The sequence below is a fragment of the Trachurus japonicus genome, chromosome 13, assembly GCF_045865225.1.
Source record: "Trachurus japonicus isolate A0001 chromosome 13, Traja_1.0".
Lineage (NCBI taxonomy): Eukaryota > Metazoa > Chordata > Actinopteri > Carangiformes > Carangidae > Trachurus > Trachurus japonicus.
The window spans coordinates 33,268,941-33,412,659 of record NC_140919.1 but is presented as its reverse complement, the minus strand read 5'-3'; the positions used below and the strand labels follow the sequence as shown (position 1 = coordinate 33,412,659).

At 41.4% G+C, this 143,719-nt stretch overlaps 7 protein-coding genes across 11 annotated transcripts; 5 read left to right on the top strand and 2 right to left on the bottom strand.

Annotated features, from left to right (window-relative positions):
- Nucleotides 1–8,452: 8,452 nt before the first annotated feature.
- Nucleotides 8,453–10,396, bottom strand: LOC146976337 (odorant receptor 131-2-like). The gene is made up of 2 exons (XM_085794494.1): nt 9,778–10,396; nt 8,453–8,633 (listed from the first exon to the last, which is right to left on the bottom strand). Exons 1-2 carry the CDS (start codon nt 10,337–10,339, stop codon nt 8,602–8,604), a joined length of 594 nt encoding a protein of 197 aa, XP_085650620.1. The 5' UTR covers nt 10,340–10,396; the 3' UTR covers nt 8,453–8,601.
- A 3,928-nt stretch (nt 10,397–14,324) lies between these two features.
- Nucleotides 14,325–18,060, top strand: LOC146976336 (diablo IAP-binding mitochondrial protein-like). Its single transcript, XM_085796076.1, has 6 exons — nt 14,325–14,437; nt 15,663–15,795; nt 16,076–16,198; nt 17,007–17,117; nt 17,309–17,405; nt 17,760–18,060. Exons 1-6 carry the CDS (start codon nt 14,394–14,396, stop codon nt 17,960–17,962), a joined length of 711 nt encoding a protein of 236 aa, XP_085652202.1. The 5' UTR covers nt 14,325–14,393; the 3' UTR covers nt 17,963–18,060.
- A 6,407-nt stretch (nt 18,061–24,467) lies between these two features.
- On the top strand, nt 24,468–56,451 carry nectin3a (nectin cell adhesion molecule 3a). Its single transcript, XM_085796074.1, has 6 exons — nt 24,468–24,733; nt 41,171–41,518; nt 46,111–46,413; nt 48,208–48,325; nt 49,879–50,030; nt 52,191–56,451. Exons 1-6 carry the CDS (start codon nt 24,646–24,648, stop codon nt 52,844–52,846), a joined length of 1,665 nt encoding a protein of 554 aa, XP_085652200.1. The 5' UTR covers nt 24,468–24,645; the 3' UTR covers nt 52,847–56,451.
- Nucleotides 56,452–82,188: 25,737 nt separating this feature from the next.
- On the top strand, nt 82,189–92,768 carry LOC146976334 (uncharacterized). Of its 2 annotated transcripts, XM_085796072.1 has the most exons (14): nt 82,189–82,291; nt 84,223–84,552; nt 84,673–84,981; nt 86,897–87,178; nt 87,273–87,426; nt 88,561–88,730; nt 88,834–89,115; nt 89,253–89,555; nt 89,649–89,936; nt 90,058–90,220; nt 90,672–90,832; nt 90,978–91,056; nt 92,249–92,276; nt 92,389–92,768. In XM_085796072.1, the coding sequence occupies exons 1-14, from the start codon at nt 82,225–82,227 to the stop codon at nt 92,536–92,538; spliced, it is 2,766 nt and encodes a 921-aa protein (XP_085652198.1). In that variant the 5' UTR covers nt 82,189–82,224; the 3' UTR covers nt 92,539–92,768. The 2 variants fall into 2 exon arrangements, with proteins under 2 accessions (XP_085652198.1, XP_085652199.1); XM_085796073.1 differs by lacking the exon at nt 92,249–92,276 and having other exon boundaries at nt 90,978–91,084; nt 92,389–92,570.
- Nucleotides 92,769–93,270: 502 nt separating this feature from the next.
- On the bottom strand, nt 93,271–98,385 carry rrp8 (ribosomal RNA processing 8). The gene is made up of 8 exons (XM_085796070.1): nt 98,226–98,385; nt 97,996–98,113; nt 97,142–97,403; nt 96,180–97,026; nt 94,761–94,890; nt 94,561–94,667; nt 94,364–94,460; nt 93,271–93,880 (listed from the first exon to the last, which is right to left on the bottom strand). The coding sequence occupies exons 2-8, from the start codon at nt 98,098–98,100 to the stop codon at nt 93,767–93,769; spliced, it is 1,662 nt and encodes a 553-aa protein (XP_085652196.1). The 5' UTR covers nt 98,101–98,113; nt 98,226–98,385; the 3' UTR covers nt 93,271–93,766.
- Nucleotides 98,386–99,490: 1,105 nt separating this feature from the next.
- LOC146976332 (scaffold protein ILK) lies at nt 99,491–114,262 on the top strand. The gene is made up of 13 exons (XM_085796071.1): nt 99,491–99,612; nt 100,874–101,120; nt 107,825–107,990; nt 109,012–109,107; nt 109,218–109,314; nt 109,421–109,504; nt 109,626–109,711; nt 109,836–109,945; nt 110,184–110,311; nt 110,500–110,621; nt 110,772–110,871; nt 111,513–111,643; nt 112,711–114,262. The coding sequence occupies exons 2-13, from the start codon at nt 101,032–101,034 to the stop codon at nt 112,858–112,860; spliced, it is 1,359 nt and encodes a 452-aa protein (XP_085652197.1). The 5' UTR covers nt 99,491–99,612; nt 100,874–101,031; the 3' UTR covers nt 112,861–114,262.
- Nucleotides 114,263–115,659: 1,397 nt separating this feature from the next.
- apbb1 (amyloid beta (A4) precursor protein-binding, family B, member 1 (Fe65)) lies at nt 115,660–125,962 on the top strand. 4 transcript variants are annotated; one of them, XM_085796069.1, is made up of 14 exons: nt 115,660–115,786; nt 116,442–117,104; nt 119,015–119,220; nt 119,306–119,365; nt 119,830–119,906; nt 120,001–120,067; nt 120,595–120,741; nt 121,087–121,214; nt 121,847–121,961; nt 122,083–122,167; nt 122,270–122,350; nt 122,513–122,628; nt 122,832–123,008; nt 123,264–125,962. In XM_085796069.1, exons 2-14 carry the CDS (start codon nt 116,459–116,461, stop codon nt 123,417–123,419), a joined length of 2,061 nt encoding a protein of 686 aa, XP_085652195.1. In that variant the 5' UTR covers nt 115,660–115,786; nt 116,442–116,458; the 3' UTR covers nt 123,420–125,962. The 4 variants fall into 4 exon arrangements, with proteins under 4 accessions (XP_085652195.1, XP_085652193.1, XP_085652194.1 ...); XM_085796067.1 differs by having other exon boundaries at nt 121,087–121,220; XM_085796068.1 differs by having other exon boundaries at nt 119,827–119,906.
- Nucleotides 125,963–143,719: the final 17,757 nt, after the last annotated feature.

The following is a 143,719-nucleotide window of genomic DNA, read 5'->3' as shown; positions in this document are numbered from 1 at the left end:
GAAATGATTTGGGAGACATGCCACACTGCAGATTACCGGTAAAATGAGCGGATTGCCACTTGACACAAAAGTGCATTTTTCTCTGAAACTAGAGCAGGAGCTCCGTTTTTGGAGAAACCAAGCTCTCTTCTTCTCCTTCGTACTCATGAATGAAACGGCAGAAAAACTCGCCGTTTTTTCGAGGAGCACGTTGGAAAGTCACTCTTCAACCACGTGAAAACCGTTTGTTTCTAGGTGATGTACAGATTTCGCTTCGACATGAGAAAAAAAGTAAACAAAATAGCCAAACATGCGGTCTGGAGTGGATGTGATGAGCAATTAGTGTGGTTGTGAAAGAGTTAATACCTATGTATCCAACTGGACACCTCAACCTAACAAATTACATGTGAATGGACAGTGTTGTTCTCATGTCACAGATCTGACAGGCCACAGGAAAAACTCGCGGACACAGTTTATAACAAAATGATAGTCAGCGTCACTGACACTGTTGAGCCAAGTGTTTGAATTACTGCCACTCTCGTCTGTGATCGAAACACCATTTCACCTGATCACGGGCAGAGTCGAGCACCTCTTCACGGGATTGCGAGTGGTGTGATGCTGCATTCAAGTGAATGCGGAAATACGAGACAAACCCGGTCCTGTATTGATGCAAAACAGGACGGGGTTATTTAATTTGCAAATATGGAATGATTCCATATTGTCCGGGACATGTGGTAACCCTACCCCTCACCATCCCGATGTGTCGCCACATAAACACGTTACCACAAGCTAACGTCGCTCGCTTCTGACCGCCTCCTCTGAATGACCGACTTAACGCAAACGTTACAGCAGAAAACTTGATCCATTTTCTTGAATGTTTAATCAAGGAGGATAACAAGTTGTCCCTTGTTCGAAAACACAGTCAGGTAGATCTCCTGTAGCTGTAAACTGTGTTTGTTTCACTGTTCGGCATTTATGATGACAATTATATAGTGAAGTTGGTATATTCCAGGAGCCGGCCAGTGGCAAGTGACCTAATTATTTTACTTGCCATAACATTTTGACCCATATTTGGCGAGTGGCGGGTGCTAATTTTAAACCCTGCCGAGAACCCTTTCATATTTCAAGGGTTTCATCTAGAACCCACACAGGGAGTTCCACATAGAACCCTTTCATATAGATGCTTATCAGTCATGTGACGTTCTTGCTGTGAGCGCCATCTTGGGTATCAACTGGGGACCTAGGCACAGCTATGATCATTAGACTGTATGGGCTTTGATGAAGGATGTTTTAGTCTTTATTTCTACATAACCACAGACTAACTGTGACTGGCTTAGTACAGTTGTGAAGCCACACACCAGGGCTCACCTCTGGCCAATTAGCTCCATGAGTGAGGGGATGGTTCTAAAGGGGGTCATCCCTATGTTCCCCGGGTCCTATGGGACCGGGGATGATACAACCCTTTTTCTAAAAAAGGGTCCTATGTTCCCCGCTTTTCCCCAAAAGGACCCGGGGAACATGCAATTTTTGTACCCATACCTGGAAGTTGAGTTGTGACTTTGAGTGGGAAGTGGAATTGTCCCATTGGTTGGGTTTAGGCTATGAAGAAAGGAGTCGGTGAAGTTCAGTAAAAAGACTAGGTAGAGGCTAGACCGGCCAGATAGAGAGTCCAGATAAGTAGAGTAAGTCCATCGGCCGGCAACAGCGGGGAACATAGGACTCTTTTTTTTTTTTTTAAAGGTCCTATGTTCCCCAGTATGTATTGCGACCTGGGAACATAGGACCCTTTTTGGGAAAAACGGGGAACATAGGACCCTTTTTCAAAAAGGGGGTCCTATATTCCCCTATAGGTGAACATAGAACCCGGGGAACATAGGTACGCTCCCGTTCTAAGGGCTGGATCTACTAAGATCCCAGACAGCAGGCGCTAAATTGCGTTCTCCTAGTAAAATTTTGCGTGTTTGGTTAGCGCACGCAAAATAGGTGCTCTACCAAGAGTAACGCGTTAAATGACAACACACGCAAACCGCAGTATTTAAATGAGGGTTTTGTGTGTGGTAATTGTTTCCGCCATGGACAGTGTGGACAGAGAGCTGGATAGGAACTGCCCATTGGTCCGACCTCCCGCTACTCCGACAAAATACCCACTGGTCCGACCTCTCATTGGTTCGACTAGGGTTGCACATCTCTCTGTGATAAACGATTCGATATGAATCTAGATACACAGATTACGATTCGATTCAAAAACGATATCCTTTTAATACAGACCGATTCGATCCGATTCGATACAGTGTAGGACGATTCGATTCTACGGTTAATATTTGTTGTAGGCTAGATATTTTATAAAATAAAGAATTGACTATCTTACAGTAGTACTACAATATTTTTTCAAATATATCCCCAAGCATTGTTGCTTTAAAGCACTGGCAAAAAAAAGAAAGAAGAAAAAGAGAATAACAACAAAATCACATGTCAATGTATTTATTCTTTGACATGGACCAATATCTGTGAGAACGTTTTTGTAATTAGCCCTTTTCCACCGAGCTGGTTCCGGTGCTGGTTCGGAGCCAGTGCCTGCTCAGCACCAGTTCTTGGTTCAGCACCAACTCCTTGCTGGGTCAGAGCTAAGAACCGGTTCTTCCAGGGGCTGGCAGCGGAGTTGCCTTAGCAACAAGACTGCTACGTATTACGTTTGTTTATCGATGAAGCTAACTAGCTGAGCTACAGGCGGTGGCTAACAGCAGCTAACGCTCATATCAAAATATACGTCGAAACGGTCGCGGCGATTACAGCGAAGACGGCTGCTTTTTTTCAGCCGGGTTTAGAGTTATCGCTCACTAATAGCCTAGTCTATGCTTCCACGTCAGGTCCAGTGTTCAACACCCACAGGTCGGACCAGGTTGTCTACCTGTAGCAGGCAGCAGAGACAGGAGCAGCTCCTGGATGGGGAGTGTGCTAATAGCAGCAGCAAAGCTAACATCAGGACGTCATCTGTTAAACCCCCCGTCCCCTCTGTTATTGGACACAACATGAAACTACTCCAGTTAGCGAATCGTGTTGTAACAAAGATATTCGCAGGAAAAAAATTGTTTATATGTGGCCCGTTGATTGATTTATGAGCTATTAAAGACACCGCTAACGGCTAAGCACTCTAGCCCATAGCGATAACCGGTTCATGACTCTACAACCGATTCATCTAGGAATTCATGGCTAATTTGTTTCGATTCAGGAGGCTGCTACCGATACAGCCGAATCTCTCACTTGTCGCATCGGTTTATCGTTCACAACCCTAGGTTCGACCTCCCGTTACTCTGACAAAATCAACCACAAGTCGGACCAATAGGAGGTCGAACCAATGGGTGGTCCCGTTAGTTCGAACTGTCATCGCTACTTTCTGACAAGCTCTTCCATTGATAGGAACATGCAGCTTTCTCTCTCTCTCTCCAGGAGCCAGATCATGTCAGATCGCGCACAACCATCATAAATGCTGATCAAGATGTGTAAACTGATAATCAAAGCCCCCCCTCCCAGAGTACAGAGTAAAAGAAATACACTTTTTTTTTTCTCCCCCCCTCCGCTCGAGTGTGGCTGAACCTGGCCGGCTTGAGCATACTTCACGGGCGTGAGCCTGCTGCAGCCGCCGCTCCTGCTGACAGCAGACTGAGAGAAAAAAAAAAGTAAATTTTGCTTTGGTTAGGTTCAGGCAATGAAGAAAGGAGTTGGTTAAGTTTAGTAAAAACACCAGGTAGAGGCTAGACAGGCTGGAAGCATAATGAGCGTTATATGTTATTAATATTAAGTGCTTGTTTTGCAGTTAATTATGCACATGATCCGTTTGATCCCAGAAAGGAAAAAAGGATCAATGCGCAGCCTCCGTTTCCTTTCTGATTGCGTCCGTCTGTCTGTTCGGAGTGGGAGAGAGAGAGAGAGAACCCAATCCACCTGTCTGTATATCTGTCTGTAATGTAAGTTTGATTTGATATGAGTGTCAAGGTTTAATTATGGACACTAATGAGCGCGCAGCAGTGCGTAAAAGTCGTGCGTAATGACAGCTCCTCGTTGGTGAAACACAATAAACTGCACCTCTTCTTCCACGTGTCTTATTGACAGGTGGAGCCTATATGAATAATTATATGAATGCATAGTGAACGGTAAGAATGGAGAGTTGGACTAATGCTAATAACTAGTCCAGTTCGAACTAATGAGGACCTCCCGTTAGTTCGAACTCTCATTACTCCGATTGTCGGACCAATGGGAGTTCGAACCAATGGGAGGTCGAACTAATGGGAGGTCGGACTAATGGGAGGTCGGACCAGTGCCATGGACCCGAGCTGGATAGCAACAAACGCAGAATGAAAATGTGATCCAACGGAATTTAATAGAGGGACAAATAAACATATTGTAGAGCAGCTGCAGCAGAAGAAACAAAGGAGATTATGTGATTGGTAACACAAGAAGAGAACAAAATACATTTTGGTTTATCATAAAACCTTGTCAAACGAGGAAGAGCTGCTCTGATCAGTGTTGGGCAGCAGGTGTCCACTGACCAGAGGGATCAAAAACAGAGTGAAGGCAGCGGTGATGTCTCTCAGTCCCGGTCCCAGTGCTGAGCAGCCAGGTACTGGGGAGGAGAGGAGGAGAGGAGAGGAGCGCACCGGAGGAGAGACATGCGCCGTGCGTAACGGCGCAGGACTTTTAACACACCTGAAGAACTGCTACAATTCGCTGGAATGACCCAGTCGCGAGGAAATACAGAGATATAATAGCTTTTGCCCTGGAACGTTTTACAAGCAAGCAAAACAGCATAAATACAGCAAACCAGATGTGCAGGTGAGATTAAAGAAACCCGGAGGGGTTTATAAGGGAAATCTCACCTCATAAAAACAAGAAATAAAAGACCACAACAATACGTGAGCTTAGAATTATAGGGTTCTATCTCCGTTTTGGGTAGTTCCGAGATATTGAGCATCAAAGTTCCAACTCGGCTGGTGTTTTGGTTGATAGAACATTTTTATTTTATGAATAACTAATTTAAAAAATGTTGAAAATTTAAAAATAACACCACACAGGCATTAACAGACCACTAATGGATGATATTATGCAAAAAACTCAATTTTGAAAAAAATGGAGATAGAACCTTATAATTCTAAGCTCACGACAAAATAAACAAAACGTAAAAGTATAAAATCAGGTATTAATTCAGTATCCGCAGCCATTTGTGGCAAAGCTGTGCCAGTTAAGACTTGCCTTTCAAAGGTGCTAAATAAAGACGCAAAAACTGCCACCGCAATCTGTTTCAGGTTTGGTAAATCACATTGCGTGCTCTAAATAAATCTATTTGCATCTACTCCTCCCAATATTTTGCGCGTTCTGACAGAAATGCCCATATGCATTATGGCAAACGCGCTAGATGGATTGCATGTGCAATTTTGCCCGTTTGAGAGACGCAATCTTCGGTCCGCCCGGTTAGTAGATCAGCTTCAGCATGTGCAATCCTTCCGGCCCTAAGTGTCAGAGGTTGTGAGTTCAAGCCTAAGCCCATGCACAATTGTAATGCTGATGTTCTTGTTGTCTTCCTATTTTGTCTGCTGTTGCTCAGAATTGCGAAAATTTGTCTGAAATTGCCTGGCCCTGACCACTGCTGCAAAGCAAATTTAATTTAATATCATGTTAAACAGCCATCACAGGCAATATTTTATTGTGTAACATTATTATTTAATTCATGCTCAGAAACCACAACAAATTGATTTCAAACAGTGTTTTAACAAGGCAATGAACCCAAGCACGATAAAGGCTCCCAGTTTAGCCATGTTATCTAAACTACCCATCTAGACAGACATGTGATCAGGGAAGTACTTATTTGAAAGTTTGCACAACACTGCTGAGTCATGTGTGTTTGGCAGTTGAATTTCAGATCGTTGTCATTGTCTGGTGTGTGCACATAGCAACCAGCAGCATGAAACAGGGAGGTATCATTGGGGAACAGTGATCATGACAGTCATGGTTTGTTTTTTTCCATACGGATTTAAAATCCAAACGGCACAGTGAAGATAATGAGGTTTTTGTTGCTGTTCTTGGAAGGCAAATGAAGTCCTATGAAACTCATTAGAAATAATTGGTTCATTAATTATTTAAACTCTCAGTTGTTGGTTTGAGTGAAGATGGATGACACAACAGGTTAAAAAATAGAAATAGTTCAAAAACTATTGGTTTGTCATACATTGTCTTTCAGACGCCATATTCTACATTGCTATGAATGGCAAAATGTTTGCATTACATAAAAATTTTTACATTGTAAATTAGATTACGTATTTAAAACATTCTTATAGGAAAGAAGAAGATAAAGAGAAATGTGAAATATAGTATAAAGGATGAATTTCTGGATGATGAATTCAGATAGATGGGACAGATGGTGCATAATCTTTGATATTTATATATATTTATAGCAATTAAGAGCAGCAAAATATGATCTGTGAAAACACCAAATCTTGTGGAAGTCTTACAGTAGGGCCCTCTGGTCAACTCCATGTCAGATCTTTGTCACATCTCTTTCTTGCTGTTTATGTTTCTTCTCAGTATCTATACAGAAAACAACCAAAAGACGTCATGTGGCCAATAATGATATCAATGATAAAATAGTAAAACAGTAAATGTTTAATGTAATGTGGAGAGAGGAAAGAGTAATTAAAGCCGCAAGCGGCGATGATCGGGCCCTCGCGACCCCATGCCACCCAGGCCTGTGTGGAGCGTGTGTGGTGCTGTAGCGCTGCCACACATAAACGGAAGACAGAAAGTCCCCCGCTGTATTCAAACTGGGATTAAATGTTGATAGGGAGTCGTGTCAGAGTAAATATGACGATCAGTGATGATTAAACAGGCGCGATTCAGCCACAGTGTCTGAGCGACCCAACGGTAGTCCGCCGTTGTTGTTGTTGTTACGTCCATAGACTGAGTAGCCTGCTGCAGTGGTGTGTGTCTCAGGTTACAGGTAGAGCGGTGGGGGGCACGACATCATCGTTTCAGAAAAAAACAGTTTTTCCACTGGGGCGGCGTTTTCAGATTTTCCCACTCTGGGACACGTTTTTAAAAAATCCCCTTTTCACCCTCCGAAAACGCCGTCCATCTGGACGCGATGCCAATCCGATAAAGTAGCCTATTTATCCATATTCAAAAAAGCTGTATCCGTCTGGACCGGGGCCCTGTGTGAGTGACAGCGCTGTCCGCTGTCTGGGTGCTGAACATGTCACTGCTCGTGAGAGAGACACAGAGAGAAAGAGACAGGGAGAGATGGTCAGGGATGGCGCTGCGCCGCCGCGCTGCTGACAACAGGAGAACTGTCACCCGCGTGCATGTTCATAATCCAGAATAACGTTAATGAATTACAGTAATGATGTAAAAGCCAAAATGATTTAATACAGTAGCCATACCACCAATTGATACTTAAAGCAGATAACAGTGGCACGGCCGTTTCGGCTAATGCTGTGTTCAAGGCAGGCTTTTGAAACCGTAAGTTACAGCTTCAAGTCACAACTACGACTTGGTAGCGTTCCAGGTAACCCGTAGCTCGTGTTTTTACCGTCCTGTTGTCTGTGAAAGTTCCCTATAACGGCCACTCGTAACTTCCGACCCATGAACTCGTACCAGATCGAACTGGTATGACTTCACAGGAAGGAAAAACACAAAGTACGAGTTTCCTTGAACGCACCATGAGTTAGCAGCCCCCGCCCTTGTCAGGCATCAATTGGTCCTCGTGCTACGTCACCACATTCACGCGCATCCCTTGGCTGCACACACAGCCCTTCATGCCGTTCTCTCCCCTCATTGGATAACACTTGTATCCCACAAGGAAAATTTTCTCCTCGGGTTACAGCAGAGCAGAGTGACGGAGAGACTCGTGTTTAGGCTGAAATACTTCATGTAAGTGATTGCTGACGGAAAATAGGACTATTTAGGACTTATATTAACAAAAACATTCCACTGATATCTGCTTTAATGATATACAGTATATTGATGGTATTTTTTTTTTATTTTTTTTTTTACCAGAGTTCACCGCAGGCCTTTTTTGGCCACGGGCCCTAATGCAACGGTATTACTTGCATTAATGGTACTTTTGCCACTGCACGCGGGGGCTGTGGCGAGAAGGAGGAGGGGAGAAAAAACATGGGAGGAGCGAAAAAACGCAATGTTTCGTTCATCCAACAGGGGGCGGTAACCAGATGTGGGCAGATGAGCTCAGGGGCGGACCTTCATCACACATGTGAAGTTTCGAGCAAATCGGACAATGCATGAAGGAGTTATGATAAATTGATGGTTCATCCACCAGGGGGTGGTAGGAGCGTAACAGAACATGGGCCGGTGCATTCAGGGGCGGACCCTGATCACACATGTGAAGTAGAGCAAATCGGACAATGTTGATGTAAAAATAAATAAAATGTTTTTTTTAAATAAATGTAAAAAAAAAAATACGGCATTTCCTGTTTCCACAAGGGGGCGACATGAGTGAGATTGCTTTTGAGCACATGGAGACGTTGAGGGCGGGGCTCTGATCATGTCCCGAAATGTTGAAGCAGTTTGGATGAAGTATGTAGGAGAGAGAGCTGCTTGAATATGCATGGCAATGGATCAAACATGGCGGCGCAATAGCGGCCACGCCCCTTGACGTAGAGAAAAGCTTTTAATAACTTTTAATCAGCATAGTCTCTGGATGATCTGTAATCGATTTGAAGTTGATGGGACAAAATCCCTAGGACAAGTTCGTTAAAATACAACATGTGGAAATCACGCCAAAATGACACATTAAAATAAAAATGGCCGACTTCCTGTTTGGAGTAGACACAAACATGCTTTAGCTTTACACTGCTGAATAGTTGGAGCAGACATGTCCTGAGATTTTCAGCCTTCTATGATTATAAAATTAGCCTATCTTTTACAGCAGACACACACACAGACCTACACACACACACACACACACACACACAGGACTCGTACCGTACGCAAATATATTAATATCAAATTTTCACGCTGATGTTGCATGCACAGTTTCATGCATTTTGGGGCATGGGAAAGGCTCCAAAAAATGTGTACTACAAATAATAATATTAATATACAAAGCAATTCCAATAGGGCCTTCGCCGACGCTTGTCGTCGCTCAGGCCCTAATAAAGTTAAATGGACTGTACTTTGACGTATGGTATATTCTGGAAATGATGTGTCCTTTGTTAACTAGTCTTCATACATTTTGTCCTGTTTTGTCTGTGAAATGAAAGTTCTGGATGCAGGGTGACACAAAGTGTGTGAAAGAAGTTGTACAATCAAAAGTAATGCTTGTTCATTTTATTGATTCAGACAAAGATGGTAGACACTGTTAATCCAGCTAGAACATTGAGCTCTTGGTGTTGCAAATTTCTAGATAATCATCTAATACAAGTCAGACCAAGTCAAAAACATACACAATTGAACCATAACACATGTGACAAATAAATCAAAGAAACAAGAGAGGAAATATGAAGAGTTGCAGTTGGCATAATCAGATAGGCTACAGTACAAGATTACAAAGGTATGGCCCATATCTACCTTAAAAATTAATGTTTGATGTTAAACCTGTATTCATCATAGAAATGTATCACATCATAATGGAGAATAGGGCACTGAGAGAAACTAAACTGCATATTCAGGGATTTGTTGTTTTCAATGAATATTTCAATTTCAGCGAATATGTTTCATGCAAATTGGCTGTAGTTTCTTGCACAATCATTTGTTAGATGATTATTTTTTTTGTTGTACAAGCTGCGAGAACACAGTGTTTTAGTGCAAGAGAAAACTTTTCATCCCTGAGGCCATAAATAAGAGGACTCAGAGATCTTGGAGCAAGATAAAATGTAATGTAATTAAAGTATCTTACATTAATATATATCATAACATTAATCTGAAATACAGTATTTTCTATAAATGGACACCACAATTGAATGAGACAGAGTAGTAGCTGGAAAGAATGGAGAATAACTGTTCTGAGCCCTTTTTGTGAAGACTTTTTATACTCTCCTGATGCAGCTTTGGCCACTTTCATTATTTTAACATAGGATGACATGATAGCAATAAGCATGATCAAGAAGTAAAACTGACTTATTGCTGACCTAAGATGACCCTGCCAGGTGTGTAAGATGAAGATTTCCGCAGCGCATATTCTGCCCTGGGTGTAGAAGCTGTACGTCACAGATACAAAGAAGATGGAGAGAACAACAATGCAGGGCACAGAGCTGAGGCCGTGAATGATGAAGATGCAGCGAAGAGCACGGCGTGAGGAGCACAGCTCTCCATGGCGCAGGGGCATGCAAATGGCCACATAGCGCTCCAGGGTCATTGCTGTCAGAGTAACTGCAGTGACAAAATTACACAGCGACGACACTATGTATAGAAGAAGACAACACCAAGTCTGAATGGTGACACGATAAAAGGTCATGATGAGCAGGAGATTTGATACAATTAAAATCACACAATCGGACAGTAATGCATTGGCAAATAAAATGTAGCGCATAGTCATGTAGAAGACATCATTCATAAAAAAGGTTGTGATCAACATAATGTTAATGCAGAGGAAAACTGAGATCAAAACCTGAATCAAAATGACCTGATCACTGATCTTCCGCCGTAAGAATTCATTATCACCCAGTGAGGTGTTGTTAGCTCTATCTGTCAACATGGTGATTTAATACAAAAGGCAGCGTCGCTATTCATTTGATCCTGACAATCAGGACAAAACAGTAAAAATGATGTGTCTAAACTTCACCTGTCAGCATAATCTAAAATACTCCCAACACTTGTACCTGGTTAGGTTTGTATTGATCAGTGAACACACATCAGTCTTTTAAAGATCCAGGTGAGAAGTGTGAGATCATTCCGTTTACCGAACCCTCCAATTAATTATGTGTACATGTACAGTACATACACAACCTGCTCTGTCCTCTGACAGTCACTGAAGACACAAGTAGAATACAAGGGGAATGATAGCAGCTTTTAACTTTGAGCTGTGACGTCAACATCACTATGCAATACGTATTCTCTTCACATTGCAGCTGACACTGGGTGAGGACATGAAACACCCTGGACATGTTGGTCCATTACAGGCCTGACATATAGACAAACAATGACATTCATATATACTAGTATAATTATATTCTATACTTATCAAGAAATTGTAATTTGAACAAAGTAGCCTACTTGTAACTGATTTTAGTCTGATATATCTTGGCACTAAACTTACTTCACTTACAAAAGTCAAAGCATTTTGGGCCTTTTAACTGGAGGGCCTTGGATGACCCTGTATTTTCTTTCTTCCTTTCTTTCTTTTTGCCAGGCATAAAGGGTTGCCAACCAAGTGTCCTCATTAAAGTGAATAAGGATGCAGTGTGCCCACTTTTTCAGCAGTGTTCTTGTGTTTGCATTGTGTGTTAATTTCCCAGCCTGGGATCAATAAAGTACAGAAATCTCATCGTAAAAAGTTCACTGCTTAATCTTACACTATCAAATGTGTGGCCTGTACAGTTAACCGATAGTTAACTTTCACACATATCATGAGGGAATACCACTCTGACACTCTACGTGTTCGCCTGTTTTTCATCAGATACAGTTTTCTCAGCATAGACATCATTATAATTAGCTGGTTATCTTGTGTGTGATCATAAACTCCAGTGAAACTAATTAAGAGCAACTGTTGATGGCTTCATTAATTATTTAAAAACTGTTTTGCTGATGTTGGCGCCTACATCTGTAACAGTGGGAAAACAAACAAAAAACTAGTAGAAGCTGACACCTACAGGGGAAGACATGAAGAATGCAAAGACAATGTTTTTATTGATCTTTTGAAAAACCTTGATTAAAACCAGTAGTTTACTGACAAAATGAAATACAGTAAATAGATGATTAATCTGGTATGTGGCTGGTAAAGCCAGTAATCTTCGATAATCAGCAAAAGTCCTGCATCTTTCAACTAGCACAAGCCGTTTTGTGGATTTATTTTAGCAGTGTGACTCGGTTTATGTTTCTATGGCACTGAGTGTGAAAACAAGCTTGGAGGAGGCCACTAGGTGTCACTCTATGGACAGAAGAATCATCTTCTGGCAGATATCAGGTGGAGGGTGTAGTTAATGAATCACTGCTATGTGTAGAGAAAAGTGAACTGTTTTAATTTGAACAGATTTGTGAATTATTTTATTTTTATAGTTATTCTGGTGCCGCCCACGTTTCATGTTGTTACTGTAACTCATTGCCTCTCATCTAAAGCACTAAAGCACTTTGGAAAAACATCAACATCAGATCAACATCTGCTGATAATGATCTTACACTTTATAAATCCTATTTTAAAAACAACAACAACAACATTTAATTGTCTTACTTAGTAATAGTCACATAGTCATAGAAGTCAACTATAAATCATAGACTGATCAAACTATCACACTATCAGGCACACCTGAGACTCCACTGGAGGGAAACTCAAAGAAAGGAGGCTGGAAGGAGAACTGAAACTACATGAGAAGTGAGAAAGAAAAGAAAGGAAGAAAAACTCAGAGTTTGATTAAAGTTGCAGATGAAGCAAAAGAAAACAGCGACTTAAACTGAACTTATACTTATATCTGCCTCACTCTCTCTCACTCTCTCTCTCACACACACACACACACACACACACACACACACACACACACACACACACACACAGTTAACCTAATGTGATTACAGCTCCTCCATATCAGTGCTTATAGAAAGATGATCATGTGTCTGATCAGTTCTGTTTTGACCTTAAGGTCTTGGGTTTGATTCCCATGTTGACAGAGATGGCAAAACCGGCAGTAGCCCTGTGGCCCATTCCAAAATTTCCCCAGAGGAAATTTTCTAGTTAGACTATTACTGTATCAGTTTTTCTCGATTGTTTACACACATTTTCTGAAAGCATGCCTCATACTCTCAGAACTCTACACACAAATCCAAAAAATCACACACAATGGGCAAAACCCCTCACTGCTCCTGCAAAATGAAACTTTACATTCAAAACAATGTTATTTCTTCTCAAAATGCTATTTTAGTCTCAAATGACACACACAAACCATCATATGACTAGACATTTATAAGAACCAGTTGAACACTGATGTGCTCAGTGTAAAACACTAGGATGAATGGAAAACACTTCTACTCCATTCCTCATAATGACTTAGGTTTTTTTTTTTACTGTAACTACAGACAGTACATATATAAATGTGTTGTAAAATTTTTGAATATTGTTTTGATACTCAGAACACTCAAATACACGGTAACAAATGAAATGCATGAAGACGCGACCGAGGTGGTCGTGTGACGATGCAGCCATGCTGATCTGACCACAAAAGAAAAAAAAAAGAGTCGGTCGGGGTCAGGTGGTTTACGGCCGAACAATTTTGAAAGACTGAATACATAATTTTGACAAGATGAGACTACTGTAACATGTAGCTCACCTAGTAGAGCAGCACTCTTTGTAGTCAAAGACTTTGTTCAAGTCTAGGTTCGAATCCCTCATAAACATGCAATTTTGGTGATCAATGCATTTTCTTTTGTCATCATCATCATTATGATCACACTATGTGTGTGTGTGTTTGTGTTGTGTGGCCTCTCTGTTTGGTTTCTCTCTTTTTGGTGTCAGTCCATCACTGCCTGTTATGCTGCCCTTTTTTGCTAAAGCTCTGATTGCTAATTGTAAAACTGTGTGACAGGCGTTTACCCATGTGATGAGTCAGTGTGAATAGTAGGGGAACTAACTTTAGAATTTTGAATAACAGTGTGTTACTCGTGAAAACAAGAGATTTTCTTCATGAAAATTGAGCCAAATGCAGAGAATTGTGTGTAGTGTTTTGAAAAAAGTGTGTTATAGAACTGCAAATTGAGTGTAAAGCAGGAATTGTGCTTGTAGTTTAGCAGATTTGGTCAAGGGAGTTGGTGCATGAGTTAGATGTTGAGGCCATTGTGTCTCAAGTACCAAAAATTGTGTGTAAACAATCGAGAAAAACTTGTAACATAATTATCAAAAACGTGTCAATCAATTAACTGGTCATTTCCTCTCTTATACTGTTTTGGTTCAACGTATAAAGCATAATAATTTGTGTGTTTTATTTTAAAATATCTTAATTTGTTGATTAAATAGTAACTTAAAGTCACAAACTAAAAGAAGTGGAGTATGAACAAAAATAGATCAAGTCCTCACAGTCCTCCTTTGCATTGAAATGTTTGAATAAACGAGAGAAAGGCCTCATCATCACCAGTTGTCACACATGATCATGGCACTGTTTTCACCAGTAGAGGGCACCAGTGTCCCATCTCTCTCATCCGTCCGCACCGCAGCGGAACCAAAGAGAGACCTCAGCGAGACGGACATTTTATGGTGGCGGACCAACATGGCCACACTCAGGAGGGGGGCAGTCTACCTCAGTTTCCTCAGGTATGTGTTTTTAGAGCTAGTTAACGTCGTACAGACCAAATGTATCGTTTGAAATAGACGTGTTTTTCTTAGCTGAACGGCTTTTCACAGTAAAAAGCAGCTGACGACTGTAATATGTGAAAATGAGCAGGTTTAGCTTGACAACAGCAGTTTGACAGTTCACACCCTTCACGTCGTTTCCTGGTTCATAACGTTGGCTTGATTGTTTTTCAGTTTTGGTTTCTTTGCTCTCATTTTAGGACAGTCGATCTGAATTGTAATACTTTTACAAAGGCCTGCAATTTAGAGCGTGATTTCCTTTCAAACTGCATGCCTTCATCGGGCACTGATAACATGGAATAAACTGTACTACCAACTGTGCCACAACCTCAATACTAGTGGTTGTGATACAGTGGTAAATGGTAGACATTAGAGGAGTACATTACGGAAACAGGGCACATGTAATGCAAACATTTCAGAGACCCTTAATGTGGTGATCTTCTGCTTTTCCCTGTTGTAGTAGGCTATGTGCCTGCAAACAGCACATTCTGTCCCTTCTTGTTGTGAAACAAGCAATCGCCCTCGGCTTTTTGTGCCACCTACATGCCAGTACATTTTATAGATTATCTGAGTTATTGATTAATACAATACGGTTAATCAATAAATTGCAAATTGAACTCTAGGTGCAGTCCCACAAACCTTATTCATGTACTGTATGAAATGAGAGATAAGACACACAACATTTGTCTTGCTAATGAAAAATAATAACTATATGTCTGGAGATGAAACTGTCTATATTTCTACAGTACAGTCAATCCTCCTTAGAAGAAATGAGAAGCTTTCCAATTTCTCACCTAGTTGTTATTACAAATCAGACAATGGAGCAGTAAAATTCACTTTTTACTTTACTGTCTATACGCATTAGAGTGGGCTATTATACGTGGTCTGGTCTGTAATAGGATGTGAGGCTCTTTTCACAAAATAACAACACTATTTTCCCTACACTTCAGTTTTGATCCAAGCACTAACATACTTGTCATGGAGAGTCATTTATTTCACTTTTCCACTAAAATAGACATTGTTTATGAGCGTAATTCCCATAGTTATGTTTTTAAAAGAGTACTATTCAAAAGCCTTAGTTCTGTTATTAAATGTTACTCAGAACCTTAATGTAAGAGTCCCAGATAAAACAGGATGGGAAAACATCCTGAACATCCTTCTGAAACAGTTTATTTGTTTTGTCCAGGAGTTCAGCTCGTGTCCTGTTCAGCTGCCAAAGACCAGTGGTGCATAAACTGGGGAAATGGACAAATGTTCTATACACAAGTATTGCAACTTTAACTGCTGGTGGTGCACTCTGTGCTATACCTTTCAAACAAGTGAGTATAACTAACAGTGTGCGCAGTTAACCTTGTGTGTTGAAAAGTAAAAGTTACATTCACTGAAGCACTGTCCTTACAATTTTGACATTTTCACTCAATCTCAGGGAAATTCTGAATCATTTCTCTATTATCACTAAAGTAAAAAATGTAATGTTTTAATATATAATCCAGGCATTTTCTACATTTTCTGATGACAGAACAAAGTATTTGGGTACTTTCTTTCAACTCTTGTTTATTCTGACCCCCCTCCATGTTTCCCTGTGTCTCTCTGCTGCAGGTTGATAACCTCTCTCATGACTCTCTGATCAAACGAGCTGCATCCCTGGTAACAGACAGCTCCAGCACTTTTCTCTCACAGACCACCCTGGCTCTTATAGATGCCATCACAGAGTACTCAAAAGTATGTGATCTTGTGGTAAACATTTGCATTTATATGGATTGTTATCATAATTTCAAGTATGTATTGAGAAACAGAAATAAGGATGATATTTTCCTTGCCTTTCATCAACCCCTTTTGTACTTTCCATAATGTGTGTTTTTAGTGTGGTGCAATTTGATGAAACCAAACAATTTTCGATGTATTTGTTTATTTTGTTTTTTTAATGTAAAACTGAGCTTATTTTTTTGCCTCAATTTATCTTGAAATAGGTCAGAGTTGAGAGCAGAGCAGGTCAAGGGTTCAAGGTATAGAGCTGTCTAGGTCTAGAAGAGTCATAATGTGGTGTGCAGAGATGCAAGCTGCAGTGAATTTCGTTAACTATGGCTGACATCGCACCCACAGCACACTAAAGCGCACACCCTTTTGCCCTCGGTTTTAATTTGGAGTTGAACATCTCTGTCTGATGTCACAACAGAGCTGAAAAACATACCCCCCCCCCTAATATATAAGCCATGTTTTATTATTTTTTGTTATTTTATTATTATTTTCTTTAGCAGGGACACTGCATATCAATAAACGTTGCTGCGCCAGAGTTAGCCAAAAAGGCTATTTCTCATTGCCACTCCCTGGACAGATGTTACAATGTCACCCTAAAACAGAATATAAGAGGAAGGAAGTACATAATACATGCAAACAATAAAATGAGATATAAGAATGTTAAAAAAAAAAAAAAAAAAAAAAGACAAAGACAGCGTACAGTAGACTATGAACATATATCCACACGTATCCAAAAAATTGATCTGTCTGTTCTGCCTACGTTTGCCTGCAGGCTGTGCACACACTCGTTGCCCTCCAAAGAAGATATCTGACCTCACTGGGAAAACTGAGTCCATCTGAGGAGGATTCAATCTGGCAAGTTATCATTGGCCAGCGCGCACAGGTTAGTTGATGTTGTACCTTTCTGGTAAAAAGAATACTTCAAAATAAACCTGTCCGTCTGTTTTTCTGTTCATTCGTTGATAGTCACACCGTAAATATGATAGCAGAGTTGCAAAACTACAAACAAACCAACTTGCATCAATAGTTTCTTTGAGTCCAACTTTGGTTTTATAATTCTCTCTCTCCTGACAGGTCAGTGACAGAAGTAATGAATGCAAACGATTCGAGTCGACATGGATCAGCGCAGTTAAGATGTGTGAGACGGCGGCTGAGGCAGCATACACATCAGGTGTGTGAAAGAAAATGTCTCAGTGTGAATATATATGGCTGTGATGTTATGGTTGCAGTTGTGAGGCTGGTTGTCTCAGGGCTCTTGTCATGGTGAATACAAGTGTTAAGCTGTGAATCATCCTCTTGAAGCTTTGTACATTACTGTTTGTTGCTGGCCCTATTCAGCTGCTGTCAGTGTTACACTTTGGACAGTGTACAGATCATTTGCTGTCACTCGGCAGGACTTTGTGTGAGACAAAATGGAGATGATGGACAGGAGTGCCTTCTTAATGACCACACCTAATGTCTGAGCTTGAGGTAGTGTTTTTACGTCAACCCCTTGAACTCTGTGTTTACGTCTGTGTGTTCCCAGGGGCCGAGCATGCGTCCATCACCGTGCGGACAAACATTCAGGTGGCCCTGACGCAGGTTGAGGAGGCACAGAAGCTTTCGGCAGATGCAGATAAGAAGCTTGCTGAGACTAAAGTAATGGAGATTGAAAGGATGGCACAACACGCTGTGTCACAGAGTAATGATGATGAGGAGGTGCCTGAGGCTTATTTGAGAGAAGACTAAACCAAACAGGTATTGGGGGTATGGGGGGGTGGGGGGGGCAGAAAAAGAGATTAATAGACTCTCAGAGTAAAAAAAACCCCTTCAGTGTCCTTCGTTTTGACTTGTATTTGACTGTGATTTGCTTTCTCACTTTTGTTGTCAATTGTGCACAAATTTACACACACAATGTTAGAAAATGTCTCTATATATAATGGTTTGTTCATTTATAGGAGCTATTTGTAAGTTTTCCTGCCAATGATGGCATTACAACAGCTGTTCACTTGCATTATTGTTGCCATCCAGACTTTAATACCTTTATTAACAAAGAACTTTCTTTAGCAATGGAAAGCAACACCACTAATAACTCTAGTTAACCTTCAATGTGCTCTGCTTAGAGGGTTTTTAGGGTGTACTATTACCTCTTTCTTTAAAATAATGAAAATGAAATGCCCAAAGCTCTGCCCAAAGCGTCACATCACTACCGCCACCTGCTCCATGTAAGAGACAACATTTGGTTGGTCAGAACTATGAATTGATAAATGACTATCAACTGCTTCTGCAGAATAGCAGATTGTGTTTTCTCTCCACTTTATTGTGTTGTGATTTGAGATTAGATTTTTGCATTATATTTTGTCAGAATTTACTGTAATAAAGACAAGGTGGTATAAAAACACAAAACTGGTCTTTATTTGATGTAGTAGCATCACTGAAGTAAAGCATTTAATTAAAATTTTTATCACATGCAAGTTTTTGTCTTTTGTAACACTGCATTTGTCCAAATTTGTCCAACATTTAATCATCGCTCAAAATGTAAAGAAAACAATGTGATTTTTTTGACCAAATTTTTTGCTTAAAAAGATTTTATACATGAGAGATAACGTCCATACCAACAATGTGAACAGAATGATGTCTCCAAAATGTTATTTGCTGAAATGTCAGAAGCCAGTAAACACCGTAAATGCCCAAGAAAAGCACTTTACTTGCTAATGTTGCTAATGTGAAATTCTGTCGGTGCAGCTGGATTTCCCATTGATTCCCACTCACCTGTTTGTTTCAAGAACATCTTTAAAGGCAGTGTTGCTTTACTTGTCGTTTGTATCTCTCTTCTTCACTCAGCACCTCTACTTTCACTGCAAATTGCCCATGTCCTGGCTGTCTCCCATGGAGCTTTTTATGCTGTTTCTCAGCTCCCACTTGTCATCACTTCATCTGCAGCATCATCTCCTTTCACGCTGTCACAGAACAGAAAACAAACCGGCCTACTTCTGGTTAACATTTAAGAAAACTGAGACCCTGCTAAGTAATTAACTACACTTTTATTATTCAATCAATTTGTTCCCGGTGCACAAGTTACAAAGCGACATATCTCCCAATTCATATTTGGGCTAGTGATTGGTAAGGTTGTAAAATATGTACTGTAATGCCATGAATGCTCAGTGACACTGTTTGCAAGTAGATTTCACAAACTGCAGCTTGTTTTCATTTTGTGTCAATATCCCAGATGAACTCAGGATTTAGGATTTCAGTCAAACAATCAACAATAAATCACAAATCTATTCTTCTGATGAAAACCAAAGGCTAATCCACTTTATAACTGCCTTTTATTGAAAATGTAATTTGAGGTTCAAAATTGTCGAATCTGTCTTAAAACAGTACCCAAATGCTGTTTGAATGGTACAACAGGATTTGCTCACTGTAATTGTCCCTCATAATCATATTCAACGGAGATACCATCTGCATACTTCTGATGGTAGTGTTTACCAAATTTATAACGCAGCATCATAATTCTGTGCAAAAACACTTGAAAGTTGTGCAATTTGTCTACCTCAGACTGCCTGAAGCCTCAAATTGGTTTCAGATTGACTTTGGAATCTGTTTATGTTTTCACACAGAATGAGGACTGTAGGTTTCATTTGGCATCACCTACATTAGACACACACATTCTCTTAATTGAATGAAAAATCTTTGTCAGTGTCATATATGGACACAATAGAGTTTTGTGAAGCTATCCTTTACTTCCAGCAGATGGCGCTTTAAATCTGTTGCAATACATTTTTATGTTTCATTGCTGCAGTTGGATTCATTACATCTGCAGTTTCATTTCCAGTCAGTTGAAATGTTTTTATTGGAATCTATACTTTGTATTGTGCCTACAATTGCACTACAAAAGATATGACCCTCAGTGCTGTCACTCTTGCTGTGAATGATTTAATGGGAGCCCCAGATTGTTCCACAACCTCATGTGAATATACTGCATTTGCATGGGATTTTTTTGTCTTTAGAAAAGCATTTGCATGTCAAATCCAGTGTGATGTGTATGAGTTATTAGCAGTTTGAAATCTAGACTCTGAATGTCTGTTACCTGCTACTTCGTCCTTTGTGCATATCCTTCATGGGATATTAAATATTGGGGCAACTTAAATTGCTTGTTAACGTACATACTTAACCTCCATGTTTATTATGAAATACACTCACTGCAGAAGCCTTACTCTTCAGTAATTTGAAAACTCTCTGAACAGGTATGCTCTCGTAATTGTCTTCTCATATGCCTTTCAAAGGTCAGTGTGTACTGCAGAGGGTCATTTCAGTGGGAGCTCATTATGGGGAAGACCTATGTGGTGCTGCAAGCACAAGTGTGTAGCGTCAGCAGTGAGGTGACCTCTTCCTGCTGTAGATGGTCAAGCCTTGGCAGGGGATAGGACCATGAGTGTGGCAACAGAGCAGGGGGGTTGGGGGTGGGAGATTTTGAGGTGTGCAAGGACTGGCTCACCAATGTGACTAGTGAGGAATGTCGTGTTTAACAAAGGCTGTTTTCACAGACTGTAAAACCAAATGTCCCAGACAGTCTGTGTGGATGTGCACCCACTGGTCACAGGAGAGGTGGTGCCAGTACGGCCTTGCTTGCCTGGAAGAAAATGTAATAGTGCTTACTTAGTAAGTATTTTTGCAGCATAAAACCTAAATGAGGTAACCACAATTACAAAGGTCATGGCCCATAAATGCTCATAAAGTATTTAGTGTAACTAAGGGGGTTAGAGCATTTATGCAGCGTGAGTTATGTGTGAAGTAAGCCTTAATGAAACTATTCAACCCAAATTGGTAATATCATTAACACATTAAATGTTTTGTGGAAGAAAATAAGACATGATTTATCATCTTATAAAGACAGGAGCTTCATCGGTGCACTGACTTTACAGTTCCGATGCAAAGTGGCCTGGGAGGGGTGATTGATTGGTGAAAAGGGCAGCACTTTCACCTGGGGATTTATAGCTCTTTGAGGATATAAATAAACCACCAGAGGGTATAAAAGCATGGGGTATAGTGCGGTGACACATCATGGGTCATGCTTTAATCACAGTGAAGCCGGGCTCCAGCGCTGGAAGAGGGAGGATTCCTGCAGAGTTCACATCCCCTGATGAGGACTCCGAGCTAATACAGTCCACAAAGACGTCACTGCAGAATGAAGTGGAAAGCTCGACATGAGGGATCCACATTGAAACCAGCATTTTTGCTTATCTTCAGTGAATAAATATGATGTCTGCTTGAAACTGCTGAGGGAGCAAGTTTATCAGTTGAAGCTACAGAGCATGATAATAACACCGTGCTGCACACGACGCTGGATTCCTGAATGTGTAAAAGCTGTAATTATCTCAAAGAAAAGAACAATGCAAGTGTTTCATTACCACTTTGTTTAAGAGTTGAGTAGTCAGAGTGCTTCTCTGCTGAAACTCACAAGAACAAACTTTGTCACGTCTTCAAAATCAGAAATCAGCCAAGTTGTATGTGACTGCTTTGTCCTTTAGTAGCTGATCTCATGGGGTTTATATTAACTTTCACATTCACTTCCTCATTCTGGAAAAGTTTTATAACATTGGTTACACATTTCCTATGCAGGACATGGGCCTCAGCAGTCACTGACACAACAAACACTGACTGTCACCTTCATTTATTTAAACAGGTACTGTGCAGTATTTTTAGACTCTATAGGAATACTAAAATATCTATGGTATAGAGTCAGGTATTGTTCAAAATGTTATGCTATGTCCAATTTACAATTTGCTAAATAGACTCTTGGAAATTAACAGTAAATGCTGTTGTGGCCTAAAGCCTGATCTATCCTAATGTATGTTAAAGTCAGTAATCCATATTTTGAGTGATTGATTGAATTGTTATTGTTACGGGAGTCCAAGAGCCCCCCACAAATGTGTCGAATGTAAACAAGATTTATATCAGCTAATGATCGGAAACCTGCACATAAACTTGATCGATAGCGTGTAAAAGCTGGGTTACAAGCCTGATCCCCAACAACACCCATAGGGCCTGCCAAAACAGATAAAGGTACAGTGTCTCCTTGAGCTAAACAATGAACCATTATCTGTTCAGTCACTGCTGTGAAGAAGATAATCAGGCTTAGAAAAAAAAGAAGGTATTTGTACAATTAACGCTTTCAGCAGTTGCAGTTTAGTATGTAAAGGCAGTTTGTAGTGTGCCTTGGGGACAGGAGGATCTTCCTTCTGATCGAAACAGTTTCACCTTCATATTATTCTTTTAAAGGTCAGAGGGGATATACATAGAGATTACGATTATATCCGTAGCCTCCTCTGCATTGAAGTGTGTAAGCATTATTATTTATTTTATGTTAACTTGATAAAGCGCAGTGCAGTTTAAATTGACATATTAATGGCTTTGAAACTAGATGTGAGGCTCTTCTACAAGAGGGGCCTCACATCAAGATTATGCAACAATGCACGTGTCAACTTAAAGCCTTAAGCGTTTCAGTTTATCTTGTGCATCAGTGTTGCAAATACAATTACCAAACAAATGTGGTATTAATCAGATTTCCAAAAACGAATAGCTGCATGGTGAACTGGGAACCTTTGGGGCCCCTAATGTTTTGGGGCCCTGAGGCAGCTGCTCACTTTGTCCAGATGGTAACCTTACCTAAGTTATATCCCAAAGCAAAAGTCAGTGTTTATAAAATGCTTGATGACTGAAAGTCTAGAAGCAAATGTAGATCTTTATGGTATGGTTTATTCCAGGACATTCATGTGACAACACACTCACTAAGTCACTTTGTAGATTTAGATTTAAAATTTAAAGCAGAAGTAAGCGGAATGTTTGCGTTAATATAAGTCTTAAATAGTTCTATCTTCCGACAGCAATCACTTACATAGAGTGTTTGGTCTGAAACACGGGTCTGTCAGTCACTCTGCTCTGCTGTAAGCCGAGGAGAAAACTTTCCTTGTATCCTACAACCTTTATCCAATGAGGAGAGAGAACGGCATAAAGGGGCGGTCCTCTCTGTGTGTGCAGCCAAGGGATGCGCGTGAATGTGGTGATGTAGGGACGAGGACGGGGACTGCTAACTCCATCTGCTGACAGGAAGTTAGCCAAAACCACCGGATCGCTTACTTCTGCTTTAAAACATGTTATTAAACTCAAGACAAGGATTCTCAGAGCTATATGGCCTCACTTCCACCATCTAGCCTACATCTTTTATATTTTTTCTACTCAATGAAACATTTAATGCAATTTCAGCCCTGGAAGACTGGTTGCTTTCTGGATGCCTGGGAAAATAATGAAACTGCCATGTAAAGTGGGGATCAACAGGGGCCCAACAACAAACTTTTGCCACAGGGCCCCCAGAGGTTAATCCGACCATTGGGGAGTAGAAGTATATCAACAGAAGAGGGAAATACTGCAGTAAAGTGCAAGTGTCTCAAAACTTGACTACTTGAGTTATAGAACTAGCTACTGTCAAATCAAAAAAAAAAAAGTCAAAATAGAGATGATTGAAAATCAATCAAATGAAAGAGTATGACAACAAAGCACACAAAAAGCAGCAAAAATGACCACTGAAGAATACAAAACATCTATAGAGAGAATGGTGTGATTTTGAATGGATGCAAAATGATCTACTGCAGAGAACTGAAACAGAGTTGCAAAACATCAGTCCATATAACCACAGAGACTCAAACCAGCAACTAAGTGACTCAAGACAACCACAAAGATGCATAAAACAGCCACTGACACAACTAACAAATGACTAAAGAGAGATTCAGTGACCATGCAGCAACACAAAATGATGATTAGATAGACAAAGACTAGAAATAGACAAAAAATGACCATACAGTGACTCAAAATGAACACAATGTTTTTGTTGTTGTTTTCTTCATTAACACCCTGAACAGAATTTTCCAACAATTATGGTAGCCTAGCCTATACTGTATAATTAAATGTACTGATATAAGATCAGTTATAATAAAGATATGATTTTAAAGTTGAAAGGGGGAAAAACTAACATATTTTGTGCAAATTATCTACGGTAAATTTAGGGATGACAGGATGTGTCAAATTTCCTCTTGAGATATGCAAATTGTATTGACCAGGTATGAAAATAACATTTAGTACCTGCTGATGTCCTTTGTTTTTCCAAATTGATACCCAAAAACCCGGGCACGGATAAAAACTCAGCTGGGGACGACTGGGGTCTTTTGTGTGCTTGCGTGCGTGAGTGCGTGCGTAAGGTTACGTGTGTTTGTTGTCCTGCAGAAGTGGTACAGCCCACGCGGATCGGTCGCTATGGAGAAGAGCTCCCCAAGAGCGCGAGCCAACCAGCCAGCCAGAGCCGAGCGAGGAGCGAGGAGGAGGAGGACGGAGCAGAGAGCGAGAGAGCGCAGAGAGCGCACAGACACGCAGGGATCATGGAGAAACCATCACCGCTCAGAGGGACTTTGCCATCCAGCGGACTACGACTTTTAACATCCCTTCTCACCTTATACGGACTTACCAGTGAGTTAACGGCTCCTTTGTCTCGTTATCCGTGCTTCTTGTGAGGGCCAGTGAAAGAAGTTGCGGTGGAGCAGCTCAGCGGAGTGTCTGCCGTTAGTCACCGATTCAAAACGCCAGAACCGGCCAGTGTTCCGTTCGAAGCCCGTTAGCTTTATTCAAGCTAACGGTTCTTGTGAACAGTTCCCCCAACATTACGTCTGTAGGAAAGTAGCTGCCTCTGACGTCAGTCCACCGTTAGCTAAAGCCTCGTTTTCCTTTGAATGCGTTTGAATGCAACTCCGTTTCCTAACAATAGTTAACGTTAACTTGTTCCACGCACTGCAGCTGCTAATTACACACACACACACAAGCTAAACCCAATTAGATTTTCAGCGCAAATGAGTCCACGCGGGGCAGGCAGGAGGCAACTCTAGGCGTTGTGTTTTGAGGTAATTATGAGCACATTTTCTAGCTGGAGTTACATCCAGTGTGAGAAAACACACCATGACTTAGCTAACATTACTCAATGTGCAAGGGGGGATACCGGTTTCTCGCCCACTCAAATGGCTAAAAGTCATTGAGAGGCAGCAGTTGTTCGACGTGTCCTAAAATAGAAACGAAATGAAATATTCTGGGTGTCACTTATGGCGAGCAAAGAGGAGCTCCTTTGTAAAGTTTGCCAAGTGGTTGGATACGGATGGGGGGGCGGGAGGGGGATAAACGTTATGTGATACAGGAGAGGAGAGGCAGACTCCTCCGCTTTGGGCGTGAGGGGTGGCAGGGGAAATGAAGACATATTTCAAGAGAGGCACTGCAGTCGCAGAGTCTCTGGAAGTATTGACCTGCAGCTGGGCCGGGTGCCAGGGAGAGCACCCTCCAGTCTCCGTACCGTCCCGAGTCTCGAAGCTGAAGGAGAGCTCCGTCTGTATCCCCCAGTCCTGAGCTGGGATTACAACACATGGTCTGCAAAGACAAAAGAGCAGACAAACACAGATGGATACTTAAGTAAATACCTCACAGGAATGCACCTTCTGCAAGGGCAATAAAAGCTTTTTCAAGTAGCTATGTCATGTTTAATCGCTTCTTGAAAAAAAGGAAATGCAACTTTTTTTTTTCTGTGTGACTAATTGTAATACGTGACAGGCTTCCTCTACAGCTGTCATGCCAAGAGCCTTTTGGTTAGTGCAGTTACCAGTGATGATCATCATTTTCTTGTAATTATTTGGTCTATAAAACTTATGACTGTATAATTTGTCTCCTAAAATGTCACTGAACCGAAGGCAGTATTGTCACATCCTGTTTTGTCTAATCAGCAGTTCAGAAACCCGAAATCATTAGATGGTACAAATCAAATAAAAAAAAACTAATTTTCATCACATTTCCATGGTTTTTTGTAGTGGGCTATGTAGTAAATCTGTCAAGTTGAACTAGTGGCTGATAGTTCAAGATGAGACTGATATATTGAACAATTTAAGATATTTGGTGCATGGACAAAAAGTCATATTTTCACATAAACAAAACAGAATCAAAAAACTGGATTACCAAAAATTCACAACATTTATTGTGGTGAAATAGTGAATAGTATGACATTCTTATTCTGTGATCAACTACGTAATTGAGACACATATCTCTTGCATTCGTGCATTGCAGTTCCTTGTAACTTATCAGCCGACACATTTCCAGATAAGCAATATCACCGACAAGATTATATCATCTAATTTGTTGGCCTGGCAAATTCATCAGTCACGCTCTAGTATGTAGTGTCTCTGCCATACTGCAGCCACTAGTTTCATCTCTGTATTGTCAACACAGGCCCACACACACTTGCAACACATACTTTTACAGAGCGTTCTTCATACCATATTTTTTTTCTGCCTGTTACCACAAAACACTGGTTCATAAATCAACACAGAGAACTGATAAACAACCCTTTGCTGCAAACTAAGCTGATTAGCCTGCAGACATGTGCTACTTGGTGCTGTGTGTTTGCAGATTTTCGGTGCTGCTATAGTCACCTTGACAGCTAAACTATCCGATTATTAACTTAATGGACAAACCAGCCACTACAAACTCAAGTATCATTGTATTTGGAACACAGTAGTGCCACATTTTGACTTTCTATATGATTTAGTTTGAGTCTGTGCAGCTTTGGCAAACTGTTGTGTGTTAAACAGCACAAGTGTGCAAGGGGGACTTGACACCAACAGTGTCAATGTCAGCTCTCTGTCATTATCAGTTTTCCTGTTGTGTTGGGATTGGGATTGTGATTGTGAGGAGGGGGTTCATCTGAGGCGTGGCTACGGGCTGTGAGGTCTGTAATTGAAGACCTTAGTTTTGTGGTTTCTTTTCTTGGAGCCGCAGGATTCACAATCTAAATAAATAATGTAGTAATGGAGCCACCGAAATTACAGACTCAAAACAGAAATAGATTTGAAAAAGCGGCGTACTGACTGAGCAGATTTGGTCATAGCTCCTTAGAGGTTAATGTGCTTTAGTGGTTAATTAATGACAGGTGCAGCCAAGAAAGTTGACTTGTCATTGAAAATGTAACTCAAAACTGTTTCAGCTTTCTACCATATGGCAAAGGGCAAATCAGGTCATGACATAATTTTTGGACCTTTTGGTCTGGTTTCGTGGTTGGATAACTTAATGCTAAATGGAGATGTGGATTATAGTTGTGGAGATACAGTTAATAGCCATTACATTATAGTGCTTAAGCAAGCTAAAAAAAAAATTGCAGTCATAATAAATTTTACTTGACTCACTTGATGACTAAATTTCTTCCAGTCAGTTTTCCTACTTTGTTAGGAGAGAGACTTTAACTAAAACTACACCAACAGATACACTAACTAATATGTCTACTAGTGTTGGGCGATCTTGACATTCTCAGATCGTCCCAATCGCCCTCCCTGGAGATCGCCGATAGACCTATCTATCGCCGGGGTACGGGGGGGGGGGGGGGGGCGGCCGTGTTAGGTCGACGGGGGGGGGGGCGTCGGCGTATGAGTTTCGCTTTTACCGTGCCCTGCTGTCATGCTGTCATGCATGCGCGCTTCTCTCTCTCTCTCTCTGTCTGTCTGTGTGAGAAAGAGCACTATGATCAATGAACGGAACGCTATTGCGTTGCCAAAAGCCGAAAAATCTATTCTGGCGGACGTAATTTATTTGTGGCATATCAGGGAACACGTCGTCGGGCTGTAACATAGGCTACAGTAACAGCGCTGGCGTCGGCAGCCTAGTCACAGCCACAACAACACCAGCTAAACGTGTTTCCCCAAATTTGAGGCGGAGTGGCCATCCTGTTTACCACAGAGATTTTGTGTGCGGTCATATGACTACCTGGCTCCGTCTGATTGGACGTCGCCAGTAGCTGCATTTGATTGGTGAAACACTGTCATATGACAGAGTATCTGTTGGAAGCAGCCAGAGAAGCGGCTTCATTAAAACAAAACAAACAGATTGCGCATTGGATCAATAAAAAAGTAGCGAGTATGTGTGTGTGTAAAATCGCCAAGAAAACAAAACATCGCCGATCGTCCATCCAATCGCCGATAGACGATTGGATCGCCAATCGGCACAACCCTAATGTCTACTGGAATTTTACTTCTGTCTGCTGTTAATTACCCATTTCAGTTATGCGCCATAGAAAATATGCAAGATAGTACTTTAATGTACGTTTTAGCATTTGGATGCGCATCTGTGGGTCACAGCTGTTGCATCCATTTGAGCCTCTCATTTGGTGTTAATCTCAGTTGTGAAGCAGCTAACTGAGAACTCCTAATCACATTGAATGCATGCAGTGTTTTGAAGGAAGGCCATCAGCAGATGAGTGTGCGCCTTTATTGTGGAAAATGTAGGCTGTGTGTGGGGTTCTGGGAGAAGGCTGTGGTCACCAGCTTCTGTTGACTCCACCCTTTGCTTCCTCTCCCTCGACAGATGTGACTTGCTCTCTGGTGGCCCATTACTAAATAGTAGTTGTGACCTTCAGACAACAATGTCTGCGTTACTGCTGTTAGTTGATGATATGCCAACTGCCTCCATTAAGAATGAACACTAAAAACACTAGGAGTGCGTTTCCCTCCACCTATTTTTATGGACATTTCGATTTATGGACTGGCTGGGGTGAAAAAGTTGGGCTTTTGGTAAAACAAAATGAAACTGCAATGGAAAAAGAATCAGAATCAGTCACAATGTTCCTTAGAATAGGCTAATTCATGAAATGAATGCAAATGTCATTAGGGCTACAGCAATTGTTTGGCCTGGGAAATTTCAACAAATGATGAAGAGTGTCCATTCCTTTTCCTAAAACAGTATAAAAGCCCAACATTTAAGACAAAGAAAAGCAGCTTGTTCTCTGAAGCATGACATGTTTTGCCAGAATGTCAAATAAATAATTAATGAGGATTTATGTTGATTGTTTAATTGTTTACTTATTCAATTTTAAATGTCGTCTTTGCATCCTGTGTTTTATTCCATGTTTGGTGGGGCACTCTTGTATTAACAACATTTTATTTGGCTTTTTGGATGGAAACCTGTCACTTTGTAGGGTCTCTGAAGATAGAACCAATCGATATCGCTTCCATGTTTATCTCCACAATGCGAGTTCATGTTGCCTTACCTACCGGCCTGTTGTATAGACTGAATTGTAGTATGAACGTTGATATTATTTTTTTCTTGTTTCCTGGAAAGCTATACAAATGTTAACCTTCACAGTTGAAAAAAAAACACAATTCACTAAGTTATAATTGACCCTTTCTGCAGTTTGACATGTTCTATCAACAGTTTTAGACAGACATCTTTGGCTTTATTCCATGTACCCAGGCATAGCCATTGTTAGATGTATGCCTAGAGGGATCAGGCTGTATATTTTTCTTACTGTCAGCAAATCCCTTGAAAAAACAAAACCAACAGTGAACTGATCCTGTTCACAAGCACTGTCTGTGTAACCAAAAGCCTGATATCGCTTATTCCACTAAATCTAAATAATATACAGCAATGAGCTGCACCATTGCAGTGTGTGATGTTTACCTGTACTTCCGTAAATACAGCCATTTATGTTACTTTGAGTCAATCTCACATGCATAATCCTGGAGCCATAAATACTATGAATTCTGCCAGTGTAAATGCCACTTAATATTTGTGATTCACAACCTCTGACTACTGAATGGACATGGGGATAAGTGCCACAGACAGGGCAGAGTTACAAAGCATTAGAAGACAGACTAACATATAGTTAAATTTGGACTTTCCATGGCCACAGTTTAGCCAAATATAGTACCATGCTAGTCTCTACCTTGAACCCGACTGCCTGGTTTTGTGAACATGAACAATGTCACAATGTTTCTGATGGCATTTTTTTTGTGGGTCTACTTCCTCCCCAGACCAACACGTGGATTTACCACCGATTAGGACCACAGTGCAGGGGTAATTAGCCATTCATAATGGGGAGGAAAAGGGCAATATGCACAGAAATACATGAAAAACACTAACGTTAGCAGTGGTATTTTTCACCAGTGTGTTTTAGCTAGTGCGTCTTGTCTACTGAATTAATCTTGTATAGACAGGAATCAAGTGTTTCGCTTACTGAGTCATAGGAAACTGTGCTGTACAAATGGCTTCCAGATATTTCCATGGTTAATTACCTACTGTGAATGAACAGAGAGAAACATTTTAAAACATTTTTTGCCTGCTGTTTTCAGAAGGCAGGGTTTTTCCCTAAAAGAGCAGATCACAGTATGTGAGTGAAGTTGGGGTCACTCGGATACACTGTGGCTTCACAGTCTACATTAAAGAGGTATACACACAGGATGTACACAGTCAGCAGTTGAATCCCCCAGGAGAGGAGTGCTGGGGTTATGGGAAACAGGTGTGGCTTGCTATTCACCACTTGGTCTTATTTGTTTCACTCATTCAGCTGTTGGGTGGCTATGATGTTTGGGATGAGCACACGGTCAGTTGTATGCGCTGACACACCCCCTCTACCACCCAGGTGGGAGATTATTAACACCGGCTAGTCAAATACTGGCCAGTGCTAACTGTAGAGAGTAAACTGGAGTAAACTATCTAGTGTTGTCTCATCTGGTAGTACACAAAGGATGGCAACATACGATACTGTAGCAGAGAGAAGAATGTCTTGTTTTCCCACCAATGTTTTCACCACCCCTGCTGCCTGGATCCCTCGCCTGCCCTCTGTAAAGTCAGTGTTACCTCCGCCTACATCCCAGATCTAAGCTCTCTAGCAGAGTGTTGAACATCCGAACCTGTGATATGCATCTGGAGAGTGGAAATAGACATGTGGCTCAAGATCTAGACAATTTCAGCACAGTTAATCATCCACAAGTCTGGCTTTTAGCTGTGAAGTGAAACCCCCTTTTTATGATATTTCTACAAACATTGATTATCTAAACCATTTGGCTGTGACACACAAGTGAATTTAGCAGTGAAAACACAGGCAGTCTTGGACCTACTATCCCAGGATCACAGATTCAAAGCCATAAGTGAGCAGGAAATGTTCACTGCATGCATTATTTACAGTAATGGACTTGCCATGAGTGACAGACCAAAACCGTTTCGGAAACACTTGCATCATTTGAAGGCGATGGTCTCGCCCGTGACATACTTAAAGCAGATATCAGTGGCACGGCCGTTTCGGCTAATGCTGTGTTCAAGGCAGGCTTTTGAAACCGTAAGTTACAGCTTCAAGTCACAACTACGACTTGGTAGCGTTCCAGGTAACCCGTAGCTCGTGTTTTTACCGTCCTGTTGTCTGTGAAAGTTCCCTATAACGGCCACTCGTAACTTCCGACCCGTGAACTCGTACCAGATCGAACTGGTATGACTTCACAGGAAGGAAAAACACAAAGTACGAGTTTCCTTGAACGCACCATGAGTTAGCAGCCCCCGCCCTTGTCAGGCATCAATTGGTCCTCGTGCTACGTCACCACATTCACGCGCATCCCTTGGCTGCACACACAGCCCTTCATGCCGTTCTCTCCCCTCATTGGATAACACTTGTATCCCACAAGGAAAATTTTCTCCTCGGGTTACAGCAGAGCAGAGTGACGGAGAGACTCGTGTTTAGGCTGAAATACTTCATGTAAGTGATTGCTGACGGAAAATAGGACTATTTAGGACTTATATTAACAAAAACATTCCACTGATATCTGCTTTAACCTGATATAGTTATTGTTTTCCAAGAACTTCAGTCCAAGTTTCTAGGTTTCAGCATCCGCCCTCTGCTCTCATTGTTTGTCAGATAACATCACACACAGGGAAAGAAAGCCCTCCCCCCTAACTCAGCAGCTTAGTAGCCCTGCTCCTTAATGCAGGTACGTTGCAGTAATGGCTTGATTAGGATTTTGCACCACTGAATCCCTGCTGGCATTCAACCAAATTATTCTGTATTCCCCTGCCATCACTGCTACACTGCCCATGTCCGCCTTACATCCTTTAACTATAAGTTTCTATGCTTCTATATGAGTCATGATGTAGTTTTTTAGTCTGTAGCTCTCCTCTCTGACCTGAGCTGTCGTGAAGAAAACCAGGTAGACTTTAGGGTTTTCTTGCTGTTTAATGATGGAAGATGGAAGTATTTGATGTCCTTCTACAACAACTAAGCTACTCAGTGACTTTCGCACATAAGGAATGTCATAGATTACTGCTCACTTAATACATGACATGATAGCTCCATGTGGCTGCTTCTTGTAATTGTTATGATCCCTTTTACAGCACAAGTGGCTCGTTCTATTTAGGGTGTAAAAAACAGTGCTGGAATGTCATACAATAGACAACTTGCATTACATTTTCAGGGTATACTTACACTACAACCCAGAGCTGTTAGCATGGCAATAAATGGGGTCCTACTGCCTTTATGTACTCAAAATATTTGTCTTTAACATCCAAGTGAGCTGCATATTATGGGAACACTATATCAAACCAGACATGTAACCCAAGACCTAGAGAAAATACACTTGGATGTTGTCTTACTGACTTTTTCTAGCCTTTTAGCAAATTTGATCTCTGTGAACTTTACACATCTAGGAGGGAGTGGACTGCTAATTTCTGACTAGTAGTAATAGCATACGGATTTCATCAACATTTCTCTTAAAATAAAATCTACAGTTAAGTGAAGCTGGGATGTAGATCATAATAGCATCACAGCCAGTAGAGTAGAGCCAGGGGAGTGGAGTGGACCCAGGGTTTCACCTTGCATGTTGTCACACGAATTTGTGTACTGAGGTAACTTTAGATCAGCTGTGATTTTTTATTTTTTATTTTTTTATTTTTTATTTTTTATTTTTTGCCATGTGTTACAAGTGACCTAGGCCTCTAAATCTCCGTTTTCTCACTGTTCAAAGTGGGTGGTAATTCTAAATCAGTACCACTTTAATCTGTTGCAGAAACAGGGTGAGAGTGTATGCCGGGAAGAGTGGGTGTGTCGGGAAAATGAACTCACTCTGACCAAGATAATGCTAGTGAAATGCCACAATGACCAAACTACTTACTGTTTTTATTGACCACTGGATACACAAAGTACAGGACAGATGCAGGTTTCTGTTGGACTGCTTTACTTCCCGCTTAACTTCCTGCCCATATTAGCCATTGCTGGTACATGCATAGTAATTCCTCAATAAAGTTGAAGCACTTTATCTCATCAACTACACTTAAAGGCAATAATGTATTCGGAAAGGCTGCTGCAGTCTCCTTTAACATCCAGAAATAAAAGATGAATAAATAAATAACTGGTATGCTCTCAAGAGGAAAGACAACAAACTGGGATGCAGAATATAAATGTTAAGAGCCTATAAAAATGTGGCTTAGAAATGTAATTGTAGCTAATGTATGTTATGCATCTCTCAGATTCCAGGCACCTTTAGAAGACTTAACCTGCACATTAAACAAAGTCTGACCATGTTTGAAATCTTAACCAAAGATTGCTTATTTGCAGTCTGTTGTTTTCACTCATCATTATAAATGTGTGGTCATTTATAAAATGTAGCAGCGTGCTGTCTCTGCCCAGCAGCAGTGCCTTATCTCTTCCTTTGTTAAACAAATACATAATACAAGTCTTTGTTAGTGCGTGACGCCGGCAAGTGAGTTTTACCAACATCATGTAGATGCCTTAAAAATGTGTCTGGTTGTTGGCAGAAATGGGCATCATACGCAAAATCTAAAATTGGACAATCATGGGAATGACTTGTAAGAAAAACAGTCAAATTCCCTGTGGGATCTCTGTGGCATGTGGGAAATTGTGTTTCTTATTATGTTACATTGTCCTAATGAAAGTACAGTAGCCCATTTAAACCCAGTCAAGGGCAGTGGAGTCTGTGATTAGTACAGAACCTATCCTGACCCCCCCACCCCCACCTCCTCCAATACCACCACACAACAAGGGCCTGATCTATCTATGTCTTAGTAAAGGAAAATACAGTTTTCCTTTACCACAGTTTTGTGAATAGATTGGGATCATTACAGCAGGTATGGAAGCCCAGGGTTTCAACAGCCATGAGGTAAAGTTGAGTAAATGCCAGAAGAAAATAACAGTCAAACTTGCAATTAATCTTTTATTATATAGGCTTGAGAAGGGTTGCACTTGCACCATTTTACCAAAAGATAGCTTGTCTACTGTGAATAACTCAGTGAAATCAATTTAATGTCAGATTAGTTATTGTTATGTTATGTGTGATGTCTTGCTAAATATTTGAACAATTCATGGTTTTCATCCAATTGTTCTGTATGCAATTAGGTATCTAAAACAATAACGAGCAGTAAGGACAAGGATACACTTGATGAGCTTGCAGACCCCCTTTTAACCCTACTTGGGAGTGAGATGATGGTGGTGCAGTCTCTATTAGCATCTACATGTCAGGGAAGTCCAACACTACACCTCTAATTGAAGTCCTCATTGACTCCTGTTGCACTCTGTCCCCTTAAAAAGTAAACCATTAAGATGAACTTTTTCACGCAGTAGATTGAAAAATTCCTTTCACCTTCTTCTGTACTGTCTGCAGCTTTTGCAAATTGTCATTTTAGAATAGTGCATTTTGCTATACAGTTTCTAACTACATGGAAAAATAAAATGTCCATCTCTGTGATCATAGCATTGTGTGCATATGCCAGAATACCACAAACCCCCACAACAAACAATAACAAATCCCACACAATAAGCCAGGATGCTGTAGGAATGTTTGTGTTGCTTTTGTACACAGCGGCAGACATTGTCCTTCACAAGTCCTACAGCATTGCTTTAGTTGACTCTGATTAGAGGTTGCAACCTATCCTGACACTCTGTATGTCAACACTATTGATCTTTTTCTTTTAAGCACTGATCTTTAATCAAATGTGACTCGGATGAGAAGGGCACAGAAGTCCACAATGCTATGGGGGAGCAAAAAGAAAAAGGTTTTGAAGAGCACAGTGACACGTGAAAGAGGGCCCCGCCTGCTCCTTTTTAAAGGCCTGTCAGCCTGTGTTTGTCTCCACCATGAATTAGCCCGCTAAAAAAGCCTTACACCCTCACAGGATACAATGGTAGGAAGGAAGGGGGTAGGATAGAGCTGGTGTAGGAACTAATGTTTTCTTCACACTGCATAAATATTCCTTGCGATAAAGACATGCTATAAAACAGGCAACCCACCACTTAACCTATCCAGTCAAACTGATTGAGACAGAGTTATAGGCTTCACAAAAATAAAACAAAGGCCTGGGGGCCCGTGTTAGGCATAGAGGCATTGTCTTTTTTTCTTTTCTTAAATTGGCCGCCTCTTCAGAGTAACAGTACCAAACAAATAGGTCTGCACTGACTGTTGACTTCATTGAGTTTGTTCAGAGGCATAGATGACTCTCAGAAAATGCAAGGCTGACTGGAAAATTCCCAAGTTGTATTTGAAGGTGTTTTTTTTTTTTCATTTACCATAAATGTACAGTGTACAACTACAGTCGCTTAAGGCTGGAAGATAAAATCTAGATGTTCATTTTATGAATCCACCTAAAACACCAGTACGAATTTTAAAATTGTTTCGTCGCCCAGCCGACCGTCGCTACTACACTCAAGAAATGGGGGTTCTTCTTCTTGGCATTTCCTCCATTTTTTTCTCTTTCATTTCTTTGTGTTTTCTCCCCTTGTCTACTAAAATAGTTTGGATTGGGCTGGGAATGGTTGCATGGAAGACATTACTGACTAAATATTTTATGACTCTATCTCATAGCCATATATTAATCCAGAGATTCATTTGGGTGCTGTTTTCAGTGAGGTCAGCAGAGTTTGCCAAGGTGGTTTTCAAATGTATGTTAATGAACATTTTTCAAGTGTGACCTTGATAATCAAATGGAAGTTTAATAGGCCACTAATGTTGCTATTGGCTTATAGTGGACCAAGGGACTTCAGTGCCTGGAAGGAGTATGAGTTACTGTGCTCATTAAACACTGTGATACACTACACTTCAGGCTGTGCCCACCTCCTACACACACATTTGAAAACTATCAAAGCAGAGGAGAGGGTGGAGACCACTATTGGTGAATCCCAGGTTGCTTGCCAAAATCTTTGAGAAGAGAATGACAGGCGTTGACCAGCATCATATTGATAGATGAGGTACTTAAAATGACATTGTTTTTTATATTATGGACTATAGCCTAATATTTGTAAATCCAATAGATGATAGCATTAAAAGCAGGCTCCATTTGTAGGCTGATGTTGCACTGTTGATGCTGTAGGGCCGTAGAATCGAAGCATTGAAGCAAGAATAAGGCAATCGAACATAAAAGTCGCTTCTCATGGGTTTTCCTGTAAAATCTGTCTCAAGTCTTCTCCACAGTAGAAAGGGCTGCAAGCTTGTCAATGGTGGAAAGTCTCAATTTTTGAGTCTGCTCACAATAAAAAAGTGACATGTAGGACCTAGATTTCCCCCAACATATTTAAATATCAGTGTTTTTTATATTCAAATACCCTTAATCCCTCTGCAGGACACCAGATTCTGGTTTGTCACTAGTTGCAGTTACTTCAGTTTCAGTTGCTGAGATGTGTGAACACAGAAACACTGCTAAAAAAAAGTTGCTCAGTGGGTTAAACAGGCTTCAGATGATCATACATTTTAGATAAAACGTAACACTCAGGTTAGCCTGATTTAGGTGGGAGATTAAATAAAGGAAAAGTAAGGAACCAAGGTAGAGCTCTCTCATGGGGTGGGGGATTATTATTACAGGCAGTCTAATTTGCCAAAGAGAATAAACTAACAAGGTTCTGATTACTTATCTTGGATTCAAAGCATTGTTGCCATGTTCACAACTCTGTGTGGCTACTTTGGTGAGAATGCACAGTATGTTATCATAATTTATTAATACAGTTAAGAATTGGCATAATCTTATACATTTTCAGGTTAGCACAAACTAACTTGTTTGTATCAGTGGTTTTAATGTCAAGTTTGATCTGGTTATGCAGCAAACATGGTGGTCTGAACTGCTCTAGCAGACTGTTATTGCCTGTCATGTACTAATTTGAGTTTGTAAAACAGACCGACCCAGCCCAGTTACATTCTTATGTCCTTACACACTTCACACTGCTGCTGAAGTCCTTTTGTCTGTCCATCTCACCCCTGTACTACTTCTCAAAAACTGTCCTATTTCTTGGTCTGTGTCCTTATTCATACTCTACTCAGCTTGGCTTCCTCATGCTTTAGTCCTAAACCACACTCCCTGCTGCACAGATCTCATGTCTGCATTCTTCTCCTGTGAGGTCTTCAGATCAGTCCCTCATGAGCGCTGTTTGACATGACAATCTATGCATAGAGTTTTGTCTACATGAACATGACATATTGTCTATTTTGTTGCAGCTTGTGAATGTTTCTGGCCTTGGCTCATTCTTTTCTCACACGGCTCTGACATGCACTGCAGACTTCACTGCGAGGATCTCTCTAGCCAGGAGACAGCCTCCTCTGGGGAGGTCAGGGCTGGAGCTAGGTCAGGTCTGGGTAGGTGGAGATTTTGGCTCATCGACCGGCTGACGTGGAGTGTTTGAGTCGGTTGCCAGGCAAAGAGGAAGGTTCTGATTTACCATTGCGTCTCTCGAGCAGCTTGTCGCAATTAGTGATGTCAGGAGGGAAAGAAACAAATATGAAGCATTTCTTCAAAGAGCAAGCATATCCTTCCCATGAGTTCATTCTTTCCTTGGGTTTCTCAAGGAAAAAGGGGCAAAAGTGCAGCCTATTTCTCTGCGGTCGAATTAAGTTTTGCAGGCCAGGGTTCTTTCTGTTCTCAGGGGCAAGGTGTCACATTTAGAGTCGACTGAATGATTGTAAGGCATAAAAACAGTGACACTGCATAAAAATGGCCATGAAAATGTAGTTTTCTCTTGTGGATCTTTTGAAAACTCTGAAACACATTTGTTTACGCAACAAGATGGATAATGGACAATGAAGTCGGTGACAGGTCTGAGCTGTGCCTAAGTTCTGCAGCACTATGCCTGTTTATTTGATGAAACAGCATGACAGCTTTGTTTAACGCACTGCTTACATTTCATTTGCCTGCAGTATTTTAGATAATATTTCACGGTGCTCTAGTTTGCGAGCCCTGGCTGTGTTGTTCATGGTTGCAGCTTTGCAGTGCCAAGTTTCCCCACTCTCCTCCTGGCTGTAGGTATCCCATGCAGAGGCCATCTGTCTCTCCTCCCCTAATGGCAAGGGTGGAGTCCTCTTTAAACACATCCCCCCTTTCTCTCCCTCCTTTTCCTACTTACTCCCAAATGCTTACTGTAAAACAAACAGAACATGGTATGGATGGAGTCTAGTTTCTTTGTATGCTTTGACAGGTCTGAAAGCTGACACACTCGGACACAAACTACGCACAGTAGCAGTTGGAGTGTCGTGTCAGGTAGCTGCAGTATGTGGAGCATGTTGGGGAGAAGCCTGGTCCGAGACACGTGTCTGCATACATCAACACAATGTCACGCATGCCAAGTATGTTGGTTTACTACTAAGACAACCAGTGCCGCAGGGTGATTTTGATCTTTTTGCCATCTATACTCTTGTACCACTTACAGATTTGTATTTGTAAATATTCATCTCACTGACTGCTGGTTTCATCACTGCAATATGATTTTGTGATATTGTGTCAAGCAAAACCACTGAGTTGTGCTAGAAAGGTGACAACAAACAGCTGTCCTGTCAGGTCAGATGACCGTGGAGAGGAGAATGCAAAACCCGCACGGCTCTGACCCTGATTCTCCCCCACACCAGTGCACCCAGAGGACTCGAGCAGAAGCAATGCAAACACAGGGTAACACATGCAGTGGTAACGCACATTATAGCAGCGCAGGCTTGTTTTAGACCAGGTCGTGATTCCAAGGTGGGAAAGAGATGTAAGCGGATCTCTCATTTAGAAATGAATGAAGTAAATTATAACCCAGTGTAACTTTCCCAAGTGTCTTTCCAAGTGGAAGACAAATAAGGCAGCCAGAGTTAAGTACTTGAGGTTAATAGGTTAAAAGCCTAAATGTAGTTTGGAGCTGTGCTTGATTAGTTTGCACAGCAACACAAGAAACACAAGGAAAATATTTTGAAAATGTGGGTCAGCAGAGAAAAAAACAAAAAGGACAGGCCATGTGATATCGCACAACATGAAACACAACGCAACATACATTTAAGACTCAGCAGCCATTCAAACAAAATGCCTGACTCTTACACACATGGTAACACACTTATTACTTATTTTGGAAGAGAGAATCTCTCCTTCCCTCCCTCTCTCACTCACTCAGTGTGTGTGTATGCATGTGTGTGTGTGTGTGTGTGTGTGTGTGTGTGTGTAATCACTAAAATTACAGGGGACGTAATGGAGCACGGGGAGCCTCAGCCTCCCTGGCTATATTCCTCACAAACCAAGATAGCATTGCTGTGGCTTACCACTCACATTCATGCCAAAGACTCAAAATACCAGCCAGTGGACCACTTTTATAAGCTTTACTCCATACACATCCGAGACTACGTACAAAGTGGAAATTTATGGCTCCCAAATATAGCTTACTCTTACTGCAACCGTGTCAAGAAAACTGAGATTTAGTGTTTTCAATATTTTGAATGAAATCACCTTTTTACATTTTATCTGCAAAACAAACATTTTCACAAGGTTTAATATGGATTTGTGCTACAATTCAGTCTTGACCACTCTTGTAAATCTTTGTAGAGCCTCTTAAAAGTGTTTAAGTGTACATATTTCTATCAATGACTCTTTTCTGTGATTGGGCTTACAGAAAAACTGGGACTATGATGGACTTTTTCCATTCGGAGCAGTAGCCATAGGCTTTAATTTAGGATTTGTTGAAGGTTACTCTGGGCTGCTTGTTTTTGTTTTGTTTTGTTTTTTTTGGGTTACAACCCAGTAGCGTGTGTGTCGACTGTTAAAGGCAGATTACATCCATACAACTCAGAAATTATGACCACAGAATCACACTCTCTTTCGTCTTGTATTGTTTTAAGTAACACTTTCAATTTTATTTATTTATCTGTTTATTTATATTTTGGTTGCTCTGGTCTTGACATAAGTAAAGATCCTCAGAGAACCGTAGCATTCAAAGTGGCCATTAACGTTCAAAACAAAGTTTACATGTGGCATTTGTTTGAAATGGGGCTTCAAGTCAAATTAAGGGTCTCATAAAGAGAGGGGATAAAACCATTAAGTTGCTTCGTTTTGTTTCATCTCCTTCCACAGTCTTTTTTCTTAACTGCAAAAAATGTTTTCTGATAATTAGCGGGGGGGTCAATCTGAGCATCCTGCGGTGCAAGTGTGTTGCTTATTAAGAGGGAAACCAGAGCACGCAGAGTAACCCAGATGAAGTCTGGTGTTTTTTTTCAACCCCAGGAAAACCATATCCAAAACAAATGACTCTTAATGTGACCATGGAAGAACAAGTGATTTTGATAGAGAGAGAGAGAAGAAAGAATGCATGATGCAGTAAAGTGCAGAAAGAATCAAGAATTGTATTTTAATCATCAGTCAAACTGCTCTTTTTGACATGAATCAAAATTTAAGGTGGCAGAAGGAAAAGCCTGGCACAGGTGGAAACGACACTTGCCCTGAATGTCACAACTTAATGTTTATGTAATTTTGCATGCTAGTTTTTTGTGAGTTGTCTCTCGGTACAGGTGGATGCAAAGTACCATCTCCATCGTACCAGTATAAACTAGTGTCCTATTTCCCAGCGTTAACACGGACTAGAACTGTAGAAGAGCGGGGAAAAAAACAGCTGAATTTTGAATCGTGATACCACACGTTCTGTAATATTACAGCTGTCACAATGGACAATTTCACAATTTCAATTTCACAGATATTTTTTCCACTGCTCGACACCATAAATGAAAATGTGTAATCTCTGGTGCCATCTTGAAAAGTCCAGTCCTCCAATTTGATTGTAGCTGCAACAATCATGTGCTGCTGTTCATCTGACTCTGAAACGTCTCTTTCTCTCAGCAGGTGTGAGCAGTAACCATGTGACCGTTCCTGACAAAGTGAACGCAGTGCTGGGGAAGAACATCACACTGGGCTGCAGAATAGAGGTGGGCTCCAACCTCAGTCTCACGCAGATCTCCTGGGAACGTCGACTTCCTTCAGGCACCATTACCTTGGCAGTGTTCAACCCCAAGTATGGAACTTCATTCTCTGACGAGTATGCCCAGCGTGTCTCTTTTGTTGCCCCTTCAATACAAGACGCCACCATTACCCTGAGAGAAGTTGGCTTCGCAGATATTGGATCCTACACCTGCAAAGTGGCGACATTTCCTCTGGGCAATACGCAGGCATCAACTTACGTCAATGTATTAGGTAAAATAGAATTCACTCACACCCACCATCTTTTTTGTCAGAGTAATTCTTCCTGCTGTTTGTATATCTCACTTATGAAAGCACAGAAATGGTTGTGAATGAGCTAAATTTAGGTGACCACTGAGTGTTCATCTTGAAGGAAAGATCATCCCCCAAAGGCCACCTAACCTTTTAAAATGCCCACCTGGACAGAGGCCATGTACTGTATATTTAAATCCCTGCAGGACTCTGCTGCTGTGTAGAAGCTGCTGTCGCATGGTGTCATCCCTCTCACCCACTGCAGTGTCATTTGCTGTGAAAAGTGCTACGTCAGGTTTTAAGTCACAGCAATGTATTACTGGCTTTTAGAAATGTTCACTAAGTCTCCGTAAGATCTTTGATGAGGTCACTCACATGCTGCATGTCCACTGTAAACACTTGAGACACAAGGAGTCCCTCCTCATGCGTAAACAGAATGCAGAAAGTTCAGACTGTCCCAACTTGATGCAACGTAGTTGCATGCAACAACAAGTTAATTGCAGGGTGTGATAAGGAGTGACTCTCATGACACTAAGTTGCATTTAACCAAGCTACATGAAAAGTTTCATATGTTGCACTAGTCTTAAAATGTCAATGTGCAGCTATTTCCCAGAGAGGTTTCTTGTTAGTTCTGCCCTCTTAACCCTTTGTTACTAATTATGAGCTGAGTAATTTGTATTTTGTAAAGCTCTCACAGACAGTGAAGAGGTAGACGACAATTTTGGCAGTCTGCGGTGTAGAAATATTTTCTATATAAATCTTTTCTATTTCTATCTCTTTTTACTGACTCACTCTGTTGTTACTAATAATGGGTATTTGATGCTGCAGTGTTTCCGACAGGTTAGCAAGGAGACTGAAGCAGTAGCGGATCGGGGGGGGGGATTCGCGATCGCGACGTATAAGTTTCACTTTTACCACGCACTGCTGTTATGCATGCTTACTTCTGTGTGTGTGTGTGTGTGTGTGTGTGAGAGAGAGAGAGAGAGAGAGAGAGAGAGGATGCCAATACGGAGCAGCGCTATGCGGAGATGAATGAACGGAACGATCGTCCGACCCGGGGGGTGGGATCAATTTGTGGCGCTTGGTCTTGATTCTGTGGCGCTGCGCCACACATTGGTCTACGTATGGGAAACACTGTGCTGTCGGTCAAAGTTGTTTGCCTTTATATTGATAAACTCCCAAAAAATCTAAGAAAAAAACAGAAGGCCACAGTAAATACACAGGATAGCAGCAAACACACGCTACACTGAGATTTGGTTTCTTTGTACAAATGTACAATCTCATAACCACTGTGAAATAGTGTAGGAACATACATGGTTCACACTGTGGACACAGCTCCCTTACCCCGCCACCTCTCTCTCTGAGGAGAATGAACGTTGAACTTTCTCTGTGGTCAGCATATGTTTCACACCTTAAATGGGTGCTTGGATTGCGCTCAGGCAGAGCTGAGAGTAGGGGATTGCTCTGTAGGCAGCAGCTTCTTCTCCCTGCAGAGACTAAAGAACACTTGAGTGATACATTGAGTGCTGCTGTGACAGCCACAGTGTCTGGGATCTCACAGAGTTCAATTACACCTTGCTGTTCTCCTCTCTTTGAGCAGTTTCTCAGACGTTTTTTTGTCTCAACATGCTCATGCTCATGCCCATAAACAAACACAGTTTACAATTTAGACGTAATTAGGGTGTGATTATGGTAGAAGTACATGTTCTTCGCAATCTGATATGTGTCATGTGGGAATTAGTTTATTCTACAAGGTATTTCTGTTAGAAAAAGCACATCTCAATTACAAGACCTAAAGTCAGCAGATTCCAGTTCCCATGGCGGTAATGAAGAGTGGCTTCTCCATCTCAGTTTTGTTTTGGGTTGACTCGTGCCTTTTTCACAAAGGAACAATGTGGCTGTATCCCAGCAGCTGGATCTCTCCTTACTTATGGATGCCATATCAGTGCGACAGTTGATAAACATACATCTATTATACACAGAATATTAGTTGTCCAGTGTTTGTCTGCTGTATTTGTTCCTGTTTAAACTTGACTCTCGAGTTCCCAGCTTTGATTTGTGTTTACTCTGAGATATGTGAGAGCACTTCATTTTCATTCCTTTTCAAATGAACTGAAGTAAAGCAATGAAAAGTCTCAATAATTGACCAGAATCACGACACACACACACACATCATAATGATTAACAGGTGCAGTGGACATTGACTTGATTTCAAGAGTCACACTCGGCATACAAACCTTTGCATGCATTCATTCAGCATCACTCAGCGCACTGTATTTGTATTGGCTTAACACTGTCTCACTCTGGTTTTCATCTCAAGCATTTACTGACCAGTTCAGCAGGAACTATGCCACAGTACATGAGCCAGAAGTCTCCACCAGTAAGCAAGAGGAAGGAACCAGAGGAGGAAAAACTAATTCATATAGGGAATGGCTTTGAATGACCCTTTGTTTTAAGTTGCTGACAGGTCTATGGGAAATTTATTGACCAACAGTTGACTTTCTTAAAAACAAAACACGCACACAGATTAAGTTGGTAAGATGTAACTGATGGTACATAAATTCCAAGAATCTGAGCTTTCTTCACATCTAAACTCTTTTCTTTTTTGTTTTATTGTTTCTTTTTTTTTTACTGAGTTATACTAATGAGAAGTTGTACCCCACAGAAAGATGGATAAAGTTGCTTACTGATGGAGGCAAAAAAAAAACTGAAGAGTGTCACAGTGTTTCTATTGTGAGAAATGTTTCATTTCTCCTTACAGTCTACTCAAATAAAGCTGGATGGTCCCCAGTGTCGGTGTGGAGTGAGTCATAAAGCTATAATCCATCCCATATCTCTTCTTGTTCACTGAACCATCAGCCAGCAAGGCCAGCCTCAGCCAACAGCTTACTTATAGATCATTTCAATGACCTTAGCTACTTGCCAGGTGTGTCTTCATCTGCACTTCCTTCGCTATTTGCGTCACAGACTCCAAACAAACAAAAATGACGGCTGTCGATTTCAAAACTGCTCTAGATCATCATACTAAACTGGCTGCTTCAAATTGTGAAAAGGATTCCTGGACATTTGGTTTTGGACTTCCTGCTGATGCAGGAGGACCACTGAACATTCAGCTAAAACCCTTCTGTATTGGGGTTCCCACCCTGACGTCGATGTTTGCCGTGAATATGTGGATCGGTGTGTACGTGGGCAAGAAAGGGCCAATGCTGCCACTTTGCTGAAAGGAAATCGTTACCCTTTCCCCTAAAGCATTTGCACTCATCCAAAGTGTTCCCCTCCCTTCCTGACAGCAACTCCAAATTAACACGTCTCTCTGATTTAGTTATTCTGAAGCTTCAGCCAGCTCGCCTCCTAACATAGAGCAACTACTGTTTATAGTCGGAGGCCTGCGAGGAGGGGCAGAGGGAAGTGAGTGAAGAATGTGAGGTGGATGACTGAGAACAGCATCCCCGCCCCTGCACTGGGTACAGGAGACGCCAGGTTATTTTTGGAAAAAGGGGGCTGTAAAGAGTTATTTGAATTTTGTTGTTGCACCTCCTGCTCAGCCGGGGTGCAGGACGGTGGGTGGCAGATGTCTTAAAGGTGATGGCCTTGTCTTGTGGATTACGCTGTTTGTGTGCCCCCACGTGCCGCCTTTAAAACTGTCACCGTTGCAGTTAAGTGGAGCAGCTGTTAGTGCTCTTGTAAGAGGGACAGGGATGGAGGAGGTTGTGCACTGCAAAATAGCAAAGAAACCAAAGAGGGAAATTCTGCAGCAACAATGCACAGAAGTGTCACGTTGTGTAACCTGTGTAGCCCGATCACTTCGCAACCTCCCTTTCACAGCAGACTCTCTATTGTATTTGGACTGTCTTTTGTCCTCCTTTATCTTGCTGGACTTTCTTGAGTCTCATGTCTAACACTTTGCGATTATCAAACAGGGCCCCATTTGTTTATTTTAGGCCTTCACTGCAGGCCATCAGGTAGAAAGTTGCATGATTCTGGTCACATCGCTCTCTCCCATGGATCTGTTTTGCTTCTCTATTGAGAAAATTCTTGTTGCATCTAAACCTCCAGTTATTCACAGGAAGCCAGTGTAACATTACCCCAGCTCTAAAGCACAAGGGGCCTACATTAACTCACTTCCTTGTCTTCCAGCACAACACAGTCAAATATAAATGTACAACACTGTCACTGTCAGATTCTGAAAATTTATATTTTTACCCCACAGTCGTACGGATACTTAGACACTGATCTGCTTTGTTGGAGCCATACAGTTAGACCAATAGATGTTATTGTTGTACACTATCCTTTCTCAAGCACATTGAACTCCAACAATAAAGACAGTAAAGATGCCTCCATATGATTGACTAGCATGGTTCATCAATTTTTAATGCATCTATGTGAAATGGAAGAAGTCAGTCTGTGCTCTTTAGCAGTTAAGTATACTGAGGCCACTTCCTCCTGTCCATATACTACACGATGGGCATTATTTATTCATATACATACACAAAAAGATCAATATGCATTTTGTAATCTTTTCTCCATTCTGCCTTCTCTTCTGCTCCTTCCTGTCTTTGCTCTCCTGCTCACAGTGGAGCCGAAGGTGTATGTGTCTGCTGGCCCCGCAGCTCTGCTGGATGGCGGGAACGAGTCACTGGTGGCCACCTGCATAGCAGAGCGTGGCCGCCCCACCGCCGAGGTTTTCTGGGAGACGGAGCAGCTGTACGGGCGAAGTGAGAAGGAAAGTCACGATGAGCCCAACAGCACCACCACCGTACACGTGCGCTACATGTGGGCGCCGCAGAGCGACGCCCAAGGGAAGACGCTCACCTGCGTGGTGCGCCACCCAGCCCTGCAAACAGAGTTCCGCATACCCTACACCCTAAATGTTCAGTGTAAGTGTTAAATGATTTAATTCCTGTGCTACTTGTTTCTTACATCTGAAGTGATAAATCAGGTTTTTTTTGTCACCAAATCTCATCACCAATGATTAGATCATGATTGTTCCTGATATATTGTGCTGCTCTGTACCAAGACTGGGAAGCCTTTAAAATTTCTAAATACGATACAAGATAACGTACACCTCTCTAGTGCAATGAAAACTGATTCTTCTGTTTATTTTGTCCCACATACACCACACTGCGCCAGCCACAGTCAAAAAGTCAGCCAAAAAAATGAGCGTATGTATTGATGATGCTTGTTTAAAATGAAATCTTCAGTTGGAATGAATGGTCCTTGAACAGAGAGCCACAGATATGCTTGCAAAGTCAAAAACTATTGAGAGACAGACAAAGATTGTCTTGGTTCTGGTGTTTTCAGGGGATGTATTGACAGAAAACTGCCAACAAATCCCTCAAAAACAAATGAAAATGCACAGAGAGACACAAATCAAATCAAATGTTTGTCTCAGTGGTTTTGTGGTATGATTTCAGCTTTCACCCCCTATGCTGAATTGCTTTGAAATTTTATGCTTCGAATTAGCTTAAGCACAAGGGCTGACTGTGTACAGTTGTGTTGTATGTGCTCAGGGTATTTTGTGACTGATGTTGATTTTATATTTTCATTTCATTTCAAAGAAACTGTGTTGTTCATCAGATGAACCTGAATTCAATTAACCCACCCGAAACAACCAAGTTTGATAATTACAATGTATAACAAAATAATGGCTGTTATTATAACTCTAATTGTGCAGATTTATGAATAGCCTTTCCACTACCTTCCCTCCTTTGCTCATAAAGGGGCCATTTAAGAGTCATCTTAATGTTATAATCATTGATGCATACTTCCTTGGCGAGCAGTACTAAGGGTTACTCTGTGTTTGGACTGTGAGTGCAGGCTAATGAAGGTGTTTTATGAAATATTGATCAGGACTCCGCAGGAACACAAGTAGCAGGAGGCTGCTGGGGGTAGCGGATGGAGACGCAGAAAAACCAAGGTTAATACAGGAAGAAAGGCGCTTTCCAGTTCAATAAATCATGTCAAATGCAGAGGCAAGGGATTTTAAGTGCAAAAGAAGCACAATTTCAACGTTGAACTGCGTGAAAAGGGTCAGTGGACACGATGAGCCGAGACATCTTCCTGTGTGCTGTAATGAGTTCCTCATTTGTCCTCCAGGGAAATCAAAATGAACAATTGGATATCTAAGTCGCTGTTTGCCATGTTTTATTACAGTGGCATGTGCTGGGCTTCATTTAGGCATACTCCTGCCTTCCTTTGTTTTGTTTTGTGTTTTTTCTTTGTCACGGTCGGCAGTAGAGTTTATTATGAGCCGCAGTACATCTGCAGTCAGACTGAGTCTGTCATTTTCTAACTTTCCACCAACCTAGGGCCATTTGTTTGTTCTCTTGGCTCACGTTCACCAGCAGGTCCTGCACCCTGCCGCAGTCCTGCACAGCCTTTGTTTTTGTCACCGCTCGCTTCTGTGCTTATAATGCATGCTTTGTTCTTGCTGGGAAAGCTCGTTTGTCATCAGGCTGCTGGGATCACAATGACTGATTAAGTTCTACTCTTTTACCTTTTGGAAAAAAATAAAATACATCCTGGTCTCACTGCTTTGACAACTCAAGACTCAACCTTGTGTGTAGGACGTTAGGGTTAGGGGTAAAACAGGGCCCCAGATAACATGCATCAGCATTGTTTTGTTCATTGAAAATAAAACCATGACCCTTTTGTCTTACTTTGTTTCACAGTTGCACCAATGGTGTCAATAACTGGACTTGACAAGAATTGGTACGTGGGTCAAGAGAACGTGAAGTTCATCTGTGGTGCCAAAGCGAACCCACCTGCCCGTCACTTCACATGGATCAGGTCAGTGTAACCCCCTACCCCCACCCCCCAGCATGGCGTTGGATTAAAACCTCAGATAAACCATTCTGGTAGATGATCACTCTATTGGTGCAGTGAGAATGTGATGATCCTGATGAATTGCAATGATGTCAGTTTTTTGTGGACGTCGCTATATTGTCTCTCAACCACACTTCTTTGTACTAACCACAAACAAAATATAAAAACATACATCTATACTCGGTTGAGAGTGCACATCAACCTCTGGCAGAATGCTGATTCAACCGCAGAATCCCTTAAAATGCACTTTCTTAAACAGTGGCTCAGAAAATATTTCACTGTGTGGAAGTGAAGCAGAAAACCTCTAACTAATCACTGGAAACAGAAAGTCACAATTTTCCAGGATCTGAATAACTCATTTTATTTTTCTAATACACTGTAGTTTTTTTTTGTTTTGTTTTTTGCATTACTTTATTTACTTTATGAGACTCTAAACCAGCTACACGTTGCTGTTATACCAGATTGTTCAGCAGTAAACTGTTTGTGCCCTTTGCACTTGAGCTACACTCATCTAATTTTGGACCTTGGAGTCACTGGGATGTTGCTAAAACCTAATTCAGGGACTGCGTCCTCTGAAAGCTCCAAGGTTGTTGGTGCCTAATGTTAAATTACATAGCATATTCTGGACCTCTGAAAAAGCCGGTGTAGAATGTAAATATTGAGGTTAGGCAGAAACTCCACTCTTGTTCCTTTTTTAGCAGAACAGATTAAAACTTCATCATGTGCGTAATGATGAATTGGCTGAATTTACCAAAGGTATACAGCAACAATACATGTCAACAGAGCTTAGAAAGTTGTTTTTAATGACTGATGAGGATGACTATCTATGTATGTTTGTTTTATTGATGAGCAGTTTAGCAACAAATAGGCAACAAGCAACTCGTTACTGTTGCCCATTAATTGCTGGTTAATTGATCACGTTACACAGTTTGTAACTGTGTAACTAACAAAAATTAGGTAGTGAAGAAGCTCCTGTCTGCAAATTACCTCCAGCATAACTTTGGCGCTCGGACACTGGAGCTGTCGAATGCACTGCTGCACCCATCGGGAGAGCGGCTGCTATAAATAAAAGATTCCAAACGGTTCATGCATCAGAGCAACACTGGTCTATTGGCAGCTCTTTGTCATCATCTTGCTTTGAAAACAAAAAATATGGTCTCATTTGAGCTGACAGTACTAGTGAAGTCTAGACAGCCAAGCTCTTTATTTTCTTTTTTTTTTCTTTTTCTGTCCAGCCTTGTGTTCATGTAGAAATCTTTTCTCCTCAACTGATGGAAGTGCAGTCAGCTCAAATTATCCCAGTCATGTGATCACATCGTAGTTGCAACAGGCCAACTAAACCAACAAAGCAGTGATGTCATTGCATGTCATGGGTAGTTTTTGTTAATGTACAGTATTTTTTTTTTTTTCAGTTATACTTTTAAAGCATGTCTCATAAACCTATAGTAATGATATACATATTATAGTTTTGTATGCACGTTTGATGTACTGTACACTTGTGTTTAATTTATGGACAGGTTGGATGGATTGATGCCAGAGGGTGTCGAGATCTCAAACAATAGCTTCTCTTTCACTCGCCCATTGGAGCGCAATGACTCCGGAGTATATCGCTGCGAAGTGATGAATGACATTGGTCTTCGCAGTCAGAATGTAAACCTCTGGGTACAAGGTATGTTATGCCCTCTTCAGTCAGTTTCTTAAACATTGTTTTTTTCCCCCTTTTTTTTTCTCCTCATCTTCCCACTTCAGTAAATTACTCATAATCACTGAGAAATCACAGCCCCTTTCACATTCACCCTACCTTTCTGACGTAAGATTTCCTTCTCAGTGAGATCAGCCCTCAGTTCAACCCTTCTAGCAAAGCTAAGCCCCCGTATAGATGTCCTTGCCCAGATCCACTTTCACACATTCCTGGCAATGGAGGAGCACAGAGTGCAGATAAAGAGTATCAATCCCAAACATTTCCAGCGTTGTGGTTTTGGCAACATTAGATTTTCTCAGATAAGGAAGTGGGTGTTTACCCTTGCTGGTTCTGCAAACCATGCACCCATGTAGCCTCTCTCCATGTTTTGTTAAAGGTCAGGTTTCACAGCGGGACATAATGAATTGTGTTCACAGATTTGCAGTACTCAGACATATGTGTCTATACCCCATAAAATATGTTATTCAATGGTGTATTGTACTCTTAAAGCAGTTCTCCATGTAATGTGACCACGTGATTTACTTTGACCCAGCACTTCAAAGATTAAAACTGATTGTAAGAAAGGGAACTTTCCCTCAATCATTAATAGGGGTCTCCCGGCATTTTGATTTGTTAAATGCTGTTGATTCATTGACATAAATCCTTGTCAGAAAACTCGCACTGAACTCAACTTGTCCCGTCTGCTTCCTCTGTCTGTCCATGATTTGCTACTTGACTTCATTATTGTAAAAGTCAGGGCGTGGATCCTGAGAACTCTGCATCGCTTTTTATTTTCATTTCTCCTCTGCTCCTTTTAATCCTTTTCCAAACAAAGCAACTGCTGCTTTTGGACACGTACTCTGCTAACACACACAGTCCTTTAGTTTCTCACTGTCGAGAGGAAAGAGCTGGATGAGCCCCAAAAATTGCTGTCAGGCTCCATCTGTGTAGAGGCCTGGGTTTGGAGTCCTGCTCCAAACGAAAGCACAGCTGACATCCTGTCCAGGACAGACTTGCACTGAGCAATTATCTTGCTTCTCTTGTCAAATATTACGACTTGGCCATGCGGCCTCTCGCCTTCCTTGCCTGTGGGAGATAGCCAGGTTGAGAGCAGTTTTATCCCCCACCCCCTCCACGGCTGCTCAGCATAGCTCTCTCACGTTCCCAGTTGTCTCTGTAGCCTTGTGGTTTTTGGCTGCTTGTCTCTCAGATGATCAGCTACATGGTTACAGATGCTCATAACCTACCTGAGTTTAAAATTTCCCGCTGCAGGGTAGGATTGGCGATGACTGACGAAGTACACCATCGTCAGTGTATCAGTTCGCTGACCTTGATCCATCTCCATCATCCCCTCTCATGCTTTTACTTTACGCTGATCCCTGGAGCTCACACACAGTGTATAATTGCAGGTAATTAGATTCTTACTCAGTTACACAAATTGTGGAAATCATTACAGCTCTACGGGAATTCCGGTTTCAGTAACTAGTACCTAAAACCCTCCTGGAGATGCAGACCTCTATTAGTGCAAGTCATATTGCTTTGTAGTCGGGCCTTTGATGTGCCTGTGCAGAGACTGACTCTTGGTATCAGGCTGCTCTTGGCCCCAGAGGCTGGAGGTCAGAACGGAGACGCTTATCCTGACCTTGAGCCCCGCGCAGCTCTTTTCTCTGCGGCTCTGGCTGCTATCACAAACACCGGCCGCGGGAGGACAAATCAGATGCAGGAACCTCACATCGATCACAGTGTTTCATCGTCTCACATGACTTCCCCACAGCAGGGTTTAGAAAGAAAGGGGGTAGAGCTAATCGCACTCACTCAGATGCTCATGAGTGCATGTCCTCTGTCTCTCTCTCATGCTCACACACACAATGACATTTAGCACTTAACCTCTCTCTGCTCTTCTCATTTCCCTCTTTTTTTGCTTCACAGCACAGCTTTCAACAGACTCTCCGGTCTCAGGAGAAACAAGTCTCTGCCCCAACACCGCACAGTGTTATAAATTAATCTAAAAACCATTCACACTTGCTTTGTCAGTCGTTACAGAACATAAAGCGCAGTTGTTCTCCTCTTTAGTTTTATAATTTCTCACTTCATCTGCTGCCTCTCCTCTCTGGTTTTAAATCTTTTCATCACATCTTCACTCTGTAGATCCTCCCCCAACCACCACAGCCCCCAGCACCACCGCATCCCTCCTCCATGACACATCTGGAACCGGCACAGCCAAGGACCAGCAGAGAGCCCTGTTCACCTCCCCGACCCTGGCTTCCTTATCTGACAGCAGCCTGGGTACGATAGTCGGAGGGGCAGTGGGCGGAGTTCTCTTCCTGATCCTCCTGCTGATCCTGGGCGGGGCCTGTTTCATGCGCCAACGCAGAACCTTCAGGGGCGACTACTACACCAAACAGTACCTGGGACCCTCCGACATGCAGAAGGAGTCTCAGCTGGATGTCCTGCAGCCACACGAGCTGCAGGAGGTCTACGGGGACAAGACGAGCAAAGGCAGCCAGGAGCTGAAACCCAAACTGGGCGGAGACATCATTTACCCTGACTACACCCCTGAACGCAAGGATAGGGACGACTGGGCTGACCGGGGGGACGCCCACAGGGGCCTCAAGGAGGGCAACTACTACCCCGATCACTACAACACCCAAAACATGCATCCCTGTGGGCCTCCCGTGCACAGCCCCATCGTGAACAATGGCTCCCCCTACCTCCCGGAGGACTGCTATGACAATGGCACAGACAGCGACTATGTGTCGCACATGGACGGATCTGTGATCTCACGCAGAGAGTGGTATGTCTGAGGAAAAACAGCAAAGAAAAACAAACAGACTAATGACTGACTGAGAATAATTCAACAGTGACAGATATAAATATCATTCAAGGTTGTGTCATTTCAGTTAAAGGATGAACAAAATTTTCTCAGTTTCACAACGAGCTCTTCAAAACAGTTCTGCTCTGCCTTGATTGTAACCACTTAACCTTAAGGACGTGTTTGTGGATTGTATTACGTTTTTGTAGCGTTTCAAGGAGCTACACATTCGCTGGACGGCCTCAGTCATATAATCTGCGTAGGCTTCAGAGGCTTTGGCATACAGCGACGTTTCGACTGGTGTGAATGAGGTTTTGTATTCTGCTTGTTTGTTTGCACCTGTCTCTGAAGACAGGTCAGGTGGTCAGGTGGTCAGACCTTCGTTAGTGAAGTATTTATATCCCTGACACCCTGAGCTTTGCTCCCATAAAACCTCACAACTTCTGTGGCATTTTGAAAGTACTCTCTTGTTGCTTACAGCCTTTTCATACATGTGGTGTGTTTATCATGGCTGCGGTAGTATTTAAAGCAACTTGTATTGCATGATTTTTCTTCAAGAACAAAAGTTAAAAACAAATTAAAGGGAAAGTCACATGATGAAAAGGGAGAATTACACAGGCATTGTACCGAGGGAAAAGAAAGGTGACTGATGCTACAGTACCTCACAAAAAACACAGCCCCTTGTAAACTTTAAGTTAAGTTATTAACTAACTCTTTCTTTTTGGGGCATTTTCTGTAAATTACTCATTTAATAGCCTGTAACCTGACAGAAATAGAGAGAGGGGTCACTCTCTGGAAGTTCTTTTACTCTTAGCCTCAGTTCAGCTTAACCAAACAAACTCATTCGATGAATAACTCTTTGAAGGTTGGATTTCAACCATGATTTGATTTCATGCTGCACATGGTGCGAGTAGATTTCCACACAACAGCAGGACAGAGTTAAGTTGAGTTACCTTACTGAGGACTCGGAGGTGATGAACAATAGCCCTCAGCATTAGCTGTGGAGACAAATATTTAGTGTTTCCTGTGGCTGTTTCACAATAAGAGCCACCCTATGTTACATTGGATAATGTGAAGCAGCAGCAGACTTGGTTTGGTTTTCATTAGCAGTAACTTAATGCAGTTCTGACACCGTTTAAAGAGAACAAACAGTAAACAAGAGCTGATCAGGATTGCAGACACGCGAAACTCTGCCACCATCAAAACTACTATATAGAGATAATTACTGAATGTAAACACTAAATAGCACCTACAAAAAATGTCAGCTTTATTAAGTATCAAAAAGAGGGTTTGACTCTGTAAAGTCTTATGGACTACAACTTTATTCAGTACACTATTATCAGTATTAATATGTCTTAATGCAGTCACTTCCTTGCAGTGAAAAAGCACAACTCTTATTTCATTTGAAGCAAACATCAAAGGAAGCCAACAGGGCCTTGGCCTCCTCTTTGTAGCCATGATAACAGGCTGTATCGCCATCTTTGCCAGTTTCCCTCCTCCTCATCCTCGGGTTTCTGTCTGCAAGACTCACACCAATTGGTCATTAAAGGTTTTTTTTCTTTATTTAAACATGGGATCAAAGCAATGTGTTATAAATACCAGATGTGACTATAACAGCTGTCATCATCTGACATTATGTTGCTCCATAAACCACCAACGGTTTCACTGCTCCCGCTCACCACTCTACAGTCATCATGACGGTGAATAAGCAAAATACTTTTATTAAAAAAAGAAATAACTAGAGGAGCAAAAAACAAACAGATCCCTCAGCTTTAGTTTGTATGTGTTTGAAGTCTGATTACTCAGATACCTCAGAAACATTGTGAGTGTCTGACATCACTACTGATCAGAGAACAGGCTATAATGTTGGGGTTTGGCTCCTCGGCAGCTCCTCTGTGGATATACAGCCATCATGGAAACTAGAAACTTAATCCATGAGTGAAAAAAATCAGTTTAAGACCCATCTAGGTTAGAGCTGTCTCTGTAATGGCTCCCCAAGGGATTTATGTTTTTTCTTTCCTTTTCCTACAAACAACAAACCCAGTGACATTAAGTTGAAACAAAAGAGTTGACATCATCAGTGATCTCATCTCTCACTGCTTGATTTGACCTTACACTTTTCCACTTAGTGCTTCTTTTTTCTTTTCTTTTTTTTTTGTTCCTTCAGGAATGATACATGGATCAAAGTGGCCTCTGCAAAGCCTCACATGAAAGGGGAAACATACCCTTTTTGGAAAGATCCCATTTAGTCAATCAGGGTGTTTGTTGCTAAAAGGAGCAACCATATATGTGTATCACAGTGAGATCAGGGCAGGGGGTTGAATATATTTTGAGGGCTCCCTCTTTCTTATTGGGGTTTTATAGATTGTGGGTTCACGTTTCTCTTTTCTTTAACCCTTCTCCACCCATGCCAGGGCTTTGGTCGAACGTTTAGATGTCTGAGAATAAACTACTTTAATCTCTTCAGCCCACTCTCACTCTCATCGTCGCACACACGCACTCGACCACCGCACATCTGCCACTGCTGCCCACATTCAAAGAGCAGTCCTCACCTCAAACCCTCAGCTTTTTAATTAAATTTCATTTTTCTTCTCATCGCACTTGGCAATGAAAGTGCTCGAACCAGACGAGACAGTAAATAGCACATCCATGTCTACATGCACACTTTTTTTATTTTAAATGGCTGATTCATAGCTGTCATCTTGTTTCTTATTTGGTAACGTTGCTCCGAGCAAACTGCTGTCTCTGAACTTCTCATCAATTTCTGCCTCATCTCTAAAGACTGTTTGACAAAAGCAAAATGAGCTGAAGTGATGAATGTTTTTTAATGTTTTTTTTGGTTCACTCAACTGGTTGCATTTAAATTTAAGTTATTCGCCTCCTACTACGCTCATTATTTCTCATCACTAATGTTTATATACATGTACATAATGCTAATACGTTAGTGTAAAATTAGCTATTCTCAGTTTCATTTATATGTTCATGTACAGTTTGTTCTGGACTCCCCTACTGAATATTTGGTGCCTTAGAAGGGCTGAGCAATGCACAGAAACTTTAAAAAAAAATGACAAAGATAATATCAAAGAGGAGGGCTGACTGGTCCTTTAATATGTCTTCCATATTGATATTTAAGATTTGCTGTTATAAAAACATCGGAGTACACAAAAGGTTGGTTGTCATGCCTTATACTCTTTGAATGGACACGTGTAACATGTTGGTTACTAAGAAAATTGTAATAAGTATAGTTTCACTGGGAATTGAGGCAAGCCAGATTCATAGAAAATATTATTGTCCTGTAAATATGCTGGCTGTTTTTTTTAATTATTATTATTGAAAACAAATCTTATTTTTTGTATGAGGTCTGTAATTTTCACAGAGTATTAGTTTATCTTACGAGCGTCTGAGGAGCTCTTTCCTCGTGGCAAAGTAGAGGGCGATCCTGTTTTCACAGCGTTTTTCTATGTGTTCTTGAGAGTTTCTGACCAATTATTTTCTATGTTGTATTTGAATGATTGATGTCTCACAGGAATCAGAGATGAAAGTGCGGTAGATTGTATTTTGTTCCTTTGTTTGCAATAAAAGTCCACCATTATTGCACTGGCATGTGTCCTGGGATTCTGCTTTCACAGAGTAGGATTTTTAATTTAGAAGTTCTTTCACTTGCATCAGTGGGTTTCTTTAGTTAATAAATGCTGTCAATATGGTTTTCTAATTGCCTATGTTAATCTACAGCTCACTGGGTACACACAGTGAATGAGAAAGACACAAACGCATTAAGAACAATAGAATACCTATCCACTGTTAGATTATTGTGATCAGGAATGTTTCCTCCATGGTCCTTTTTTTATATTTATATATTAATAGCAAAAAAATACTTGTGATCTGGTCCCCGCTCTTGGCAGTGTCAAAGCTGTTGTGGAGATTTGGAGCATTATCTGAGTTGAAAGCTCCGGAAGATCCACTTGTGGACAAAACAAATGTTGACAAATTTTACAATCAAGCCTGCAATGGCAGCTACACACATGATGATTGCAGTGGTGAATCTATCAGACAACTAACTAACAGCTACTTCTGTAATTTTCCTCCAGAGCTTTCAGCCACATGTCGTGATAATGACCAATGATAACCAGCTGTTATCTGACCAGTCTCCCATACTTACAATCTGACATCCGAGCCACAGGATGTGGGTGAAAGCTCTGTGGAAAAACATACGTAAGATGATTTTGAGTTACCATATTTTGTAGTTTATATTGAGTTATTTAGCTTCTATGAGATAGCAGCAGTTGAGATACAGGCAGGAAACCTGTGGCAGAGAGAGCGGTGCAATGGGAAACAACAGTCTGTGGTTGCAGTTGAACTGGTGACATTGTTACATGGTGCAACAACAACAGGGTGTAACTGATGCTTTGGATTCAACTGATAAACGTTGTGGTAAACTGCAAGTCCTCACACCAATGTGATATGTTTGTTAAATTAATCTCCGTGGACTTTGTGCTATGGGATCTTTATTAAATGGGCTTGTGTTTGGTCTCAGGCATGTCCTAACATTGTAAGTTAAATGGCTCTGATTGGGAGATGGCTGTATTTCATCCTGTGTTAGTTAATATTAGGTAAAATAAATACAAGTTATGAGTTTGAGGATTTACAGTAGCTGTCAGTTTGTGACTTTTTACTCACCAGGACTTTTAAATATTACTTAATAGATATACAATAAAGAATACCAGAATTTTGGTAGTTTATGTCTCAAATGTGAGAATTTGCTACTATTCACTATTTCATATTTTGAACATTTTTGGGGTTTGGACTGTTGCAACTATTAGACCTGGTCACTTGTCAATGTCACTTACTGACATTTATAACTTATTTAACTGAAATCCACGAATGCCTAAGCAGACAGACAGTTTTTCCTCCATCTGAAGTGAAGAAGTGATTAAGACCAGTGGCCATCAGTCTCTGTCACCTTCGGCCTCTTCCACTGTCCACACCTGTGATAGTAACTAACTGACCCATTTCACACAACTCTCCGTCCTGCCTAACTCAGCACCCTCTTAATCACTGCTTCACAGAGCGAGGCGATCGAGGCCGCTGCCTTTTTGTCACACCTGCGTTGACTGGAGGGTCGACTGACCACCCACAGCTCCCTCCTGTCACACATCTGTCCTCAGAGAATAAGATGTGCCCCCTTAAAAGTCGTGAGCTCCTCAAACTGAAATAACGCCCTCAAAATATTTACAAAGGAATTTACAATGACATCCCTAATCCAGGCCCTCCCGCTCTAAGTGCTTGTGTTTAATTCCTAGTGTTAACCTGGCTTCAGAGGTGGCACAGACACTATCAATATGTGTTGTTTAGCGAAGGGACAACCATCCCCCCTGGTCCAGATTAGGAGCAGGAGGAGAAACCAGATACTTAATCCTCTGTGGTATGCTGAACAGAAATCTCTCTTCTTGGACTTCACTTTCATCACTTCAGCGTCCACGTCCTCCCGGCCCAAAAGCACTCCCTCTATTATCACGGCGTTGCCTGACTGGGATAACCTCAGCCTAATCCATCACTGCTACCATCTGCATGTTTGTGCAGGCGCTGTGGGTAAATAATGCTGTGTTGGTGGGCTTGGGTTACCTCTCCTTGTTCCTTTCTCATGTTTTTGGCAGATGGTTGTTAGGGGCATTTTTTCACACTTAATGTATCAGTCAGCAAATGTGCTTAGTTTTGTTACCTTGTAAAACAGCGGTGGCTCCTTTCAACATTCTTTAGAGACCCCACCCAAAGAAGTTAATGTCGAGATGCGTTTCAGCATCAAACTTTAACCTTTAGAAACTATTCCTGTAAAAATGCCTGTTTTTGTTCGCTCTGCCGGTGTATCAGTCGTTGTCATGATTTATTAATTCAGACTGAAGAAACGAGAGGTGGCCACTTCTGTTTTGCTCTCCTGCCCTCCCACTCTCACTCCAAAAACACTGATTGTTAGCTAATGAACACGACCGCAGCACCAGGGAGCTCACATCAAAGGCCACAGCTGACTGAGCTGAGCAGACAAATTGTTTGAGCTCATGGGTTTGGAAATAATGAAATGCTGCAGAGGGTGGGAGAGTACGGAGCAGTTACAACAAAAATGTTGTCACATGGCCAGCGGTCTCGCTGGCCCTCTTCTTGGTGTGAAGTGTGTGAGGCTTCAGGGGGTTGAGACAGTGGGGTAAAAAAAAACAAAAAAAACTGGTCTCTTATAGTTGTGTAAATTAATGTTGTTCTTTGAAAACAAGAGAGTTGGGAGAATTTCATTTTTTATTCTGAGAATTGAAATTGTGTTGTATTATATGTTGACGAAACAATCACACAGCAACTCATTTGGTAGCTGCACCTCAAAGCTGCTGCTGGTGGAGACCAAAACAGAGCTAAAAGGAGTCCGTGTTGAGTCTAGACTTCATCATGTTGCTCTGTTACTGCAGCTTCTGTAAATAGGCACTGTTTGCAAACAAGTTCTTAAAAGATGATGATTTGTCAGTGTTATGTTCACAGCTTGTTTGTGCTGCACCCCAGTGGTCATAAACTGGTCAGGTTTAGGGATTCAAGTCTTTAAAGTGTCCAGTAAAAACAATATTTGAACATCTACTGTTTCACAATGACAGCTGGTTGCTCCATCTGCTTGTGTGGCACCATGACACAGCTGCTAAAAGAACCTTGAATTGAGATTGTTTTTTCAACAGTTTTTCTTTTTTTTTTTTAGATTATGACATGAAGCTGAACATGACTCACAAGCCACATTTTGGTTTTACTGTTTTTGTTTTTTAATTCCTTATTTGCGATTCATTTTTTCCCCTCAAATAAATCCTTAAACAAATTAGCAAGTCAAAAGGTAAATGAAAGAACGTTTTACACAACTAGTGATTAACTTAAAATTAAAGTCTAAACAATACAAACAGAAACAAAATACAGGGGAAAAAAAGTTTTTGTAAGAACCATTGCAGCATCGAGCTGGATAAAGCTTGCGGCCTCCACTCTCTATCTGTAGACTTCTACTGTTTCACCCTGCCTTTTATGATTTACAGGCCACAAGTGTGGGTTGTCATTGTTATGTACAATGGAGTATTTAAATGATGCAGTGTATCACCAACATGTCAGTCACACGTTTAAGCAGTCGCAACTGTTTGCTTTGAGCTGCGGTGTTGATCTCTGAAAACTCTGATTTTTTTCCACCACAAGCAAAAAGCAATGAAAAAAAAAGCCCTGAAAAAAAAATCTGGAGTGAAATGGTTATATCAGAAGCATCTCATATACAGAAACTGTCCTACATGTGTCACCATTAAACAGGAAATTTGACTTGTTCGCAGAGTAAATGGGTCTTACTTCCGACACAGACAAGAGGTTGGGCACTGTGACAAACCCCCTTTGTGCAGCGACTCCCCTGAGACTGAAAGCAAAGACAATGAAGGTTTTCATCAATGAGCCACATTGTTACTCTAGATTGCACTGAGGACCATTCACAGATCAGATTCAGTGCTGTTCCCAGCCTATTCTGCTGCAATGGAAAAGCCTGCTGCTCTGAAGCACTGTGAGGCTGCGTTTCTCTCTGCTGACTAAGAAAGTTTTCCAGTGACAGTTTAAAGAAAAGCACTGAGAGCAGCATATCGTATTGCACAATGTGAAATTAAACTGGGATGATAGAGTGGTTTTCTCTGGGGTCTAATAAATAAGGTATAAACATACAGATTGGATAGTTTGGGTGGTAAGAAAATACCCATAGGATCATTCTTCCTTTTGGCAGGCTGACCACCTCTGCCACCCACTGTTGTAACAGGCACCTTTAAAGAGAAAATCCTTCACATGTAAGAGTGCAAGGGGCAGAGTGTTACATGGTTTTACATATTAGGCCCTGAGTTTTTCTTATGGATCAGCCTCTAATTGCGCTCATGGCATGCCACAGGCTCTGATCAGAATGGGTGGGCATCCAACTTACTGGGCTGTGACACAGAGACCCCCACATCCCCCTGCATTGTTCTGCAGTGCTGAAGCAGATATAATCTCCAGTGAATTTTAATCCCTGCAAAACAATGCAATGTTCCCTGGGAAATGTCCATACACTGCTATATAAAGGGAAACAACAAGATGCAATTGAACCGAACAGATTGAGCCAGAGTAGAGCGGGGACTGGACAGAACATAGCGTGATGGAAAAATATGTGAAGTGACGAGGAAGTTTACATTCTGCAAGTAACAAGACTGAGAGTCTGCAGCCATGCTAACGGCTCTCTGGGGGCTATTAGCCCAGCAGGGGTTTGAGTTGATTATTGTCCTATGTTGTTGTCACAGCATGCTAACATGTTCATGTGCTGTTGCTAAGCAGGTGTAACGTTTACTATGGTTATCACCTTAGTTCAGTGTATTAGCGTGCTAGCATTCAATGTTTATCACAAAAGACAAAGAGCCACCCTGACTATCTGTGCCACATTTCAGGGCAATCCGTCAAATATCTGGATCAGAATCATGTTCATTTTTGAAGTATGTGTACACACAGAAGGATTTGACTTTGTTTTCTCTTGATCTCAGTGTAAAGATACATAAAGGAAACCAAGCAAGCCTGCTGTTGCAACAGTTTTGACTGTAGATCAGCTGCTGAGACATTTCAATCAAAAGTAAACATGTCAACCAACTGGCAATGGGGAGAAGCAAGGAGAAAAATCAGAGGACCCGTCTGATGCTCAGATTCAATAGTAGACTATTTATCCCGAGTGAGACAAAATGTCATGGAAACCATCTCATGTATCAATAACGTCCACTCTGAAACTAAATTAATCAACTGCTGGTGGCAGCAGAAAGAGGAAGTTCCAGGACTATGAAAAAAACATCCAAATCAACCAAATGCCTTTTGGGAGATGTTGAAATATTTCACTGTGAAAAGTTTGTTTTAAGGAAATAACTTTACTGCAGAAGGTTGTCTTGGTCCTTCCCAAGGACGATGAGTAATTGCAGGAAATCTCATGCCAATCCATCCAACCGTTGTCAGGATACAGCATTTCACTGTGAACCGCAAGTTTATATTGGCACGAGAGGAAAGTCATTAAGATTCATACGCCGGGGACAATGAATGTCTTTGCATAATTTCTTGGCACGTCATCAGATGGTTGTTGAAATATCTCTGTCCGTCTGAAACAAAGTGGTGGACTTACTGCACCACCCCCAGAGCTATGCCTGTCTGCCTGTGCGTCTGCTCCCCTGTGTCCACTCTTGTTATTTTTAGCGTTAAAGCTCTGTTTCCTTCACCTGCCTGCATCTATCAGTCTGCAACTTCTACAAGGCCAAAGAAGTGGCACCTAATCCGACTGACCAGACACCCACCACTCCCTCTGCATACTTCCTGTGAACAGTTGGACCCGGTGGTGAGGATGCAGTCTGACAGCCGGGCCGGCCGTCCTCTCTCCGCTCTGCTACCACCAACTGTGTGCATTAGCACATGTGATGCCACTCGTCATGTGACTGCTGCCTGCCTCGGTGTCAGAGCCCAGCAGCCGGCAGACCACCACCACCGCAGGCTGTTGTTGTTCGTTCCAAATCCTTGGAGCAGATGAGTGCTCATAAAGCTTCACCTCACATTGAGCCCCCAGCAAGCTCAGCTTATTACGAATCTGTCAGCTAGTTTGTGTTTTGTAAAGTTTTATCATCTGTTTAGCCCTGATTTGCCTTCCCAGCCCTCCTATTCACTCTTTTATCTAACAGGGAGTCCTCTCCTGACTGGGACAGATGAGCCTGTCACGCTCAGCTGTCCGGCTGCGTGATGGATGCACCGCTGGGGCTCCGGCTTACAGTCAGGACATGTGCTTTTTTCCCCCTTACAACAACATCAACCTGGTCTTAACATATCTGATTTATGGCTCTGATTTACTGCAGAGGCAGACAGCATTCATATCTAAAGCAGATAGATGTCTGCATTACTGTGAATTCAGCCTCATGATTTAATGGCTCATATTGGCTCATTTGATCTTTGAAATTTTAATTAAGTCTATTACTGCTGCATGTTCATCTTCAGGAACTTTTTTTCCTTTCCTTTAAATGCCATTTTGTCTTTTTTCTTATCCTCCTTAAAGTCTGACATTAATTTGTTTTGATTTTGTTGAGGAGATATTGTCGTTTTACCCTTGAGATATAGGTTAGCGGGCCTCTTCTTCCATTTCCCAATGTTATAGGCTATATAAAAGGTGAATTGGGTTCATATTGGGAACAATTCCACAGCAGTGTATCTGAAATCAGAACATGCACATAACTATCACATTTCCCTGATAATTCACTTGATACTTGCACAAGAACTTCATGCTATACATGTAAGACAACATGAATAAATTTACAGAACAAATGTACAAATGTGGTCACATGGACCTCTGTCAGCAGAGCTTATTATGCTTTGTGTTTGATTTGTTTATTTTATTTCCAGTTTTGATCATGTGTTTGCTGTTTCATCTGTTTCATTCACTGCACTTTTATTTACTCAATATTTATCTAATGGTGGCATACAGTAGATTTGTTTTCATTGTATTATAGTTCATATTTAACTATTATCCTTCAATCAGTCAATCAATTTGTTTATTTCGGGCATGTCAACACATGGCCGAAAGGGAAAGCGGGAGAAGCAAAAGCTTATCTAGTCCCGCCCCCGCCCCCCTTTTTGAAACTTGATTACCAAATTGTCAAACCAAGCTCCAGACTCTTAAATTGTGAGTGCTTGAGTGCTCCAGCTGGTAGTCTGCTAAACTTATTCATTAACATTTTATGCACCATGAAAACTGAAAATAAAACATACGTAAACTCTGAGTTAAATGCAGCTTAAAGCTTTATGATTTAGGTGTATCTTTTTGTTGGTGTGGATTATATACTGTACATTGATTTTTTCTTTGTAATATGACCCTGATGAAGGACTTCATACCACAAACTAATTACTGATACACACACAAGGCACAGACAGACGCAGGGGGGCATATAGGGTCCCTCAATTAATATTTGCACCAGAGGCCCATTGAGGGTTAATCCAACCTGCTGGTGCGTATAGCCTCAGGTGTTTTTAAACATTTTGACATGACGGTACATTTAACTAACTTCATCAGTGCAGAAATTAATCTGTTCACTGATTCTTATAACAGTCATATAACAAAAACAGATTTTCTGAGAAGTTAATTTGATCATTGTGTGCATAATGGACTGAAAAACAACCACCACTCATCATCCTCAAAGATCAGCACAACAGGAAAAAACACAGCGTTTATCTACTGTTCTTTCTCATTGTCTTGGACTTGTTTCCTCTTTTTACATCGGTCTCCTGATTGACCACTTGACTTTCTAATCATCTGAGCTCCCCTTTAAATGGAAGCACTTTTGACTTAATTAAACACAGCCATGATCATATACAGAAGCAGAGATGACAAAAGCAAATAGAGACAAAAGGCAGAGAGGAGCTCCATTGTTCCACCACAACACAGGCGTGTGTTGCAGCAGAGGCGAGGATGAGGTGAAGCACAGCTCATGTCAAATCGAATAAATTACTTTTAACAGGGAGGGTCGGGGGGCTGCGGGACGCCCATTTGTAAGCTTTTAGAGTGGAACAGCGTGAAGTCTTAATTACTGAGACTTAATACTGGCCAGTGCTGTGCTCACACTGGGACGGTCAGGAGTTGGAGGCTGCTGCCCCCGTGGCTTCAGAGGAAGGAGAAAAGACCAAAGACTGAAGACAAAAACAGAACATTTCCACTGTCTCTGCCAGCGGGAGGGAAAATAAAGGTTGATTAAATCTTACATCTGGATTGTTAGATAAAAGCTGCCGAGGCCTCATCCTGGTTTCAAGTTGGTGTCGAGATGAGGAGGATTTCCAACAAATTGCACTTTTTCTCCACCTTTCATCCCTCCTGTCAGATTGAACCTTCATGTACACTTGGGTTTATTGGCAGTAATGATCCCAGGTTGCTCCCCGCTGACCAATCACATGTTAGTGCCTGTTGTTCAGATGAATGAAGGGTTGGTTACTTGGAAAAGGGCCAGAGGTGGTGAGCGGCTCCGGTTTCCTTAGTGAATGGTGTGATATGAGAATAGGGATATGTTGATCTTTACTCCTTTACATCCTGTGGTGTCTTCAGACTCAATCCCTTGTTAGTTGAAAAAAAATGCACAGAATCACAGTAATAGCAAACAAATCAAACTGGGATTATCTTTTAGTGAGACCACAAATTTACAATAATATTGAAAACTTTTAATACTGTAGCTATAAAGTATAACAGAGTTACCGCACGGTCAGTTTTCTCTTAATGATGTTGGAAAAATCAGCAAAGATTAATTTCTATGCAGATGATGTACTGGTGTATAAAGGTGACCCCTGTAATAACCAAGGCATTAGGCCTACCAACTTTCAAATTGATCCCAAAATTGGCACAAAATAGACACATTGGCCTAGGAATCATGCTCTTTCTGTATAAAATATTAGTAATGTTAAATGTTGAATTATATCTAGATTATCACCTAAAAAATGAACTCAAATTACATTCTTGTACCACAAGAAAATCCACATTTTATCTATTTTAGATAACACTGTACATGGCCCTAGCTACTAGCAAGGTAGTATATACTACGTATATTTCCCCTTAACACACAATCTGATTTTGAATATTGTAATGGGTTATACTTTTTTCAGATTAAATCACTTAAATTTTGACTCTTTCAAGGCCAATGAAACAACAAATAAATAAAGATTTCAGCATTTCTTCAGCCAAGGTTTATTCCTGGGAATGAGGTGAAGTCTTTCATGTGTGTAGATCATGTAAGCTCCAAGTATAACTAAACAATTCACAGAATATAATGTTTATCAATGCTTGACCAAGTATGTGAAAATTGTTTAGTGCCACTATGAAATAGTCTCTCTCTTCTCTATTTCATGGCTTATGTAAATAATGTGAGTGAACTTTGAATGTGCGTTAACTGTTGGCCATGTCACTCTTGTAAAATAGAGTGCACTCAGAAAGTATCCACACCCCTTAAAATCTCCCCTTTAGGCCCCATTTATAAAAAATGTTCTTACACTCAATAGCCCATAAAGAGAGTGACACAAGAATGCTATACATTGTTTTGTAAATTTTGTAAAAAGGAAAAAGTGATGCATCACACAGATTTAAGTAATTAGACCCTTTGCTATGACAGTTGAACTTTAGCTGAGGTACCTCCCATTCCTTTTGGTCATCTCTAAGATGTTGATATATACCTTGATGGAACAGTCCACACCCAACCTGACAGACCTTTAGAGGATCCACAGAGAAGAATGGCAGAAAATCCCCCAATCCAGATGTGCAAAGCTTGTTGGGTAAAACCCAGTTAGACACAAGGCTGTAATCACTGCCAAAGGGGCTTCAGCTAAGTACTGGGTAAAAGGTCTGAATACTTCTTTTATGAGGAATGTGATGTTCATGTTATCATCATGAGTGTAGATTTAGTAGGGGAAAATTAATTTGAATAGTTTTAGTATGAGACTGAAACATAACAAACAAGACGAGGGGATCTGAATACTTTCTGAATGCACTGTGGACAATGTATCTTGGGAGATGTCCTGGTTGAACAATGATTAAATTAGTAAGTAAACAAAATCTCAGATGACTTGAGCTCTGCATCATTTTTGCTCAGTCTGAGCTCTTTTCTTTCCTAATTAGCTGAATATCCCAGCGTCTCCTGTGGTGATATCAGAACAAATGTCATGGGGCATTCTTTTGGCTGAGGTACATGTTTGCTCTTGTATAAAAGTCTCCCCGGGCAGTGTTACCTTTAGAGGTCAGCACATTGGCCCTTCAGCAGCCGTGAGGATCAGGGGTCTGGTAGCCGTGACAATACACTTTCATTTCAGCCAGCTAGTAATCCCACAATGCAATAAAAATGTCTGGCCCCTACGTCTGGCTCCAGTCAGACCAACTAACTCACAAAAATGTCCCAACCCCCCACCCACCCAATATTATTAAGTGGAATGTAAATCTCAAAATAGAAGTTTAGAGCCTATTTCACTTCCAAAATTTGAACCGTCATTAAACAGCTATTGGCCATGAGAGAGTCAATAATTATAGACAGGGAGAGTCAAATGTGTTATAATGACGGAGTGCATCCCAACCAAACCAAGACACCAGCAGGAACAGAGGTCACTGCATATGGGTCAGGCTGTGTTTACATTGGCAAAAGAGTTGCAGCTTTGTGCAGAAAATGTGTCTCTGGGTTTAGACATTATCTCAACATCGGTTTTGGTCAACTTCTCAAAACAGTGACCTATGCACTGTCCTCTGCTGTTTTGTAAAGGTGGATAATAATTGCCAAGATAGTTTTAGTCAGTAAACTATATTTTCCCCCTTTATTAGAAATTGTGGTATACACAAATGGAAACAGACATATTTAAGCCTTCAGTAGGTGACGTCTTTGACCACTTGGGGCACAAAAAGGTGTTGGCTGTTCAGCTGCAAGATGCTCCACTGTGTCTGTCTGCGGTTTGGTGCTGAGCAGGGAGCAATGAGACGCTATGAGAGCAGTCAAAGTGAACCTAAACTGTAAAATTGTTGTCCAGAAAAGCTGATGAGTCTCTGAAGAGTCATTGATGTAACTCATAGTGTTTGGGGTCATGATACAGTGACATATTATGGCCTGTGGCTTTGAAGTCAGATTAAATCAGTAGCCCTGGGAGGTTGTTGGACCGGACCATGGGCCAACGTCCCTGGATCATGACATCCTTCTGGTTTGTATGTTTGTTTGATTTATTTTGACAAAGCTTTAAATAAAAAAGTCTAGTTTTTCATCCCTATCAGTGAAATGCAACTTGAATTCCTATCTGATGCTGCTATTCAGCAAAGAGAATGGGAAGTCTATTGACGACTTTAGTTACTTTAATGCTGATCCATTTCATACACTGCCATCTGAGTCACTGAAACTGGACCTTCATGTATTAACCTTACGTCCTGTATCTATTCCACAGCCTGCGTGTGGGGGTTTGGGCTCGAAATAACCATCTCATTCTGGCATGGAAATCTAATTACAAGCAAGAACAGAGGGTCCTAGAAGGTAAACTGAAGGTATAATGTGATGAGTCTATTACATTACAATTTTATTGTAGTGCTCTAATAATTCAACCATATAACTGAGGAGACTATTTCCTTCTAAGGTTTTAGTGGTTTTTGAATTGCACTGCTACCTATTATTGATAAGAAATCACAGCTTGATCTCAGTGAGTTGTATGCAATGTATTTTTTTGACAGATTTGACAGAGCCTATCAAATGTTTGATAGCATCAAAGATACATTTTCTTAATTAACAGAATATGTGAATGGAAAGTCTACCAAACTATTGAGCAATTAAAATATATTTGATGTTTAACAATAAACATATATGGTAAAACATTAAATTTCATCCATTACAAGGATCAATTAGGTTCTGATGAGTGTGTCCAGACAGTTCGGATTTATGGTCTCAGGCTGCAGGCTTTAAAAACGTGGTTAAGAGGATGTTGGACTGATCCTTGACAAATGCCTCTCACACCCACTGGGCATCACCAGCAGCATAATCACTTAACATTATAGCAAATGCTGAGTCAGTGTAGGTAAGATGAAGGTCAGGCTGCGTGTTACCGGCAGAGGCGGAGACAGCAGTCACTCAGGGACACAGAGGACACCTCCTGCAGGAAAAGTCTGATTCACTGATAACTCATGTTTTCTTATTTAGTGAGTAAAAGTTTTGAAATGCCCCTATTTGATTCTGTTGTCATTGTGTTGAAATTTGAGTTAAAGTGGGATAACATAGGGTACGGTGTCCTGCAGGAATGCCCTGGTTGAGCAGTCATTGCGTACACAAGAGGCGCCACAGGGATTTCTGAGGGCCCCTGTCCTCCCTCTGTGTGTGCCTCCATACCTGTCAAACAATGGTCCTTGCTGTTGTTACGCACACAACAACAGATGACCTGTGAGTCGACAGGAGGCATTTTGTAGGTCCACTGTTGGTCACGCTTGAAATCATGCCATAATGTCCAAAAACTCCCTGGTGAAGTTATTTTAATTTAAGCGGAGAGTGGTCCTGCACTTTATTGAGTGTTTAACATTTTTCCTCAGCACTGCTTCCACAGACGGGAGAAGGGATTTTAACAGCTCATAGTTGAGGTTTTTTTTTTTCCATAGGCTGTGTGAGGTACAGTAGTCATGAATCGTCCCTACATCACCTGCAGGATTTAAGTCAACATTCTCACCTGATGATCCGTAACTGTGAGTTTTCATAAGAAGATAAACCACTGATATTTTTATACATGAAGCACATTTTAATGAATATTTGATGTGTCTGTACCACATTTCACTCATGGCCCACTGCACAGCAACACATAGTTCTGTTAGTGTGTTGGAGTTCCTGGTCATCTCTCCTAACTGGGAGTGTGCTGATTAGGATCTACTGCAGGTAATCCAAGTTATCCTTTTAAATTGTTCTCTCACTCTCTTCAATAGAGTCATTACCTCACAGCCCAAGGCAGACAGGGTGTGGCAGCAGTTTCGAGTGTTTTATGTGCATAGGCCTACACACAAATAAACTCCTCAGTTTTCATGTTGAAGAAAAATGCTGTCACCACCACCACCAAGTGCCCTTGGCTTCTCTCATTTTTTCATCTTTGCATTGGGTTTTTTAAAATTCATCAAGCTTTATAAAGACTGACTCACCACCTCAGATTTTCCAGTCTTCCCATTGCACCATCAACAAATCATCAGATAACTGACTCTTCTTTTCCTGGAGCTTTTACTCTTTAAGCTTTTACTCTTTAGTATTGACGTCTCACTCACTGCGGGTCCTGGTAGTCCTCTGAACCTGCTTATTTATGAACAGTTCAATCAGATCTGGAGCTTTTTTAATGTTCACATTCAACTTAACAATGGGGGAAAATGTCATGATTTGAGATGATAGTTGGTACCAGACACACTGGTTTAGTATTCCATGGGATTTCATGCATAACAGTCTCTGGAAGCTTTTTTTTTCTCTGAATATATACTGCAGCACTTCTGTGGTCAGAGGAGAATGGCTGGAGCTGATGGAGCTGACAGAAAGGCAATGGTAACTTAGATAATAGATCTAGATATTCACAACTGCAGCGGGAAGAAAACATCAGACCTTGAGAAAGGTGGTGTGACAACAGCAGAAGGTCATCACTCTTGAAAGCCACAAACAGAAATATGAGGCAGTCCTGGACTCACTGACACTGGACAGATGAAGACTGGAAAAAATGTAGCCTGGTTGGATGAGTGTGGCTTTCTGTTGAGACAGCAGATGGTAGGGTCAGGATTTGATGTCAGCAGCATGAACTCATGGATCCAACCAACCCTGTGTAATGGGCAGGCTGCCCATGGTGCTGGTGTGCTGGTTTGGGGAATCATTTCTTAAGTATCTGAATAATGTTGCTGACCATGGACATCACCCATGGCTGATAAATGGCTACTTCAAGTATGATTCACCTAGAATAAACCCGAAGGCTCAGACATGTCCTTCTATGACTATAGGGTCTTTAGAGGATTGCCAGGAAGTGATTTTGTGCAGCGCAAGGTGTTAACAGATTGAGGTTCAGTTTGAGGTTGGGGGTGCAATTTTGAAGTCCAACACTGTCATTCCTGTGGAGGCTTGCAGGCGGTGTTGAACCCCTCCCTCAATCATCATGTTATTCCTTACACCTGACGCCTAACTTTAAAAGCTTTAAGATATGGTAATAACAGTTCAGTGTGTGTGTGTGTGTGGTTAATGGGCTGCAGCTCACCCCATAAAAAACTATATATATATATATATATATATATATATATATATATAATATGTGCACTTGGTTGATTTGGGGTTAATTTGATTAGATCTGATCAATAACAAAACCAACAATGTGAACTCTAGGGGGAGGTAAAACTCAAGGTGACACTGTCCTTCAGAATAGACAGTGGCAGCTGTTTACTCAGACAGAGGTACAACAATGTAGAAAAGTAAAGTCAACATGTTACTTGAGTACAAGTTAAAATGGAAGTAAAGTAAAAGTACTGACTGTCATATTTTTTATCACTTTAACGTTGCATTTGACCAATAAACTGGACAATGTAGATTTTGATACTAACTGTAAGACATTCAAATAAATAAATCTATAATAATGCATCATGGTTGATTTGTTGGTTATATTTTGTATTACCAATATGAATTTACAAAGTTATCATTGACTAAATCAGTCAAAGAAATTAGTCGTGGAGTTAAGCTTGTAAAAATGTACCTCTTAGCTAAACATATCAAAGTAGTACAATAGTGTTGTTTTTTTTTTTTTACACCAAAACTCCTCTCAGTTATAGTTTCTGTCCATAGGTGGCAGCCACGAGTTTTGTTTAGCTTGAACCACAAACTTTGCATCAAGCACTTTTAGTCTTCTTTGTAACCTGAAACTCTGCAGAGGACTGAAGAATGGACTCGTATCAGCTATAAAACCAGATCCAGCAGGCAAAATCGAGACTTCATATTGACTAATGAAAAAAGAAAAACATAATCATGTCCATCACAGCATGTGTGTGTGTGTGTGCCTGTCTCCCCTTCAACAGCCTTAAGACAGAGAGATGAATGGAAGTAGCAGAGCAAAGGAGGTACATGAGGCATGATTCAGGTCTATAAAACTCTATTGATTCTCTGCTCGCCTTCCTGCACAGTTCCTGCCTGGCGGGTGCCAGAGTAATTTGTCCCTCGGGTCTTAGGTTGCATGTGAATTTTCTGTTGTGTCAGCTGAGTTTAGTATGGTGCATGCTTGAAAGGAGGTGAACTCTCATTATCCCACGCTGCTTTAATTAAGAGCTTGCTGTCAACGAATGCAACATCTTTAACTCATTTAGCACCTCCTACAGTAGGCATCTCCAAACAGCAATAGCCAATTTTTCATCACACAACAGTAGTGTGTGCAACTTTGTCACACAACACATGTGTAGCCTCACAGAAAGTGTTGTTTTTATCAAACATCAGACAGTGCAATGTGCAAACAGCCATTTGCATGTATACATTTATAATAAAAACCCAGACAATATGATCAATTAACAGTGTGTCTGAAGAATCCTTGTTTTTGCACATTTAAAAAAAATGAGATGAAACTGTATGTTTTAAAGCCATATTAATTACATTTCCTTTTATCATTTAATGAGATTACTAGGCGAATGTGTTCACATTCAGAGCCTTTTTGGCCACCAGGCAAATTAGCTCTGTTTTAATTTCCACCAACTTTTAAAGGTACATCGTGTAAGTTCTCCTGTTATCTATTCATGAAAATCGATTATTTCGTTCAAAAGTAAGTTTTTCATTCATCAATAATTACCCCCATCAACAAACTGAAGTGTTCTGGTTAGCTCTGAATTTGCCGTTCATATCATGAACGGTGCAGTGAGGACTGTGAGGACTGCACGTGAATGCTGCATTCAGGTGCAGTCGGAAAAACGGCCGTCGGTAACAAACCAGGTGTCATTTTAGTCACAGAAATCCAGAGAAAGCCGGTAAAACGTGGGTCAGGTCAACAATACAACATCGCCATGACAACATTGTCACGTGTATTGTTTTGTGTAAAAAACGTCCATAAAACTACAGAAAAAACATTTAATATTCCTCCACATTGCTCATCCACTGCAATCCAAGATGTTTTTGTGTCGGGTCCTATTAATCTCATATAAAGTTTTCGTTGGACTATGCACCGGCCTCCCGGGTCTCCAGATGCACTTTGAGGAATAAAAAACTACTCCGGAGAATTCATCAGCATGAGGGTGTCACTAATGACTGAATTTCACTTTTTGGTGAACTATTCCTTTAACAAGGGTTTGTGTTGAAAACAGCTTCCTGCTGCTACTGAAAATAACACTGTGAGAGTGAAGCATAGTGAAGTTGTGAGTCACACAATCAAAACATTGGGCTAAAGGAAGCTAAAATTCTCTCTTAGAGCGAACAGATGCAAGATCACATGCAACAAAGGTTTTCTGTCAGATGTCATTCAAGGATGTTACGTTTATATTTTATTAGTGCACCTTGGTGTGACATCATGCTTGGCCACTTTTCAGTCATTTCCTGTTTTACTTTGAAATTTATTTTTTCCTGTGTGCCTTTCTGTGGTTGTTTTGTTTCCTGTCCTTGAGTATTTCTTGCCTTTTGTGGACCGACCCCTCCTCTCTTAGTTTCACCTGCTCACTTGTCCTTGCCTGGCCTGAGGATTTAGTTAATGTATTCCTCTCTCTTTTCATTATTTCATCAGTTTTGTTCCTGCCTTTCTGTCCCAGTGTTATGTGCTTGCAACCTGCTTGTGTTTCACGGAGACTCCAGGTATGCATCTGCCTGTTCCTGACTTCACTTCATCAATATGTTCGTCCTAGATCAGCTCCTAACATCTCATCCTGAGGAAAGTTTCCCTGTTGATGTGCCTTCAGTTTTCCAGTTTTAAAATGCATGAGGGTCTGAGACACGTCAGCATGGAGCTTCAGAGTTTTACCAAACAACGCCATGACAGTCAGATGGGGCTTCACGATTGTGGCGTCCTTGTAAAAACCCAGTCAAGTAACCGCGGATCAACCTTGTCACATGGTCGCTGGTGGAAGTGGTTGCTGAGGTGTGGCCTCTTTGTGGTTGGTGTATCACAACAAAATAAGTACACAAGATTCAAGTGTTGCTCCTTTAACTGGCTGTGTGACAGAAAAGCTGCAAGATGTCTTGATTTTGGACTTGCTACATTTTTTATGGTTTAAATGGCATCATTTCCTTAGATCAGCCTCGGTGACACGCCTCCTCCCCTGACGGGAGATGTACAGGTTGCATTAGTTCGGAGTCACAACCTGCTGGTTGAAGAGTCCTGTGGTGGGGGAGGCCAGGACGAGTGCCAGGACTGGAGGGGTGCACAGTCCCAGCCATGCTCAGCATGTCCCAAACAACCGGTGCACGAACCAGAACCATCTGCTGTCTATTTCACTTACATTCTCACTTGATGCTCTGCCAGCAGCCTGCTTTTTCACCCCTGGAACTAGACTAATCCTCCCGTCCACACATGAGCCACCAAAGCTTTGGGTTCAGCTCGCAGGACAGCACGGCTACTCTTCTGATTTTCCTGGGAAAACAAAGGACAGTATTTCCCTGAAATGTCTTTCAAAGCAATATCTTTTATCACAAACCCTCCTACATGTTCAGACCACTTCTTACTGTAATGACCAGATTGGCTTCTCCACTCTTCTTGAGTGTGTTTGAGTAATTCCCATCAACTAAATAACCATTAAGCACTCAGCATTACGGCCTCAACTGTTGAAGTACATAAATGGCTCATGACCTGAACATCAGATGCATCTTCTTCAGGACTGCCACATCATTGTGCGAGTAGTTTCCTCCAGCTAAATAACCATTAAGCACTCAACGGTCTGGCCTCAACTGTTAAAGCACATCAAGGAAGAAGAGAGAAGGAGATTGTTCAGAGAGTTTATGACTCATAAAAGGAAAAAAATGACAAAGAAGCTGCAATCGCAGTGGTTCCTTTCATTTAAAAAAAGCTTTGCATCATTAAAACTGTGCATTTATTTAATTTTATTCACTCTACATTCTTGCAGTTGCATTAAACTTGGAATTTGCAGCAGCATCACAAGAAGCGACAGGCATAAATGTCTTTGATGACCTTTCATATGTCTCCTGACGGTTGGAAATGACATGAACCAGTATTTCAGTATGAGTCACCTCGCACTACGAGCACACAACAAGGTGCTAATAGAAAACAAGGGTTCATCAAGAATCACAACGTTATCACTGTGTCTGCTGAGTGAATTTTTGAGTTTCCATTTCTGGGCAATGGAGTTGAAAAGCATTAAAAGTTATGTGAGTATAGAAGGTTTTCAGACAATAAGTCATAAACATTCATGAGATGATTATGATTCATTATGGCTGTATAATGTTTTATACGAGCTGATAAAATGCATCAGTAACCATTGTGTGCTCTTCCAAACAAGGTCAGGATGTATTGTGAATGACTTGAGTGCCCTTATATGCACTGTAGAAATTATGATTAAAATCTAGTAGACTGAGGATGTTTTTAAACTGGTTCAGGCGCAGTTTGATGGTTAAGAGTTGTTTGCGTCAGCTTTTTTGTGGTCAGCACCACATCAGCACTAGCGTTAATGTCACAGCAGTTGTTTGTTCACAGTATCGTCACTCAATCAATCACCTTTGCACAACACTTTTTATATGCAAAACATTCTGTGATTGACGAGATAATATAAATAAAGCAGTAAAAACAATTATCCATCTGCCCCCTTCTTTTTAAAGTAAAATTGAAGATGAAAATCAGTATCTGTGGAAAGCAACTCACATTTTCCTTAAAGAAGGCACGAACTGCACTCAAGTCTACTTCAGCTTTCCACTGCGGAGCATTTTGGCTGATCACTTTGCAGATTAAATCTTACCGATCAAAGATATGATGCACTGCATTATAATTCATATTTACTGTAAACGGAAATTGTCATGATCAAAACATGTATATCAAAATATCACACTCTTCAAGTGTAATTTTGACTTTGAACATATTAATACTTTGAAGATAAGAGTTTCACTTCCTCTTCTACTGTATGAGGCTTCACAAACTAAAGTCAGACAAAGAAAACACATTTCAGAGATTCACCATTATGAAAATCAAAATATATGTAGCTGACCAGTTAGAGACAAGATGTGCCATCCCAGCCTTGTGTGAGGAATGCAGTGGGTGATAAGGATCATAAGGCTCTATGATTGCACTCAAGTAGACGGGTGCAGACACAGAAGTTACGCAGTAGTGACTTGAATTTGAAATTGATGTGGGTGGCCATGAGTAGCCAGTGTGGGTTTAATGAGATGACGTGCCCTTTAAGGCTGATCGAAGACCACTGGCTTGTTGTTTTTTTTATGCTTTGTTTTTGGCACACGCTCACTCACTCTCTCTCTCTCTCTCACACACACACACACACACACACACACACACTGCATAACACTTTCCAAACTAAAGCCCTGCAGGTTGAAAAGTTTATGTTCAGAGAGCAGACTGCTCCTGCACCTCGAAGCACAAGAGCCAAGAGCCAGTGTCTGTGTTTAGTTTATTTTTATTTGTGATTTGCAAGGCCAGACCTTGCCAACCAGACTCTTTGTTCTTTCACTCTGTCTGCACAGACCACACGTCTGTACAAAGGTGAGTGTCACTATATTGTATCTCAAGATACAGTACAGCCCACAAAGTGGGGCATGCAATTGCGCTGATATTTCCTTCTTACTGTAATTCATTTAATTCTTCTTTGTGCATAAATGTGACCCATGTCAAAGGACATTACTGTGACTCAGACTGGTAATGGTATATCGGACAGGTTTTGTGTCTGTTTGTGTGTGTGTGTGTGTGTGTGTGTGTGTGTGTGTGTGTGTGTGTGTGTGTGTGTGTGTGTGTGTGTGTGTGTGTGTGTAGGGCCGGAGGATGTGATGATAAATCATCTCCAAATGAATAACAGCAGGAAGAGATGGTGCAGATGATCAGTGGTTTTCCTCGTCTAAAGAAAGTGATGATAAGGCTCCCACAGAGTTAAATAGGTTAACACACAGCCCTTCACATGCAGGTTTGCTGGTGTTTTACTGCACACACATACACACACACATTATTACTGGCTGATCACCAACTACCTTTTTCCATCTGTATTTCCATGTGTCTGTAGAAGAAGTGACAAAGAGAAAGACAGCACGATGAGAATGATGCCAGTTGTACATCTGTGAAATGTATAAGTACTTTTTTTTCTGTGATATGTTAACAATTCATTGTCAGTAAAACACATTAGCTCGCAGACAGTAGACTGACTTATTCCAGACTCCTATTCCAAACTCCACTCCACCTCCGCCCGCCTTCCTTTAGGGAATAACCACTTCAGGTAATTTAATTAGCTGGAAAAATTACCTCCAGCTCCATGTTCATGTGATTACACCAGGTTTTAAAAGATAGACTCAACTTCATGTCAAGTGTTTGCCCTCAAAATCAAATGTTGCGTGTAATTTGAGTAATAGACTGAACTGTGTTTTACCTTCCGGAGATATGATCGTCCATTGTCAGAATCAAGTCGGAGAGTGAGACTGGAAGTAATAAGAGCTTTAATGTTGCTTAGATCATTCCCGACAAAGCTCTCATCTACAGTATCAGCTCAGAGGGCTCAGAAGCTGATTTCAATGATTTGCTAATATAGATTCAAAATATCCATGTCTGCTTTCCCTTCATCTTCTTCTCAGTCCATCTTATAAACAGAAATAAACTCACAAGAAAGTTGACAAGAAACTGCGATATGACGCTTTGGCTTGATTAACACTCAGATACCAAACTCTTCAAACTCTTTGAAGGGCTTTCAAATGGAGATAAAGGTGAAATGTGCACCGAATAAGTAACTTTAAAGACTCCCTCTGATCAAAAATGGGCGAAACAAACCCCGTAACATTAGTGGCACAGAGCGTGACAGCTGGTATTAGCAAAACCACTAAAGCCTGCTGTGTCCCAATTCAGATGCAGTTGTAATAGAAGGCTGAGCCAAGATGAGATGGTCTGGTCTACAGAGGATTTAGCCTACTTCATGTCTCCAATCTTGACCTCCTGTCACCTAGCAACCTTTACAATCCAACTTTTTTTCACAAAAACATTTCACTGTTAAAGGGGACCTATTATGCTTTTCCATGTTGGATATAGGTTCTAGAGGACGAGGAAGTGCCATATCATGAGGTTTATGGTTTTGGATGGCTCTGCACACTGTGTTTTACTGTCTTTTTAAACATTTAAAGCAGAAGTAAGCGATCCGGTCGTTTTGGCTAACTTCCTGTCAGCCGATGGAGTTAGCAGTCCCCGCCCTCTACCCTACGTCACCATATTCACGCGCATCCCTTGGCTGCACACACAGAGAGGACCGCCCCTTTATGCCGTTCTCTCTCCTCATTGGATAAAGGTTGTAGGATACAAGGAAAGTTTTCTCCTCGGCTTACAGCAGAGCAGAGTGACTGACAGACCTGTGTTTCAGACCAGTGGCGCCGCCAGGATTCAATTTCAATGTACGCACAGAAACGGCAAATAGGCTACAACAAATTTTTTTTTCGGGGAGGGGGGGGGAGTCGCACACCAAGCTCTACAAACACTGGTGTGCTCATGCCACGTAGCAATGGGACTTGTCGCTCATTAATATACTGCACAACTGAAAATATTGTTGTGACCCCGCAGTAATGTTGTTGTTATGATGTTTAAGTTCTGTGATTTCTGACTGACTGTGGATGTGTACGGGCAGGTAGCGTATGGTTGGATGAGAAACTGAGGGGCCGGGGTGAGTGTGAGGAAGACCTGTGTGTGTGTGTGAGTGAGGAGGAACAGAGGAAGAAGTGAGAGCCGTCAGATAAGTTTGTGTTATGTTGTTGTAGTTACATCGGCTCGGACGCTACAATATCAATAACAACGTGTGCTTAACATAGACGTCGGATTGTGCCAGATGCGCCAGAGCGCGCACCTGTGTGCCAGGCTCGCGCTCTGCAGCGGTTTGTGTTACACATACCCACAGACACACAGCTGATGGGCCGAGGCTCCCCCAGTGGGTGCTCAACCTGGAATCGGCGCCTATGAGTCCATAATCGCGGTGCAGACGAGTGAGTTTGGAGCTAGAGAGGAGAGACCTTCATTATCGCTGCTCTGCTGCGTGTTTGTGATCGTGGGTTTGGATCTCTTTTTTTTTCTTCAAATGCCTGGAAAAGGCTCAACTGTCTTTTTGACATTTCTCTACTGGACCAGGCGTAATCATCACATAGCGGTAGTGTAAATAGGCGCCAGAAATCAAAAAGAGACAGATGACATGATGTAAACGACAATCACTGGCTTTTATGTTAGGCTTCCAGTGATTGGTTTAACAATCAATGAACTCAGCACGTTCAGCCTGTTACAAACAACAAGCGTCTTTATCACACCCCCTCAAAATAAACAAAATTGCTTCTTTTTTTTTCACCTATGAAAAAAATTGTACGCACAGTGCGTACAGGATTCCGGCTGGCGGCGCCACTGTTTCAGACCAAACACTCTATATAAGTGATTGCTGTCGAAAGATATAACTATTTAAGACTTAACACAAACATTCCGCTTACTTCTGCTTTAAGTCCTGTTGACGACAATGTGTGCCGGACTCCCCTACATGGCCATGTCGAGGTATATGCTCTGGCTGGCCCCGCCGCCGCCCCCGCTGCTCTGTTGTGGCTGTTTTTGAAACCGCATACTACCGTACTGCTTACTTTATTTCCTGCTGTAGTGCTGTTATTACGTCACTTTATTAAGTTTTAATATTTTTTCATGCGAGAAAGTGACTGTTTAGGTCCCCAATGTGCGGTTAGTTTATGCAAATGAAGTGAGTGTTTAGTAGTTTGCTCCGATGTTTTTTAGAGAAGTGAAGCTCCACCAGCGGGTCATTACAGAGGCAGCAGCCCGGTCTCCTGAACCGGCGTCGTCATCCAGGGGGAGAAAACGATCACTAATTAACATACCCCCAGGTTTTTAGAGGTTTACTGCCAGCTGGTTTAATTATTATTATTATTATTTTTAAAGTATATTTTTTGCCTTTTTCGCCTTTATTTGATAGCACAGTGAGACAGACAGGAAAGGGGGAGGCAGAGAGAGGGTGAATGACATGCAGGAAAGGTCTGCCCGACGCGGGATAAGAACCGGGGACGCCTGCGTTGAGGACTGTAGCCTCGACATGGGGCGGCCGCTTTAACCACTGCGCCACGCACCGCCCCAGGTTAAATTATTTTTAGGAGATAAATGCTGGTTTCATTAATGAAATCGAACAATTGTTGCAGTCACATTAGTTTGTTTGAATGAAAAGTGAAGCTTCATGTGTGTATTGGACAGAAGAGCAGTGCTGCCTTGGGGCTCTGTAGCCTACGTTCACCACATTTACATCAATAAATAAATGTTTTAAAATGAACCGATCAATCTGCATTAAATTTTATTTATATAACATGGTTACGGTACATGGCAAAGATACTTCACAATGTACGACAGTCATATCAGTACGACATTCAGGAATTTCACATACTGCAGGTTTTGCTTTTGTTTGCATACTGCATACTGCATTTTGGCCAAATCAGTACGTACCAGCAGTGTAGTATGCGGTTCAAACACACATCTCACACGCATTTTCCTGCAGCTATGTTTCTCCCAGGATTCTTGGTATAGCCATCGTCATGGTAAAGCAACACTGAGGCAGTGGCTCATTTGCATTTGAAGGGACAGGCACTGAAACTGACCACTTTGCAGGGCTGTTTTGTTGAGTGCTATGATGTTTGATCTTTGGACTATTTGACCGAAGGATGTCACAGACATGTCTTTAAGACACTCAAGAACTAATTTAATTTGTGGAAAAGCAGCATAATACGTCCCCTTTAAAATCCTTGGTTTTAAGATCAGCTGTTAGCTGTTGAACTGAGCTGAAACCCAACAATTATGTTTAAGAATGTAATTCCCACAACCTTAGACAGTGTTGTTTGCTGTCATACTAGTGAGCAATAAATGTTTGGATAAATTGGAAGGGGAAAAGGCTGCATTTGAAAAACCCTTCACAATGGCACAGCCTCATCACACTGATGTGATGCAGTTGGTCTTTAACTGAAGCCACTGAATGCTGAAGCACCATGGATTGGGACCCAGCTGCAGGGTCAGCCACTAACAGTTATAATTGAACAAACAACATAAACAAATAACTACGTTTACTGGTGTTATACATCGTCTAGTGACTGATTTGAATACACAGCAAACTTCTCACTCCTGAAAAAAAACTCCTGAGTCTGGGTCTGCCCAAGGCTCAGTGATGCGTTTGAGTCTCTTTGATGTTATCATCTTGATATTTCACCTGTCAATCTAGCACAAGCAGCAGAGGTGGATGGTGCACAGGGCCTGTTTCAGAATCTGTAAATATGGAAGCAAGAATATATGTTTAACATTTTTAACTTTGTAAGAATTAAATCTGAATCTGATCCTGAACAGAGAAAAGGTATCAACTGAATGTTGCTTCTGCTTCTTCTGTGGCTCCGTCGTTAATGATTCAGGGTCTTGCTCCTGTACTTCAGGTACAGTGTATATTTAAGTGCTGTTTTTTTTGCATACAAGGAAATATATGATTCAGGTTTTTATACTCTGCAGTTTAAAGGAGGTGAGTGCATAGAAAAAGGCATTTAATTCATTTAAATGGATGTTTTGTTCCCTGTAGGCAGTGCTGACGATTGATTCTGCTGTAGCGCAAGGTGTGTGTGAGTGAAATAGAGAATGAAAGCGGATGAGACAACTCTAATCTTTGTTGTAGCCACTTTCACAGGCTTCAGATGTCTCACCTACTCATGCCAGTTTCATACCAGATGATTCAGAAAGCCGTTACAAACCACATGCCGTCAAAATTTGTTGGCAGCAGTGCTTTATATCAGGCCATTTCATTCATTGTCATCGTCCTGTGGTCTGAATGAGTCAACATTTTTCTGCATGCACAGGAAATAGAAGATGGCAAATTCATATTGACTGTCCCGAAATGATGTGCAATGCAGAGCCCTCACAGCGTCTTTCTTGACCACATTTGTTACAGTTTTCCGTGCAGGGTGACAAATTGTGCTCAGCAAATACTGTGAAAAAATAAACACACAGACACACACTGCCTCAAAGTGAATTAGAGGAGCATTATACCATAAAACAACACCCAGAAATGAGTGATTTCCCAAACTGCAGGGCACGAGCAGTAGCAAGACAGGCAGTCTCTGAGGGGCCCAGCAGAGATGAATGATGCATGGCTTTACCGTCTCCCAAGGCGCTCTGTTATTAGAGGTAGCTAAGTAACTGAACAGACATATCCTGTGTAGTGACTCAAACTTGGAGAAAACAGTCTCACCCTCATCCATCTGAGAGGTCGGAACTGTAGGAGACATGCAAACCTGTAGCGACTCTTGTGCACCCTAATCTTTTTTTTCTCATGCACAATTGTTGTTTTGAAAATCAAAAAGGAGAAGTGGTTTTACACACAGGTACAGTATCTTGTCTGTGTGTGTGTGTGTGTGTGTGTGTGTGTGTTTGTGAGAGAGAGACCGTGCGCACACACATAGTAGGAAGGCAGATAGTAGTGCTGCGGTGGCATAAACACACAGAGGCTCATGCACGTCAGTGTCACTTCAGGGTGTGCACCCCAACCGAAACCACAGGACGCACACACACGCACGCACGCACACACACACACACACACACACACACACACACACACACACGCACACACACTTTAAATGCCCTTATGCCTGACATATAGTCAGTTGATCCAACTCTATTTCACTCGATGACACCATCATGGGATGCTCAGGACTGTTGATTTTGGGTCTGGTCCTAAATGTTGCTCACTGCTTGGAAATTCAGGGTAAGTGTGCAGGGTTACGGCCCATCTGTGACTGTCAGCTGTTTACAAGCTTCTTTTACTGGTCCTTGAGGTCTTATTTAACCTGTGGCATTTACACTAAACAGTGCTGTCATGATTTTCTGAAGTGGTTGGTCTAATTATAAATGCACACGGGCAATAAAGCCACATGCTGAATGCATATCAAATAATAACTTTTCTGCAATTCATTTGTGATTGCATATTGCTTTAGGTCATTATCATTGATCATTATTGATGGTGTCATCTAAAACCACATTAGTTCCTTAATAGCCTTTTAAAGTAAATATATGAGTGTTGTTAAGATTGTTCTTTTCTTTGTGGAAAGGGGAAACCCCTCTGCAGGCGACACTTTTCTTAGAGATCCTGCTGTTTGGTTTTGGATTAAATTTCTTTGCAGAGTCAGTGGGACTTACAGCTGGAGATGAAAGTTTAAATGGGGGGAAAAAAAATGTTTTTCAGAGTCGAAACTCTTATTTGTTTACCACATCCCCAGTCTGCAAAGCTGTTGCTGTGCCCATGTTTGGTGCTGCATTTTGGTTAGAAAAAGAAGCCCCCAAAGCTCAGGAAATATGATGCAGCGCATGAGTGCATTTTTTCCCCCCACAGTTACTACTTAGTTTGAATCCTTAAGGTGTGCCTTTTCCATGGTTGACATTTATTTTGGCAATAACCTGCAAGGGCAAATGAATTATGAACCCACTAGGCATAATTGAACCGATAAAGCATATTTATTTTACTCCTCTTTGTCCTTTCATCTTAAAAGGCTTCACATTGTTTCCATTTGCTGGGATGTACAGCAAGACCCAGAGCCTCTCAGCTTGAACCGTATTTTTAAATTCATTTTCCTTTTGACTGCAGCAGCTGGCTGCACCTTCAATGGTTATCCATGAAGCAGTGCAGCAGCAAGCTGTCATCATTTTACTCATCATGCATCTAAAGCTGAATAGAAGTTCTTGGCTTCAACGGGCTGATAGAGCAAACTGTGCCCTCAAGTGCACTTTGATGAAGTCAGCAGAGGAAGCAGAGTGAAGAGGACTTGGTATGCATTGGTGTCTTCACACAGTCCTTTCTGCAAGTGCTAAAACCCGTCAGCTTCTATTAAATGTCCTTTCCTCTGAAACCTCCCCTAATCTAGGCTGATTTCTCAGCAGCATGCAGGAAGGATGTCACTGGCGTCTGGGTTTTCATTACATTAACATAATGGAGTCCTATTAAATATACACAGCTGTGACAAGCCAGTATTTATAGTGTGTTACTGTGTGCCACAAAGTCAAGGTCCTGTCTGTGGCATTTTGATTATTAGAGCATGACTAAATCTTTATTTATGTATTTATTTTCATTTTGGGCCATGGCTCCATTTCTTTCATATTATATTTGGTCATTTATATATATATACGTTTTCATTTTATTAAAATGATCTTCCGTACATTAAAAACACTTGGAGAAAAAAAAGACACTTAGCACTGATAAGCTCAGCATGTTAATACACCTTACACATCAGCATGTTAGCGCTGTCATTGTAACATTGTTAGCTTGTTGATATTAGCATTTAGCTCAGGGCAATACTAGTCTGGCTTTAAAGGCCCACTCTTAGTCTTTTTTTTTTATTGATTAGGCATTGACACTTTCTAATCATGATAAAATGACAGAGAACCTCATCACCACCGACCCAGTTAGTCTGGCTCATCTATCACAGTTTGAATAACCAGTGAAAGACAATAGGGCGTTCAGAAACCCCTTTCATAGGCACAACAACAGACATCCATCAGCCCACTGTCCTCTCAGGAACAAGAACAATCACACACCTCCCCCTTAAGTAATTTTTGCTTTGCTGGTGTTTGTAATTTCAGAACTGTTCAGGTGCACTTTTGCCCTCCAATTATCACTGAACATTGTGTTGCTCTGTTTCTCAGATACTGGTGAGGAGTCATATCTTGAGATCACACACAACGTCACTGCAGTCCTGGGGGAAGAGGCATACCTGGGCTGTACATATCTGGGCGGTGGAGATGTTGAGAAAGCCGAGTGGAAACGCAAGAGTAACTCTAAGGTTAAGTCCACGAGGCTGGCAGGGTTTCAAAATGGTCAGCCATTCAGCCGCGACAATTTCTCAGAGCCAGACTCCATCACCAACCTCACAGTGAGAATGTGGGTGTCCAGTGTGGATGTAGAGGGAAAATACATCTGTGAGTTTGAAACAGAGGAGCAGGAGTATTCTGACATAGCATTTGTCACTGTAGTAGGTAAGCCAAGCCAATAATGGGTTTTTTTGGACATACATACATATAAAAAACAGATCTATCCATCTTTTATCCACAACACATCTGCAAGGATAACATGTTGACTTGTTAAATCATTCACAGCTCGTCCTGAGATACAGATCCACGTTGATGCAGAGATTATAAACAATACTCATCACCAATCTGTGTCATGCTCTGCCATTGGTGGCAGGCCCGTGCCTCAGATCAGCTGGTTGGTCAATGGCCTTCCTCCCTCAGACGACCTCTTCACTGTGAGTGTGAGTGCCACCGCTCACACAAACGGCACATCCACCCTGAGCAGCATCCTCCGCTTCCCCACACACCTCCAGGACGAGGACAGTGTGACCTGTGTGGTTCAACACCCAACCCTCCCAAACCCCAAACTCATCACAGCGCAGGTGGAAACCTTTGGTATGCTCACACTTTCAGCTTCTTTTTTTGTGTGTGTGTTTGTGCGCCAGTATTTCAAGGAGGTGATATATGGTGTTGCAATCGCCAGTCAGAGTTTTGTAATCATGTTTCATGACTCAGCATGAACTCAGTGGGAACAACAACTGTCTCCGGCTGGTTTTTCACACTGGTCCTTGCTTCTCACTCTGCTCCACATATGCAGTGAAGGACCATAAATCACAGTGCACAGTGTAATGCATTCATGTGGGAATGCCATCTTTCACTGGAGTCAAGCATATGGAACAACATAATGCAACCCAGTAAATAATTAATAACAGTCTTATTGTATCATTTCAGAGTGCAGCACAAAGTTGGTGACTGCAAATTCATGACCAAAAAGAGAAAATAAAAACTACTCACACGCAGCACATACACATTTAGTATCAACAAAGATCTTGCACATCACAACTAACGTAGGCTACATAAGATCCACAAATATCAGTAGGAACTACAAATCCAGCAGTGATAGCATTGGTCCATTGGTTTAAAGCAGCTACAATTAATACTGAGAATGGGGAAAAAAATGAATGTTTGCAATGGAAATGGGGGTGGTCATGATGATGAGTTGAAACATGAATATGGCCCGGCTGCACTTTCTCTATGTATGGATCAATTAAGCATCTTTCAGAACGTTGTTTTGGTTGTTAGGCCTACACATCTCTGCTTTGGTTCAGTCTTACCTGTGTCGTTTTCAGTTTGCCACTCAAAATACTGTATATGTCAGTATTGTGTTTACATCTGGTTTCCACTGCCCCTGAGTAAGAAAAATCTGTGCGTGTAAAAATAAAACTTTCAAACATTTAGTATTGTAATTTACTGTAATTTTCTCCAGATGACACTTTACTTAACTGAAATCTAACAAGGCTCATAGAAAACTTTAAACGTCAGCACAAAACACTATGAGGAAACAGCTGGTGAAACAGATACAAAACCCCCACCTCAGCCTGGTTTTGTTGTAACCTCAGTATTTCAGAAATAGAACCAGTAAACTTTAAATTAAAATTTGCACCCCACGTATAAGCTCTGGGTTTCTTAATGCATTCATAACACACAGAATAGGTTCCCCAAATAAATTGAGTATAATCCCAATAGTTGGTACCATTCCAGTGGTCATCAATCTTGCTCTTGTCATGTCACCATATAAAGAGAGATTACATCCACTATACAAAAAAAGACGTAGTAGCTGCTTCAGTGATTTAATTTTGAAAGGGCCTAAGCTTCCACACAGTGTGTCCAAATCCCCCCACGGACACTGGTGTATAATAACTGTTCCATTAGCGTATAGGCCAAGCCAGCCAGATCATTTATCCATGATACATTCACACTTCACTAAAGGACTGCAGCTTAGGTAATTTCTAACTGCAGCGGTGAAGTCTACACAGGACTGTAGGTGTTAACAGATGGAATATTTAAAGCCTGTGTTTTAACTCACTTTAATTGTACAAACCACTCCCTGACACCCAGGCCATTATGAGGTGTTAGTTCACTTGCCTGACTCATTAGGGATGGCTGGTTATTACATTACACCGCAGCTTTTATGTATTTGATAATAGACTCTGATCTCTGCTGATTCCCTGTATCAAAGCCTGTGGTTCCCTCAGCTTTGGTTGGACAGCAGCTGGTCCAGACATCTGCTCTCAGCTGCAGCCCGGCCAACAGATGGGACAGGTGATAAGCCTAAGTCAGCACTCTGCAAAACCCAAGCAGAAGTCCCTTATGGCCTGTGTTTAGCTAACATTCAGCTCATCCGGCCCTAGCTTCCTATTTAACAAAAACACCCCGAGTCCTCTCTTGCTATCTGACTTTTTAATTTGCTGGAAAAAACATTAGACCTCGTGAAAGAATAACTCTTCTCGCCTTTCTTCCTGCTCCGCAGTGAGGCCAAATGTGACCGTTAAAGCGGAGATGGTACAGCGAGGAGGAAATGAATTCTGGGTGGTCTCATGCATTTCATCTGGCGGGAGACCTGACACTGACATCTCCTTGGCTTTGGACGCTGATGAAGAGCTGCAGAGAGAAAACAACACAGACTCAGACACGACAAGTAGCTCCGTCTTCCTCCATGCAGCAGCGTACGAAGGCCATGATGTCACCTGTGTGTTTGACCATCCCAAATTTATACACAGGGAGTCACGGGTCATAACACTGACACCGTTTTGTGAGTACTCTTGTGTCTCACATTTTGAACATCTCGCCTGATGGTCATGAAGTAGAAGTTAAAGAAAAACACAGATGTTCTTTTTCATTGACAGATTTGACTGGAGTTCAGCTGGACTTGCAGCCGGGAGTCAACAGTGGCGACTTCCAAGGCACTGAAGTTTTAGAGCTGCAGGAAGGACAGAGTGAAATGGTTATTGGCCTAACGGTCATTGGGAATGTGCCACATTACAACGTTACCTGCAAAAAGTAAGACTTTTTGGGTGTAAGAATTGGACACACAACTCCAGCTTATCATCATGGAAACTTTTTAACTTGTGGAAATAAGTAACTCGTCTGTTAGAGCATGAAAGATTTCTCACCGATATCATTAGGTTATTATTAGTCAATAAGACTTGTAGCGGTTTCATTTTTATGTGGGAAGGAAGTTGATGATGGGAAAAAATCCTATCATTACAACTTGCAAGCCCCGCTTGTCAATAAATACCTGAAGATGGCAGCTGCCAACAGACTATACAGTAGCTAAAAAAAACATGCACTATGCAGATGTGTAATTTGAATAAGGCATAACAATGCTGACAGTTTTAGTGTCTTACCGATGATAAGCATAAAATCCATGAAAATATCATATTTTCATTGTCAGGCGCATTTGCTTGAAATTCACATGCAACAGAGTTCTGAGAATAATGTAGAATAATGTGACTTCCATGGTTGTAATCACAACTCAAGATGTTTTCAAACTTTTCGTGCATTTACTATTTACAAGAGAGGAACTGATAATTACAGTACCTCCAATATGACATTACTGCAGCATAAGAAAAGCTACAAAGGTGCATTGCATTATGAATTGTGGGATCCAGCTCAGGGGACTCAAAGGCCACAGCAACTTTGGCTTTACTCATTATTTTTTAACTGTCATTTATGAGCCCCAGAATTTTTAATATCTTCTCTAATGTCCCAATTTAACATTAGTATCATAATTTCTAACACTCTGTAGATAGCTGTCAGAGCCTGAAAATGTCTTTTCTTTTTTCTTTACCTTCACTTGGTACAGCTATCAGTTTGTCTTCTGTTTTTCTTTTAGAAACAGTGTGAAAAAAACAATATGAGTAAAAAACAGACAACAGACAGCCACAAGTGGCACCGACACTACTTTTTTCCCCCTCACGTGAATCTAGACTGAAACTTGCCACATATCCTGAAGAGGATGTGGTAAATCATTTGATGGCATCAGAAGTGATAGACGGCAGGAACCATGAGTTAGACGTTTCCTCATCAAAATCATTAGTTATTCAGAGTGTAATTTAAATACCTTGTTATTGGTAAAACATTCAGCGTGGAGCTTGAATTCTTCATTGTGTATTTGCTTGTGCTTCTCTTCAGAGATGATGGACCCTTACCTGATGGTTTGGATCTGGTTGACAGTAGCCTCATAGTTCAGGGTCCTGTGGAGGATCAGCACGCTGGGCTCTATGAATGTGTCTTCTCCTATCACCACCATGAAACAACGCTGCGATTCAACATCACAGTTCAACCACATGTCATACAGACCGGTAGGGTTAGGGTTTGCTCTTTGCAAATGTTTCCTACAGGGTGAATTTCCCTAATTATGTGTAATATTAATGTGGAACCTTCTCTCTGTGCCCTTTTCATCAGTCCCTCCCACAATCCGAGTTGATTTGCAGACTATAGATGGACGCAGGGTGATTGAGTGCTCAGCAGCTGATGCTGTTCCTGCAGCCAACGTATCCTGGCTTCTGCCAGAGGGTGTGTCTGGAGACTTTTGGTCCAATTTCACTTCTCATAATGGAAGCCACTCTGTCAGGGGAGTTTTTCTCCTCCCTGCCTGCTCGCCCTGGGAGTTCACTGCAGAGTGTGTGATAAATCACCCAGCATTTGAGGTGCCAGAGAACAGAAGCATAACACTCCCTCTTTGCGGTATGTTCAACAAATCAAGTGATGGATAATTCTGAGTAGCGGACATATTTGGCCATGTAGGCCCACCATAGATTTTATCTTCTTCCCCCAGTGAAACCCGCTCACTTCCTGTAGTTTTACTTCTCTTTCCCATGCAGCTCGCCCCAACATCTCCATCACCTCCAGCACTGAGTGGAAAGGCAGTGAACAGTACACCAAAGTAGACTGCTCTGCAGACAGTGTTGCCTCAGCTGCAGCTATAACCTGGGATGTCGAAAACAGTGACAACAGCAACATCAGTTATCATTCGAAGCCTGAAGTCCAGGCTGATGGTTTGGTTTCAGCCCGCAGCTCTGTGCTCCTCTCGTCCTCTTTGCATGCTGGTCACAATGTGACCTGCGTGGTGGAGCATCCGAGCTTGGAAGCACCAGAGAGAAGAACAATCCGCATTCCTGTCCACAGTACGTTACATACTTCTTTGAAATATTTCTGTCTGTGACAGACACAACACACAGCGTCTCATCTCCTTCCTGTCACCCCCTGTTTTCTTTCAGGAGCCCCTCTGCTGAATCTGTCTGCGACACTGCAGAGAGACAGCGAGACTCTGTGGCTGGCAGAGTGTGAATGCAGAGCAGAGTGTGATGGGACCGACCTCGCCTGGATTCTTCCTGAAAAGGCCAAAGGCCAGACTTTGCTGCACATAGAGAATGAAGGACGTGCCAGAAAATCCAGGCTGACATATCACTTTCCTTTGGCCCTTCATGAGGGTGAGGGCCTGACCTGTGTGTACCAGCCTGAACATGGGATCATACAGGAGAGAACTGTTCGTGTACCCAGATACCGTGAGTGTAACAGAGTTCATAAAATCATATGAGTAAAAGTACACCTAGGTAAGTTAATTCAAATGTTGGAAATTTTCACAAATGCATCCAAAGATACATGGTTCATCTGACTTTTCTGCAGATATCTCTGCTGTGAGAGTCCTGAACCACACGACTCCTCTGCAAAACCGCCACGGTGGTGAACCCATCATCTACAGACTAGCTCTCCAGGAAAAACATCTCAACCAGAAAATACTGCTCCGAGTCGAAGGCAATGTACCACAGTATGACCTCTCCTGTAAAAGGTGATATATCCTCTATAATCAACCACCTAATAATCACAAGGAAGCACCTGTACATACAGAGTACTGCACACAATCCAATGTTCCCACCATTGAAAGGAAGCAATACAGACCCTTTCTTGAGGAGAGTTAGATAAGAATAGCAATACCACTCTCATATTTGTCTGCTAAATAAGATACAGCTAAGGGGTGCTAGATTAGATCAGCATAAAGACGGGAAACAAGAGTTCACCTGGCTCTGCCCAGATTAGGCAAGTGCTTGTTAAAATTCACTAACAAGCACTTGCTCACAAATGAACATGCTATACTGTATACAACATGCACAGAAAAGTGGCAATTTGGGGATTTATGGGGGTTAATATGCAGTAACTGTACAGACAGGATCTATCTGCACCCAGTAAAGAAGCATGTAAAGACAAAAAGAGACTACACTTAAAGGCCTCTTGTGTTTCAGGAGTGATGGCTCATTGGCCCACATGGAGGGAGCTGCAATGGTCTTCCATTCTGAGCCCAGAGACAAAGATGAAGGGCTGTACACCTGCAGGGCATCCTTCTATCACCACACGGCCACGGTCAAGATCCAAGTGGAAGTTGCAAGTGAGGACAGACAGTTAGGTAAGCTACCTATACAATCTTGTATTTTGCATTGACAATCAACATGAGACATGTTTATTTTAGAATTTCTCCAAAAATAACATGTTGAGGTGTGTGTTCAGTAGCTGATATATTTGTGGCTTTCTCTGCTCTGTGTGTATTGCAGCGCTGATAGCCCTGAGCTGCATGTCCTCGGCCGTAGCCATTATCATCATCCTCGTCATCACACTCTGGGTGTGCTGCTGGTGAGTTAAAAGCCTCCACAGGTGACAGGTTGCAGCTCGGCAGGTAATGTGTCGACGGGCAAATGAGGGCAATGCTGAGACAAACAGGATGTGCGGATCGTTAACCCAACATACCAAACCTCAGTATGCACTTATTCATAAACAGGAAGCAGTGTGGCAGAGGCAGACACAGACAGGTGCTGCTGCTGCTGCCACCGCAGCCTTGCGTGCAGACAGGTAGAAAATGTCCCCATTGTGAGTTCGAACAACAGATTTATTTCCCATTTTTCTCCTTGGCTTTTACAAGTGTTACTTCTGGCAATATGTGCAGTAGACTGCTGTTAACTATCATCAGCACCACAATGAAAAAACAAAGGTAAAAAGGTTCAAAAATGTCCACATCCTCTGAGGTTATTAGTATAATGAAATTCAAGCCCTCATTCGTCAATGAAATAAATCCACAAATCCATCTCTTAGTCTTATTGCTGCTGGAAACAAATCAGTGAGTCACTCGTCTTTTACGACTGATGTGGGATATCTGTCACGATCCTCGAAGTGTTTATAGTCTCTGCCTGAAGAAGTTTCCACATTTCCACACTCAATGCCAGATCTTAACTTTTCTCAAGAATGTTTGTCAGAATCAGATTAGGACGCGGTGTTGTATAAAGCCGCAGTGTGCAGCACAACAGTGGCTCAGAGGCTGCTTCAATAGGCCTGCCTCTCCGGTCAGAACATTTGGTCAAGGTGCCATTGGTTGACAGAGCCTTTGTACCCATGAGCCCCTGCTGCAGTGGGAGGGTCCTGTCAGGATAATTTGGGAAGGTCACTCACACAGCGTACACAAGAAAACATGACTCCCCAGGAGAGAAGCTATTTTGGGACTTACGCCAACTCACTCCCCCCGTCCCACCCAGTGCAGGGTACGCAGCTTGACAGCAGCAGGTCTTCATTGAGTTGATATCACTGGGGTCATTATGCACAGAGTGAACTGCTGCTTCTGACATCAGAGATCAATGATGAGGACTCTGGTCCCCACTCGTCTCCATTGATATTCCTGATCCTGACGCATAACACATTCGCACCTGCAACTTCTTGCACCGTGTCAGGTTAAGCCACAGTGCCATCTAGTGGTGATGTTTAGCCATGCAGTCTCATCAAAACGATACAAGACTACTCAGATGGTTAATACAACTTATTTTGTCTTGTTTTACAGCACAATGAACAACAAGACAAAATACAAGGTATGTTTAAATTTAGATTTCCTTCAGAAACATGCACACATGACCTTTCTTCTTATGTGGTTATGCAAATTAACAACTTCTGCTTCCCTTCCTCTTGCTCTATTAAACTCAGAAGAAGGAGTCTCTCTCAGCCTTGACGACCCTGATGCAGGAGCCCGGCTCTCCCGAGTTCAACAAGCCGGGTGTGGCGGAGAAAGACAGTAAGGAGTATGCTCAACTGGTCAGTTACTCCATAGTCATTGATTTGAAGAGCACGGTGTAAAGACGAAGGGGCTTCACAGGGCTTTGTTTACAACGTTCAGCTTTACATTGCGTACTGTACAGGCTTCATTTGAAGGCTTCCTTGCTCTGCAGCAATGTTATTGATTGATTATGACTGTAGCATTTAAAGTGGAATGATCCACTGTTTTAGACTGTAAAAAAAGTTTGTTGTGATTGATTGGCATTAATGATTTTAAATGCAGTGTTTTTGCACCTTTTCCACTTACTTAAGTACTTGAATTTCATTTTTAATGCACATTGTATTCTCAGGGGTTTGCTAATAAAGATGTTTTGTTTTGTTTGTAACCATGTTGAACCACAATAAACACATTCCCACATACAGCAGAGATGACTGACAGACTCAGCTGTGACTTTGCCAACCATCTGGCCTTGTGATGCCTCTGATTGATGACATTAGTTGGGACATCTGCTGTGACAACAGGAGTGCCTCTATAAATAAAGTACACTACAGTAAATGATGCAGATGCAGACACATTTAACTCACTCCCACATGGCTGCAGTCAGTGCTGTTACTCCCTCTTGTGGTAAATGAGTATACATGCAGCTGAGTTGATCTATCTATCTATTTTTTCTTTAAGAAATAATGTCCCCTTTATGTGTCTTTAGTAAATAATTTCCTTCTCTCATGCCATCTGAATCGCTTAATTCTGGATACATCTAAGAATATATATCTGAGATTGTTCAAAATATACACACCAGAGAGGATCATTTAACAAAGATTGTATTTCTGATCATTAACATCATCACATTTTGAATGACTTTTCCATACAATAATGTTCACATTTACATGACTTGGCTTCTTATAAAATGACCTCCATTGGGAAGGTAGTGTACCATGTATGTAGGTTTCTCCTTTGATAGCTGCAGATAAGGTGATTTCTTTCACTGATCGTAACTAATTAGTGAATTCAACTTAAGTGGTGTCTGCTTACAAAGCAAACCTGCATGCACCTATAGATACTACTGGTACATTATCAAATTCAATTGTAATAAATGTGTGGCATGGTAAAAAGATGTACATATGCTGTACATGAACTATGTTGAAATCTGTTAACAAACATGTATCAAACATACATGATAGATTGAAATAAACAACCTTGTGCTACTTAAAAAATTGTGAATCCCAGAGAAGTCCATTAGTAAACTGATCAACAGCAAAATAAATGTAGAAAAAAAGATACACACTTTTATTAAATTCTCCAACTTTCTCATCTTTTCTTGTAGACACAAGGCTTCAACTCAAGTCCAAATTTCTTAACATTATCTGGAGCACCTCCCGTCTTCACAAATTCAAAGGAGTGGAAATGAGTGTTTTCTGTGTCCTACAGAAAAACAAAGAGAGAAAACACCAGTCATTCTTTACATGCCATCAGTGCCTGATTAAGATTATGTACAGACTAACTTCAGTAACGTATCACCATTCCCTTTAAGTCTTGTTCAAGTCGAGCTGTTTACATTCCCTTTATCTTTGTTTACTTCATTTCACTGAGACTCGTTGTTGCCAACATTAAACCACAGGTTGTGTCTAGGTGGTGTTTCCTGCCCACAGCACCACAGCCATACACTCGACTGAACAAACAGACTTCTCAAAATGAAAAAGGAAAAGGAAATGGCACCTGTTCTCACTGTAAATACTGTTCTTTAATTTTGTATGTTTCTCTTTTGCATAGGGAACAAAAGTGTAAAATGAAGATGTTCCCATTCCAGATTAGTTTGAGGGTTAATGCAAGTTATTTACCCTGTGTTAATGTGATAACATGTCTCTGTGCCCCTGTAAAGTGACATCATCTTGTGTGCTTCCTCACCTTGGAAACCATCTTGAATCCCAAATTTGCCAGTGCAGTGATGAAGCTCCGCACGTTGTCAAATCTACTCGCGACCTCAGCTATTTTAAGGACGCCGCTGAAATTATTATGCAAAACAGTTAGACAGACTTAAAGTGCCTAATAGTGAAAAACTACAGATGCACATTCTCAATCAATACTAAAACAACGTCTTTTACCCCATCTTTAACACTCGGTTGGCCTCTGCTAAGAAATCTCCCAGGTTGGTCCCCATGAGGGAAAGGCAGAACACAGCGATGTCCACAGAAGAGTCACGGAGTGGGACCTGCACAGAGAGAAGTTTTATATTCGAACAATCACAAAGGAAATTAAAATTAATTACGGTAGCAAACAGAAAAACTACAGAGCGCATACTCACGTTGGCCATATCACAGACTGTAACAAGCTCGCAAGTGGCCGCCAGGTCGAAGCTGTGCACCTTGTTCTTCACGCTGCTAGCTATTTTACAGTCACCACAACCAAAGTCTGCGACTACTAGAGAAGGCGGTCTGAAACAATGACAGATGGGATTGATGAGATCTCAGTCAAAATCAGAAACAGAACTGAAGCAGATCTGAAAACTGCTGATGCCAACAACGCGACCATCTTTTTCTCACAGTATTTAACTGGGACCAGTGCAGCATCACATCCTGCCTGACTCCTCACATCCTCAGCAGAGTGATGTATGGTTTGTAGGCTACCGTTTACAGCAGATACATTAAACACAGTATGGGAGCTTTGGACCTAAACCTGCCTTGAGACTAACTGTGAAAAACTCAATATGTAATTCTAAATATTAATCTGAAATCAAGTACGTCTACCTCAGGGATGTAACTCAGTGAATTTACAAGCATGCATTTAGTAAATTGATCAAGGCATGCATTTAAACTTGGTGAATCCTTTGGACCAAACCATTCTCCTGCCTTTTCACAGCCGGGTTGTATGGCACTGCTTTTCTCTTTATGTGGTTGTTAATTGCAAACTCAATCACTGTCAGATGTGTGTGTCTTAGACATTGTTTTAGACATTAGATGTGTTCAGAAACCAAGCAGCTATCACTCCATCAGTGTGTTTATTTGATTATGACTATAGCATTTAAAGTGGAATGATCCACTGTTTTAGACTGTAAAAAAAAGTTTGTTGTGATTGATTGGCATTAATGATTTTAAATGCATTGTTTTAAATGCATATATAGTAAATTGATCAAGGCATGCATTTAAACTTGGTGAATCCTTTGGATCAAACTATGACTACAGATTCTCCTGCCTTTTCACAGTCGGGTTGTATGGCACTGCTTTTCTCCTGTTAAGCAAATAAATAGATAATGGAAAAATGGAGGAAAAAAAACAAAAAAACAATATACATACCAACTGCGTATTTAGTTTCTGTCTTTATGTGGTTGTTAATTGCAAACTCAATCACTGTCAGATGTGTGTGTCTTGTGTGACATTGTTTTAGACATTAGATGTGTTCAGAAACCAAGCAGCTATCACTCCATCAGTGTGTTTATTTCTATTTAATAAAAACCTACGGTCAAAGGTCTGCTTACTAGCTTCCTGGACCTTTCAACCACAGCTTACAGTCTTCTGCATGGAGTGTGCAGCTGACTAAAGTGTGCTCATTACAACTAAATCTTTAATGCTGTTGTGTAGTGGCTATAATTCATGTGAACTTTTAGGATTAAGACTATTTTATTGTACATTAGTGTTGCATATTTTCAAATTCCTCAGAGAAACCCAAGACATTGTGACCTAAAAATCAAATGCAAAATGCCGAAGCAATGATGAGGATTCCTCACTTTTGCTGAATGTAGGAGATGATGGCGTCCACTGGGTTGGCGGGCCACCTCTGAACCTGTGCAGTGTATCCTTTGTGGTAGATCCAGAAGGCCTGTGGATCCTGTTTGAACATGCGCTTGGCCTCGCCGCTGGACGTGCTGTACAGAACCTCGTTGATGTAGCGGAAACGCGCCGACTCCAAACGCTGCTCCATGCGGGACCGGAGGGAGGCAGAGCGGTCCAGTTTCACCTCTTCTACTGGTGCTGGCTGCTCGTCCCTCTGCTCAGCGGGACTCTCCTGTTGCTCCGTCTTCTGGCTGCTGAGCATTTTCCGCAGCTTCTCTCTTTTCAGACTCTGTTCTTTGCTCAGCTCGGGTTTTCGCCCTTTGATGGGAACCTGCTGCCGAGCATGTGGAATTTCCACTTCAGCTTCACATCCATCAGAGGTAGATTTGGAGACCTTTTCACCTGCGCCTTTTTTAGTTTTTTGCATTTTTAATGGCGGCTGCTTCTCCTCTTTCACAGTTTGCTTTTCTGATGCACAGACTGTGTCAGTCTCTTCAGTCTTTTTCCTTTTCTGTGGTTTACATTCTTTCTCCGTTTTCTTTTTCTGGGCTGCTGTTTGAGAGATTTTTCCACTGTCGTTGTTGCTATGTGAATTTGTTGTTACTTCTTGCTTTGGCTTGTGATTATCTGCAGCTTCTGTTTTATTCTCTTCCTCCTCAGGCTTATTCTGGCGGTATTTATTTTTACATTTCCTCTTGTTTTTCATTTTGTTTTTCCACTGTTGTCTGCTCAGTCCCTCTGTGTCCTTTGGTTTGTCTTCATCTTTTGTTTCACCTGCAGGTGTTTTTAAACTCGTGCCGCCTTCAGGAAGAAAGAAAAGACTCAAATTCAACATTGTCCGGTTTTAAATGCTTATTAACATTATCAATATGTGCTGTGGCTGAAAAGAAAAGTTATTACTAAATGATGTACTCACCAGATTTCTTGACCTTGTTTCTTTTTTTCGCTACAGGTTTTTGCTCCTTCACGCTCTGATCTAAGTCTCCATTCTCCTGCTGCTCTCCTGATGTCTCTGCATGTTTTCTCTTCTTCCTCCTCTTCTTCTTCTTCTTTGTAGGTGATGGGGCTGCTTCTGTCTCACTGTCACTGTCTCGCTGGTGCTCGTCGCTCTTCCACTCCGGTACCGGTCCCAGTGTTTGCAGCGTTCGCAGCAGGCTCTTCTTACCAACAACCTTGGGCTGAGCAGGGGAAGATCGTCAGTTTCCATAGTTAGTCTTTTCACTGAACTTGAGTTGGGCTGGACAATAAGCTAAACTTGAGTCATGATGCTGGAGACAGTGCCACACTTAGTTTGCAGGGTTATGTTAAAAAGAACAACAGTTTACAACTTTTGAATTGCTTGTAAATGCAAGTATATATGCCTGGACGTTCATGTGTATGTACATTAGTACATTACTGGCATATCTTGTTATTTACATTGCTATTACTCTACATAGCTGTAGCACTTGAAACCTTCTCATGTCTGTTTAAAATCCATATAAAGAAAACCTGGCGTCAAAATGTTCAAATATTATTCTGGTAAAGTCTGACATACTAGATTTAAAAAACCCAGAACCAGCTTTAATAGTTTGAATTTTAAGTTTGACTCTGCACAGTTGTGATGGACATTTTACAGTCCAAACAATATCAACAGTTATTATAATGGTTAGCCACAAACATACTGTAGCCTACTTCAAATGGTCATCAGTACAGATATATTGCACAATAACAATATAAATCCCTTTTTGCTCTAATTTTGGATCCAGGTAAAGAAAGTGTGTTTTATTTTACCTTAGTGTTTGTGTTGTCGTTGGTCTTCTGGGTGTCTCTGAGGACAGTATTATTCTGGGTTTGAGCGTCTTGACCGTCGCTCCAGTCTTCTTCCTCATTAAACATGTTTGTATTCACACTGTAAAGAGCACAAACATCTGTAAATCACAGCTGGGGATGAGAAAACGCTGCCCTGCCACTGTCTCTCTTTTTACTCTGAACGCGTTATTTCTGCTCCTTCAGTTACTCACCAGTCACCGGTTTCACCCGTCAAACAGCTCGCCACGTCAATGTCGATGTGCGCATAAAGATTGTTTTATTTAATAATCGTTAATCTACATTTAATAGCTGAAACACTTCCTTCTCCAAGGCAAAAGCCACGTTGATTCGGCTCATGCGCGTGTAGGAAGCAAAACAGAAGCTCAGGCGCACGTGGATGACGCAAGCACACTACGGAATTATGGGAGATGACGTTTTTGCCAACGATGTCAGAAACTACAATTACAAAAATACAATTTTTAATCCATTCATAAGCAGTTTGTAGGACACAAAAATAAACGATTTGTAGCAATAATAATAATTATATTAATAACAAAACCAACTACTGATTGGATATTATTTTTATGTTTATTTTTCTCACTCTTCCACTCCAAATCCCACTATTAAATTTAACAAATCAAATAAATAACAGATTTCAATGTTATAACACACTTAAAAATAAACATATCATACACATCCGTAAACTCACTATGGTTACTCTGTTCCCACACTTCATTTTGTCAAATGTAAACATATTAGATTGTCTTTTACCAACACATATTTAATATGTATTATTGTCCCTGCTCTTATGTATTCTTAGACATTGTACTACTCTTTATGGCTGTTTTGATAGTGGAGATGACAAATACAGTTATAGTGGCTGAACACTCAATGTAGTAGTACAATCACAAGCACAAATTTTGACTGTTTTCTTTTGGGCTGCCATCTAAATCTTTAGGGCTTTTGAATCTATAGCAATTGCTACTACTCTACTTCCTGAACTTAAGGAAGCTCCTTTATTTCCTGTCTTACATTATTGGACAAACTGATTAATCCAGGTGTGTTTGAGTAGTCACAATGGTCAGACACATCTGGATTAATCAGTTTGTCCAATAATGTAAGACAGGAAATAAAGGAGCTTCCTTAAATTCAGGAAGTAGTGGAGCTGTGCATATAGAGCCCATTGGGGTTGTTTGTTTATGCCATATGCTAGAGAAACTTTATAGCGAGAAGAGAGAATTGTGAGGACTTAAACCTTTCGCAGATAATATCGTTATAATTTCTTTGCAAGGTAGAACAAATACAACGTGATGCGGGACCAAAAAACGTTTTTTGATACGGCAGTCACGAAGATAAAATCTCATTGTTGCAGTTTGAAACGATAATGATTGTGATAAATAAACATAACCTGAGGCGATGAATATTGCGACCTGTTGCAGTTCTCCCGGCCGCCTGTAGGGGGCGCGGCCCCGCAGCCCTCACTAGGTAGGAGGCGGTGAGGGTGTGGACAGCCCTGCGCTCACTCACTGGAGACAACGCAACGCTGCTAATAACTGTTGCTCTCCGACCGCCTTACACCGGAACAGGCGAGCGTTTCTGGTAAGTTAATCGTTCATTTTTCACTTTGACTTGCCCAAACTACTAAATAATGTTTGTTTTTGTGTGTGTGTTATTCTCTATCATTCAACGTGAAATGAGTGAGCCAGTCCGTGGCGTCAGTTTAGGTGGTTAGCTTGTTAGCAGCAGCAGCCTCCCTCCAGCTCCTTTAGTCAAACAGGAGATGCTGGTTTATAAATGGAAGTAAATGGAGTCGTTTCTATTTTATCCACTGTACTGAGAGCACACCGCGGTCCTGACCGGAGCCGAGGGGATAAGCAGCAAAACCCGAAACGAGCTTTATTACTCAGGAGTTAGCCGGATAGCAGAGCAGCTAGTCTAGAGCTGCTGTGAAGTGTTGGAGATAAACTAATGACTGTGAGTCTGGACTGGTGTCGTGTTTATGTCACAAAATGAATGAAAAGTAAACCTACCTCTGTTATATGAACTGCGGATCATTCTTATGTTTAATAATGGCCTGCAGCTGTCGTTTTAAACATCTGCCATAACCTTTTCTATTTGAGTTTGTTGCTTATTCAGAAATGTTAAATCCCTTCCTTCATAGGTGTTGTAAGTTAAAGTTTAAAGTGTGATCCAGTTCTTTGAGTTATTATTGAGTTATAATTATTCTGTTGAGTCACGGACCCCTCATAATATGATGTCTTCATGAACTTCATGCCTACAGATGACCTCAGTGTAGTAGTTCAAGCTATGTGAAATATGAAAGGTTCAAGTAAGACATTCACATCTTCTCCTTTCTGTGTTTATTAAAAGGAGATCAGATGAGGGATGCAAATAACTGTCTATAATCTGCATATTGCTGAGACAAATAGTAAACCCTCAGAGCTCAGAAGCTGGAACTAGTTAGTGTCTATGTATTTGCTTGGTCTCCTTCTTTTCTGGAGGAGGGTCTGGCAAGCGAGAGTCATTTGTTATTACAGAAATAACCATCATATGTATTTTGTTCGATCAGTTGAATTAGTTAAAATAAAAAGGAAGTCCAGAAATGAACATGAAGCATGGTGGTCAGGGAGCCAAGTGTTGTGAGTCACAATGCTGTAATCAGCATCCACCCAGAATTACTGAAGTGGATAAGATTACTCAACGCAAAGTGTCTTGGTTGCTTGGATTTCTTCTTTTTGTGTCTGTTAAACAAAAATGAACGTCGGGGTGACAAACCAATATCTTGCTTGGAAAGGAAGTGGTAATGATAGAAAAGTGTTTCAACTGAGCAGTATCCCTGTTTGTGTTTCCCCTTTCCCAGGGTTGCTGGAGTGTTGCAGAGCATCTCTGGTTGTGTCCCTCAGTGTCCCAGATGAGGGACTGATGCGTACCAGGACTCTCCTGAACCCCTCGGGACGCCTCTTTCTACTGCTCCAGTTTAGTTCTGCATCTGCATTTTAGGAGAACACTTCAGCCAAAATGGATGACATCTTTACGCAGTGTCGAGAAGGCAATGCAGTAGCGGTTCGCTTATGGTTGGACAATACAGAGAATGACCTCAACCAAGGGTGAGCTAAGGTTTCTATATGCATGTATCTTCTTTTATGAGTATTGTTCAGTCCAATGGAATAAGAGGTTACTGTGTCAAAACTGAGATTAGCTCATAATTTCTCTAAAAGTGAAGTCAGCAGCAGGCTCCTGCTGTCACAGAGGATGAGCTGGAAATGCGGCTTATGGTTTAATGTGCTTGGTGTCCTCTTAAAGAAGAGCTACCTGTTACTTTTTCTGTCTCCATTATTTATTAATGTATATAATAGTTACTTTTGGACAGTTGTACTTAACTGCGCGTGACTTCAGCAACGTGAGTTTGTGATGCTGGAATCAGTGGATCAAAATCTCAAGGCAACATCAGTTACACTACAGTATCATTGCTTACTTTAAGCGTTGCATCGTGCAGACTGAGAGCCCGCCTTTTCAGTCCCCAGTGAGATTGTGGCCTGAGATTGAACCCATTTCCTTTTGGGCACATGTTTATTCCCCAAATGCCAGTGGAATAATTCAAAAGCGTGATGTTGGACAGGAAACACGCAGTGATGGTAGAGTTAGTTACGCTTTCGGTTCTTGCTACAAAAAAAAAACAAAAAACGATGGACCTTTGTAGGGGGCATTTATTCAGTGTTTAGGTGCAGAGAGGACTGAAGGGTTCTGTAAGATGTTCAGCAGCACATGAAACATCTGTCTAATAGTTGTAATAAGTCAGTCTTGGGCTTCTCTTGTATCCTCAGCTGACTCAGTAAAGACAAACTTGGCAGAGCTGCTCAGTCCAATTCTGATGGCCACCCAGGAAGATTGTCTTCTGGACTTTTAGCACCAGCATTTGTTTTCAAAGCAAACAAGAACAGAATGAATTGATTCATGTAATTATTGTAACTCTGTTATTACAACCAAGGAACTGCTCTCTTTTTGGGGGTTTTTTTCTTCTCCTTCGCTTTGGTACATGTATGGTAAGAAAAAAGGCATAGCATGTTAACTGGTTGAATTGTCTTTTATACTGCCACATGTAGTAATCAGGAGAAATGAATCATGATTTTAAAGAAAAGTAGCACTGATAACATCAACAAACAGACTAATTAGCTAAATCTATTCGTGTTCAAGTTTAGTTTATTTATTTGTTTCATTCATTGGGGAAAAAACCAAAAATAATTCAACTCCTGAATGAAAGGGGGCAGAAAGAAGCAAACTTATGTGATAACATCAACAAACAAACTAATGAGCCAAATCGATTCATGTAAGGCACTGTATGAAAACACAACATTGTTTTGATAATTTCTGAAGCTGAGATGTCTTTAGGAGCATTACAACGACTAATTATTTTCATCAAGTCAGAGTTATGTTTTCGTTTTTTTTGAGATTTTAAATCCCATGATGTTTATTGGAAAGCTTCTTATTTTCAAAAATAGTTGCAGTAATAGTATGCAGTATGCAAGTATCAGCTGGCCGACATGCATTGTTTTAATTCTCTTATCTTTGTGAGACTGTATGATTGCATCAAGCCAATGTGGATACTACATGCATCTCCACGTGACTCGTCCATTAGCTGATTACATGTCAAGTTCCCTTTCGTGGTTGATGTATCACCCCCCAGTGGGTGAAACACATTTATTTTTGCCTTTTCATTTCCCTACAGAACTTCCAGTTCTTCCCTTTCTCTGTGTCAGTAAACCTGCTACATCCCAGCCTATCAGATCCTCACTGTTTTATCATCTGTGCCGCTCATTGACGGTGTGTTTACACCGTTGCAACTCCCACACGAAGAGTAGTAGTGGAATGCTGAATCTCCTTACAAGGAATAACACACGGGCCTTAAGGGAACCGTCTTACCACCTACCAAAACTGAGAGGGAGGAGGAGATTATTGTAGTGGGCAGGACTGGAAGAGTTATGTGTGACAAGACAGAGAATCTGTGTGTGTGTGTGAGACTAAATGGTATTTTTTTTTTCTAGAGGAATGCACAGTAAGCCATAGCAGAGCGCTTCACCTTCCCCTCCTCCACTGATGTTTCTGGTATTTTGTCTCCCAGCGGTATTAGATAGCTCCAGTCATTTCCCCTAAACATTTCCTCAAAGTTTACAAGAGTTAATTGCAAAGTTTAAATTCTCCCTAATGTTTACAATATTGTCATCATCTCTGTCTCTGAATCTTGTTTTACGCTGCTACTTTAGTAGAGAGCTATGTTTCAGTGTCAAAAACCAGCATGAGGGTCAGGATGTGGTTTTTAACCATCATTTAAATTTAGCTTAGTTTATTTATTTGTGTGTTTGCTTGTTTGTTAAGTGATAAACAACAGTTCCAGAAGAGGAACGATGCACAGGTGGGAAGAAAATACCTGCAAGTTATATTTGGAGTTGATTAAAGCAGAAGTAAGCGATATATTTGTGTTAATATAAGTCTTAAATAGTTATATCTTCCGACAGCAATCACTTACATAGAGTATTTGGACCGAAACACAGGGCTGTCAGTGACTCTGCTCTGAGCTGAGGAGAAAACTTTTCTCGTATCCTACAAGTTTTATCCAATGAGGAGAGAGAACGGCATGAAGGGCTGTGTGTGCAGCCAAGGGATGCGCGTGAATGTGGTGACCTAGGGACGAGGACCAATAGATCCATGACGAGGGCGGGGGCTGCTAACTCCGTCGGCTGACAAGACGTTATGGTGCGTTCAGGGCAGCCCGTAACTCGTGTTTTTACAACCTGTGAAGTCGTACCAGTTCGATCTGGTGCGAGTTCACGGGTCGGAAGTTACGAGTGGCCGTTATAGTGCACTTTCACAGGCAACAGGTCGAAGAAACGCGAGTTGCGGGTTGCCTAGAACGCTACTAAGTCGTGACTTGAAGCTGTAATTTACGGTTTCAAAAGCCTGCCTGGAACGCAGCATTAGCCAAAACGACCGGATCGCTTACTTCTGCTTTAATTGATACTGACAAGTACTTCTCTAGATCCAAAGGTGACGTTTCAGATTACTCATTTTGTCTGAACATCAAGCCACAACCTAAAGATATTTAGTTAAGTATCGTATATCACAAGAGAAGCAGGAAATCGCCACTTTGAGAAGTTCAAATTTAGAGAATATTTGGTGTTTTGATTTTAAATGGGTCTTAAAACGCTCTTGTGTTTTCTTTGGCCTATGAGTGTGTGATTGTGGCTTCGATGGCCGTCTGTGTTTAGCCTCCTCATCATTTATGTCCAAAAGAAGCTCTGCACATGTGAGGATTATAATTCAAGCAGAACACTTTACCATTCACACATGATTATTACTAACAGCAGGACAGCACTTATTATAGTTGTTAGAGGTTAAGAAGCGGTGTTAGCAGTTTATGTTAAAGAGTCCACACAATAATTAGCTTTAACATGACTGCTGGGTTATTAATACACACACACCAATTTAGAAATCCGCTTTTCATGTTTATTCAGGAAAGAGTGGAAAATACTTTAATAATAATAATCCCTTTAACAAAGTTAGAACCAGCTGTGGAGCTGCAACAATTGATAGACAAATTCATCATTGAAGTTAGTTTTCAGGCACAACTGCCAAACATTTGTCATATTATAAAACTGAGTATTCGGGCACAGTGTTGTATAGCTTTTGTCTATAAGCTAGCTGTGATGGCAGGTTATACAGAAGCAGAGATAACTATCAGCTATCAGCAGTATTAATACTTTTTTTTGTTGTTCATGTGAGGATAATATACACAGCTACAGTATGTGACACCACCTTCTGAGCCTCAGTAGCTGAAGATAAGGTGATTTCTAGTCTGCTGTTTCTTTAATTTTTCTATTCTTTTTTGTAGAGCAGTTCTACTTGACACACTCTAATGACAGCAGAAGTGACTGTACTACTTCTCACATACAAAGTCTTGGAGAACTGGTTTATTTTACCTTTCCACTAAGATGATTTGTTGTCCCCCAGCTCAGGCTTGTTATCCTGGCTGGGATGTCGAGCCAGAGACATACAGGGTGCAGACAGGGGCGCTTCCTTGGGCTTTTCCGTCTGCTAAACTGAGCTGTGTTGGCAGGTGGAAGTGCCTGAAATAAATTACCGCAGCCAAAGTGGAGGGGGCGAGCTGAAGAAAACCCTGCCACTCATCTGCCTTTGGGTTGTGTGAATGAAACTAGCTGAAAGGGAAAGCTCGCATTAAAAACAAGTGAACAGAAAATACACAAAAACATTTGCAGTTTTAGCCAGTGTTAGCCAGGTGGAGTTGGGGCCCTTTTAGCTAAATTAAGCAACATTGCTTTACATTTGACTTTTAAATGGTTCTAGACTTGTTGAGCATTGCTTTTTATTTCCTGTTCATAGTAAAATGGATGGTATATTGTGTGATTTGATTGTTTTACTGCATCCCTTAAAATTGGGCTGTTACACATGAGCACACAAGTTTGCTGAAACAATTTGTTTTATAGCACCATTATAAATTTACTGGCGTTGGAGAGAAACATGTCATACAATGTCCGAGGTGTTGACTTCAGAAGTCTTATTTTGTCCAACTCACTCACCAGTGCTCAAAGATAAGTCAGTTGGCAGAGAAACCAGAGAAAACTGGAGCTTTATATTGATAAGTGGTAAATGATTGATCAACTATACAAATAGCTGAGCTCCAGTTATATCTATAAATTGAAGATGATACAGAAAAACAGGGTGATATTTTTCTATTATTGTGCACCTTCCTGTTTCTAAGTAATGAGCCATTAGGCTAAGTTTGTCACAAATCCACCTCCTCCCCTAAACAGACTGAAGCTTAACACAAAAAACTCATAAAATCATAGACGTGGGCCTGTGGGGAGTTTTTCTCTCATAAGCGTAGGCTAATTAGTTTTTAGGATTTGGCCTTTTGGGCTGAGAGGAAATTACACAGGGAGCAGATCTGGTGTGACTGCAGCCGGTCACCCAGATGCACAGATGTATGTGTGTTGTGGGACTGAGGGTCTCTGTGAAACTCTCGATGCTGCTTTTGAGTGGAGCTCTGCAGGATGTGTGAATACAAGCCAGTGAATTGATGGCGGGTGGTGGTGGGGGGCCGGACGGTTCAAATTCCTGCAGATTCATAATACTCCCTCAGTTCTCAGATTGCATTATTATGGCATCTCCCTACTCATAATTTTAGAGTAAGGGCATAACATTGGTGACAGATGGGTTGTGCAGTGTCTTTGCACAGTGAAGCACACAGAGAATAGGAAATTACCAGCATAGTCCAGCTGTCTTAATTTAACTAAGAGGGAGAAGATAGAGTTAAAAGACAATGGTGTCGGAGACAATCGCACAGCTGCTGTAGTGCAGTGCTGCGAGAGGAAGTCTCACAGGCCCTTAAAAGAACAGTAGCAAACACTCAACCAAGTGTTTCTTTTTTCTTTCTGCCTTTTTCTGATTGACACTCTTTCACTCGGCTCAGGCTGTGTCTTAATCTCTCAGTCTTTATCTCTGTTTCTCTGAGGTGGTACACCATTAGTCACTCTGTCATGTAATCGAGGCCACCGTCCTACATGTGTCGTTGCCAGAGTCACTGAGACAAAGAGGAATGATGGGTGCCAGGGGCCTTTAAGCTCTGGTCTCAGTCTGAGTTGCATCAACTTCCTTTTTCACAGGGAGAAAATGACACAAAATCACTATGAATACAAATGAAATTCCTCATTATGTGCAGCAGTGTTACATTAGCCTAAAACAATGTAATACTGTAGTACTGTTGAATTGTAACATTTTGTACAAAGAGGCCTTTCTAATATTCATTATATATTTCAGCTGGAACGGGCAAAATAGCATTGAAGCATGGTATAATCCAACGGCTCTAAAACTATAACAGCAGAAATTACCATATAATGGCACTGGAGTGTTTTATATAGGTTGATTTAATATACTGGGAGTTGCATGTACAGTATTTCAAGTGTTAAGAACCATTTCCTGGGCAGAAACATGTGTATGCTTTATAATGACCATCTAGTTTTTCTGAGAAATGCACACTTGTGAAAAGTGATATTTTTATTGTCACGGCACAAACACATGCCTTCCAAAAATCCCTCCTTGTCTGTACCCCTTGGCGCTGTGCCCGTTTTACCACAGAGCTGGGAAAAACCTAATGTAGATATGTTAAGAGCTGAGGTTTCTGCATACTTTTCTGTCCCTCGGGTCTTTGTAACGTTTCCTGCCTGTCCTGCAGTTATTCCAAGTCCTTGTTACGTTAAAGTGGAGTTCCACAAGGATCAGTTCTTGGACCCATTTTATTCACTCTTTACGTGCTCCCGCTCGGCAAAGTCATCAGTCGCTTTGGAACCTCTTTTATTGTTATGCTGATAACACACAACTATATGGAGACAGATACATGATCACTGCCTGTCTGGAGGAAATAAGGATGTGGATGAAGCACAACTTTCTTCAGCTTAACAGTTCAAAACCAAAGCCAACTTCATTGGTTTCCCTCACCAGACCAGAACATCCACCATAACCTGCATCACCTTCTCTGGGAAGGACATTTCTCTGTCATCATTAGTCATCAATCTCAGCATCAGGTTTGAGACCCACATCAAACATCTTTGCAAAATACAGTTTTACCACCTCAGGAATACAGCCAGACTCTGTCCCACCCTCACCCTACGTGATGCTGAGAAACTCATCCACACCTTTATCTTCTCTTTTGCTTTATACATGAAATGCAATATTATTATGATTATTAAAGGTTTTTGTGTAGCTTGTGCTGAATGTGAATACTTCTGTCTCACTGTAGAGATGACCACGGCTTCAGCCCTCTCCACTGGGCATGCAGGGAAGGCCGCTCCAACGTGGTGGACATGCTCATCATGAGAGGAGCTCGCATCAACGTCATGAACCGTGGAGACGACACGCCCCTTCACCTGGCCTCCAGCCATGGACATCGAGAGATTGTGGGAAAGGTGAGGTTCATCTAAATGCTGGGGTCTATCCACTCCATGGTACCACATAGTAAATCTTTTTAGATGATTGTCATCGAATGAATAACCTCCCTGTCATTACAACTTATAATACGTATATGTTTGAATAGATCCTATATGGTGTGACCAAAATATTGATATCTCTTTAAGTTGACTCGTAAAAACAGGATGTTATGAAACCCAAAGTGTTGTAATCTGAACAGCAATTAGAAAAACGAAGGTCTTGTCTGTTCTTGCAGCCCTACAATCAGCAAAGAGAGGACTCATCAGATTTGTCAGTGTCAAGGGAAAATATAATATAACATCTTTGTGAACCACTGCGCTAATTTACTACTAGCATTTTATAACATGAAAGAGGTAGTGATTTTCCACAAAATAGATCCACCAATCAATCCTTTTAGTTATTCAGGTTCAGTCACTTTACCCACATGTTAATTTAAATAAATCTGCTGGTGGTAGCTAGTCTGTGTCAGCACAAGCGCCCATGCAGTAGAAGAGACTCACCTGCAGCACAAGAGACAAGACTAGCCTATATGCTAACATCCTATATCTAAGGCTTTGTAATCACTTTACTCTTAGAGATGCAATATGCAGCTTGACATGTGAATGTCCATGTGGATGTAAATTTAATATATATGTAAAGCGCCTGTAGTTGGTAAAATGGAAAAACACAAAGTGACTGCTCTATAATTGTATTTGTTGAAAGGTATTAACATCAGGCCATGACAGACATGCAAAGTTAATCTGGAAGTCAGTGTTGTGCAGAGTCGTGTTGCCATAATGTGAGGCAGGCTTCTGCTGCAGAGTGTCTGATTTAGAATAGCTGCCAGGCAGCTATTGAGTTTAATATTAGTCATGTCTCAATACCTCTGGTATGTGTCCACAGGCAAGACACACTCTCATGATTTTTCTTGGCAGCATCAACAGTCATCCCTGTATACAGCCCAAACAAGATCTGACCAGCTTTGCTTTGCTCATAATCCTTTGTTTCTCTTTCTTTTAGCTGATCCAGTGCAAAGCAGACACAAATGCTGCCAATGAGCACGGAAACACACCACTGCATTATGCCTGCTTCTGGGGCCAAGACCAAGTGACTGAGGTTAGTGCACCCCCTGCTGGTGAGAAGAAAGAAGAGGCTTATCTGTCAGTTCCCCTCAGGATAACCATTAGAAGATGTCGTTGAGACCACTCTGCTTTACTCTTTTCCAGGATCTTGTGACAAATGGAGCTCAAGTGAGCATCTGTAACAAATATGGGGAAACTCCTCTGGACAAAGCCAAACCTCACCTGCGTGAACTCCTCCGAGGTATCCCAGCTGCCCATTGCAGTTGTTATTGCACCCGTTTTAAATATATCTCAGTAGCGATCAGCCGTGCTTCTGTTGATTTTTTCCCTACTTCTTCATCACCCAGAAAAAGCTGAGAAACTGGGACAGAACTTGACTAAAATTCCCTTCAAGGACACGTTCTGGAAAGGCACCACCAGAACTCGACCCCGTGAGTCTCGCTGCTTTTCTCTTTGTGTTGTGCTTTGCTCATTTTCACATAAATAACGGGGCTTTTGTCTGAGCTTCAAACTTCAAACTGTCACTTAAGTTTGTCTTCATCTTGTTTTTAGGAAATGGCACATTGAACAAACACGCAGGCATTGACTACAAACAGCTTTCTCTCCTTGCTAGAATAAATGAGAATCAGTCAGGAGAGGTACTTTTATATCTCTATTCTTCACTGTTTATTGTGCTGAACATTAATGCTTGAACTGTTAAAGATCAGAGAAAGGAGCACGTCATTCACTACTCTTTTTTCTATATTTATTTCTTGTCTGTAGCTGTGGCAAGGGCGCTGGCAAGGAAATGAAATTGTTATTAAGGTGCTCAAGGTTCGGGACTGGACCACAAGGAAAAGCAGAGACTTCAATGAGGAGTATCCCAAACTCAGGTTATTATTAAATCCTGTCTTTATTACAACCTCTGTTCTGTTCTGTTGTCACTCACTTGTCTGTTTGCATTGTGCTGATCCAAACTTTATGTATTTTTTTGTGTTGTTATTTATTCTTTTGGGGCGTGTTGCTGCATCCCACACGGTTTCGTCTGTTTACGTCAAATCCTCTGTGGTTTTGCCTGTTTCTGTCTGTCTGTCTCTCTCCCGTGTCCCTCCCTCTTGGGCTCCATCCCAGGATATTTTCCCACCCGAATGTCCTACCCATGTTGGGAGCATGTCAGTCTCCTCCCGCCCCTCACCCCATCATCATCACACACTGGATGCCTTACGGCTCTCTCTACAATGTGCTGCATGAAGGCACCAGTGAGTACTTCTACTCAGGTCACAAACTCCATTCTTATCACCAGTTTTGGTGGTTTGCAGCGATTTGTGATTTATTGCACACATTATGTTTCCATCACTTTCTGTACATCAGGAATGTGACTGTCAACCTGTTATGTGGTCAAAATGGCTGAAACCTAATTATTTTGTGTTCCTCATCCTCTCGTCAGACTTCGTGGTTGATCAGACGCAAGCGGTGAAGTTTGCGCTGGACATTGCTTGTGGGATGGCTTTCTTACACACACTTGAACCCATGATCCCCCGCCACTATCTCAACAGCAAGAGTGTTATGGTAAGGAGATGTTGTGATTTTAGCACTGCTTTTTGTAATACAATTTACCCAACTGTTGTACTGAAATGACCTATTAAAAGAAACTGTGTTGCCCCAGAAAACTGGACGAGTAGAAAGTGACATCTCACTCGGTGTTCCTCGTTTCCACAGATAGATGAAGACATGACAGCCAGGATCAGCATGGCAGATGTCAAGTTTTCCTTCCAGTGTCCCGGCAGGATGTACTCTCCAGCATGGGTAGCCCCTGAGGGTAGGCATCACTCAAACAGCACCGATCCGAAGTGACAGCTGAAGCCACAGAAGCTTGAGCGTGAAAAATAGATGCTGGGAACCCGAGATGGTCTCTGAGCCAAATGTAATCTACAGCTGATTTCCCCTAGAGATACAGTGAAATCCAGGCAAGATGGAAACATAAACTGGTTATGGAGTCAGAAAATAACCAGGGAACTTTTTGCAGCACTGAGTGTATGGAGCTCAGGAAGCCGTGGCTGCATGGGATGCAGGAGAGATGTTGCCATCATTCACCATAGAAACAGCCTGCATAGAGTATTATGAGTCGTGAGCCAGGAAAGTGAGAGCACAGGTAGCGCTCCTGGTGATAAGGTACAAATGTAAAGATTTGGCAAAGGTGGGGAATCTTCAGCAAGGTCTCTTTTTTACATTTACACCCTGTAAATAACAGATGGAAAGAGCAATGAGTACCTAACAATCTGAGTGAACAGTGATATTAGTTAAATGTGTTTAATTTCTGCACCAAAGTCTTTCTGTATTCAGTGAGCACACTTGTAAGGTGTTGTCTAAACCTCCAGCTGAGCTTGAATAGAAGGGATTTTTGCTGAAGTATCTTGTTCATTTCAATGTGTTTCTGTTGTTGCTCTTTGCGGTACCTAGCCCTGCAGAAAAAGCCGGAGGATATCAACCGTCGGTCAGCCGACATGTGGAGCTTTGCCATCCTGCTGTGGGAGCTGGTGACCAGAGAGGTTCCCTATGCTGACCTATCGAACATGGAAATAGGGATGAAGGTCTGTAGAGCTGAAACGTTTAATTGATTCAGGACTATTTGTTCTGAGATTTGACATTTAGGATTTTTTTCAGCAGTGGGGCCACGAACCACCCACCCAGCCCACCCCATAGTGATAAGAAAATAAATCAAATAGAATAATTTGACGTGTATACATTAGGGGTGACCCCGAATAGTCAGCGATTTGTTGATACAATTCAAAGAAGTCTGATTCGACTGTCAATCTCGCCGTTGAATCGTCGCAAAATGTGATTATGATAAAAAGATTGTCCTATGTGTCTCTCCTCACTTCATGTGGTTTCCCTTCAATGGAGGGAAAATTTAATTCCGGCTAGAAGTTTTATTTACAAGATTAAACTGAGTGATGCGTTCTGTCTATTGATCGCACAGCACCTGTATACACACACTCGCTACACATAGAAAACAGCGCTGTCCATGGTGCTGTGACTATTAAACCACCTTTACAAGCACTGATGCACATACGCCCACACAACGATGGGACTTGCAGGTTTTCCTTCCCCATACAAACTCATTAATTCACAGCACAAACTGATACACTCATCGCTACACCGTCCCCAAAAGAGAGACAGTGATGCATGTCATGTACTTAAGCCTAATGAGTGGGATAAGGAAAAGGATGGATGGAGAACATCCTGTTATTGTTATCTTATGCCAATTGAGGATTAAATTTGTTTATGTGGATGTTTTAGTGCTTTTCTCTGGAGCGGAAAAAAACTCAAATTAGATCATAAATCAATGAGGGAAAAAACTACATAATTCAATGATTAGTCGAGTTAAAGCAAAATCTGACAAATCAGCTTTAACTATGAAATTCTTAGTCAGGGACACCCAACATGAAAGCACATAACAGCTATGCTCCAACTCATTAACAGCCTGTCACATCACTTGGCAATGGAGCATGCCAAGAGTGACACGTGATCATCTTAACAGACAGTCCCACGTGAGCTCCCTGCCATTGAAACAACCTATTGTATACCTGGATGCTATGACTAGATGTATATCGTGGAAACCCTGCAGTATGTAATGTCAGTATGTTTTGGCCTTCAGGTTGCCTTGGAGGGTTTGAGGCCCACTATCCCTCCCGGCATCTCTCCCCACATCTGCAAGCTCATGAAGATATGCATGAACGAAGACCCAGCTAAGAGGCCGAAGTTTGACATGATTGTGCCAATTCTGGAAAAAATGCAGGACAAGTGAAAAACCTCCTCTGCCCTCCCTGTACTGAACCGATAAATTACTGGACATCTTCCCCCAGATATCCCTCTGATATGGTGGTGTGGTGCTTACCAGTATTGCCTTAAACTCTTCACTCTACTGCTGCATTCGACGCCACTGTAGCTTCTGCTTCTGAGATGAATCCAGCAGCAGTCACTTCTTTTTATATTGTTTTTGTTTTCTTTTTCCAATGTGATATCATGTTTTTATCCATGTCCTCGTCTTTGTCACTGATCTGCTTATTATACTGTCTGCGCAGGAACTTAATATTGACTGTTCATCCTCTAAACTGTAATCATGTGGACAATCTTCTTTAAACGACTGAATAGCCAGTGGAGGTCAGCATGGCAATCTGCAGCATTACTCCATGTGGATCTAAGGCCTTAGTTTTAAAAATCGCCCTGTAAGGGAACTGCTCTGTTTGTAACAAAAGTAATACATATTAACCCAAAGCTTGTCTTGTGGGGAAAAGGTTTATATTTGTTGTTGGCAACACAAACTGTATGTAACAGGGGCAAGCATGACAAATGTCTGAAACTAAGCATTTAAAAATGAGATTAATGAGAGAATGAATGAGTGGTGTCTGTGAGAGTGCGTACAGTGTCAGGGCTGTGCCGTTCAGCTTGGCTGTGTAGAGATGTGTAGAGCTTGGCCTGTCTTGAGCATTGGTCCCTGACTGTATCCTGTACAATTCTGGCCATACAATCCTCTGTTTTTGTTTCAGGGCAGCAAAAATGTTGGTGTTAATGAAAGATTTCTTTTAAGATGTATTAAAAGATGGCTTATTTTTCTCTTGTTAATTATAATAATGTAAGATAATTAGCTAGATTACTCAAACATACTGATGTAATCTAGTTCATTTTCAGTATTTTCTCATCAAATTTTAACCCTCAAAACAGTTGTATTATGATTTAAATTCTGCTTGCTGTACTATTGAACAAACAGTATAGTCACCCTCCGTTTCAAGTACTTTCAAAGTGTTTGTGCCTCACTCAAGTGTTATTGTCATTTTAAATACTTCTGGAATGAAAACTGCAACCCAGACTGTAATTAATTCATGAAAATCTTCAGTACAGGTGTATTTTGTTGTTTACTTGTTAAGCATGGAAACTGCCTTTCCTCCCAATGTTATGGCTACATCAGAAGCTGCTGCCAACATAAGGTGACTGGGACATTAACACTTTGTGTTTATTATTTTGGGCCTCAATGTGAGTTCTGACTTTATATCAATCTTATGGGTTGTTTCTTCTTATCTGTATTGTTTCTGTGCCTCCACCAGCTTGCTTGTTTGTGCTGAATCACAGGTTGAAGCCAAAATCAAGAATGACTTATACAAATGTATGTATTTATATATAAGTATATTAAAAAGGAAAAATATGGGAAACTTGAATGTGTGGATTTATACTGGGAATCAAATATAATTGGGTAGTATGGGAAAAGCTGGACTAATATGAGGTGTGAACATACACAGTCTATGGGTGTGAAACAAGAAGTTAAAAAAAGTATTAATCAAGCCAGTGAGTGATATTTAATTACCGTAGACATTATATAAGACACAATAACATGACGTTGAGTTGCACTTTTGACAGTGTGGAGATTTAATGTATTGATTTGTGTGTGTGTTAGGGGTTAAGGTTAGACTCCTTGGGAGGATGGCATTTACTTAGGGAAATTAGACTCTTTTCCAATGCTCCTCATCCAGGTCCTAAGTAAAACACTTTCACTCGATTTGCATTTCATTAAAATTTTTGTAAGTTTGATTTGCATTTAGCTTATTTGCTTTAGGACCAGCACTTGTGGGAGTGTTTCTCCATGAATGAGTCTTTGCCTGTGTCACTCACATCTGCATGTTTGACTTTCATTTGCTCTCATGTTGCATGTTTGTTCATCAGCAAGTAAACACACTCATCTCAACATTCAAACATACTCATATGTGCTATGTCAGTATGACTGATCTGTGATGTTGCTTTCATACTCAACTGAGAGTGATTTCTAGCTGTCAGAATCTGTTCCCTCTGTTACGATGCTGTATTTGGGAAAACCCATGAATTTCTCAAGGAGGGGCTATGAAGACAAGTTGATTCCTTCCATATTCAGCTCTGGGGAAACAATCCAAATTCCCAGCTATTGGGATCCATTTACCCTTTTGATTCTGAATTTGGGAAAAAACAGGTCAAAATTCACATTATTAAGGTCAGTGTTTACAGGTCAGGGTATTAATTTGACTGCTCTATGATTTCATATTCATGAAAATCTGACAGCCAAATTTCCAGCCATCAGAACCTGTCATCCCTGTTATGGTGTTGAGTTCGGAAATAATGGGACAACATTCAAAGGGATTACTGGGAAGTATGTAGTCAAGTCTATCAGTTTTGACTCATCTATGACTTTCCTTTCATGTAAAATCTGACGGGTAGGTATCAGAATCCATTACCCCTTTGATATTTAAATATTTATATTTCTTTGAACATTTGTTCAAGAAATGAAATAGTTTATAAAGCAGATCACACAATCTGTATAAATTGAGTCTACCCCTGTCCTCCCTCCCAGCCATTGTCGATATTCCCACTGGCATTTAAATTATATGGACTGTATTGATTGATTTTAATCCTGAGAAACTGACAGTGTGCAGCACCGGGTCGATATGTTCTAAAAACAGTATAAAAGATGCCTAAAAGTGGATTATATTTGATTAAGTTGGTCTACAGCTCTTCGCCGCCGCCGGAGGGGCAGCACTGGGCTGCGGCCGTGACGTTAATCCGTGACGCAGGTCTGCCCTCCATCACCAGCCGAGCCCACTGACAGAAAACACCACCTACAGACGAGCGGAGCCCTCACGATTTGTGGAAATATGTAGTTAGCTCGTACCCTTCCGCATATTTCGACAACAGGAGCTTCGGTTGAGCCGGTAAGTGAATGCTATTGACACAAGATTTACAACTTCAAATCACTGCGCTCGCTTTGATTTCCCTGTTAGCAGCTAACGTTAGCCTAGCCAAGATGACGGCGGTGATGATGGCGGACGGTGCCCGTTATTTCCAGCTGCGGCGGTGGCATCTGATGAATATCACTGTTTCTTTTAACTCATAGTGTGGTTTTAGAGATGGATCTTAGTTAATAACGCGCTGACTGAATCTAAACAGACACTAAGAGGCCATGACTGACTCTATATTTAGCTCCACATCCGAAAAGAAAAAGGTCGTGTTGGCAAGTGGAAGATAAAGCTGGTGAAGTGCGTTTCGTTTTGGTACGGAAAATCCAACAGTGAAAGTGAGCACAGCAATGGGCAACCCGGAATAGGTGAATGTCAAACGGACTTCCCTTCCCGTTATATAAATGTTGCGGTAGCCTTGGTGTTATCGCGCTATAAACTTCGTAATTTAACATTTCATGGTGATTGTGACAAAGATAACGCTTTTTAATATACATTTAAGCAGCAACCGCCGTGCAATGCTTTGAACTGAAGTGAGACTCTCTCGATTGAATGTCTATTTTGCTAATCTGCTAGCTAGCCTGCTAACGCTAGCGTTTATAAATCTCAACCTCTTCCTCCATCACTGCAGATACATGGAAAGTTACCATGGGTGGCCATGACGATGAAGACATGCCATACGTTGTGAATAAACAAAAGCAGGACGAAGAGCTCAAGAACAAGCTGAATGACAGCAGCAGCAGCCACTGGTGCGACCAGGAGTCCACGGGCAACAATGCCAAATGGGTCAAAGAGGGCCAGAACCAGCTGCGGAAAGTAGCTGAGAACCAGCAGGACCAGGACCACAACTGCAATATCAGCCAGAATGGGAACAAGGAAGACTTCCCTCATCAAAACACCACTCAGGAAGAACAGCAGGGAAACGAGGAGCAGACCAAGTCTCCCAAAATAGCAATGAGCCCTGGTCTCAGTCAGGAGGAGTCCAAGAACATCCTGAATGAGCCTCTACTCATCGACACTCTGGAGTCCACGGAGGAGAAGGATAAAGAGAGAGAAGAGGACTGCAAGGAGAAGGAGAATAAATCAGAGGGCGATGAGGAGACAGATGATACCAGAGGGGAGGAAGTGGCTGAAGAACAGGGAAATGTGGAGTCTCAGAGAGAGGGCAGCATTGTGGGGAGAAACGCCTGCCTTCTCTTCTCCAACATGAACGGGACACCAAGTGATGAAGAGTCCAGCTGGCCCGCGCTGTCACAGGACAACACAGCTGACAGCTCCCCAAATGGCAACAGAGGTAAACATAACACAGAGGTGGTTTGAGCACCTCACATGTGTGGTGTAACACAGCTTTCTGCATGACTATAAAAGCAGCAGGATGACACAGCTTGCACAACAGCCGTCGAAAAGGAAAAAATTAGATCAAAACAAAAAGCGTCACAGATGAATGAATTGCAATCTGGATAAAAGGGCACTATCTAATTTTTTAAGTCCAACTTTTCAGCATTCATAACCAGTATATGGACATTTATACACATTTAATGCACTGTCATGTACATTAGACAGATAATGTGATGGAATCACAGCAGCTTTGATACGAATACGAACACAAATTACTTTATTAATCCCCAAAAGGAAACTCATTTGTCTGTTAGCTCATCTACCATTTGCAGAAGAATTAAAAAGTCTGATGGCAGTGGACAGAAATATCTATCAGTAGTTCGAAACATCTAATATAAATGCAACAAAAATAAAGTAAAGGTTGAGAGCTACAGTACCAGACTTTGCAGCAACCTGTAGATGTGCATGTTCATGAAAGACCTGTAGGCATGTTGAGGTGTGTGTGTATGTTCTACTCCCTTCTTTTTTAAAACCATGATTTTATTGTAATTGAATTGGCGATAGCTCTTGCTTGCACTAGCAACTTCCTCTTACAGAGGCAAAGTTTGCATTTTCTTATTTATTGCAGCATGTAGTGGGTCAGATTTATGATTCAGGGAGCTTTATCCTTGTCCAAATGACTGCACTTTTTGGATTATGAGATGCAACATTGTATCCATGAGTAATCAGAACTCATAAGTAGGACCACACCCCTCTTCAGACTTGGCCTTCATTTTGATGGCAACTACACACTTGGTGTTGCAAGACTGTATTTTGCACAGGTATGATGCTATCATAGTGATAGAATTAGTCACACTGCCAGAGTACCAAAGCACAGAGTTGCCTCTGGGTCACGTTTTGCAATGATAACAGACAGATTCATAGAGAGAAGAACGACCCACCCCAGGAAATCGTTCCTTCTCCAGTAGTAGTCTTTAAGGCTGCTGTTTGCCATGGTGACCCACACACACATGCACCCTATGTAGTAAATCAGTAGTTTTAACATATAGACATATAGATACTTGGTGGCATACTGTATACTATACTGTAGTGTAATACTGCACACTACTAAGAAACTCGGGATGTCCTTTGCTGCTGATGTCTCCGTTATAGTCAGTTGTAGACAAGTTTGCAAACTGTTTATAAATGATAAATTGGGAGACATTAAAAGTTTCCTTTCTTTCCATGGCACATTTTTAATTGTTGTCTTTTTTGTACAAGGCTCAGTCACCTTATATATTGGTGTGATCAGTATGTGTAAGTGCAGTAAAAATACTAAAGCCTGTGCAGTGGAGTCATTTAACATACTCTGTCCTGGTTTTTGTCCAGGGCTAATATATTATGACAGAATGAACATTTTCCTCGATGATGCCAGTGCAGTCTCATTTCATCAGAATCAATACTCTGCAATATTAAAAGGGCACCTGTACATAAGAACGTATAGTGTTCAGTAATGATGCAGGTTTGTGCGCTGTTAATGTCCATTTCTTACTATCACCAGTGAGGTGAAGAAACTAAACAAAGCACTATGCTTCATCACCCCAAACTGGAAATCTGATAAAACAGTCAAAGTCAAAACACTCGAAGATGAATAACACAAGATAAGATTGTGGTTATGCCCATACATGCCAGTTTTTCTTATTCTCAGAGACCATTGTAAGACAATTGTTTAACAATGGCGTAGATGCATATTTTACAGAATCCTCATTTTGTTTTTTGTTCATTCTTGTTTTTTTTCCTGAATGGCCAGTTACTGTACTTTGTCTTTCTTTTTCACCAAGGCACTCACACTTTCCTGTTTTTATTCTTTGCTCTCTGTCTGTCCAGAGTCTTTTTGGGACTCCAGTGCTTTTGAGACGGACACAGACCTGCCTTCAGGATGGATGAGAGTGCGAGACACATCAGGCACATACTACTGGCACATCCCCACCGGCACCACCCAGTGGGAGCCTCCTTCACCCCTGGGTAAAGTTGGTGACTCTATGATGTCCTCCACTATGTCCCTGGAGACGACACCCTGTGAGGAGCAGGAGGTGAGGTTTCTACACTCTTATTACACGGATAAAGGCACTGACCTCTGAAATCTCAGGTCATAATGGATTTTGTTATATTTTCCAGGATTCCTGGGCTCATCTCTCCAGCACAGACGAAGGAGCTGGTGAAGGGGAACTGTGGAAGGTTAGTTTGGGAAAGAGTGTTATTTAGTTTTGGAAGATCTCTTAAAAATCTCCACTTAGGTCTTCGTCAACATGAATTGCAGCCCCTATAACGTTTATGCACTATTATATCTGTTCAGTTGGGCGCTCTGCTGCCCCTGTCAGCCTAGTCCTTACCACAGCAGCCTGGGTTTGAATCCAACTTGTGGCCCTTTTCTGCATGTCATCCTCCTCTCTCTCTCACTGTCTTATCATAAAACCCCAAAATATATCTTAAAAAAACAAATGTAAAAGCCAATATCAGCTGTCTGCTTTCCATGGAAATACTTTGTTTGTCCAGTATGACAGGATGCCAGATGTCTCATAGATGAGTCTGTAATGTATTGAAACTTTGTTGATAAAATCTCAGCCTTACATGTTCTCGCTGGAATACGTTCAGCACGGCGGACAGTATCATTGTTATGATTTTCCTTGTGTCTTCAGCAGGAGGGTGAGGCTGCATCTGATCAAAGTCTGAAAGAATTTGAAGGAGCAACTCTACGCTATGCATCCATCAACCTGAAGTATGTGCTGTGAAGCTTTTTTTTCAGTAGTTGGTGGTTGTAGGTTAGCATAATCTATTAATTTTCTCTTACACTATTTTCATCACTGTTATAGCTACAATTACCGCCAATCTGAGGAAGAAGAGAAGCTCGCGCCACTTTCCTCAGACATAGAAACAAAGGTAAATGCCTCTTTGTTTGTTTGTTTGTCTGTTTGTTTGCTGAATTATCTGGACTTGCTGAAAGTGAGAGGGGTCTGAGAACCAGACTTATCTGTTGGGCTATTACTGCTGCAGGACTAGCATCAGGGCTGAAGTTGGTCTTCAGAGGGATGCACCATAACTAAATGTTATTTAAGTGATTACCTTTTTGTAATAGGTATTGAACTTTGCTATTTGGTTGCTTTTTTTTTTTTTTGGTTTCGGAAGAACTGCTTTCATTCACTTACACATCATGGATACATGTGCTGTAAATGAAGTTGGTATTTTTATACTTTATTGGGTGGCAATTCACATTTGTATCTTTTAATTTTTTTTTAAATTGCTTATCTTACACAACTCAATGAGAATAAAGGGGGTGAATTGAGCAGTGTTACTGTCTAGAAGAGCCAGCACACCTCAGTGTTTGAACCGTCTCTGTTCTTTTGTTCTTCACCTTCCTTGTGCATTGTCTTGTTTTATACTAATGTGTCACATATTTGTTGTTTCAGTCCTTCGCGGTGCGTTCCCTGGGCTGGGTGGAGATGACTGAGGAGGACATGGCACCAGGCAAGAGCAGTGTTGCCGTCAACAACTGCATCAGGCAGCTCTCTTATCACAAACACAACCTTCATGACACTGCTGGCATCTGGGGAGAGGTAAGGGGACTTTACTCACATACTTCACTGACAACACCTAAAAAGTCTAAAATTTAAAATGCAATTAACCTGTCAATAATCTACACAGAAAACCCTCAAATTTCAATGAGTGTTGTATTTGATGGTTATTGCTAAACACTGACCTGGTTACTTGGGTCAATAGAATTTCAAGGGATTTAAAGTTGGGGAAAAAAGCTCCAATTGTTCAATTCATATTGGCATTGAACCAAAGTTTAAAAAAAAGTATAGTAACACATCCATATGCGTCTGAATTTCATAGAGACCCACAAATTGGTTAAGATGTGTTTAAGGTAAACTGCTCATAGTAAGTGTGCGTTGTGACAGGGTAAGGACATGCTGATGGTCCTGGAGAATGACACCATGAACTTGATCGACCCTCTGGGCCAGACTCTGCTTCACGCTCAGCCAATCGGCAGCATTCGTGTGTGGGGTGTCGGCAGAGACAACGGCAGGTCAGTGTCCACATTAAAAGGTCACAATGAAAAAGGAACGATCGCTTTAAACAAAACATAATGCTAATAATAATGCATGAAATCTCTGAACTTTGAAATGTATCTACAATTTTGTCTTCACTGATTTCCTGTTGGATAACACTCTTGACTGTTTTGGACATGCCTCCATTATCCTGTCTAAGTCTACAGTACATTCACTGGTTGTCCCATTTAAAACAAAGCACAGCCTCCTCCAGTTATGACTCAGAGGGCCTGCTCTTCCTGTATGAGCGCACCCTTTTGAATTACACGCTGCTGCCCTCTGCTGGACTCTTCTGTGCATTACAAACAGAAATAACATCCCTGCTTTGCCCAGTTTGTCTCATCACTGCATCAGTCCTTTTAACAGCCATGTCTTTTCTTTCATGCTGCATTTTCCACCACGAACAGGGAAAGGTATACTATGATTACTTTTACCTTCAACCAATACTTTTAAATGATTGTCTTCTGCGGTTGTTAGTGATGCAGTCGTGACTGTGTGTATGTTGTATGTGCACACAAGCTTGTGTTTGTTGAAGCTGGAAGCTCACATTATTGCTGTATTAATATTTAAATATATCAACGTGACCTTTTCCGTCTGATTTCACCTGCAGGGACTTTGCTTACGTGGCCCGAGACAACCTGACCCAAGTTCTGAAGTGTCATGTCTTCCGCTGTGACTCGCCTGCCAAGCACATCGCCACCAGCTTACATGAGATGTGCTCAAAGGTCAGTCGCTGCTGGGTTTAATTTAGTTTCATTATTAATTCAAGATTGTGTCTTCGGTCACAATAGCCGCCAGTTACTTATTTGAACATCACATATTTCCATCCTTTTTAAATAACTGTAGATAATGATGGAGAGAAAGGCAACCAAGCCAGGGATGGGCAGACTGAGCTTTGATCCAGAAAAACCTGGGCTCATCCCTGTTGAAGGTAAGCTAACACACTTTGACTATCATAACAACTAATAACGAATGTAATGTGACAAGTTTGGGAACAGATCACCTGATGCCGCCTCTGTTTCTTTTTTAACAGAGTTTCCTGCTCCAAAGAATGAACTCTTCCAGCGCTTCCAAGTTTTTTACCTTGGCTGTGAGGCTGTGGCTAAACCAGTTGGTAAGAACAACGTTTCGAATTTAATGGTTGACGCTTAAGCTGCTTTGAAACTATGGTTGTCCTCACCATGACTATAGGTGCAGTAGTAGCTGTAATGTTCATGCCTTGTCTCATGGTCTCTATGTGTACGTGTGTGTGTGTGTTTGCGTTTTCCCTGCTCAGGAATGGACATAATCAATGACGCACTAGAGGCTGCGGTAAATAGCAAAGATAGAAATGATTGGACTCCCGTCTCTGTGAATGTTGCACCAGCCACCCTCACAGTTCTGTCAAAAAAGGTAACAGACAACAAACTCAGCAGGTTTTCAAATCAGTGGATAACAATTTACCTCGACAGAGATGTAAAATTCAAAATATTTCAAACAAAAAATGTGTTTTTTTTAATCCGCAATCTAGAACAAATTTTATGAAGGTTTGGTCAGATATGTTCCCGTTAAAGGTTGTGGTTCATATTTCATACATCTGTTGTGTTCACATGCAGAATGAGGAGGTGCTGTCAGAGTGCAGGGTGCGTTTCCTGTCCTTCATGGGTGTGGGGAAAGACGTTCACACCTTCGCTTTCATCATGGCGGAGGGTCCCAGAGATTTCACCTGTCACATGTTTTGGTGCGAGCCCAACGCAGCCAGTCTGAGTGAGGCCGTCCAGGCTGCCTGCATGGTGAGTGACAAACACAGGAGGTGAAAGCTCGAGAAGATGGAGAGGAGAGGAGATAGAGATGGATGGAGAGATGATTTCTAGAAGACGTTTGAAAAGTGTGTTGTCTGTCTTTTTAGCTCTGTCAGGAACTTCAAGTTTATTCTGTCCCAAAGCTGAGGAAGGCACAAATGTCAGTCACGGTTGTGTACGTGGACGCTCCAGTGTTTAGTCTGCAGCACAGCCCTTAATGCTGTCTTTGCGTTCTTCTTTTCACAGCTCCGCTACCAGAAATGTTTGGATGCACGTCCGCCCAGCCTCGCCTCCTGCCTGCCCACTCCTCCCGCTGACTCTGTGGCTCGACGGGTCAAGAAGGGGGTGCAGAGTCTGCTGGGCAGCTTTAAGAGCTACAGGTCAGGCTCCCAGTCCCCTTGAGGCGGAGCGAAGATGATGCAAGGTCCATTACTCACACGGTCCATCACTACAGTCCCCCGCTCGCTCACGCCTCCTCCTCTCATCCCCTCTGCCACAGTTTCGCCTTACGACCGTGTCACTTGTCTAGTCGATAGTCTAGTATGTGGGATGTTTTCTGGGGAAAATGTGTGTCTGAAAAGATTGCATTTATTTCTCTCTATTTAGTTTTTTAAGCTTTTACTTTATACCGCAATTTTAAACTCTCATCTCAAAACAGATGAACCCCCGGCATCCATTTTATTTTCTTTGCTGGGATTCTTTCTGTGAGTCTTAACTATTTTTGTGTTTTAACAGAAACAACGCTATGAATGTTGGATATGGATGTAATGTGTTTTACATGCCGACGCTAGAATTTGCTTGGAGAAAAGAGGTTGCTTGATTCTCTCACAGAACTTGTCTCGTTTCCCTTTCCCTCCGCGGTGCAATCACCATCTCTTAACACTCCTCTTTTCTACTGTTTTAAAGAACGTACTGTAACCCAGTCGTCGTCAGATGGTGTCAAGTATCCTAATACTGATTTTCTAAAACATCATTGCACCTCTCTCTACCACCTTAGGTTGTAACGCGAGCGCTGTGAGCGTTTCACTAGTGTGCCACGTAGTTCAATCTCCCTTACCCTCCCAAACAATGTATTTTAGTCTTCCAAAGAACTGTATGGTCATCTGTCACGTAGTGAGCAACCACTGATTTGAGTGTAGTGTGTTTCTCATACATTCTGCATGAACATTTGCAAGTTCAGTGCTAGTGTGCAATAATCAGATGTTCCTGTATGGTGTGGTGATAAAGACGGCTGCGATGTGGTTATTTGTTCACTTTATTGAGAGTCTGAATCGATCGGGTGCAAGGCTAATGGAACAGCAGAGCCATGTTGAAATCATTGTCTTGTGATAGACATTATAGTAATAAGAAATACAAACTCTGGGTTCTCACACGGCTGTTTACCACCAACAAACTACTGAATAGTACTGTAGAAAACTCACCACAAGCTGCATGTTTTGATAGCTTAGAGTTCTCGCTGCCGCAGCAGCAGTTTAGTGCTAAAGACCCATCAATGTATCCTGTAAATTCTTTCTGTGTTTCTGTATGGTAAGAGGAGGCTGGAGTCCATGTGTTGTTTCGTGTTACATAGGCATGTCACTCTAGTTAGTGTCAGTGATTTATCATAAGCTAGCAGTAGAAAGTTAGACTTCCTGTCAGTTTCTTCAGACTGAAAAGATGAGAGCAGGTTAATGTTTGTATTTACAGTTTGTGTATATGAGAAACCTAGAGATGATTTCTCCAGTGGTTCACTTTTTTTTTTTTTTTTTTTTTAATTTCTTTCCTTGGCCAAATTTGGACGTGTGTGGGCCCCCAGCCGCTCCAGTTAATGTATTTTCTATCGTTTCCACACACTACAATGTACACAGTTAGGATGATTTTCACATTAGCTCGTTAGATTTACTTTTTATAAAGAAAACACTAATTAGCCAAGTTGTATTTTATCTTTATGTGTCTGTCAGTGATAAATACTGTATGTAGCACAATAGTAACAGTCATATTTAAGATGCAGTTGGTAAGACGTTTTGGTCATTTTGAGCTCTGCAGGGCGTTTGTTTGGTCACGTTGTCTAAAACATAGGTAGGTTACACAGTTACTGAACATCCTCAGGTGAACTGACAACACTACATAGACACAAAACAAGTCTACAAATAAAAAACTACATGTCTTCTTTCAAATCAGGAACAATTTTAGGTATAACATTACACTAAATTGTATCTATAACAGACAACGTGATCACTTTTTTTTATTGTGCTGGTATGAGAACGTGAGACTTTAAATTGAATGTTTGACTAGTTGGTGCATAATCATGTAAATGGTGCAAAAAGTCTCACTTGCCTGATATCAGTATTGTATAGTTACTATTTCTTTTTAGTTTTCAACAGCTTTCTTTATTTCTATGTTGCAAAAAAGATTAAAGAAGTGTCTTCAAAAGTCAAACTAAAAACTAATTAGGGTTAGTCAGTTGTGAGATGTATGTTCACAGAATATATAACACATATTTGAAACTTAGAAATTGTAAAAGCCTCACATCCGACTGTAGAGAGGTGTGACACGTATTTGATGCAGAGATTTCCAAATATAAAGCTGTCATGGAGTTTGTGTTTTGTGGTGACTGGCCTTCCTTTAACATTCATTCATTCCTGTTGATTCCTACTGATATTTTTTCAACAGATTTGATCAAAGACTGAAACTCTTACCAACTGCTTCTTTTCTATGTGTAAGATATAACACTAAATGAAAACTAGACTGCGTTGACTCATATTACTGCCTCGCCACTCACGTGTCACTTGGAATTATTGTGCTTTTTCTCCTTCAAAGTTTGCTGTGTCCAGTCAGTGGCAACACTAAAGCCAGAGATGAGTTAAAGAACATTAGCAGATTAATTTATTTCTGTTCATGTAAATTAGATGTATAAAATGTATGTATATAAAAGTCACTGCACAATAAATGTGGACATATCAGAACTGTTTATCTTGTGGTCTTTGTAATATCTTGACAGATATTTTATTATTATTTTTAGCTGGTGTGAAGCAGAGTGGCTCTGAGGAGATTGGTTTCCAAAGGGCAGGTCTGGATCCTTGAGCCTGAAAATGTCTTCTTTGGTTTCTGCTTGTGGAGGCATAGACATTTTTTTTTCATTTTCTATCAATGGCTTTATCTATCATTCCCAGCTTTTCCATTAAAATGTAAAAGAAGCGACACACAACCTGTCTGGCTCTTTTGCATATGCATTAAAGCTGCTGACACCGGTCTTACCACATGTATTGACAGACCAGACGCGCAACGCACGAACAGAAAATGCAAAACACGACCCCCCCTCCCTCTCCCCCTCCCCCTCCAAAGTCATCTGTTCACTTCATATCAGCAGTGTTGCCCCCACCTGGTGAGTTCAAAAGGATGGGAAGGGCTGCTTATTGTTTCCCTGAGAGATGGCTTTAGAGATGAAAGGTGCATATCAAGTGGAGCCCACAGCAGCCACACACTGGTAATAATGGGCTCCGGCACCACCTCCACACGGATATGAGGAGTGCCCTGTCAGCGGGATCCCCGAGCGGTCGGACAGATCAAGACTCTGGCTTCCTTTTGTACAAATAGTCAGAGGCCCCCAGTGCGAGGGGACTGATTGACTCATTTGTATGGGCTGAATGTATCAAAGTCCACTGGAAAATGCATCGCGTAAACATACGACAGGTGTATTTGAATAGAGAAAGTGCTGCTTCTTTAATACCCTGCAAAATGTTGCTCAGATTTACACCACAGTGAATTTTCACGCCATTTATTTTCACAGATTAAAGCTCATGTTTACACACTGCTGCCAGTTAATTAAACACACCAAGTCAAACCTAATGAGGCAAATATAAATGCAATAAATGGCTTTGTGAGGGTTACATTGTTTTGTTATTCAAACTGATGTTTTACCTTTAACATTTAAAGCAGAAGTAAGTGGTCCGGTCGTTTTCGCTAATGCTGCGTTCCAGGCAGGCTTTTGAAATCGTAAATTACAGCTTCAAGTCACAACTTACGACTTAGTAGCGTTCCAGGCAACCCACTCGTGTTTTTCCGACCTGTTTTACCGGTGAAAGTCACTATAACGGCCACTCGTAACTTCTGACCCGTGAACTCGTACCAGATCGAACTGGTACGACTTCACGGTCGGAAAAATACGAGTTTCCTTGAACGCACCATAACAGTCCTCGTCCCTACGTCGCCACATTCACGGCGTCCCTTGGCTGCACACACAGCCCTGCATGCCGTTCTCTCTCCTCATTGGATAAAAACTGTAGGATACGATAAATGTTTTCTCCTCGGCTCAGAGCAGAGCAGAGGGACTGACAGACCCGTGTTTCGGTCTAAACACTCTATGTAAGTGATTGCTGTCGGAAGATATAACTATTTAAGACTTATATTAACACAAATATATCACTTACTTCTGCTTTAATACAATTCCAAGACTTCCAATGTCCAAACCTGACCCCACTGTGCCTAAGAATGGCCTCAGAGAGCTGACTCTCGGGCTGTGTCCCAAATCTAATCTACATATAAATGCTGAGCAGGTGTTTGAGAGTGTTCATGGCGGAAGATTTGCCAAGAGATAAATACTTGAAACAGTCAGAATTCAAAATAAAAAAAAGATTCAGTTTTCAGTCTTGATATTGATGGTCACAATTCTATCACAATGCAAAACAGTGAATGAAGGAAAAGGAGGAGCAAATCAGTCAGAATATATTAACATGAATTGTTGATGGTGATGGAAACAGCTCCATTAGAGCCTCAAAAGACAAAAAATAACAACATTTTGCCTCTATCTTTTTTTATGTTTAACTGGCAGTAGCATTCAGTCGCAGTTTGATTACCTTTGTGTGTCTCACAGCTGCAGTTTAGGCTATGCTGCTGATTCCTTGGATACCAACTGCAAAATCTGTTGTAGTATGTACTGATTATGTGACATGTAACTTTGAGTGTCATTTGAAACCCACCAGCACGATTTATTGTCCATTAATGTACTGTGCTTTTGTGTTTTGTCCTGATTTGTAGTGATCATTTAGCTCCGCGGGAATTTTAGAGATTGTAGTCTGTAATGCATTTAACTACTGTTTTATACTGCAAGGTCTTTCTTATATTAGGTTCATCTCATTTATGTCAACATTTGCAGACAAACAGCTTCAACAAAAGCAAAGATTACAGAAAGTTGACAGTTTATTCCTTGTATAAAAAACAGACAGTCGTTCAGGCTTGTATATCTTGGATAACGAACATTGGTAGTGGCATGCTCGCAGCCACCTGTGCCCTGAATCCCTTTGTCACCTCCGTATTCTACGGCTTGTTATTGTGCTGCAGCGTGTGTCCATGTATCTCTGAAGCCAGATTTATGCTCTGTATTTGCCGGGTGTCAATCACAATTTACATAGGTCGGCCCATGGAGAAACTAATCACAATTATAATTATTCCTATAGACTAATTATGCATATGACATTTGTTTAATGGAGATTTATTTTGGGTAATGAATGTGTAGTCTTGTGGAACATTGCTTCTCCTGTCGGTGTGGAGGAGAGGACTCGTGCCTCCTCTGCTGGGCTTCTCAATCTAAACACCAATCTCAGACTAGATAAAAGGAGCTGGTGCAAGCTCCGTCTTCAACCTGGTATCAAGGTCTCAGAGAGATGATGGGAATCGCTGTAGGGCACAGCCTCTTCTGACTGATTCATATTGCAAGAATACACCTCTTTGAACAAGGCTTCTCATATTCTCTGCTGCCTTTATTTCAACACTGCTTACACATTACGTTTTCTGCTGCTGTTTTTGTTTGGCCCGCTCCTGGGCTCTGCAGAGATCTGTGCTTCTTGGTAATCAGGGCCGACACCACGGTGTGCCGTGCCTTGGTCAGGGCCACAGCAAATCAAATATGGCCACAGGAGATGTGTGAAGGCACAGAGTTGGATCAACTACAAAGAAAAACTGGAGGAGAGAATAATACTTTTTATGCTACAACCTCTACAGGGAGTGTTATAAGAAAACAATCCCTGCTTTCGCAGTCCACAATAATATGAGAGACATTAAAAAAAAGAAAAAAACAAACAAATCAAAGACAAACAGGGGAGGTAGGCAGGTGATGGAGCATAAATGACAATCGATACAGATGCAACCCACAAATGTTGGTACAGTTTATATTAATGCTCTAAGCCATTCATTTGAGGATTAAGCGGTCTAATCTCAAAATGTTCAGTAATTCATTCTCTCCCAAATAACACGGTGATTGCTTTGCCAGTGGGAGCAGCCAGCAGCCCACTGGTGTCTGGATAATCATTTCTCCAGTGGTCTTCCAGCGATTCCAGCAGCTCAGCGGTGGTTCGGTAACAGTTCAGTACACACACCAATCTAACAGGAAGCATCGCCTTTACTGACTCTGCTGCACTGTAGCATGCAGCACGTGATGATGCATGACAATGCCATAACCTACACCAATATGCAGGCCCCCAAAATACATCTTGTTTTTCAAGTCTGGTTCACAGCATTATCATAGTCGCTCTCGGTATTTGTGCATGGAGTGTGAGAGTACAACATACTATAGTGTAAACACACAACCTGACAGCACATATAAATATCTGACTGTTGTAATGTTGTATTAGCTGTATTCTTAGTCTCTATGTTGTAAAGCACTTTGTAACTCTGTTTTGAAAAATGCTATACGAATAAAGTTTCTTTTTACTACTACTACTACTACTACTACTATTATTATTATTATTATTATTATTATTATTATTATTATTATTATTATTATTATTATTATCATATGTAAGAAACATTGTTTTAAAATCTAATTTGGTTTGTCGAAATGTAATGTTCAAAGTAACTGTAGCTGTAGTCTCATCTGTTGTGGAGTAAAAAGTTTCAATATTTGACTTTAGGTTTTTGAAATATCAAGTGTCTCAAAATGGAAATAAATATGAATGCCGCTAGTTAACATTCCCCCCACAAGTCATTTTTAGTTTATATTTCCAGTTTATATCTTATCATGGTCTACTCCTACTTCATACTGAAAAAACATCAGCAAAAATATGGCTGCTGTAATAGCAAGCAAACCTTATTTATATAGTGCTTTGACAACACAGAGATAGCAATAGTTACAGACTGCTAAAGCAAAAGAAGTAATAAAAGAAAGGGCTCAAGACAATCTAGAAACAAATCATAACAACTTGAGTTTGAAGTCACATTAAGAAACGGCTGGGGGGAAAAAAACAGACAAAAAAACAAGGGTATGTAAAGATTTGACAAGTACTGAGCATACTACAGTATATTTCTCCTCCCTGAAACTGCGAGGTTGTTCAGCAGCAACAGAAAAAGTGTGATTGTGTTAACTGAAAACTCTTCAAAAATATAAATCACAATAATTAACTTTTCACTCACTTTTTTGTTGTGTCAGTAGGCCCTATATGGTTTTTTTATGTTGAATTCTAGCAAGTGTGATAGGTTCCTGTTCCTGTTTGACAAAAAACTGACTCACTGACAAGTCCTTTTGTTCAAGACAGATATACTTCTCTGGCACACCTTAGCCCCCTCCCTCTCACCACCAACGAGTCATTTCTATTTAAATTTGTCAAATTCCATAATAGAGTAATTGCCATGATGAATAGCAACTGTCATGCTGAATATGGATGGTCTTTATATTTGGTGCACTACCATGTCCTTGGACTCTTAAATCATTAGGCTTGAGATGAAAGACAGCAACCAATTCATATTCATGCTGTGTGATGATTGGGGTTTGTCAGGCTGCAGTGTTCACTTTGGAGTTAGTGGAAAATGACAGGTCTCATTATACAGAGGGATCAAATGTTCGCAAGTGTTGAGGAGGTTTGTTACACACACAATGTTTTGAACTTTCTGTCTTTTCCAGACACAAAATAATAAAGTATTGGTCCCCTTAGCTTTAAATAAATGGTTTGACATTTTGGATAATAGATTCATTCACTTTCTTGGAGAGAGTTAGATGAGAATATTTCTACAAAACCTGAATGTTAAATATAGAGCTACAGCAGCTGGTTAGCTTAGCAAAGCTTAACTGGCCTGGTGCTGAGATAGCCAGGGGATAAAGAAGATGCAAGCCAGCAGGTCTAAAGCTCAGTAATTAACATGCTGCATCTTCTCTCTTCATACAAAAAACTGAATTTGTGATTTTACAGGGACAGCTCAGTCAAAAATGTAACTGGATTTACATTGTAAGGTGAACCAGAAAAAGTCTTGATCGGGGCCGATCTGAACATAATGAGATTTTGGTTCGAGGGTGGAGGCACGGCCGCCACGTGACCGCGCTTACACCAATAAGATACCTGCTTTTCGCGAACACAACGGCAATATGGCTGCTGCCATGGCGTCTTACAGCAGCAGTGATAATGAGGAAAACACACCAGGAAGTCCTCAAAAAGAGAGACTATTAATCTAAACAGTATATTGCCCATATAAAACGAGAAATGTGCAATGGACCAGGTTTAGCAATCAGCACATTTTCCCAAATCTCAAGCTCCCTTTCCCTTTAACACCAAAATTAGCCAATTCTTAAACAAGGATGAACCTGCTAAAATAACGGTTTACACCTCTCACAGCACCAGTCCAGTTTGCCTCTGTGTTTGGACTGAGGGCATCCATAATTGCAGGGAGCAATGTCATCACATGCAGCTACAGAGGGCACACACAGACACAGGGGAGGACGAGTGAGCTGTTAACTGCTGTGCAGACTTCTCTTTGGTGCTCTTCTAAAAGTGTTGGAGCTTCTGTTTGAGGCGCTTTGATCAGTGATTGTGTGTTTGTACAACAGTTTTGCTGGTTTGACAGCAACGCGCTGGTCTGTTTGAAGTGTTTTTGCTCTGAAAAATAGAAATAAGTGAAAGTTAGCACATTTACTTTGGTGATGCATGTTTTCCTTGGTGTTTACATCAACACTGATTGGAGTAAGAGGCAAATAAATACCTAGAAGGCCAGCATTTAGGCTACTGAAGTCTTGTCCCTGCTCTTCGCCCACTTTTGTGTTAGATGGGAGTTTGGTGCGATCGTGGCAGAATGAGAATTATTTTTCCTATGTTTACCCCTCTTCTGCCGAGTTTCTGTTTTCTCTGAGAGTCAGCCAATCATTTCAGCCACAACATAAAAGACGGAAGGGAAGGTAGAGCTCCCCATTTCTGGCATTTGGTGCACGCCCCTTTAGGTACCTGAGGTTTGTCCGTGCTTCCTTATCACCCATTGTTTAGTTGGTTAAAATGCCCATTATAGCTATCGTTTTGCACTTGTAGACCCTCCACACTTATGTCTCCTCCTGTTCACAGGTGTTCTCCCCTTGCACAAGTGCTATGTTTAATGACACAGTAAATGCTGGTATAGTGGCGGGAACAGATAACTCATCGGTCCCTCTCTCTCCTCCTGGTGCCCCAAAAAATGCTGACATACCATATGTGTACGATGTTCCAGCTGTGGCATTGCCCCTGTTCTGTTTTAATAGTTTTGTTGTAGGCTACATCTTACAATCTATAAGCCTGAGGCTGCAGGACATGCCCTCCAAAAGGAGCTGCTGCTACAGTAAAGCTACTACCAGCCTGCACAAGACAGGAACACAGTTGCTTTGTTTTAGCTGCTTTGTTATTGTGACTTTTGTAGTGTTTTAAATGACTCTCAAAACTTCTGCCACAAGATTTTTTAGTTTGTTCTCCTGTTTCTTTTTCTTTTCTTTTTATAACATTGAAATAGCTAGTTTTTTTTATCCTTATATATTTCTTATATTTCTTTTTTTTCATTCCTGGTGTGGCGTTGTTGGTTTTGGTTATTTTTGGTTAATTATTTCAGTCACGTACTCCCACTCACCATGTGGTCAAGATGTAAACAGCCCACTTTGAGCTCCAAAACCACTCCTCAGAAATCTATAGGTTGCATCACAGAAACTACGCCCATCACTCTTTATGCTCTTTGATAAATATCACGTCTACTACAGAATGTCTTTTCCCATTACCAACAAAAGCCCAATGTTAGCTGTTCTTGCCAAGTTCTTTGACCAGTGGGGCTGTATTTAGCTGGAGCATTGCATATATCAAACAGCATTTTGTCTTACAGGTGCAGTGATTAACAGTGAGATTAATTTACTTGCAGACAAGTGTCTCCAAGAAGACAACAACTTCCAGCCTGGTCTCCCACGAATCCCTCCGCAGACCCCAACAATCTGACGACCCAAACCCTCCCAAGGCATATTGCAGCAAATTGCATCGTTACTTTGCAAATTTGTTCAAGCAATCAACTCGATCTCACTTGGGGTACCAATCTGACAACAGGAATGATTAGAATCCTGGGCGGCTAGCTGCTTGTCACTTGGGACTGAGATGAGAGCAGAATTACAATGAAGCCTGAAATTGCGTGTTATTGTTACCTCCCTGTGTTCTTGTCCTCTTTTCTCCATCCACCCTTTTCCTCATGCCCACATCTGTCCCCTCTATTCTATCCTTCGGAGATGTGGTAACAAGGTGTGACTGTTAGAGACAAAGCCAAAGGCCAATTGTGTAGAACGGGAGGCCAGAAATAGCACATGTGCCGTCTTCTATTACAGAGCAGCCCTGTCATCACCTGAGTGAAAAAACCCCTCATTTGAAAGGCCAAAATATGCAAAGTTTGAGTGGTAACGCGATGAAAGATTTGAATTGATGGCCTTAAATGCAGCACCGATGGACAGGAAGTGGCTTAAAAGAGGAATGAATGCAGCAAGAGAGGCAGCTGAGTTGAGCTCTCTTTAGGTTTTGGAGAAAATATGTTTAAGTGACCCCAGAAATTGTGGCGAAATTCAAAGGGCAGAGGGAGAAGCCTCTAAACTTGCTTTATATTTATCAGTCTCTCCTCACATGTTGCCTTTGAGAGGAGGGGTTGGGGGGGTGAAATGACCTGACGGGGGCTGAGGGGAGGAGGAGCAGGCTGTTGATTCTCATTGCACTGTTCCCATCTCCCAGCAGGATTGTCTGAGACGTAGATAAATACTGCCAGCACTGCGATTTATAAGCTGTGCAGCAGACACAATTTCACCCATTACCTGACTGACTCACAAGTCCAGCATGCTTCAGCCCCCTGCATACAGAGTGATCTGATTTCAGCTGCTTTTGCCCCCATCCACCCTCAGTGTTTGCCTTTCCTCTAACTCTCTCCTGTCAACACCACAGGCGGCTCTCAGACTCTAAATACTGTTTTTAAGACTAAGAGAGTGATGTGCTTTGTTTTCATTTGCTGGCTTTCTCATTCTGTCTAAGTCTCCTGTGTTTTTGCATCTCTGTGTTTAATCTCAAATTGCTACACTTAAAGCAATTACAATACGTAGGCTATTTCTATCGCAGACAGCCGTGCTTCACATTCTGAGTTCACTTCTATGGAATCTGGGAATAATCTGGCTGCATTTTACATAAAGGAAATGCAAAAACACAGAAGACAGAGAAAAGGTCACACAGACTGAAATGTATATCCAAAATGATTATTTTCTTTCCAAGTGCAGACAGATAGTGATGTGAGCCAGATCTCAGATATCCCATTGAAATGATTTGCTGTTCACTGTTCAGCTGTCACGCTTTTGTTCTTCTGGAGTTCAACAGCTTTTGAAAACAATCCAATCATTGAACAACTTCTATTCCTAACAACCACTCAATTTTCTCTCCATGGTAGAGTTGAAGGGTTGCCTCTCCTAAATCACAAAAGGCACATTTTCTTACTTACCTCCAGTGGGATCTCATCTTGCAGACAGTCTTTTTTTTCTGAGCACGTTGTGAGATGTTAGCCTTTAAGTTATCTACAGCCTCCCTCAAAAAACAGAGATGAATGATACTGTTTCTGTAATATTGAGCTCATGCAACCTATACTCCACCTCTGCCATTTCTAAAACAGGTCACCATAGACAAAGCAAGACTGGGCTCTGGTGTTTTTTGTGTGTGTGTCTACATATTACACTAATAACAATTACATTTTAATTGTTTATTGATTCAAAATAAAATTTTGTGTTAGGTCATTGTTGAATCTTTAAATGTATTGTACGCTGAAGATAGAAGTTACACCTAAGCACCTGAAACTAAAAGTCTAACATATTTTATATTCTTTGAAAGCAACAATGAACAGATGCTAATTAAAAATATTTTCTCTGCAGATAAAGATGGGGCAGCTTGTTTCTTGGCACCAAGTGTTGTTGTCCAGAGATGAGCCACACCAATGCAAAGGATGAGAGGTTCAACTATTACCATTGACACAAAGTTCATGCCACACGCACAATTTGTGCTAAATAAATTGTCTTTCCGTGATATTTGTTTACAATAAAAAAGATATAGCAACCTCTAAGTTAACCTCCTGCTACAGTGATAGACGAACAAACAAAATGAATACATCATTCCTTGCTGCATGTTGTTGATTTGTAGCCCCAGAGTTGTCAGATGGTCATCTTATTTTCTTTTGGAAAATACAGAATTAAGTACATACTGTATCTTTCTTGTTTGTCATCCAACAACATCACATAAGTGATGTCTGCAGAGGAGGATGTGGGCTGCAATATATCCAGTGTGAAAGAAACTACTTGAATACAGTTTTTGTTTTTAATTATTTCTCAAATGATTTTATGAAGTGAAAATAATCGTCTTTAATTTAAAGGTTGTCTTTGAGTTTAGAGAAACGCTTCACTCAGTCGATATATTGGTGTAATTTTAAACCTATAGGACTAAAAGACTATTTGGCTTAAATCACTGGATTTAAATGCAGAAAACAGGATCTTTTCTGCACTTGAGGATATTTTATTTCCACTAGTTTTAAATACCACAGGCTTTTTCTCCCTATTCTCATTCAAAGTCAAATTACTCCTTCAAGGCCTGCCAGTAATATGGGTTAATTGTTCTGGACGGCTGGATCACTTCCAAGCAGTTCATCCAATTTCCATTTAAATTGAGCTATCGGAGCGTGACATGGGCGACGCTTGGCTCGGCACTGTTGCAGACAGGCGACACCGGCGCGCTGCTGGCTGGGCTGCTGAGAAGCCTGTTTACAGGTCATACTGTGGACTCGCAATTGGCTCGCAACAAATGAAATGCAAGCACACACCTTGCTGGCTATTTCAATAGGGCTTTAAGAGGGAGCAGAGAGAAAAGCCTCATTTGGTCAAACCACCAAGTGTATATATCCTCTGCTGCATAGTCCGTGTTGTGTTAGCTGCTGTGACCTGACTGTCTGAACAACAGAGGAGGAGGACATGCTGCTCCTGATTTCTTTCTTTATCATCACCTCTCTGGCAATTCTTGCCTTTGAATTCAGAGCTATCCTCATGCTCCTTCTCTGTTCAGATCTTAAAATTTGAATTTAGTTACAAAGAGTTTTAGTAAAATTAATTTAGTAAAGTAATTTTTAGTTAGTGGTAAGTAATAGTTTTTTGTTATTGTTGTTGCTGGCCCTGCAGGATTCACATCACAACATTTCTCAAACTGTTGGACAGGTTCACCATCAGCAGAACTCCCCACTGTTCTTAATTTTAGCTGCTGATTTAAGGCTTCGGTTTCCTTCTCTCTGGACTGATTATGAGCGCTGATTATTTCCTCCCACTGCTATTGTCTTTCATATCTGTGAGCACAAAATCAAAGATGAATAAATCACCATTCATCATGCAAGTCCTGCTGATGATTCCTAACATTAAAAACTTTCTTTTAAATATCAGAGACCAAATTCATCAAATTCTCCACATGACTCTTTCTTTACTTCACTTTTTTCCCCTTCCCTTTGAACTCAGTGTCGACACTCCCCACTCTGATTGCACATTTCCATGAGAGGAAGTGGTGTCTTAAATCACAAATGCACTCTGTTACGAGACAGTTTATCCTTCCACTTCCCTGCAAACTCAGATTTTTTAACCACCACACTTAACACCTGTGTCAATAGCTGCCCATGGCACATTCTGTGATGAGCAGCAGAGGCTGATACTGCAACAGATGTAATCTGCAGTAAAGTAACACGAGAAAAAGTAGAAATAATATGTGGTTTTCCATGGAACAGGAGTCAGTGTCCCTCTCCAGTTTGAAGAGCCACTCCGAAGTGAAGTCAACCCCAAAACAAGAGAAGCAGCTGTTACAACTGGAAGATAATCAGCTTTTTGATGACAACAAAGGAAAAACACCAGATTACTACCCCTGCTGCACACACACCCAACAACCTCTCAAGAGCTATTTCTAACAGTTTCTGCCTCTCATTAACATTGCACTCGAGTTTCAGGCGATACAAGATTTTTGATGATTTTCTGAAATATACCTCAATTAAATACCTGGTGATATTAGAATAAACCATGAAGGTCATTTCACAACACTCACCACTGTGTGCCAATTTTTTCAAATGCTCTTCATGCAATTTGCATGAAAAGAAAAAAATCTATTTGATGAACAAGAAAACTACTATTGATTTGTTCCTTTTTTCCAGTTTCAAACAAAGATGGTGGGCAAAATCTTAGGTTGCAAAATATAATTACAGATAGGAGTTATAAGAGTCATTAAGAATTCTGCTAAAAAAGTATGAAGTGTTATTTAACGACCTTCTGTTTTGGGTTTTTTTCACAGATTTTTTTTGAGAATCTAATGCATGGCTAGCTCATTCCTTTTTCAGGCTTTTTTTTCCTAAAGAGAAAAAGATGGTTCAAAGTCAAAATGAAAAAAAGTTTCAAATGACACTGTCCTCCTCGATCCCGTGGCTCTGTGACGTCAGTGTCCTGCTTAGACATGAGAGGCACACTCTGTGGTTACATCGAACCTGGCGTGGTTCACTCGGCCTCCACACATCACAGAGACAGCGTGGATCAGCTTGGATGGCTTCTGGCATCAGTCATACCCCCACAACCCAACTTCTCATAAAACCCACACCGTTCTGTATCATCGATTTGTTCCCTTCCAGAAATGGGCCCCATGTCACAAGTATTGTTTCTAAATTGAAATGGAGTTGGCCAACATCTGCTGTAAATCATAAACTCCCATTAACTGGAGGGATCCGTCCTGACCCCAGAATCCAGCTCTCGTTCCCCCTCCCTCCCCCTCGCTCTCTGGGTCAAACCATTGTCTTGGTTTTATCTTGAAGGATAATTTTTTTGCAACCCTAGCAAGCTCTCCATCACTGTCTCCACCATCAGAGGGAGGACTCTGGTTTGTGAACACAATGATGTCAGGTACAACATTAAAACGTTTAACCAAGTGGAGGCACATGGTGACCCCCACATGCACACACTATCAGTCAGGTCAGGATGAGAAAATGGAGGTCAGATAACACACAAACACACATTACCGTGAGACACTAAAACAACACTGGGAAGCAGGGAGGGAGGGTCAAATTCACTACGGCTCATATTTGACCCATTTCACCACTTTATGTTTGTGCTTTAATTAAGTTAAAGGGTCAGTTCACCCAATCCAAATAAAACATATTTCTGACTCACCTCTGGTGGGATCAGGCCATTATGAAAAGATATCTACTTGTAAGATTTATGTCATCCTATTGACAATATTCTAACATAGACTCACAATTTATCAGAGTTGATCAGGGGTAGAATTATAAACCACTGAACTAATTTCTGGTGCAGATTAAACAGTATAGTGTGTGGAAAGTGAGCTGGAGGTCGATTCTGTTTTTGTGCGAAGCTTTGTATTGGTGTCTGTACAGAAGTTTGAGTTGATTTAATGTTCTCATCTCATTTCACCAGGAACAAAAAAGGGCAATTCCATGTTGAATGATGCCTTAAAAATCTAAACCATAAACATATCTTATCTCTACCAGGAAGTGAGAAATGTGGATGTTGGTTCAATTGCAGAACAGTTTCATTAGTGTTTCATTGTGGCAGAGAAAGACCCCTAAATAATCCTCCACACTCTATAATGTACATTTGTGTACAATTTCATCCACCGCACGCCAGTGTGTGAAGGGATCATTTTGAACCAGACTCAGGTCTGCTACAGCAGCAGTTCCCCTTGAGCTGCCCTTGACTTGAACGCACTGAGCCTCAGGCACTGGGCTGAGGGCTGGGCTCCCCCCAGGCTCCCCTCCCCCAAGGACACTCTGCAGGTTGCCTGCCTGTCTGCCTGCCTGCAAGAAAGAAAAAAAAAAAGCATGTCCAGATACTTCTATTGTTCTGCACTCTGATCTTCACACAGGTTGGTAAAACAAAGCCCCCTTATTAATATTTATAGCCGCTCTGATGGGACGGGATCAATGGTGAGAGGAGAAAGAGAAGAGAGAGTGTGGCTGAATAATCATCACCCATCTACTTCCAGCTCTCCCGCTTCTCTCTCCATCTCTCTGAAGTGGAGGTGAAGTTTAAGAGAGGAATTCGGTACGAGAGAGAAAATGGAAAAATGATCCTGATAGTAGAGAATAATGGCTCTGTCTGCATACACATGTTTGTTTTTGGTTCGGTGGCATGCTGGCCAACACCTACACAGGGATATTACTATGCATCATCTATTTTATATTAAAAAAGCTACACAGGATACACTGTATCACTGTTTGTCTTCATGAATGTATATCCTATGGACATCTGTTTTTAAAACACAGCCGTATGTTGCCTGGTTCTGTTGACTTTCAAATGCCCTAATTTCAGCTGAAGATGTGTGAGAGCATGTCAAGAGTGGATCCGTGACATACTCCTGGTGTCTTCACTGGCAGGCCCAGCATGGTGGATCTCCAAGATAAAAGTCCGACAGCCTCAGACAGTCTGCTCTGCATCTTCAGTAGGTGGGCACGCTGCCCAGTGCTCAGTAAGCGAATTAGGTGGGCAGAGAGCCCAGCGCTGCCCCTCTTGACTGACAGTGGCTCTGCCGAGTGGTCTTTAACTGCACAAGGAGAAAGGTATTAATCAGACATGTTTGCTTCTTCTAGGTTTAGCTGCACAGAAGGAGGAGGGGGGCGCAGGGAGTGGGAGACGTGGTTTGGTGATGAATGCCCTCTCTTCTACACAATTCAAAAGTACAGTTTATCCATGAGGAATGGAGCAGCTTGTACTTGGGCTGAGGGGGAAATTGCCTTTTCTTTTGACCTGCAGCCAAGGGTGAGGAAGTGAATGGAAGGCGATATGAGGGTGTCTGCCCTCTGAGGTGATGAATACGGTGCAAATTAGAGGAGGAGGCCTTTCAATCTGGAGCGCTTTGCCTTCCCCCCCCCCCCCTCCACATTCTTACAGCTCTAAATTGTTTTCTGTCTTTTGCTCCACAGCCCCTCTTCTGCTTCTCTCATTTTCCCCCCTAATCTTCCTTTTCCCTTTTCGTCCATTTTTATATCCTCTCCACTTCCAGTCTCTCCCCCGGGTTCGGGGGGTGTGCCGGTTGACAGGTTGAGCTCTGGGGGGTCAAGGGGGCAAGGGCAGCATTTGCAGATTGTGGGACAGAAAGCTGAGACAGCACGGCCTTCAGTGCGAACATGGTGTGCAGCAGGAATCGCAAGGCCATGCAGAGTCACAGGCAACCATGACCTTGAGTCGTGAGCAGAGAAAAAAATCAACACAAATCCATCGAGTCTGGACATGGGGCTTGCAGGCCCCACTGCCCTCTGTTTGTGTGTGCACTCATTGGCATATGGTGTTTTGCTCAGGGTGGAATAAACACAGCCCCTCATGAATTATTGTGAATAACAAGGATATTGCACAGCAGCACTGAAAGATAAACAAACTAATGTTTTTATCATGTCTGCCTTTAATGATATTCATTAATGCAGCATAATTCATATGCAACAGAGGCTTTGGTCCAATGCTAAACATACATTTTTTATTACTAATTATTGTCATAAAAAGTGGATAAATGTGTGTGTGTGTGTGTGTATTTGTGTGTGTGTTTGTGTAATCTGATTACACAAGATCCATAATTTCTCGTTTTATCCTCCAACTCTTCATGGCTGGTAAATGATGTACGTGATGTATGCAGCTCTGTATAAATGCTCCAAATTACACCACAAACCCAAAACCTACAGTGCTAAGAATCCAACACAAAGCCTGCCGGACATGGATCTGTGAATCACGCGTGAGTGGAATAACAACAGTGTACGGTCCTAGAGGAGACTGATGGTTTAAAAATACATGTGATTCCAACTGGATCTTTATTTGAAGCCAGACAAAAGAGTTGGCTCAACTGAGCCCTAGTTCAATTTCAATCAATTTTGTAATCAAAATGATCCGACATAGGTTTACCTGGAGAGTATGGAACACATGATTGTATCCATAGTCCTTTTAAACAAAAGGAGAATTCAGCAGAAACCCTTTTATGGGTTGTCCATTAAAAAAAAGACAATCCCCCACAGAGGCTTGGCAGGTAAAACTTTACACAGGCTTACAGTCAACACTCACAACTCTATTTTAAATCCTAGTCAAACTGCCAAGTTTCACAACCACTATTGAGATTTGATGCAAAAAAGGAATACAGACATCTATACATTTCTACACAGGCATAAATCTCAGAGTTTCATTTTAATAACAGATTGAAGACTGGTGTTTTCTGTGCTGGCATATGCATAAAATGTACAGTGGGAGCTGCTGATCACTACGTTTCAACTAACTCTGAATCTTCCTGATAAAGAGAGACACTTATGTCAGATGTGCAAATGTCTGAGAAGAACGATTTTAATACAACCAGTACGTGCTCAAAAACTGCCTCTTCGCTGTATTGGTCCCATATGATAGAAGAAACACACACACACTTGATCACAAGATACAATACAAGGTAATAAAAACATATAAAACTTACAATATATATACGTATAGTTTTTATTAGGGAACATCTAGTAAAACACTCTCCTGCTTACAGTTGCTTTCTAATCAGTGTGAGCTGGATAGTCAACAGATCCCAGGGGTTGATGTCATGGAAGAGTGGTTTGTCATTGATTGGGCTGAGCGGGGGAGGAGGGTCTCTCTCTCTCTCTCTCTCTCTCTCTCTCTTGCTCCGTTTTTTCTTTTTTTTTCTTTACCTCTGTACAACCCTGACAGCTGGTTGCTTTCTCTTGAATCATCATCAGTCCTTTGTGTTGTTTGCAGTAAACAGAATGTGAGATACTTTGGAGACATTAGTCCTTTTGACCTTTTTTAATATAATCACATATTTCATATACGTTTCACACATTCAGCTCTTGTACAACAGAAAGATTTTACCACCTTGTCACACACAACACTGCTCAGGATTAGACCTGCCGATGGAGCTCTAGCCCCACAGCTATGATAATAAAACACATCTTTATTATTAATCGTTAACGTTGCCCTTTCACTCTAAGATAGATGATGTTAAAAAATCACATTAAAGGAGAACATTTGGGCTCCAATGTTTAAATCCCTCAACCTCAAACCTTGATGTTTTACATACTGTATCTAGTTGGGGAATTGCGTTTGAAGACACACATCAACCAGCACCTGAGTGTGGAGACACTTACATCCAGATTGTCCTTCAAAATTAAGAGAAATTAAGGGAAAGGAGAGTTCAGGAACTGTTAAGAAACTTTTGCATCCATGAGCACTGACACAGCTGTCCACGTCTTTCTGCCTACAGAATTCACACGTAGGATTTAAATTTGGTCTCCTGTTTCTCCTGTTGTCTCTTGTTTGGCCTTTCGATTAGATTTTATTGTCCAATCAGCGTGGCAAAGTTTTCTTTGTCTGTGTGTTCAAGTATCTCATTTTCTTCATGTCTTAAACTCAAGGTTGAACCTGGTCCCAACCTCACCTTGAACAACAGCCATGTGCTAACAAGGACTCTCACTAGATACCAAGCCCCTATAAAGTGCTGCTTAGGCCATGTTGTTCCCATGACCATTTATTAAGCCAGTATCTCATTTTCAAAGCTTAGGAAATTGATCACTATTTGTTGTGGGGTAAAACAGCTGCTGGGTGAGTACACAGATGTATCTTTTCCTGTTGAGTGCCACCATAATGCTCCAGCCAACTGACACCACTGCTGTGTCTGCTTAAATATGTGTATTTTGTAGCAGCAGGCTCAAGCTCTGACACATGGAGCAAATTCCCCCACAGTATGTTTTAACCCCAGAGAGCAGATCCACACAGTCTGCAGTTGCTCACTTATGGATAGACAATATTGTATGCCACCATCAGTCCTGAGCCTGAACTAGGGGTGAACCAGTGGTAATGATGGATTAATTGTCACAGAGCAGCTTCCAGTCATCGCATAATGAATGTTCTTCATGCTGGGATATTGTGCGGGACAGTGGTTTTTCTTCCTCTGTCTGTTATTCTCTAACTACACTGGTTGCATTGAGAAATGATGTACAGTTAGGCTCTCTGCTGGGCAACTACTTCCCTGGGAAATGTCGCTCATTTTCTGAATTGCATATGAATATGTGCAGGGAAAGATTGGATGCTGATGATGATTTATGGTGAACCCGGGAAGCTGCAGCTGTGATTTTTTTCCAAGACTGTGCAAGTACAGCAGCAGGAAATGTTATTTATTATGCTGGCTCCCTCACGGTGAGACCACATGTACAGCAAATAGTGTTGTACTGCTCTGTGGTTTTTATGGCAATAGTTTTGGGAAATTATTTATCTGCATGTTGTGTCAGTTTTGGAGAGGAGGATGGTTACAGCTCTAACATCTGTCTACAGCCAGGTCAGGGGAAACAGCTGGCCAGGACCTATTATAACACACCTTGTTAAGGGTGTTAGGAAGTTACTGTCTAGAAAACCCTAACCCCCTATCAACTGCCATGTGTCATTTACACTTTATGTT

What these genes read in the sequence shown, in the direction of transcription:
- LOC146976337 (XM_085794494.1), bottom strand. Translation starts at nt 10,339, where the DNA reads ATGACCCTGGAGCGCTATGTGGCCATTTGCATGCCCCTGCGCCATGGA. An exon ending in TTCTCTTGCACTAAAACACT is followed by an intron (nt 8,634 to 9,777) that starts GTGTTCTCGCAG and finishes CTCTACGTCAAG; the next exon opens with GGGCGTGGCCGCTATTGCGC.
- LOC146976336 (XM_085796076.1), top strand. Translation starts at nt 14,394, where the DNA reads ATGGCCACACTCAGGAGGGGGGCAGTCTACCTCAGTTTCCTCAG. An exon ending in GTCTACCTCAGTTTCCTCAG is followed by an intron (nt 14,438 to 15,662) that starts GTATGTGTTTTT and finishes TGTTTTGTCCAG; the next exon opens with GAGTTCAGCTCGTGTCCTGT. An exon ending in CCATCACAGAGTACTCAAAA is followed by an intron (nt 16,199 to 17,006) that starts GTATGTGATCTT and finishes GTTTGCCTGCAG; the next exon opens with GCTGTGCACACACTCGTTGC.
- nectin3a (XM_085796074.1), top strand. Translation starts at nt 24,646, where the DNA reads ATGGAGAAACCATCACCGCTCAGAGGGACTTTGCCATCCAGCGGACTA. An exon ending in AACTTACGTCAATGTATTAG is followed by an intron (nt 41,519 to 46,110) that starts GTAAAATAGAAT and finishes TCCTGCTCACAG; the next exon opens with TGGAGCCGAAGGTGTATGTG. An exon ending in CGTCACTTCACATGGATCAG is followed by an intron (nt 48,326 to 49,878) that starts GTCAGTGTAACC and finishes ATTTATGGACAG; the next exon opens with GTTGGATGGATTGATGCCAG.
- LOC146976334 (XM_085796072.1), top strand. Translation starts at nt 82,225, where the DNA reads ATGGGATGCTCAGGACTGTTGATTTTGGGTCTGGTCCTAAATGTTGCT. An exon ending in AGCGCAGGTGGAAACCTTTG is followed by an intron (nt 84,982 to 86,896) that starts GTATGCTCACAC and finishes CCTGCTCCGCAG; the next exon opens with TGAGGCCAAATGTGACCGTT. An exon ending in TGTTCGTGTACCCAGATACC is followed by an intron (nt 89,937 to 90,057) that starts GTGAGTGTAACA and finishes ACTTTTCTGCAG; the next exon opens with ATATCTCTGCTGTGAGAGTC.
- rrp8 (XM_085796070.1), bottom strand. Translation starts at nt 98,100, where the DNA reads ATGTTTAATGAGGAAGAAGACTGGAGCGACGGTCAAGACGCTCAAACC. An exon ending in AACCGAGTGTTAAAGATGGG is followed by an intron (nt 94,461 to 94,560) that starts GTAAAAGACGTT and finishes TAATAATTTCAG; the next exon opens with CGGCGTCCTTAAAATAGCTG. An exon ending in GATTCAAGATGGTTTCCAAG is followed by an intron (nt 93,881 to 94,363) that starts GTGAGGAAGCAC and finishes GTTTTTCTGTAG; the next exon opens with GACACAGAAAACACTCATTT.
- LOC146976332 (XM_085796071.1), top strand. Translation starts at nt 101,032, where the DNA reads ATGGATGACATCTTTACGCAGTGTCGAGAAGGCAATGCAGTAGCGGTT. An exon ending in GAGAATGACCTCAACCAAGG is followed by an intron (nt 101,121 to 107,824) that starts GTGAGCTAAGGT and finishes GTCTCACTGTAG; the next exon opens with AGATGACCACGGCTTCAGCC. An exon ending in GAGGAGTATCCCAAACTCAG is followed by an intron (nt 109,946 to 110,183) that starts GTTATTATTAAA and finishes GCTCCATCCCAG; the next exon opens with GATATTTTCCCACCCGAATG.
- apbb1 (XM_085796066.1), top strand. Translation starts at nt 116,459, where the DNA reads ATGGGTGGCCATGACGATGAAGACATGCCATACGTTGTGAATAAACAA. An exon ending in CTGCTGGCATCTGGGGAGAG is followed by an intron (nt 120,742 to 121,086) that starts GTAAGGGGACTT and finishes GCGTTGTGACAG; the next exon opens with GGTAAGGACATGCTGATGGT. An exon ending in CCGTCCAGGCTGCCTGCATG is followed by an intron (nt 123,009 to 123,263) that starts GTGAGTGACAAA and finishes TTCTTTTCACAG; the next exon opens with CTCCGCTACCAGAAATGTTT.